General features: G+C 35.7%; 1 protein-coding gene across 1 annotated transcript; it reads left to right on the top strand.

Annotated features, from left to right (window-relative positions):
* Nucleotides 1-13521: 13521 nt before the first annotated feature.
* NCKAP1 (NCK associated protein 1) lies at nt 13522-95802 on the top strand. The gene is made up of 30 exons (XM_046658449.1): nt 13522-13630; nt 32364-32456; nt 32658-32714; nt 33472-33614; nt 33698-33788; nt 37685-37822; nt 38605-38653; nt 40150-40306; nt 43057-43113; nt 44944-45040; nt 45407-45513; nt 46245-46377; nt 48970-49051; nt 50666-50724; nt 55454-55599; nt 57340-57472; nt 66022-66141; nt 66749-66888; nt 67755-67886; nt 70389-70607; nt 70805-70935; nt 71210-71307; nt 80680-80773; nt 85881-85963; nt 86402-86482; nt 89995-90088; nt 91866-91982; nt 92586-92695; nt 93807-93896; nt 94878-95802. Exons 2-30 carry the CDS (start codon nt 32445-32447, stop codon nt 94992-94994), a joined length of 3087 nt encoding a protein of 1028 aa, XP_046514405.1. The 5' UTR covers nt 13522-13630; nt 32364-32444; the 3' UTR covers nt 94995-95802.
* The last annotated feature ends 31982 nt before the right edge of the window (nt 95803-127784 follow it).

Here is a 127784-nt window from a genome sequence, read left to right as displayed (position 1 = left end):
CGGAGGGCAGGGGAGGCCGCGGCGGGGCGGCGGGCGGCGCCGGGGCTGGAATCCCGGCCTCGCCGCCGCAGGCCCGGCCCGGGGGCGCCGCGATGCGCCGCGGCCTAATGCGGAGTCCCTGGCGCCTCCCCGGGGGCTCGCGGGCCGGCCGGGGGCGGAGAGAAGCCATTTCCCGGCTCCCAGCGCCCGAACGCGGCCCGGCCCGGCTCCGGGTGAGGGGCGCTGCCGCCCCGGCCCGGAGCGGGGTCAACGGGACGCGGGGCTGGGGGGCTGGAGGAAAACTTGGGGGTTCCGTAACTGGGGTTTGAATGGTAGCAGTGTGGCGGAGATGGGAGCAGTTTTTTCTCGATGTTTTGGTGTGTAAGTGTGGGAATGTGGGCAGGGAATGCCTCATCAGGATGCGCCCCGCGCCCCTGCGCTTTGCCCCTTTATTTTAGATTGATTGCTAAATAAAAGCCGTTTGAGGGCGTGTGGACGATTTGGGATTATTTCGTATTGAAGGTGAAGAGGAGGGGGAAGTGAGGGTGGAACCACTTTTCTTCTGAAATACTTCAGGGTTGTGAGTCACTAGAACAGGAATAACAACCTTCTCTCCCTTCCCTCTTTACTCCTCCTCATCTTCGTTTTTCCAACCCTGTCTGATAGTACCAAGACACCGTTTCTTAAAGTTCGGTGTTGGCACAAAATGAAAACTGTAAATATGTTGCTATTACTGCCGATTTATAGCATATGCTGATAATTTGAGTAGCTGTAGCTAATAGGCCCATTGAAAGTCTTCACATGGCTTGAGCAGATTAAGGAATGGAAGGCTGAGTTGCGGTGAAGATAGATAGAACAAATATTATATTAATTTATCGTAGGAGAAAACAACCAAAATCCTTTTTCAAGACGAGGTTAGTAAGTTTTAAAGAATTTGATAAGAGAAAATTAAAGAGAGAATTTTGGGGTACAGTCTAGATCCTTAGAGTTTCCAATGTGTATTTGATGTCATGTCTTCATAATTATTCTTGTTGGCTTTTTAATATATCGTGACTATTTCCTTTTAGTTTAATCATCATAATAGAATTATGGTGCTTGTACATTAGGGCTGCCGAAGAAAGAATATCTTTTTGAAAATCATATCACGGGGTTCAAGTATAAACTAAACAATTTGATCTAGACACTAATTATAAAGGAGAAAACTCTCCTGGCTTAATAGTGATAAATTTTGCATAAGGATAGCTGTGCTCACGGTTGCTCACCTGGATGCTGTGCAATTTGGAGAGTAACTGCAACATGCCTGTTCAGTTGGTTGTATTTTCTGTGTCAGGAGGTCGCTGTCGTTAAAAAGAAGCCTTCTGCATTTACCAAAGAGCCCTGGTTATACATTTATGTAGACTGGGAATAATTTAATTTTAGGGAGTGTTGCTTATAGGTTGCGTTGACCTGAACTTTTTTGTGAGCATTATACTCCTTAAAAAGTTGGAAATTGGTTCCTATCTGAACTTTGTCCTAAAAATGAGCAAGTCAAACGTTACTGAAAGTTACTAGACCTGTGGTATTGTGGTTAAAGGAAATGGTTATGATGGTTTCCAGAAGAGGAAGTGAGAGTTAACATCAAAAGTGATTTGAGTATTTGGGCAAAATAGGTTTTTTTAAGCTTTCATTGAACATTTTTATGGTGTAAATATGATCAAGCTTTACTTATTCTGTCTTCATAAATTAAATAAGATTATACTAGATTCTAAGCGTTTGAACTCTTGTAATTCCAGTTCACTGCCTATTCTCAAAAGGTTATTTCTTTCACTTCCTGTTTTGAGAAATTTCAGGCTCTTGTATTACTGCACTAGTAAAATTTGAAATGAGTTGAATGTGATCATTATATCCAAGTGTCAAATATTTTGAGTTATTGAAATGTTGTATTTCAGCACTTAACACATACTTATGGTTTATTGAGAAATATTTTATCTACCTTGCCTGATTGTGAATTCCTTCTGGACAGGGACAGTGTTACCCATTTGTGAATTGCTAGTACTTAGGGCCTTACCTGGTCCTTGAGGCCTTCAGTTAGGCCTTGTTCAAGTGAATGAATACTATGTATATAGTATATGTATTTAACATATTTATGAGTTTGTGTGTATAATCTTGCTCTAGTTTTAATAATAATTTTTGGTTTGCTCTCCTTGTGTAATTTTGCATACAAATGCATCAGATAGATTTTGAATCTTTCAGCTTGTTGTCTGTAAGACTGGCATATCTTCCCGGCTGGCTAGGAATTGAAACATTTGTTCAAAAATCTTGCCAAAAAATTAGTAAGATCTGTTCACCATGTGTTTATAAGGTTCATGCTGTCTGCATTTTTTGACAGTATAAACCACATAATCTTTTCAATCTCAATCTCCTAGTCCTAAAAAAAAACCTTCCACCACATAATACATGTCTGCCAGTCAATTATCACATTTTTATTAATGCATTAGATTGTCTATCAGATCTCATTACTCTGCTGTTTCAATTGGAAGTTGCAATGGAAATATTTTAGTGAGCATACACAATGAAAAATACTTCAGTGACCTAAGTAAAATAACTTCATAAGTTGCTATAATCAAGAATAATGTGCTCTAATGCTTGTTAGGGGGCTGTAACATGGTTACTGAAAAATATTTTCCTTTTATAAAGAAAATTTCATCAGTCAAAACATTTTGAGATCTTAATATGTACAGGTTATGAAAATTTTAAGGAACTTGTAGCTTAGTCAGGGATGTAAGGACACATAAAGGAGGATTTTAGGGAAAAGACATGAAGGTAGTAGATAATATTACATTTAAATTTATTTCTTAATCCCTTAAAGTTTTTGTTTTTTATTAAAAAGAGGTCTTCCCTTTTCCAGACCTAATGATGCTACTCACTTATAAAGTGATTTTTAGCACTTCTCAGGCTCCTTTTATATCTGTTACTGTGGCGGGGGGCAGGCAGTGTGGCGGAAGTAAATAGCACTGTGCCTGCCACAAGTTAGGAAACCTACATTCCATTTTTTAGTCTGTCACTGAGAGTTCTGTGACATTGGGTAGTTATCTTGACTTCTGTGAGCTTCATCTTTTCTCATCTGTAAAATGGGGGAAAATTAACTATAAAAGGAAGGCCAAAGTCTCTTCCAGCTCTGATTATGGTATCTTTACAAGTAGAAGTTATGGCCCATCTTAAATAGTAACTGAGCGCAGTTTACTTTTTTGTAATATAGGGATGGTAATTCCTGCTGTGCGTGCTTCACAGGATTGTTTATGAAGATAAAAGGCAGTAACAGTGTGCAAATAGTTTAAAACTTCTAAGAATGGAACATAGTATTTATTTAGGAGTCTCAGGAACTTTTTTGGCAACATTGGTTTTTCTGAAATTTTATTGCTGTTCAGCAAATACTTTCCCTAATCCCAAAAGAAAACATTTTTGCTGAATTTAAAAGTATTCTTTTGTTGTTTACTCTTGTTTTTTCTGTCTGCTTTCTTTTTCTTCACCATCACCAGCGTGAACTTGGTAACTGTACCAAAAAGTCTCAGTTAGTACTTGCATGTTTTACGTCTTGTTTAATTATTGCCTCAACTCTAAAAGACAGAAAAGGAGAAAGACCTACCCAACTATTGCAGACTTTTTTTTTTGAGGAAGATTAGCCCTGAGCTAACATCTGCCAGTCTTCCTCTTTTTGCTGAGAAAGACTGGCCCTGAGCTAAAATCCCTGCCCATCTTCCTCTACTTTATATGTGGGACGCCTGCCACAGCGTGTCTTGCTGAGTGGTGTGTAGGTCCACACCCAGATCCAACCGGCAAACCCCCGGCCGCCGAAGCAGAACGTGTGAACTTAACCACTGCGCCGCTGGGCCCGCCCTGCAAACTTTTTTTTTAATGGAGTACTTTTGCAGATTTCATCCGACTTTTACGTTTTTTGTTGGTTAGAGGAATATTTCTCTTTGTTTCCCCCACAATTCTTTTCCCATGATTTTGGACAAATGTATTTCATGAGGAAAAAATTAATAGAATGGCAGCATAAAATTGAAAGTCCACAGCTGGTATTTGCTTATACAATAGAGAGAGAAAAAAAAGATGTGTGTGAAGGGTGCAGTGTAAGATGAAGGGAGAGGAACCAGCTCTAGTCTTCCCTTTCAGAGTTGTGTTTCTCTCCGTTTAGGGCATTATTTTCTCTGTTGGTCATTCAGGAGCAGAAGCATGTTCCAAAGATTGAATTGTGGCGAGTTCTAGACTAAGTCGTCTTATTAGTATAAGATTTGTTTTCTCCCAGTGGGGTTTTGTTATGGAGAGCCTTAAACATGTTAAGAAGAAAACATTAATCTCTCCATAAATCTGACTTATATATTATGTATTTAGACAAAGCCTGTTATGTCTGTCTGTAACATTATTTTTCAAGGAAGCTGCTTGTAAAAATGAGGATTTGATAATTCTTTTTCTTGCTATGTTGGATGGTAGGTTGAGGAGATAAAGATCACTGAAAAATACTTGGGAAAAATAATTATTTTTATATTTTTAAGTGGCAGTGACAGATTATCCATCTTGTAGTTCCTGTGTGGAATTGTTAAAAAACTTAAATATTAAAAATTGTTAATGATTACAAAAAGTATATGTGTTTATTGTCAAAAACTCAAACATAACAGAAATGTGTGACTTTAAAAATTTTCTGCCTGCCCATCTTCCACTTTTAAAAATAAACCTTATATACTTACACCCTTTTCTGTACAACTGCTAACATATGTGCACGCATATTTTATTATATTATAATTAAATTAGATTCTTTACAAGAATAAAATTGAAGCAGCAGCATGGTGCAGTTTACATATAAATGAAATTAGGGTCCTTAATTTATTGCTTGTGTGCTTACAAGAAAATTAAAGGAATAGACATATTCAGCTAGCTACATCCGATATGTTAAAAATGAGGAGGCCCAGATGAAAAAGTGTGTCAGTGTTGAAAGTTCTTGTCCTGACTGGTTGGGATGATTGAAAATCTGATTTATTTTCTTTTTTGATGATTTGCTAGTTGTGTTAGTGTTAAAGAAAATTCCAACAATAATTTTGGATCAGGTTTAGTAGATGTATGTCTTATATGTTACTAGAACTAAACAGTTTCATCTCTTTATTGTCCAATAAAAGTAATGTGTAATAAAAGTAATGCTAGCTGCCATGTGTTGAGACTTCACTATATGCTAAGTGTTTTATATTTTTTCTTTTATTTGTCCTTAGATCTGTGGTGTAGGTACCTATTTTGTAGATAAAGCAATTGAATTTGGAGAGATTAAGTTCTTATTACTCTAGAAAAATAAAAATTTGGATTGGTACCTTTCTTTATTGACCCCTAAGTCTGGACTCTTGATTTAATTATTTTTCCCATTAGACTTATAGTCATTAGTGAAATTTTTGTGGTAGATATAATTAGATTTGAAACACAATAACCTTAAAGAAATAAGGAATTGTATTACAGAAATAGTTTTTCTCAGTGTAGACTACTTTTGTATGAACTTTGTTTGCATTTGTATGAAAAGACCATTGAGATCATATTATGAGTGTACCAGGGTGATTATTAATGGAAACTTCTGCTTAATGTTGTAATGTGTTAAAATGAGAAATAGTTTAGAATTAGGATTTTTTTTTTTTTTTTGAGGAATATTAACCCTGAGCTAACTGCTACCAGTCTCCTCTTTTCGCTGAGGAAGACTGGCCCTGAGCTAACATCCGTGCCCATCTTCCTCTACTTTATATGTGGGACGCCTGCCACAGCATGGTTTGTCAAGTGGTGCCATGTCTGCACCTGGGATCCGAACCGGCCAACCCCAGGCTGCCGAAGTGGAATGTGCGCACTTTGCTGTGCCACCGGGCCAGCCCCTAGAATTAGGAATTTTAAAAATCAATTTATTTAAAAATTTGGGGGGAAATAAATTTGTATTTACTTTTCAGGTTATATTTATTTTTCCTTTGTGATTATTTCTCAAGTTTAGTCTCTGACATATTAAAATATACACTGTGAAAGGACTAACCATACAAGCAATTCTAACGAAAATAAATAGGAAATTTTGCTTAAACTGGGGGAAAAGTATATGTAAAGCAGAAAGGAAGGTGTAAACTAAGAGAAACAATGAAACAGCATTTATCTTCCTTAATTTTAATGACGTATGCAACTTTTTCCTCAGTTGATATTTTGTTTTTAATTTTGAAATTTCAGTATACTTTTTTCATTTTACATTTTGATTTCTGAAGTCAAATGGCATCATTTTTACATTGAAAACCCTGTAACATGAAATGTAAGAAATTATGAAAGTACAACCAGTAAGTTTCTTTCTTTCTGTGTTGGACTTTACAAAATTAGCAGTACTCTTTTATTCCCAAGATGTTTTTTAGTTGGCTTTAGTACATTTAGTAAATGTACTAAAATCTTAATTTTGATCCTATTAGGAATTTGAAATACTGTAATTAGACTTTGGTAAATTGTTTACTTAATCTGACAGTGATGAGAAAAACTCCTAGTTAATCATTTCTTCAAATAACATTGTACTGAAATGTTTTACTTGAGTAAGTTAACAGACTTCATAAGCTCTTGAATTTAGTTTGTAAGTAAGGTTGTACATGTGTCGATTTCGAAGGAATCTCTTGTTTTAAGTAAAAGACACTGTACTGGAAAATAGTTCCTATTGCATAGCTGATTATTTTAGATACTTGACAGAAATAAAACTGCATCTTTAAAACTAATAAAGTCATATGAGCTATTCTTTGATTTAGTCTTCACTATTAAGGGTTTCCTTTTCATTCATTCATTTACTCTTCATTTATTGACTGTCTTCCTGGACACTGGGGAAATGGATTAATTAAGATGCAGTTTCCAACGCCAAGAAATTCAGATCTTAGTGGGTGAGAGAGATATATAGATATTCAATTAAAATGTATTGTGTAAGTGTGGTTGTAGGAGTCTTGAGAGGTCTGGGGGAGGTAGGTAGAAGAAATAGTGACATTTGTGCTTGGTTTTGAAATATGAATAGAAGCTTCAGCCAGGCAGTGTCAAGCAGTAGCCAGTCATTACTTAAGATTCCAGAACTTTTATTCAGTAGAATATATAAAGGTACAAAATATATAAAGTTATAAAATACCCTAGTAGTGTCTAAAGTCCTTTTTGCTAGCATACAGCCTCTAAACTTCTCTACCATTTTCCATACTTGTAGCATATTCTGTGGGTTGAGAGAGCTAGAGTCTAGATAAACGTCTTATAGTTTTTTTTTAAATTTTGGACAAGTTATTTAACCTTTCTGGATTATAGTTTATTTATAAATTGAGGAGACCAATAGTTCTTAGCTAGGGATATGCAATATAATCATTTTAGAAGGTTTTTAAAAATATACACATCTGGATCTTGACTCAGACAACTGAATAAGAGAAAACCCCTGAAGTGGGCTTTCTGATGTTAAGAACCACTGAAGTAAGTAAAGTGTAAGTTCTTGGTACCTCTAATTTCTTTCTCTGAAGATTTTTCGTTGTAATGATTTAATTTTGGTTTCTTGGGTATAACTAAATTTCTGGAATACTAGGCTGCACATAGGCTCTCTGTCGGCAAACCCGCCTACAGGGCACTTACTTGTTGTCCGCTTCTGTTATGCTCCAGATGATATTTTTTCTTAATCTAAACTGTAGCAGTGGATTACTTAAAAAAATTTTTTTTTCACCCACCCAAGCTCAAGGAAAAGTTCAAAGCAAATTGATTGGCCAAAATGTGTGATACACGTGAGAAAAAAAAATTGGAAAATTAACCACGAGTACTAGAATTTGAGACTTGTTCTGCACTTGGTAGTTTTTCCAATATTTATTGAAAATTTTCACACTGTATTACTTTCATTATGTTTAAAATTAGAAAGTAAAAGAATGAGAGCTAAGTTGCTTTTATGGTCCATGATGTTAGGCGACGTCTATTCTTCCTCTAGGCATTAGTGTCAATTTGTTGAAGGCTGAAGGGAGAATCTTGGTCCCTTTATGCTTCCAGTTTTGCAAAACCTCCTTTAAAAACTATGGTCTTTCTTGTTTGTTGAGTAAAAATTAAATTGCTCCTTCTAGCATAAATTGGTCACATTTTGTGTTTTTCTCGTCTTCCCTAACCTGATTCAGATAGGGCTATTTCTTTGCTCTCACAAAAACTGTTCTCACTCTGATCCTGAGTTCATGTTTTTTTCAATTAAGTTATTATACTAAAATTATTTCATTCTATAGTATTTTGGCAAAGGAATGTGTTTTATTACTGAGTTAGACTAGGACTTAAAAAATAAAACTGATTGACCTAATCAGGTTTTTCCCCTGATAGTAATTACTCCAGTGAAAGTTTTGAACAGCTGAGGTGTTGAAAGAATGGAGCATGTTCTTATACATGTTTTTGGAGCATATATTTTCAGATAAGCATTTTTAGTGCTTTGGAATCTTTGGGTACTCATAGTTAGTAGTTTTAAAACCTTGAGCAAATCACATAATTTCTCTGAAGCTCTTTTTCTTTCTGTCGCGTAATGTTTTAGATAATTTCTAAAGCATAGGTGTTTTGCACATAACAGGTGCCCAGTAAATATTCTTTTTACTCCCCAGTCTTGTATCTTTATTTCCTTTTTTCCTGATTGTTGCTTAATCTCTTATGAATCGATAGAGGATGATTTCTATCTATATTTGATTTTTTTAACATCATGGTAAGTTCTTGAAAAATATCTACCATTAACCATGTAATATTAAGCTGTGGGGTGTAATCTGTGGTGGGGCAGCCTGAGGAAAGGACTTCGGAAGGCATTTTTGTAGTAGATTGGCAGAAAGATTTGTTTTAAAGTCATCCTTTAAAACCGTATAAAGTCTAGCCTTGAGGTTTCTAGTCAAAGACGTTCTTTTGTGGCCTGAATAAAGTAGTATGTGGTTTTCTGAAACATCTTTGTTCTTTATTTTTGGTAATAACATTGCGTTTGTGTTCTGTGAAAAAATGAACTTGGAGATATTGAATTGACAGTTAATACCTAGAATTGGTTAGATGGAAAATCTTATTCTGATAATTGAGGACTCACTATAGATATTCATATGTTTTCAAAAGTTTTATTTTAAAAAATAGAAGATAATTATTTAGAACTTATTTATTAAGTACTAATGTGCTGGACACTGGAATAAACACTTAATGTGCATTTTGTATTTTAAAAATCTGAACAGTCTACCCTATGAAGTACGTAGTAATAGTCTCCTCTCTTTATGGGTTAGGGGACTGAGGCTCAGAGGTTAAGCAGTTTGCCTATCATACGGGCTGTGATCTACTTGATTCAGAGACAGAGTTCTTAATTATTATATTTCACATTAAATAATCTTATCTTTGATGAATTTAAAGATAATTAGAATGTTCATGGAAAATAAAGTTCTAATTCTGAGAACTGGAAATTTAAGTATATAAGTATTTAAATTTGCTTTAGATCTAGAATTTTAAATTATAGTATTTTGTGCATTATAAAAAGTATGCTGAGTCTAGATAAAGTAAAACATAAGGTTTTGGGTTGGTGAATTCTGTCTTTCACATATAATTTCCCTTTTGTCTGGTGAAATAGCCTATGTGAAAAAACTTTTTTTGGTAGAGCTGTAAGATTCAGGGATTTAGACTAAATTTTGCCCTGTACTCACCTTTCTCTTTTGGGGCAGGGATGGGGTGGGGATAGAAGTACTCAAAAATTTTATTTAATTGAATTGGTAATTTGTTAATTTTTTTTTTTTTTTTGAGGAAGACTGGCCTTGAGCTAACATCTGCTGCCAGTCCTCCTCTTTTTGCTGAGGAATATTGGCCCTGAGCTAACATCTGTGCCCATCTTCCTCTATTTTATATATGGGATGCCTGCCTCAGCATGGCTTGATAAGCTGTGCTAGGTCTGTGCTGGGGATCCAAACCAGTGAACCCTGGGCTGCTGAAGCAGAGCATGCGGACTTAACCGCTAGACTACTGGGCTGGCCCCTTGTTAAACTTTTTGATTCAGTCTTTATGGTTAGCGTTTCTGAAGTGTATTAGTCTAAAATGTATTGGTAACTAAGTATAGTAGTATATATTGTTTTTTTAAATGTGGTACTTCAAAGGGTGATAATTTTAAGAGTGAAAGATTAATTTTTTGTAGTGTTGTAGCTGTATTAAGACGAGATAGGGTTTCAGGTTTACCAGCTGCAGGCTATGTTCTTAAAATATAGGCTGTTATCTTATAATTTCTTTGTCCTAAGAGTCCTCAAAATGAAACTTTTTGAGTTAGGCTGGGGAAGATGATTAATCTTTATAAACTGAGACATCTAGTTAGTTGAAATTTTGCTACACCTCTTTAGTATACACTAAAACATGTAGTAGGAAATCCTCCTGGACTAAATTATTAAGTATGGCTCTTTGCAAGGATTTATTTACCTAAATGTTAACTTTTAGTTAGGTCATAGTTTACTTTTTTCTTTACTTTTTCTTTTTTTGCCTGAGTATTCCCCACACAAGTGTCTCTATTGATATTAAGTAAATAAATCAAGTAGGTTGATTTCAGAAAAAATTAAATGGGCCCTAGTACTTCTGTTTAGTGTCTGTGAACCTTGCATTTTTTATTAGCATTTTTTGAGTGCTCACGGTATGCCACATACCCTTGTAAATTCTCTGCATCCACAGGTGCACGCCTGCACACACTCATGTAATGGGACCAAAAACTTTTTGAGCAGGTTGTAATTATCATCACCTATTTAACAGATGAAAAAACTGAGGCACAGAGAAGTAAAGTTACTTGCTTATGATTACAGCTAGGAAGTGATGGAGCCAGGATTAGAACATGGACAGCCTATCGTGGAACTCATGTTCTTAACAACTAGGCTAAACCCTTTATAGATTGAACAAATCTGATATGTTTAGACTTAGGGTAAATAAAAGAAATATGTGATAGGGAGAGGGAATTGTCAGTATTGCTAGTTGTATATACTATGATAAAAACTATTCTGTGATTACTATGCATATGAAACGTTTACTTGGGTAATTAATTATAGCTATTATTAACAATAGCTAACATTTTTAGGGTACTTGTGTGCCAATCCTTTTGGTAAATACTGTACATGGTTTATTTATCTCTTCTAATCCTCATAATGACCCTGTGAGGTAAGTACTAATTTCCCTGTTTACCCATAAAGAAACTGAGACTAGGAGATGTTATGTAATATATCCAAGGTCCCATGGCTAGTAAGTGGTAAAGATTGAAATCCAGTCAGTCTTATTCCAGAGTCTGTGTTCTTAACCTTTATGACATCCCAGTGTAGTATGTTTAGATATGGCTTGGTGAGCAGTGTGGAAAAGGTAATCAGTTCTAAGGAAAGGAGATTTACTCCTTTTAGTTACTTGATTTTAGTTACTTGATTAAATTCTTACACAGTCAAATTTGTGGTCATTGGAAATAGGTATGGTAGTCTATCACTTGCATTATTTGGTAGTCACTACTATTGTTAGAATGGATAGCTGAATTTTTAAATAATTAGAATATAAGAGAATACATATCATTAAAAAACTGAACATAATTTGGAATCACTTTTGGATTTTCTGCACTACTTCAGGCATGTTTACGAAACTTGATTTTCTTTATATCATTGATGTAAGGAAATGCTAGTGGCTGTTTCCATTAGGACAAATTCTTAGTTATGTGGTTCTTAGTTATTCCTATTTTAGAGTATAATTTTTTTGGAAGTGGATTAATTGGAAGATTAATTTGTGAAAAATAATATTTTGAACAAATGATAACCTACTCTGAGGAAAAGTCAGGTATATTTTAATATTAAATATGTTGAAAGGGAATTTTGTCCTTGTGTCAATCTGGTTAAAGATTTATGAAGTTCTAAATTTCTTAATTTTATTTTATCTAATTATGTTTGAGAATTAAGAGAGTTCTGACTGCGTTCCTATTTCCATTTGGAAAATATAGGAATGTTTGCATTGATATTTGTACTTTGGCTTGCGAGGAAGTTAGGTGATATTTGAAAAATGGTTTCAATTTGAGCTAAAGTGCAAAAGTCATCCAATAACAATTTATTTTCATTCTTGGCTACCGTTTCTTTTTAAGGTATGTAAAATTTCACTGATGGTTTTGCTCCTATTTTTATAGTTGCATGTAGTCTTTATTTTTTCCTTCTAGTATTATTCTAAGTTGATTTAGAAAGAGCACCAAGAAGCTGACATGGCTGTACACTTACACAGTAGTATTTAAATATATATGAATAGTATAAACTCTATAAATCTATTGTATACTAAAACTTGCTACTTAGAATACCTTTAAAATTGTAGCACCATATAGTTCTAATCTTGTTTTGTTATTAATAGTTTTCAGTGCATAAGTTCTCTACTGAAACGTATGTCATAGTTTGACAATCATTGTTTACACGTAATTTTCTCTCTTTTTATTACAATGCTTCCCCAGCAAGGACAAGTTTGGAAGGTTTGCAAAGCTTTTCACCTTCCCTCTGCCCGCTTGCCCGCTTCAGATCAGTTTCATGTTTCATAACTTCTCTTTCTACAATCCACAACATAGCCATAGTAAACAATGAAAAAACATTAAATTTCAATACTGTATTTCCTCACACAGAATAGAGAGATAGAACTTTTCAAAGGACACATCCTTTTAAAAATGCAATAAAAAGTTAAATAGGAATGTTACAATTTTCATAATTCCCTAAGAAATAACATCTCACTAGCACGCAGTTAATTAAATGTCACATAATGGAGCAATGAACAATATCGAAGATAATATTCTGTATTGCTGATAGTTCAGATAAAAAGTTCTTTCTAATAATTATACCTGACATATGTATAATGCTTGACAGTTTACTGCAGAGAATGCTATACTGCTGATGTGGTTAAAATGTAAACATTTCCATTTGTTCTGTGCTTAAGAGAGAGAGAACAGATGTAGATTCAATTCATTGTTTGAAGTACTGCTGGTATGATGGAAAACAGTGCTGTAACTCAGATGTTCAGAGCAACAGGCAACACACTTTAGTACTATAAAGACAATTTTAGCAGCTTCCAGTTCTTTTGAACTAGGGCTCTTGTATTAAAATGTTTAAAGCGAATGAGGAAAACATTTTTGAGGAGACATTTAAACATAAGCTTATATTTTATAACACTTAGAAAGAAACATTTCCAGTACTCTACTAAATATTTAATTTTGTAATATTTTATTAGCTTCAGATGAATACAACTCTACCTCAAACCAAGAATTTTTTTTCTTTTTCTTTTTTTTTAGGTTTGAGCTTTTTCCTTCACTGCTGTTCTGCGCTAACTGCTTTGAAACTTTCCATGCATTTTTTTCAGTAGAAGAACATCTCTGTACTGTCTCCCATTGCATATTTCAGCTGTGACAATCCCTGCACTTTGCCTATTCATTTTATCACCTGCTCACCAAAAACAATAAATATCTCTCTAATTTCTGATTACAGATGTGCTTTCATTCCTTGGTTTTAGAAGAAGGATGTATTTCACTTTTTTTGTTACTGTTGTTTTATAGGCATGTGGAGACCCCAAGGCAAAACCATCCTATCTTATTGACAAAAACCTGGAATCTGCTGTGAAATTCATAGTCAGAAAATTCCCTGCTGTAGAAACCCGCAACAACAATGTAAGTCTTCTAAATTTTTGTATGTCTTGATTTTAACCACCTGTAGGGGAAGTTATGGTCAGTATAATGTTTAAAGTAGCTCTTATTTATCTAATTCTTTATGTTTTGATATACGAATTACATACATTGATTAAGGGCTTTTAGAGACAATATTCTTATCTCTGAAACTAGAAAAAATGACTCAGCTACATTGTCATTTTATTATAGAAAACATAAGAATTAATTTCTTATACACTTCTTCCTTTTCAAGTTGCAACAGAGAGTAAGGTAATAGATATGTATGTATTCCAAATATTTGCATGACTAATTGGGGAGTTTTTTCCTATAGTCATAAACATAACTTTATTTTGAAGCTAGTAAATGTCTTCGTAGAGCTTGTTTTTTTTTAGTAATTAGCTATGTCTAGATTTAAAATACATTTGTTTCTCTAGTATTTTTATAATTGAGAAAACCATTTCTGAAAATTAAATAATATAACAAGGTGGCGGTGTGGATCTTTATTATCCCATATTACTTTTCTCAGATGGGATAGTTTCTCATGGTGTATTGAAATATAGTCATATTTAGAGTCTTCCTGATATGTTTTCATATCTTTTGGTAATTCTTTATAATAATTTCTATGACTGACTAATTTTGGAAAATTAGAGTTATTTTTCACCTTAACATTGCCTTTTCATATAAATTTTCTTGACTTGGAATCTTTCTGTATGTCTTCGTTTTTCACTTTTAATTTTTTTTGTTTTGGTAGTCTCATGTTACAGTTCTTGCTTTTTTTTCTTTATGTGCAGTTACTCTAGAAATTTCCTTTTACATATGATCTCTCTACTTTTAAGAAGCTGTGTTTAAGAAATATTTTGTCATTTTTTGGTTTCCTCAAATCACGTATGTTCATTGAAGATTAGTATTTAACCTGTTGGTACCACTTTTACTTAAAAATATTTTAATGTAGATGGAAAATACCACTCAGAATTAATAAAATAAATCTGTTAAAGTGCTTTTTAAAGAAGTTTTTAAAAAAAATCTATGTTTTTCGTGACTACAGGTTAATAGCGGTCTTTGTTTCATAGAAGATTGTGCTTTATAATTAGTATATTAAGGTATCACAATTAGTTCTTGAATACAAACGAGTGATTCAAAGCACATACTTCTTAAGAACATGATTTGTGTGGAGAACTCTGTTTTTCTTTATTGACATTAATTAGCTAACTCATCTGAGAGATCATATATTCACTCTAAATGAGAGATTTTATAGTGAAAATCTGTCTTACTTTTAATTTCATAGACACTTCTCTTTCTCTTGTCTCATAAAATCTCTGAGATGTGAGCTCTTCAGAGAATCTTTTAAGCTTAGTTTATATATATATATATATGTATGTGTTTCTAAATTTCCATGTGAGAATAAGCATAGTTCCTGAATATGAGCTCTTCTCTTAGAAAATTACCAAGATGTGGTTTAATATATATTCACTGTTTGATAACAGTAAAATTTTTTGTTAAAGAGTAAATTAAGAATCTTTGCTGTTCTTGATGTGCTGGGCACACTGTTTAGAATAATGCTGCTGTTCTGTGTTTTTTAGTAGTTTTACTTCCCTTCCCAACTTTTATAACACAAAATTGATTTTTTTAATAACAGCTTTATTAATATACAATTCACATACCATACAGTTCACCCATTTAAAGTGTACAATTCAGTGGTTTTTAGTACATCCACAGAGTTGTGCATCCAATACCACAATCAATTGTAGATCATTTTCTTCACCCCAGAAGACCCATTAGCATTCACTCCTGGTAACCCACCAGCCCTAGGCAAACACTAACCTACTTTTTGTCTGTATTCCTATTCTGGAGATTTCATATAAATAGAATCATGTAACATATGGTCTTTTGTGACTGGTTTCTTTCACTTAGCATAATGTTTTCAGGGTTTATCCAAGTTGTACTTCATTTCTTTTTATTGCCAAAAAATATTCCGTTGTGTAGATATACCACATTTTATTTATCCATTCATCAATTGATGGATATTTGAATTGTTGCTACTTTTTTGACTGTCACGAATAATGCTGCTATGAACATTTTTGTGTAAAAGTTATGTGAACATATCTTCTCTTGGATATATGTATCTAGGAGTGGAATTGTTCCTAGATATGGTCATGTGGTAATTCTGTGTTTAATCTATAAAATCAGTTGTACAGTGTTATTGAATGTTATGACTACTTGTAGAATTTACTCTGATTGTTTTGTTTGCAAGGTCTGAGTTTTGTCATATGGCCTTTACAACTATTTGGTGTAGTAGTATTCTTCTGTTTTTTATCTACTGAAGTACTATATACTGAGTATGTATAAAGATTGTGGTCTCAGTTTTGGTCTAAACCTGATAAAATCCTCTTGAGAAGTTCCTGGCCAGCTTGGGTTAGGAAATGAGAAATGAGGAGTTCAGTTTTATTATTATTTTTTAATTCCATCGAAGTAGTTAATGGAGGTTTCAGGACTGGAAATGACAGCAGCATCTGGAATTGATAGGAGCTTGCAGATTTCTGGCTGTAAGTGCACTGAAGAAATAGTATTGATATCACAGTTGGGGTTTTTCCCGTCTTATTCCTGGTCTTTGGGTTACTGTATAAATATGTGCCACAGAGCATGCTTACTTTATCTCAGGGATCAGGCAGAATTAACTGGTTACCGCTATTTCTGTTTTGATTCATGTCGTACAAACACCAATTGTCCTCTTGTTTCAGAAAAGGCAGTCATAAAAAGAGATTGTTTTGGTGAAAAATTCAGCAGCATTTTTTTTTTTTGAAGTTTCTAAAATAAATCCTTACAAAAAAGGCTAATCCTATTTTGCAGCCAAAAAATTGTTGATTCTTGATTGTTTCTTTGGTAACTGCTCCGTTCCCATACTCTTAGATCTTGTTAGAAGCTATGAGCACGTAGATGCTCGGTGTACAACAAAGGAGGGGACTGCTGACAGCAGGATTGGTGCCTAACATGGCTTCGACAGTGATGATGTTGCACTCTCTGGAGTCACTTTTACTGTCTTGCTCAGGCTCCTTTATGACTAGTTATAAACTTTTGTCTCCCCCAATTCTGGAGTTAGAGAAAGTCTAGACCAAGGAATGGATTTTTTTTTCTCAGTCATGATGTTGAACTGAATGCCCTGTACGCCTCAAGGCGGGCTGATTAAGTAAAATTCAAATGAATAAAAGCCGTCCAGTTTTAGAATTATAGCAGCCTCTTGTTGAGTGTCTAATATGTGCCAGGCTATGTATTTTAATAGAGTTAATAGATTTTCTTATTTAATTTCAGATTAAGGAAAGCATTTCTGAGCTGAAAGATTGTCTAATTTATCTATAAGATGGTATCTTCCATTATTTTGAAAGTGTAGCTGTCAAATGGATTTATAATTTGTTTCCCTTAGGTTTCTTATAGGCATATAGAGGGGAAGTCTGATATTTCCCTGGATGAAGAAAATAGTAGAAACTGCTTATTTTATTAACAGATAAAAATTTTGTCTAAGAAACTCTTTTTTTTTCTTTTTAAAGATTTTATTTTTTTCCTTTTTCTCCCCAAAGCCCCCCGGCACATAATTGTATATTCTTAGTTGTGAGTCCTTCTAGTTGTGGCATGTGGGATACTGCCTCAGTGTGGCTTGATGAGTGGTGCCACGTCCGCCCCCAGGATTCGAACCAATGAAACACTGGGCCACTGAAGCAGAGGGTGCGAACTTAACCACTCAGCCAAGGGGCTGGCCCCTGTCTAAGAAATTCTAGAAGGCATTTTAAGCACATGGTCAGGTGTATGTGAAAACATTTCTTAAAATTTTTGCAATATTTTTTACACTTAATTTTGCTCCCTTTCTTCCTATGTTGTATTTATATGTAAAACCTACTCTATGTTTTTTAAAACAGTAAAATATCTGGCCCAAAAGTATCCTTATGGAATTTGCCTATTTATTGTACATTTTAGTATCAAATTTTGATTTGATTCCCAAATTAGTGGGAAAGTGATATAAATTACTGTCTATATTTGTTGAAATAGATCTTAACTCCCTAAGAACGAAGACTTTGTTAGTGAGTAGAGAGCCATAAGAATGATATAGGGATTCTGGACCAAGAAATAGGCCATTATTGAAATAATTTGAAAATGAAGTTTTCAAACTTAGAGAAATATTTTGTCTTATAGATATTATTTATCTCCCCTCTCAAAGAACACTGTATTACAAGATACTGTGTAATAAATTATATTTTTTATTTAATTACCTTTCAAGGTCACTCGAGGAAAGACAAAATAAAGCAACTTTCAAGTGTCATAATTAGCAGTTAAGTTAGTTCAGAGATAGAGCATTTAGCATCTATAACATATATAGAATCTGTTTTTAAACACCATTTCATCACTAGTGCTGGGCACATAAGAAGCACTCAATAAATGTTTGATGAGTGCATGAACGTAATTGATCTGCTTTAACTTAGCTTTCACTTATTTAAGCATTGTCTTAGATCTTTGTCAGAACCCAAACTTGTCAATACTTTTTTGAACTTTATTATGTTATTAGCTGAAAAATAACTTTTTTAGTGGAGCTACACAAATACATCTCATTAATGATATTACTGAAAGCAACGTGGAAAAAGAATGAGTCCCAACTTCTTAAAAACATAAATGTGTTTTGGGGGCGGGGTGGTGGTGTTGGGATGGGTACAGGGAGGCCCTTGACGCGGGCACTGTGGTTAGTTAGGGGTGAGAAGGAAAGGGTAAGGAACCCTGCTCGTTCCTAGTTAGTCTGTAAGAGGACGTTCTTTGTCTTGTCACAGCTTCCATTGTCTTGGTAGTAGACGGATTGAGAGGTTGGGCTTGGGAGTCAATAAACCAGAATTTAAGTTCTGGTCTTTCCACTTATTAGCTGAATGATTTTGGACAAATCATTTAACATTTTGTGGCTTCTTTGTTCTTTTTTCTAAAATGGTGATAATACCAATCTCAAGAAGCAGTTTAATATTTCCTAAAGTGCTTAGCAGATTTGTGTGACAAATTGCTTTTGAAAAATGGAAGGTGTTATTTATATTACCTCTATGACTTTTTGGTCTACTTCATTGGCTTTTCTTGTAGCTGCCCTTTAAATGTCGGTATGTCTAAATGACCTTTTTCCCCCCGCAGTGTATATGTATGAAAACATGGCTTCAGCTAGGTAATACGCTGTCTTCTATCTTCTGTGTTCTAGATCTGACTTCCAGCTACCTTTTGGACAGCTTCACAAGCTAAATAGCAAACTTTTTATCCAATATTGAACACGATTATACTCCATTTTGTTTATTTTCTGTGTTCTCTGCCTTGAGCAATCACCATCCACTTGGTTACTTAAACTAGATCCTTCAGAAACCCCTTCGACTTTTATAAAACGTTAAGCTGATCATTTAGGGCTCGTCACTTTTAGTATTATAGTTTCTCTTGAATTTATCCCCTTCAGGTCTACATTTCCTGTTGGGACAAACACTATGACTAAACACTACTTTTCATGCCTCCCAATCTCTCCTCCTGTTGCCGGCCCCGTCCCTCCCCCCAGCGTCCGCTAGGGGAAGCAGAATAAAACAAAACTACTGTAGTCTTTCTCTGTAGTACCTCACTCTCCGTTTTCGTGGACCGTGCACTCATCTTTGAATCCCTGTTGTCTAGAATATAGTAGACCAGCAAAAAATACTTTGCTTTTGAAAGGAATCATCTTACAGTAGATTAATGTAACAGAGTTTTTTGATGATGTGCTTTGTTGTGAGTAAATATGTCTCTCTCTATATATAGACCCTAATGGAAACTTAAAGAAATATTTGGTCTTGACCAGTTAAACTTTGTCAGAATTCAAAGAACTTTAATACAGTAAGAACTAACTTGCATGTCAGTATTCTTTTAAAAAGGTATCATCAACATTCAGTTAATGTCTCTTCCACAGGTAGTCTTCAATTCTAACTTGAATAAACAATAAAAAAAGAATGAATCCCTTATTAGAAGATACAAGTAAGCCTTTGATATATTTGAAAAGTATTTGAAATAGGTTACGTGGCTGGCAGAGTATTGCATCATTACTAATAGACTTACCCAAACTGGTTTAAATTTTCGTTTATTTTTACCAAAATAACATGAGTACATGGTAATGAATCAAACAGTCCAGAAGAATTTAGGATGAAAAGCGAGCGTTATCTCCTACTTCACTCTTTCCTACCCCAATCATGTTCCTCAGAGGGAACTTCTGTTTTTAGAAACTTCTGTTTTTAGTAATTCTAGAGGTTACCTCCAAAACTGTAAGAAATATGCTTATTCTTTGAGATATTTATTTACGAGCTTTAAACAATGTCTGTTAATTCTTTGCTACAAAAGATGAAGATTTTAGCTCATTAAATTTCCTGTCCCTTGCTTACCCTCTCCATTCTTCCTAATGTTTGATAATTTTTTTGTTAATATTTTTAGATCATTGGTTACTTCCTTTTTAAACTTTAAATAATATAGTTCTCTATTTTTATACCCTCACCCTTGGTCGTGTATACTTTTATTTTATCTTACCAAATGGTTAATGATTTTTTTTGTTCTGTAATTATAAAGTTCTGAGATTGAATTATATGCTGATCCTAAAAATTGAAAACTAGTAAAGACCTGAGTACTCAGTTTGCATTGCTTCAGTCCATTTTCACACTTTGGACTTTCTTATAAGTCCAAATAATATAATATATTTATATTATATGTATTTATATATATATTTGCTTATATTTATGTATCTATAATGTAATAGAATTTGCATTAAACTGAAATGGATTCTTTCTTCCACAATTGTTTCTCAGTTAAATTTGTTTCATAGGTATAGCATGGCTTTTTGGAATTACAGTTATGTGCCTTTATAGAATTCTTAAATCTGTCCAGCCTGATAATCATACCACCTTTGTATACGCTGTCCTTTTTTTCTGGAGCCTACTTTCCTATAACCCTTTGTCTTCTAACTTCCCTCTAGACAGTTTGCTTAAGCCTACTGCATAGCTTTCATTTTGGGACACATTTCTCTCTGTTGTCCCAAGTGTAATGATTTTCACCTGAGCTGGCACAATGAGTTTTCATAGAGGTTGGGAATCCCCTGAAATTCTGTACAGAATTTGTGTGTGAATATATTTTTCAGCTTTGGCCATATTCTCAAGGGTGGTTCTTATCCTAAAGCACATCTGTTTTAAAATCACGTTGTTTTGTGAATTTTGTATACTATGTTTTCTGATCATACTAAAGTACGATCATAATAACCTCTTCAGTTCATGTTTTCTGTTTTCTTGCAAATGAGACTGCCAGTGAGCATTATGCTAGGGTTTCATAGCATAGCCCTCAAGGAAATGCATTCCTGTCATTTGTAGTCATTTTTTGATTTTCTTCAGATTTCCTGAAGTTATGTCTTGCCTCCAGTAATAGTTTTTCAGCTATTTTTCAAACTGTTGTTAGCCAGTCCGTTTGGCTGCAGTGGTGATTATGGTGACATCTCATTCATAATGGCAAAGGATGCTACCAATACCTAATTACCTGCTGATCTTTAATTTTTGTTTTCTTGGTCATTTCTTTTGAGGAAGATTAGCCCTGAACTAGCATCTGCTGCCAATCCTCCTCTTTTTGCTAAGGAAGAGTGGCCCTGAGTTAACACCTGTGCCCATCTTCCTCTACTTTTTATATGTAGGACACCTGCCACAGCATGGCTTGCCAGACTGTGCCATGTCCGCACCCAGGATCCGAACCAGCGAACTCTGGGCCGCCAAAGCGTAACGTGTGAACTTAACCATTGTGCCACCGGGCTGGCCCTTCTTGGTCATTTCTTTGAAGGGGCCTTTAGCCACTTTTAACCTGGTACCCTGCAAGTACCTTTAGTATGGCATCTTATTATTATTTGTCATGGCAGTTTCCATCTTTTGTCAGATCAAAAGTTATTTGCCAAGATCCAAAGTAGAAGAGCAAAAGAAGTTAGAATGAAGTAAATAACAGATGTACCATAATGAAGTAAATAACACTTATTTTCTTGTATTCTTCTTCCTAGGCACTCATCTTGGCTAAAAATGTCTTAAATATGTATGTCAATGGTCTTTGACCAAGAATGTATAGGATAGTATATTGTGTTAGTCCTCATTGTCCAGTGTAGGATAGAGTGTAGAACATGGAGAAATACATTTTATTGCTTTATTTTTTTAGGGAGTGTTTTATTTTGGGAGAGTATGTGTACACTTTCATGGAACATATGACCATACTTTGTCTTGCCTCTGGGTCTTTGTTTATGCTGTCTTTATTATCTGGAACAATCTTTCCCTCCCATCTTCTTTCACTAGGCTAACTTCTACTTGTCTTTCAGGTCTATCCTTAGGTGTCACCATTTCAGAGATGCTTTCTTTAACCCTTTCAGTTTAGGTTAGGTGCTGCATGTATGTGTTCCCGTTGTCCCCTCTGCTTATCATTCATTTCTTTCTTTAAAACATTTATTGAGTGCCTTTTATGAGCCAAGTCCTGCTTTGGGAGAGGAGATCTAGCAGTGAATAAACAAATCAAGTCACTGCTCTTGTAGAGCTTATATTCTGCTTGGTAGAGATAGACAAAAAACGGAATCAGGAACATAATACTAGGTAGAGATGAGTTCTAAGAAGAAGAACAAAGCAGGGTAAGTGAATAAGAATGATAGTGAGGACATGCTAATATAATTAAGATGACCAGGAAAAGCCTTACTGAGGAGGCTTAGGGCAGAGATTTGAAGATATGAGGGAGTAAGATAAACTAGGGGAGGAGCATTCTGTGCTGGGGGAGCAGCAGCTGCAAGGGCTCCGGTGGGAGCATGCCTGACATGTTCAGGGAACAGGAGGTAGGCCATTATGAGTGGAACAGAGCAAATGGGGTGGGAAGGGAGATAGTGGTAGGAGATGAGGACAGAGTAACTGTAAGGGTTGAGCAAATCGTATAGGACTTTCTGGGCCATAGTAAGGACTTTGGCTAATTATTTTGAGTGAGTTGAGATGTCATTGGAGGGGAGCAGCAGAGGAATGAAGTGATCTATACCTGTGATCATTATGGCTGCTGGGTTGAGAATAGTCTGTAGGGGAACAGAGGTAAGAACAGGGAAACGAGGGGCTGGCCCCCTGGCTGCGTGGTTAAGTTTGCACACTCCGCTTTGGCAGCCCGGGGTTTGCTGATTTGGATTCTGGGCACAGACCTACACACTGCTTATCAAACCATACTGTGGTGGCATCCTAAACAGAACAAGAAGAATGACTTACAACTAGGATATACAACTATGTACTGGGGCTTTGGGGAGAAAAAAATAAATGGAAGATTGGCAACAGATGTCAGCTCAGGGCTAATCTTCCTCACCAAAAAGGATATGGGGGTGTAGGGGGTGGGGGGATGCATCTTTAAAACAGGGAAACTAGTTAGGAAATTTTCAGTCATTGAGATGAGAGCTGATAGTGGCTTGGAATAGGGTGGTAGAGGTGAGAAATGTTCAGATTCTGGATGTATTTTGAAGACAGAGCTTACAGTATTTGCTGAAGCGGTGGGTATGGGGTGTATGAGACCCCAAGGTTTTTCGCTTGAACAAATACCAAGATTTACTGGACTGAGGAAGCAAGAGGAACAGGTTTGGGATGGGGGTATAGAAGGGATAGCACTCAACAGTTCGTTATTAGATATGTTAAGATTGAGAGGCCTATTAGAAATGTGAGTGGAGATGTTGAATAGCCAATTGTGTATATAAGTCTAGAGCTCAGGCTAGCATTAAGCTTGGAATCAAATTGAAGAGGAATTATTGAGTGTTTTAAGAGAGAGGAGAAGGAGCAGAATAATCATTGAGAGTGGGAGAGTGAATCGACAGTGAAAATGAAGTAATGTTGCTACTTACTTATGGTTGATGATCGTAAATTCAGGTTGAGATCGAGTCAACACAGGTGTCTGCTTTCTCCTATTGTGGGTTTATCAGACAATTATGATAGCTTGAGAGAAGGACAAGGGAGTAATATGATGGTGGGCCATTTAATTTTAAAATGGATAAAACAAGAAATAGGACATGAGAGGGTGAGTGACAGTAAAAAGATGGTAGAGTGAATGGATAGGAGGTCCCTCTGAGCTCAAAGAATTGATGAGGGGAGGGTATTAAGAGGGTATTAGAGGTATTACATGGGAATTAGTCTACTTTTGATGCCACTTCACCTTGTCTCCTCATCTCCCAAAAACAACAGATGTCCAGAAAGGCCAGAAAGAAGCCAAGACAGTTTAAGCATAAACTTTATTCCTGTTTATAGGCCTGACACTTGAGGAAGCTTAACATGAGCCATCACTCTTTATCAAGATGTATTCATCTAACAAAAGTAATCCCTGGGTGCCTTCTCAATTCTAGGCCCACCTTTAACTTCCCCTGTCTTGCTCACCACCCTTAGAAGCTCTGCCCTTTGTTTTTGTGGTCTTTCTTGTACTATTGTGCTTGTGTGTGTGTTTACATCTTATGTTATTACCAGTTGGTGAGGGTCTTTGTCATGAATGGAATGTGGGAATTAATCATGGTAGTTTTTCACCATCTTTGAACTTTGCACCTGGAAGTTAGTTGTAGTGTAACCAGCTTCTAAAACTGCACATTTACCTAAAAACAAGTAGGAGTTACCTTATATCTGCATAGACTTTCGTCACTAGACTGTATGCTCATGTAAGGGCAGGGTCAGCATTTTAGTCATAGTTTTATCCTCAGCTCTTCCCACAGTGCCTGACAATATAATAGATTGGGACGTTTGTTGACTAAATGAATAATATTTGTTACGGTAACTCTTCACTTATCTAGAGGTCACTTCTTATATCACTTGGCCCTGAATCGCATCTGAGAACTAGGAAGGAAGCAGTTCTACTCCTAGGAGTCTTTCCAAGAAAAATGAAAGTACTTGTCCACATAAAGATATGTTTATAGCAACATTCATTATTTGTAATAGCCTAAAACTGGAAAAAAATTCAAATGCCCGTCAACTGATGCATAACAAAATGTAGTATATCCATTTAATGGAATACCGTTCAGCAATTAAAAGGAACAAACCACTGATACATGTTACAACATGGACAAACTCCAAAAACATTAGGCTAATAAGTGAAAGAAATTAGATACAAAAAGCTGCATATTAAATGATTCCATTTTATAGGAATGGTCCAGAAAAGGCAAATTTATTGAAACAGAAAGCAGATCAATAGTGCTTAGGGTTAAGGGTAAGAGCAGGATTAAGTGTAAATATGCACAAGGGAACTTTTTGGGATAATGGAAATGTTCTAAAACTGGATAGGGTTGATGGTTATACAATGCTGTAAATTTATGAAAGTTATTTAATTGTTCCCTACGATGAATGAATTTTATAGTATGTAAACTATCTCAGTAAAGCTGTAAAAAACAAATGCTTTTGAGCAACCAGAAATGGTATTTTAGAAAAAAATTAAGTTTATTCAGAAATAAGCTTTTTGGTCTCATTATGCCCAAGTTTGTTGTTTCCTTAGGCAAAATTGTAACAAGTCTATTTTCTAACATATTGTGCATTAAGAGATTCTCTCATCAGGAGCAAATGATAATTGACAGGAAGAGAAGTAAACACTTTAAAAAGTAAAAAGTATAACCAGCAAGGACTGTTTAATGTTGGCAGATTACCTTGCACATGTCAATAGCACCTGAGGCCATTTAGACATAAATAGCTCAGTATAATTATGAATTACAACGATGACATCTAATCAGCAAGAAAAATCTGATTTGTTTCTGTGCACCCATGTTATGAAAGCAAGGTGATCACATATTAGATCTTTTTTAATTATTAAAATTGAGTATAGAGGGTCTAGCTTCATTTATATTTCCATTTATGATGGAAAATGCTGCCATTATATGAAATAAATTATTATTAACACAGTATAATATCTTTTATACAAAGATGTTACACCTACCAACCTCACTAAACTAGGACATATAATTTGTCATTTTCTAGTACCAATGATAATACTAGTTTCATTAGTTTGTGTTAATTTGACCATCTTGTGACTAGAAATCTTAAAACTTTCAAGATTGTTCTGATGAAAGTTAATGTGCTCTGGTGGCAAAATAGAGATTGTTTTCATTTGTATTACTGAACTTTATATTAATCTTGGTTTCAGTTACCTAGTGCTGCATAACAGACTGCCGCAAAACTTAGTGTGTTTAAAACAACAGCAACTTATTTCTTATCATTCTGTGGGTTGACTGGGCAGTTCCTCTGCTGGACTCACCAGCCTTAGGTCACTGTGGCATTCAGCTGGTGGGTCGTCTGGGCGATGGGCTCAACTGGGATAGGATGCTGAGCCTCACTTTCCACGTTATATGATATATCAGGCTTCTTCACACCTGGAGCTTTAGGCCAGTGTTCCAAAAAAAGCAAAGTCTGAAGCTAATAAAGCCTCTTAAGAGTATCATTTCTGCTGCCCTCTGTTGGTCAAAGCAAGTCACAAGCTCAGCTGAGATTGTCAGGGTGGGAAAATAGACTACAACCCCTATTGGGAAGAACAATAAAATCCTATTGCAAAGAGGCAGGGAGGCAGCCTTTAGTTTTTCTGCCTTTCTGTTCTTTAAAATAGAAAACTTTTCTATTCTTTGCTTTTTAGGATTAAACAGATGACTAGCAACGTAAACTTGAAAAGATCCCTTTAACCTATAAAATGAAGAGAATGAATTAGAGGTTCTTAAAAGCTTCAGTCTGTGAGATTGATGAGGCTACAATTAAATACAAGTATTTTCTGAAAAGAAAACAGTTTTAGCGTTGGTTATCCCCATACTTCTTTTGTGTCATTGTATGGTACCTAGCATGTTAAAGTGTATGAAGAGGTGTTTGGAGCTTTGAAATCTGATTGAGCTGGATTGGCAGATTACCCTCTTCTAGTCTGTTTCTCTATTTGGAAAATGATTATAAAAAGATACCTTGATTGGGAAGATGAAAAAAGTTCTGGAGATAGGTGGAGGTGATGGTTGCACAAGAATGCAAATGTATTTTTAGGTGTGAACTGCACAGTTAAAAATGGCTAAAATGGTGGATTTTATGTTATGTATTTTACCACAATAAAAAAGTGTGCCTTGAAAAATAGTTATGAGGATTAAATTTAGTAACAAATCTCAAACACTTGGTAACGCTTATTTACTAGGCAAGTGTTAGGTTAACTTTCCCTGAAGTTTTTTTTATGATTCTTTGCTCAGATAAAAAAGCATTTCTGAAATATTGACTGCCAGTGGAAGTCAATATTTTGTATATGATAAAAGAAAAGTCCTACCAAGTCCTATGAACCTTTTTAAAAATGACTAATCTCTATGTTGATTTGGATTTTTAGGTAATCTTTGGAGATTCGCTTATATTCAATAGGAGTATGTCATTCTCTTTAGATGTATTTCACTTCTTTCTTTTATGCTTTCCTATCCAGGAAGGGCAAAACATATTTTGCCCAACTTTGGAGATTTATTCGAGGGATTAAATCACCACTCTGTTTGTATTAGGATATGTAAACTCATTTGAGACATGAATTGATAACTGGTATTGCATTCATTTATAATCAGCAGTGCAATTTAAAAATTGACTGTGACTTTTTATGTTGAGAAACTTGAGGATCATTTATTTATTTATTCGTTTGTAGTGCATCTCCTGTGTGCCAGTATTCTAGATGCTGGTGGTACAGCAGGAAATAATACAAACGTCCTTGCCCCCATGGAATTTAAATTCAAATTGGGATGTTAGACAACAAACAACTAAAGTGAATAAATACATACTTTCATTTGGAGATAAGTAGTAGGAAGAAATAGAAACCAGGCTAAGGAGTTAGAGAGTAAGAAGGTGAGGAGACTAATTTAGATAAGAGTGCTTAACAGTGACTTCTGAAGAGAAGTGAAGTGAGGGAGTGAGCTCTGTGAAGTGGAGGAGAGCATCCCTGTCACGAGAAGGAGCAAGTGCAAAGGCTCTGAGGTGGGGCTGAGCTTGATGCATTTGATGAGCACGCAGGAAGAACAGCATGACAACTACAGAGTGAGGCTGGAGGAGTGCAAAAGGAGATGAGGTTTTAGACATAGGTAGGGATCCTGTTTAGATTTTACTCTGAAGTGCTGGTAAGGACTTTGTTTTTTATTCTAAGTGTGATAGGAAACTGTTGAAATCTTTTAAAAACCTTGTATTTTGAAATAATATTAGAGTGAAAAGAAAATTTGAAAGAGTAGTACAGAGAATTCCTGTATCCTCTTCACCCAGTGTTAAGATGTTGCATAACCATCATTGGAATCATCTTTCCGGGGTAGTGTGTTGCCTTAAAATGCCCTCTCTCCTGCTACTACGTGGAAAAGACTGAAGAGGCAAGAGCAGAAGTACAGAGACCAGTTAGAGGCCACTGTAGTAGTCCAGATGACAGTTGATGACTAGGGTGGTAGCTGGATAGTTCTGTAAAAGAGGTTTACGCAAATAGCCTCTGAGGACTCTTACTTTAAAAGGCCTGGTTTTGAGTATCATACTAAGAAATTGAACAAACTTTTCCCTGAAACCAAACTTGAATACTTGGTTGTTTTTTAAGAGGAACAAAATACTAGCATAACTTAGATCAAGAAAAAATTTATTATGCATAAGCAGTTTCGATGATAAAAGAAAGTAATTGAAATGGGTGAATAAAGAACCGAAGCCACCTTCCTTTGTGTTGAAAATCAGTGAGTTAGCTCCCTTAGTCATTGGTTCTTTATTGTAATTTGCCACTACTTTTTTAATAAAGAATGAAAACTAATAAATACTAAATTTCAATCAATTTTTGATTACTTATTTTTGTATGGAAATGCTTAATTGTACAAAGATTAATTATCAGGATTTTTCAGTGTGAAGATATTTTGCTGTCTGCGTGGCTGTTTATTTTGTTTATTTTCAGTTTTTACACATTTTACTTGAATGTTAAGAATAATAATCCATAGTTAGAAATTTTAATGAAAGCATTGTACAAGTATTTTGCTAATATAGTTAACCTATGTATCCATGGTATACTTTTACAGTGTTAGTAAATAGAATCAATTCTTCTCAGAATTGTACTTCTTTAATGTTCTTTTCTGTAACATCAAACAATTTATTATTCGTCTATGTTCTTAAACCATTTCTTGCTTTTTGTTGGCTATAAAACAATGAGATGATGAATTAATTAAGAAAACCTTGTTCTTGGTGTTGAACCTAAAGTTAAATACTTTTGGGGAGTATTTACTCTCCTTCACTTTAAGAACTAAAATATAGCATTTTTTTTTTGCAGTTGAAGCCAGAGAATTGTAGACCGTTTGTTCTTTGTTGTTATAGTTGAACTCTTTAATGCAGAGCTTTATAGAATTTATTTTCATTAAATAGGGAACATAATTGTAACTATCCCAAAGAGATGTTGGGAGGATTGTGTGAAATACTTGTAGAATGTTTGGAACAATGCCTGGCAAAGATGCATGCTTAGTTAGTATCAGCTCTCATTAGAAGTACTATGAGTAGTATTGAGATTATTTAAAATAGCTTTATTTTTGCTTATTTTGAATGAGTGGTCTGTGAGCCTCCTGTTATTTATCTGTTTAGTGAGTAGCTTCTAGATTCTAGGCACTGTTAGATTTTTTCATGTGTTTATTTTGGCTAACCGTCCACAATAGCTCCCATTTTGATGATGAGGGTATTAGGCTCTGAGAAGTTGCCTGTTTAGCCGTGATTGCACAGTAAAAGGTAGGTAGGCTTTCTAGCATCACCTACCAAAACTTGTTGTCTCACGCTAACATGTACAGATCTTTTAAATTTGTCATAATCACTCATCTGATAGATGTTTATATTGGAAACGTCTTTTTGTGCACAGCTGTACGATATGGGCTGTGGAGATTAAAAAATTGAGTTTGGTACATTGTCTTATGGTGTTGGAGATAACTATGATAGAAAGTAGAAAGTGATGCTATTAGAAATTGTACACATTTAAAGGAAGGAGATGTTATTTGCATTCAGGGAAGAAGTTCAATCAGGGATGGTTTCTTGAAAATGAGGTTAACATTTATACTGAGTAGTTTAGGGGTAGCGGATTTGGACATATAATGAGTGCTGGAATTTGGACGTCTCAATAGAGAAAACATGCGATGTGTATGGAAAAAGGAAATAGTTTGTTTTGGATATTGCGTATAGTGTGTGAATGGGTGTAGGGGAAATTTAGATTGGGAAGGTCAATTAGGGCCAAATTGTTTAGGGCTTTGAAAACTTGACTAATTCTTTTGAATTCAGGCATCCATTAGTTCAATAAACTTTTTTAGGCACTGTAGAGGCTAGTTACATATGATTTGGGGGGAAATAAAGTTGAATGAGAAATGTAGACCATAGTGAGATTTTATTATTAAAAAGAGAGATGGTGGGGGGCTGGCCCCGTGGCCGAGTGGTTAAGTTCGCACGCTCCGCTGCAGGTGGCCCAGTGTTTCGTTGGTTCGAATCCTGGGTGCGGACATGGCACTGCTCATCAAACCATGCTGAGGCAGCGTCCCACATACCACAACTAGAAGAACCCACAATGAGAAATATACAACTATGTACTGGGGGGCTTTGGGGAGAAAAAGGAAAAAATAAAAAATCTTTAAAGAAAAAAAAAAAGATGGTGGGCACGTAGATGGTAGAAAAAAAACTTTATTAGGGGTAAGGAAATGAAATTTCCAATCCTGGCCTGTCATTATGTCATTATATAACTGTGGGAAGATTCTTTTAAGTTCTTTGGCTATTAGGTTCTTAATTAGATTTTTTGTATAAAAGATCATTCAGGCCCACAGCATGATGGTGACTGTGTCATTTTTTTGTCCAAACTAGGACACTGAAATTGAAGGGAAAAATAGTTAAGCCCAGTAGCAACCAAATTATGCCTCTTAACTCATTATTATGAGTCTGCTTTTACCTGTTATATTTCAAAACTCAAATTTAAAGTACTGAAAAGCAGGGAAAAGGACTAAGACATCAAGCATAAATGTTTCATGTTGAACAAGGTAAAGGTTGTGTAATCTGAGGAAGTAGAATCATTTTTAGATAAGTATCTGCTTGATGTTGAGTTACGGTAATGATTTTAAAATGTGCATATGAGCATAGAATTGTTTTGAAACAGATATATTGTGAAAATAAAGTCAACTACTCTCATAATTAAAGCTAAGAGCAGTTACTCATCACTGAAAGTATATACCTTAATTTCTATGGCATTTAGGGGAAGTGATGAGGTACTTCATTTACACATGTTTTCCAGACATAGTTACTTCTTTAAATGTCTTCAGGGACTGCAATATTTAGGGTATTTTACCCTATAATAGTTGGGTCTACCAGACTGCTGTGTTTGCTGTTTTAGATAGTCTTTTTGTAGTTTTTTTTAATCTTCTCTTGATGTTACGCTTACTGCTGTAAATTTTCTGGCTTATCGTAAATGGTTCAACACAATTAAGTATAGCACCTCTTACCCAACCCTTCTGTGTAGGTAAGAACCATATGAGGGCCTCAAATTGTGTGGGCTTTGGTAGCAGGTTTGATATTTCAAATCACTTACCCATATTTTCTGGTTTACTTAGGTTCTAGATAAGTGATTCTCAGGCATTTAATGTGCATTCAGGTCACCTGGATATCTCGTTGAAAGGCAGATTCTGGGGGCCAGCCCCATGGCGTAGTGGTTAAGTTCAGTGCCCTCTGCTTTGGCAGCCCAGGTTCCCAGGTTCAGATCCCTGGCATGGACCTACATCGCTCATCAGCCACTCTGTGGCAGCAGACCACGTATAAAATAGAGGAAGATTGGCACAGATGTTAGCTCAGGGCTAATCTTCCTCAACAATAACAACAACAAAATCAAAAACAGGCAGCTTCTAGTTCGCTAGGTCTGAGGTGGGCCTGCACTCTGCTTTTCTAACAAGCTCCTAAATGATGTGGAAGTTACTGTTCTACAGACTACACTCAAAGTATCAAAGTTCTAGGTGGTTTATTGTAATTCTGGCAGTCTTATCATATAGGACATTAAATATGGCTGGATTCTTTCAGAAATCATATTAATAGTTTTAAAAAATGTAGGGCTTTTATAAATTTAATACAGTTGATTGAAATAACATTTGTCTTTTGTATTCACATTTCCCTCTTTCATGCATTTACCACTGTCTTAACTCCAGTTTTGCTTCTTTCTCATTTCTTTTTTGTTGTTGTGGTTTTTGCTTTTGTTTACTGTATTGTGTTTTGTGGATCTGGTCAGGGAACCGTTACTGTATTTTATGTTTGTATCTACATTTTATTTTGCATGCGTAACGTGGCTTTGCCTGGATGTTCTTTTTGGTAAGTTCCAAATTTATAAAGCATATTGTTTTTGTAGTGTAAGTTACAACATTTTTCGCTTTCTTTTCTCCCACTTGTAGTAATGTGATCATGCTCATGAGTTGTTTTTAATTATTTTAAAGAGTTCGTTTGATAATTATTGTTTTCCTAACATTTTCCAGTTTTCCTTAGTAGTAGTGCAGTTTGATACTAATCTGCTTCGATTCATTTTAGAGCCTCACACTGTCAGTTGCTGATCACTATTAGCAGTTGCTGTCTCAAATATTTTAGTTTTTTAAAAAGCCTTAATATTAGAAATATTGTTCTAAAAGCTTGTGCTTCCATATAGCAATCATAAAAGAAGATAGTTTGTAGTAAAATTAAATATTTTTCTTCTCAATGAGCAGTGCATTCTTATTTTGTTTTTACAGCAACAGCTTGCACAACTGCAGAAAGAAAAATCAGAGATTCTGAAAAATCTGGCATTATATTACTTCACATTTGTAGATGTTATGGAATTTAAGGTATGTATTTTAATATATGAAATTTAGTATTTCAGAGGTAGATTTGATATTCATTAACTCTATAAATTACTTTGTCACTTGTAAGTAATAAAATTGAAATTCTTCTAGAACTGAAGTTTAAAATACATTTTATTTGTGTGTGTTTTCTGAATTTAATATTATTTGTAAAGGTTACAGATTAAAATAAGCTTTTATTTTCAGGACCATGTTTGTGAATTGCTGAATACTATTGATGTTTGCCAAGTCTTCTTTGATATTGTAAGTATTATCTTCAGAAAAATTTTCAGTTCTCTTACCTGTTTCTAGTAGAACTAAGGGGACCAAATGCTTTTCTTTAGAGAAAATTTACATGGCTATTACATGGCTGGTATATAAAGTTTTAGCATTGTTAATTTGCTTGTTTTCTAAGGTAAGGAGTTATAATGCATTCTCTATTTTTACTTGTTTATTCGTCACTGAATATGTCTTATACGTATTGGGAAATAGTTGTTAATTTTAGTATTTTATTTTAAGGCCCAATTAAAAAGAGTTCTGGATAATATTATTCTCTATAAAAGGCATACTTGATAGAAACTTTCTTAAGAAGACAGTTTCTTGATATAGGAAGGCAAACTGAAAACTTCTCTATTGACTTAATGGTGAACTTTTTAATTTACTTATTTACTTTTTATTTACTTATTTTTATTTACTTATTTATTTAATACTCCTTTTTCTTGCTTAGTGAGATTGGCCTCTAGTATTTATTATTCTTGGTTGTCCTTTTAAACTGTTACCAGTTTGAATAGGGCAATCACAAATTCTTTTTCATCCATAAAATTGTGTCACAAACACAATTGTTATCTGTAACTCCCAAATTTTAGGCATATTTTTGGTGAAAAGAGTTAGAATTTCAGAAATGGGGATGAAACACGTAACTATATAAAATTATTTGCTTTTATAGCTGCCATGAAGATGTGTGTGTGTGTTTAAAAGTTTATGAAATAGGAAGGCATTAAATGTGACATTTTTTTTCTAGACTGTAAACTTTGATTTAACAAAGAACTACTTAGATTTGATCATAACCTATACAACACTGATGATACTACTGTCTCGAATTGAAGAAAGGAAGGCAATCATTGGATTATACAACTATGCTCATGAAATGACCCATGGAGCAAGGTAGACCTGCATTATAACAATCTCTGTGAAATTCTCAATTTGATGGTTTACAGCTCAGTGAAATTTGATATGTCTATTTTAAGTGATCGAGAATATCCACGCCTTGGTCAGATGATTGTGGATTATGAAAACCCTTTAAAGAAGATGATGGAAGAATTTGTACCCCATAGCAAGGTAAGAGCTGGTTTTTATTTTATTTGTTTTATTTTTATTTTTTCCTTTTTCTCCCCAAAGCCCCCTGGTACATAGTTGCACATTTTTTAGTTGTGGATCCTTCTTCTTCTTCTTCTTTTTTTTTTTTTGAGGAAGATTAGCCCTGAGCTAAGATCTGCCAATCCTCTTTTTGCTGAGGAAGACTGGCCCTGAGCTAATATCTGTGCCCATCTTCCTCCACCTCATGTGGGACGCTCGCCACAGCATGGCTTGCCAAGCAGTGCCATGTCCGCACCCGGGATCCTAACCGGCGAACCCCCGGCCACCAAAGCAGAATGTGCACACTCAACTGCTGCACCACTGGGCTGGCCCCAAAGAGCTGGTTTTTAGATGGGCTTTAATATGTTTATGAGATAGCTTAAGGATGGATACTAGAGTGATAAACTTCTTTTAGAAAAAAAATTATAATGGTATATGAGTAATAGCTATGCATGGTTTTATCTAATTGTGAACCAGAGAACTAGTTGATTAGATTCTGAATTGTGTGTAGAGACTCAGGAATATTTTGATTCATTATAGTTTCTAGATTCAGTATAGAGTATAGAGGTAGTGAAGTTTAGTATTTTAGAATGTTTACTCTCATACCATACCAGACTGCTTGGGTTCCAATCCCAACTCTGCCAGTTACTAACTGTATAATATCTGGAAAGTTACTTAGCCAACTTCACTGGACCTCAGTTTTCTTATCTGTAAAAAGTGGAGTAGTAATCGTACCTACCTCAAATGACTGTTATGAGGACTAAATGAGTTACTTCATAAAACTAGTTACATAACGTGATAAATTTTAGCTGTATTATTATAATAGAGCCTCTGTTAGCATTTTTTTCTTTTGTTGCTGAGGAAGATTCAACCTGAGCTAACATCCACTGCCAATCTTCCTCTTTTTTTATGTGAACCACCACCACAGCATGGCCACTGACAGTTGAGTGATGTAAGTACGTGCCTGGGAACCAAACCCAGGCTGCTGAAGGGGCACGTGCTGAACTTAACCACTAGTCCACCAGGGCTGGCACTTATATTATATAGCCTCTTAATGAGAAAAAAAATCATAGGAGTTTTCTGGAAATAATTTGGAATGTCTGTCTTTTATAATATATTAAAAAATACTTCTTAATGAAATAATTTTGGTTCTAAGGAGTCTTGCCATTACGGCTTCTCTGTGGTAGGGCTAATTTAAAGAACCATAGTTCCTAAGCACATCAAGGAAATTTATAGGTTTCTCGTACATCCTCATTATTTATAGATAAGGAAATAGAGTGTTGGAGAAGTGACATGACAAAGTAAGCCATTTGGCAGCATAGTGGCAAAACCAGAGCTAAAGCCCAGGATATTAGAATCTTGGTCCATTGTTCTCTTTGAATAATGAGAATTAGACTTTTCAATAATACACTGTTTTGTATGAATCTGTACTTCTTTTCATATACAGTTAACACCAAGAATTTTCCTTCAGTTTTCTTATTCCCATGACAATTTTGAAGATGCATTTCCATTTTAGTTCTTTGCATAACTGTATTATACCCACAGATATATGGATTTAATGTCTTGGAATTAGTTGAGTCGTTACTTTGAAAGAGGCTGGTGGATGACGACATTTTTGAAGTGAACATCAGCATTGTGGGTGGAAGTATCAAGGTTTCTCAGCGCACTGGCCATGCCCTGGCTGGGCCCTGCCTCCCGGGTTGCGGGTTGCGGCCGTGCTGCTTCCTCGTCTGCAGCTCTCTGCCCTCCTCCTCTCTTTCTCTCTCTCTGGGTCCATTTCTGACTTCGCCGATCACGTATGGCTTTGTTTGTATTTAGCCACTTCAAATTTGGTCCTTTCCCCACTTAGGTGATGATTATTTCCTTAAAGGCTGTTGGATCTTTTTAAGTTTTCCATAGCCATTAGCATATCCAAGACTATTAATAATTACTTGAGGAGAACTGTCCATTTGTCCAGTTATTTCCTAGTCTTAGTTTTTTCAATGTTCCATGATATCTCAGAGTTCTGATAGAAAAGCTGTACTGTACTTTCTAGGATTTCTGAAACATTCTGAATCATTTGGTAGAGTGTAATAAAAATGTAGATTCTTGGGTTCTACTCCCAGAGGTTCTGGGTCACTAAGGTTCAGGTGGAGCCCTGGATTCTGTGTTCTGAACAAACTACCCTGGCAGTTTATGTGCAGCCAGATTAAAGAATCACTCTGTACAGAATTTTTAGGAAGCAGGGATGAATAGCAAAAGATGGTTCAAAGCAAGCAAGAAGCAGATGAAATAAAACATTAAATGCCTTGATGATAAAGATATAATTAACAGTCTTTGACATCAGTTTCAAAAGAATCTTTTCGGACGCTATAACTCCTCAGTTGAGGGAAACAATAGAAAGAATAAACAAATGGGACTTCATCCGACTAAAGAGCTTCTTCAAGGCAAGGGAAAACAGGATTGAAACAAAAAAACAGCTCACTAATTGGGAAAAAATATTTACAAGCCACTTATCCGACAAAGGGTTAATCTCCATAATATACAAAGAACTCACACTGCTTAACAACAAAAAAACAAACAACCCGATCAAAAAATGGGCAGAGGACATGAACAGACATTTCTCAAAAGAAGATATGAATATGGCCAATAGACACATGAAAAGATGTTCATCATCGCTAATCATCAGGGAAATGCAAATCAAAACTACACTAAGATATCACCTTACACCCGTTAGATTGGCAAAAACATCCAAAACCAAGAGCGACAAATGTTGGAGAGGTTGTGGAGAAAAAGGAACCCTCATACACTGTTGGTGGGAATGCATACTGGTACAGCCACTATGGAAAACAGTATGGAGATTTCTCAAAAAGTTAAAAATAGAAATACCCTATGACCCAGCCATCCCATTACTGGGTATCTATCCTAAGAACCTGATATCAGAAATCTCAAGAATCCGTTGCACCCCTCTGTTCATCGCAGCATTATTTACAATAGCCAAGACGTGGAACCAGCCTACATGCCCAGAAACTGATGATTGGATAAAGAAGATGTGGTATATATACACAATGGAATACTACTCAGCCATAAAAAAAGACAAAATTGGCCCATTCACAACAACGTGGATGGACCTCGAGGGTATTATGTTAAGCGAAATAAGCCAGTCAGAGAAAGACAAACTCTATATGACTCCAATCATAGGTGGAAGTTAGTATATTGATAAGGAGATCAGATCGGTGGTTACCAGGGAAACGGGGGGGTTGGGGGAGGGCACAAAGGGGGAAGTGGTGTACCCACAACATGACTAACAAAAATGTACAACTGAAATCTCACAAGGTTGTAATCTATCATAACATTAATAAAAAAAAAAAAAAAAGATGTAATTAACAGACCAAATGGCAAATAGACGTTAAGTAGTTTGTTAAGATAAAGTACAGTGGATTATTTTTATAAGACACTCTTTGGAGAGATCTGAAACGTGTTGAGCTCTGTTAACACTTAGTCATATAACCGTAATGTGTTTCTTTCAGTGAGACCTATTAAAGTAAAAAATGATGTGCACGAAAGGATGATGCCAGGCGCTCTACCCCTCTTGAAATAAAGATCCCAACATTGCTAAACATTTTAACCTTTAAGAAAGTAACATGATTTCCTGAGCTAAACTCTTGCCCAGGAGTATAGAATCTATGTAGCTTTCATGAAATTAAAAAAAATAAAAAATCTAGAGGAGAGTAGCTGGGACCCACCTCATCATGTATTATATGGAGCACAGTTGTAGTTAGGCTCTGTTGTTTTATGATGGTTCAGTTAGAAGTGCACAACAGTTTTAGCTGGAATTTAAATGAAAAAAGAAAAAAACATTTTTATTCCTCAACTTTCTTTTTTCCTATTTTAATTAGTCTCTTTCAGATGCACTAATCTCTCTTCAGATGGTGTATCCTCGAAGAAATCTTTCAGCTGACCAATGGAGAAATGCCCAGTTACTGAGTCTCATCAGTGCACCCAGCACAATGCTTAATCCTGCACAGTCTGACACTGTATGGTTCCATTTTTCCCTTTTTTGAATGAAAATAGTGAAGTTGATTTTTTGAAAAATATCAGTTAAGCAGTGCTGTTGCAGTTTTTCTTCCAGTTAGTATTAACCTGTCAGTGAAGTTTATTGTAAAATGTTGAGTAGTTAAGTTATACTGTTTAGTTTTTTATTTCTAGATTCTGATGCTAAGTTAATACAGTTAGTAGTATGAGTATTTTCTCTTAAAGTTTGTTTTGTTCTCTTATGGTAGAAAATTTGGAAGATGCAGAAAATTATAAAGAAGAAAACAAGAATCACCTCAAATCTTACAAACTAGAGAAAATTATTATATTCTGTTATATTCCTTTCAGTCTTTGTATATGAACATAGGTGTTATGCATATGGAGAACACACACATAATTACTGATTTGGGTGAGACAGTGAGCATCAATGTACCTAAATCTTTTTTAACTTGACTGAAAGTTTATCCTTGGGAATGCTGCAAACTCTGAAATAGACTTGGGGAATTTGGAAGTTGTCGTTTACCAAATTGAGGACAATTTGGCAACAGTATTTTTAAAGAGAGGTTTCAGGGTGTGTAAACATGAAAGGGGCACAGCTCTCAACTGATGGACTGCAAGTTTAAATACAGGTTATAAAGCTTTTGTCCATCTTTTCAAATTTGTTGTGGTATTTGAGCCAAGAATTGAGGAGTAAGAATTCTCAGGAGGAAGAGGAGAGTGACTTAATATGGAATTTTTTTTTAGATTTTCTCCAAACCACAAATTTATATTTTCTCTTTTTAAGATGCCTTGTGAATATCTCTCTTTGGATGCAATGGAAAAATGGATTATTTGTAAGTAAAATCGGTTAGTTTTGTGATTACTCCTCAGGTTGTAAGTGTTAGAGAAAAGTAACAGGTAACACGTATTACTTCTGTGCCAAGCCTTCTGTGTGCAGTATCTCATTCAGGCCTCTCCTTGACCCAGTCCGGGTAGGTAGTCTTTTTTATAAAGGAGGATCTGGAGCTTAGTCCACGCAGCTAGTAAGTGACAAAGACAAGGTAAGAACTCAGGCTAACTGCAGAGCTTATGGTCTGCATTATATTGCCTCTCAACATAGCCATCAAAACTAAGTTTTTGTTTTGTTTTTAATGATTTTTTTAACTATTGCATTTATTCGGTTAAAGGTTTTGGTTTTAATTTACTTGAGCATGTATAATAAATGACTCATATGTTTGGCAGTTTGTTAGGTACATGGGGTATAAAATTACTAGTTTCTCTTCCTAAGAAGTTCACAAACTATGGAGGAAATAGACACCAGGGACACACAGATGTGACACAGAATGAGAATTGCTACAATATAATTCCTTCTACCACCCCCAGATCCACTGGCAGGGGGAATACTTTTGAGCAGTTTGTGTTTTTTAGTTCTTGTAGTTCTTTTTTCTGGATTTATTAACCTTTAGATACTATTTGTTGACTTTTTATTATAGTGTTTCTTAAACTATGGTGAAGGACCAGTTTTTCTTTTTGAGTGTTGTTTGGATTGATACTTTTATAAAATACAGTGGAAATGAAATAGTAGAATTACCACAAATAAAGAGGGCCAGGGAGGACATCAACAAACGTATTCAGGATTACACATTTGTGTGGAATTTCCAAATTAGATAACAAAAGGTCAAAGAGATTTTTGAATTCATATAATAGCAACATAATACATTGAACGGATTTGGACTTTAACAGTAATTATTTGAGGCTAAGTCTAGCTCTAATACTTTATTAGTATATCTTTAGGCGAGTCGTTGAACCTTCATTTCTTGAACTGTAAAAGAAGGATACCACTTATTCCATCTACTCCACAGGATGATCATGTGAGAATATATGTGAAAAGACTTATTTAGTAACCTATAAATATGAAAATGCAAGATGGTATTTCATTTCTTCTAGTAATTTAGAAAAGTAGATTAGCTTTACTTTTCAGTTATTTTAACAGCTGTAATGATTATCATGTTATCTGTTAATTAGTAACTTCTGGTCTCTGGCTTAAAATATTTTATAAATATTTCTGAAAATGTCTTTTACTCACTTATTAAAATGACTTCCTTCACAACCCAGAAGCAGTATTTTTTTCCTTTTTTGTCAGTGTGGATTCAAAGAACTGATTTTGCAGAGTACAGAAAATTATTATTGAAAAAAGAGAAATATTGTTGCCATCTTACATGTATACGTCACTTAAAAGCCTCAATTTAGTGATTGTGTTTATATTTCTGTATTTTTGAAAAGCTACCCTATAACGGAAATAGCTTTGGAATACTTTCATATTTGTATTTACTTTTCTTTTTATTTAAAGTTGGCTTTATTTTGTGCCATGGGATCCTAAATACTGATGCAACAGCACTGAACCTTTGGAAGCTAGCTCTTCAAAGTAGCTCTTGCCTCTCTCTCTTTCGGGATGAAGTTTTCCACATTCACAAAGCTGCAGAAGACTTATTTGTAAACATACGAGGGTATGGCATTTTCACTTATTCTGTCCTTTTTGGAGAGAGTAGTGAGTGGATTATCTATTGAAGTTTTGGGCTAGAGAAGGGTCATATCATGCAAGAAGACATAGCTAGTACCATCTTACGGGTCCAGCAAGTTGGTTTTACATCCTAGTGTGGTAGTAATTATGTTTTTTACAGGTAACTTCACAGATTAAAAAATCTAGTGTTCCTGCCCTTTTGAAACTTGTATTCCAGGAGAAAGAAGATATGTACTCTTTTGCAAATCGTAATATGGTTTTAGACATAAATGTTACTAAAAACACCATACATTTTAGAGTTTTGAAATTTTTAGAAGTGCTATTTTAGAATACACTGTGTTCGTGAAAGTATGTGACTCAATCAAAAATACTTCATTAAATGAATTATAATAATTAGAGAAGTCAGACCAATGGTATATAGAAAATCATTTTTCCTTATAATAAGAAGATATTGCAGGAGACTAATTTATCTTCATTCTCTGTAAAGCAGATAATTCTCAGAAATTTGTTTCCTTTGAAATTTTTAATGCCTGCATTTCTTTCCACCTGAGGTTCTGTAGCCAGTATGTAGAAGCCAAGTTGGGTTCAGACTTAGTAACAATTAGGAAATCTTTTGAAATTGGGAGCATCCAAAATATCCTGGGATCCCCTGTACCTGAAAGTGTTGAATAATTATGTTGGGCTTGTTAGCTTCAGATAGAAATGGAATGTACCTACATTTATTTCATATCTAATTCAGTAATGTCCTACTGAAATTGAGATAAAATAAAGCATCTCTTAGTTATTAAAAAAAATAAAGATGTGTCTGCACTAATAATTTAAGCCAGTATGCTGCCTCAAATTTTAGTGTGCATAAGAATTACCCTGGGTTGCGAATTAAAATCTAGGTTCCTGGGCATTACCCCTCACCGTCTATATCTGTATCTTGGAAAGGTTAAAGGAGTTTACCCTTCCCCCCACTAATTTATTGAGGCAAATTTACAGATAGAAAAATCCATAAATTTTGGGTGTACAGCTCAGTGACTTTGCATATGAATACTCAAGGTGACCACTTAGATCAAGGTATAGAACACTTTCATTATCCCCAGAAATTTCTCCTATGCCTCTTTCTGGTCAGTACTGTCACCCCTGGTCCCCCTCCCCCAAGCCACTTTCTCAGGTGACCACTGTTCTGATTTCTCTCACCAAAGGTGATTCTGAGATTCTCATGAGGATAGTCTCTTAGTCGTAACATGAGAAACAGTGCTCTAGGTACTTTTCATCTCTTATTTGGCTTTCATTTTAGACGGTGGAGTACCTGGAAATATTCTATGTCATGTGGGCTCTCTCATTTTCTAATTGATTCAGATTGAAAATCATGAAACTTGTATGATGTCTTAGCATATTGACAACCTCTCTGTGGAATAATCGTATTTAAATATATGTAAACATTTAGAATCAGGTAGTCTGTGCATATTACATGAGCTTATGTATGGTACAAGTAAGTTTAATGGCACCATGAAACCAACTTTTTTTTGTTATGCCTTTTTTTTTTTTTTTGGCTGAGGAAGATTCCCCCTGAGCTGACATCTGTTGCTAATCTTTCTCTTTTTGCTTAAAGAAGATTCGACCTGAGCTAACATCTGTGCCAGTCTTCCTCTGTTTTGTATGTGGGTCGCTGCCATAGTGTGGCCACTGGCAAGTGGTATAGGTCTGTGCCCAGGAACCTAACCCCGGCCACTCAAGCAGAGCATTACTGAACTCAACCACTAGTCCATGGGGCTGACCCCCTGTTATGCTTTTTTAATGCTAAACTTATCATTCAAAAATCTCTGTATTTAAAGTTGAGAAGTTTTAATTTTTTATTAAATTGTGAGTGATCAATTGAATTTAAAATATGAATTATCATAGTAGTTAAAAATCAAAACATCAGTATAAAAGCTCCTTAATTATAAAGGTCAGTGATTACAGAATTAGTATACTATTTTGGATGTTTGCTCAGAGAACACGTAAATCTTAGAGTCCTTAATTTAGGAGTCGATAGTATTTCTTTAGCATTTTAGGAATTTTGAGGTTTTGTCTCTAGTATTCATGAAACTAACATAGTTATTAGTACTTATTTTTTAGATGCCACCTTTAAATTGTTTGATATTGGTGTTCTCTTTCTTTTCATTAAATGTTTTTTTAATTTGAAAAATAAGTGTTTTTTAAAAAAATGGTAGGTAAAAATCACCCATAATTCTGTTCCTTAAAATAATTTAAAATAGTCAAATGCTTTCTTGCTCCAGTTTTCTCCACCACAAAACCCCTATTCCCAAATAGTCACTAGTGTTAATCACTAGTAAATGTCCTTTCAGATCTTATTAATGCTTATGAGATGGCATAAAAAGTCAGAAGTAATAGCCTTGTCAGCACTTTAGATTTTTGGAAATCACTGTTAGTTACATTGGAAGTATAATTTAATGTCTCTATTGTGGATTAAAGAAATATATTTAATAAAATAATCTGCTTTGTGAAGTTCAATTTTATTGTTGGATTTGATATAGTAAGAGATACTTTTCCAGGAAGATTTGGGTACTTAAAGTGGTAGGAAAGGATGTAGGTAAGTTTCTTCCATCCATTTCCAGTTTGAGAACCAGTTTTTATTGTTGATAATAAGTCATTTTTAATTGACTTTTGGTATTTGATTGACTTATTTTTGCTGTTATTGATCAAATTAAGATTAACATGGTTCCATTTCTTTTTTTTTGCACATAGCTATAATAAGCGTATTAATGACATAAGAGAATGCAAAGAGGCAGCTGTGTCACATGCGTAAGTAGTTTTGTCTTATCTATAGTACTTTTAATCAAGAAGAATTCCTTTCTTAAAGTGTTATTTGTTGAAGTAAATGCAAATTAATGATGTGCAAGGTGTGGTAATCGAAGTAGGGGACTTTCAATCAATGAAAATAAGTATATAATCTCAGTATCTAGTAATCTTGGAGTTAGTACAGACAAGTGTTAAATATTTTCGAAGTGTTGATAAAAATGCTTAAGGAAGTATCATACAAAGGAGTTCTATTTTAGATAGCGTTCATGTTTCTTACTGCTACTGTGCTCCCCTGCTAGTACTTTGCAGATTCTGATTATTTTTGTACTACTTCATGAAAATTGACATATCTTCACACTCTTCCAAATGGGATTTACTTTATAAATTATGTTAATCCCACACCTCTCCCAAATTTTAGCAAATATATTTGATTAATAAATAGATAAATTAGAAATTAGTGTATTTAAGATCTTTGAACTTTTGAATTTCCTTATGAAATAATTATAATTTGATATTTCATTTTAATTGGTATGTATATGGTATACTTGTGTAGAATATTTTCTCCAATGAGCCTAGGTAATGCAGTGACAACCTTATCTGATCCATCAGTATTTCTATAAAGCAGAGAGAACACAAGCGCTGTTATCGTAGATGAAAATATAAACTACAAGAAGTTTTAGAATTTAGGTTTAGGCTGTAGCATGGATATTGGGAATTAAAACTGTCTTTTTTCATTGCTGTCTGTGCTGTATCATTTTCTCATGTATTTTTTTTTCTCTTGAATGAAGTGCTTATATTTCTAAAAAATCGTTCTCTGATACAGAGAACATACTTTGGAATGTGTTAGAATTCCTTTCCTGACCTACACAAATGCATATGATTATCAATCACTTCTTCATAAGATAGACCCTATTGTGGGTATATAGCTATCTTTTATGAAGTTTTAAAAGTAACACATTTTTATTCCCTTTATTATATAAAATAATTATAAATAGTAAGAACTTGTAATTGCTTGTAAATTTCTTATACTTGGTTTTTTGTCATATGCATTGTGTATGTGTGTATGGCCATTTATTTTTTGCACCTATTAAATTTTAAAGCTTTCTTGGAGCAGTGTATATTTTGCATAGTATGAGGAGTTGGAATACTTAGAACATTCTGTAATTTTTTTCCCCATGGTAATATGTGAGACTAAGTTCTTTTTAATTTCCATTTTATTTTAAAAATACGTGGGATTTTTAAATATTAAGGTTATTCTTTCCTTGCCTCATCGTTCTGTTTTTGACAAGACTGCCAAATAGATCTCATCCCAGTATGTTTATTGAATATAGCTCTTGTTTAGTCAGTTTTGTGTATTTAATAGGAATATATTTAATAAACAAGGGTATGGATAATCAGATATTTATTAAATTATATTTAGTGATTTCTATGTGGAGGGGACAAAAATTTATATAGTAGGACAGTGCTTGCTTTCAAGGATTTCGCAGTTTGGTTTATAAAGTGCTAGGCTATATGATACTAAAATTGTAGAAGTTATTCAGAAATAGACATCTGGATGTTGAGAAATGCTTCTTGATGGATTGGTCTTAAAATTTGGGTAGGATTTTGATAGGTGGAGAATAACAGAATAAACACAGTCACAAAAGCAGCACAACAAAGGCAAGGGTAAATGTAAGATTGGAAAGTTGTTTAATGACAAACACAGAGATGACACTTCTCAGGGCTTCTGCTTTCTAAGAAAACTTTGCAAGTTGAGCCTGAAATGATGTTCTTTAATTGCCAATAGTAATTTCGGTAGAAACGGATAAACTGTAATGGTGTCTTTTCCTATAGTGGTTCAATGCACAGAGAAAGACGCAAGTTTTTAAGGTCTGCACTGAAAGAATTGGCTACTGTCCTGTCTGATCAACCTGGCTTGCTAGGTCCCAAGGTAATTGATTTAATTATTTCAACTACAAGTGTGCCATATTAAACTTGAAAAACAATTTCTTACCTCTGAGTGAGGTTTTACTAAAGTTGGAGTGAGGGACTATATAAAAGGGTTTTATATTTAGCTGAGAGTGATTTTGCTGACTTGACACTCGTCCATCACACTTCCTGCATTTTCCTTGCTTCTTATGTGCATGTTTTCCTTCATACATATTTCCAAGTTCTCTTCTGTCCTCTCATTTCTGTCTTTTGAACTTGATGTTATCACTTCTTGCCAATGACTTTTCACTTGGAGAAAGATTATGAATAGGTTTTCTTTTTCTTAATCTTTGCATGAGAGTAAGCAATGTTATTTTTTTTTAATTAGGCACTTTTTGTTTTTATGGCATTATCCTTTGCCCGTGATGAAATTATCTGGCTACTTCGTCATGCAGATAACATGCCAAAGAAGAGTGCAGATGACTTTATAGATAAGTAAGTTAGCAATATTTAAAATGTATTTTGACTTATGGGCTATGGAATTTGGGGACTTTGAAGTAAAATTATTTTGAAAAGCTTTTTTTTGGGCTTTTCATGTTTGTCATAATAGAGGAATATTTGTAATCTATCATTAGATGATATGAATTAGAATGCAAAGTCAACTTTAGCTTAAAATGAGGGCTTTTAATATTTTCTCTCCAGTACCCTAGGTTGTCATAAAGTTCTTATTTCTTTCCTTGTATACCCAGTAATATTTCCATTGGAATTCACTTTTCAAAATGATATACCACACAATTTAAATAAGAATCCTAACAGTAGAGTTGCAACCGAGTGTGTCATTTGAAATGTCTTTCTTTCATTTTAGTCCACAGTCCCTCAATAGGAGTTAAATAAATGAAGCAGAGAAATAAGAGCATACAGGGAAATCTTGTTTCTTTCTAATCCTATTTCATTTGTGATTTTTTTAAATGATGAATTTGACATGTTCTAATTTTATTTTCATTTGGATTTTCCTCTATCAGCTTTTTAGTCTTAGCTTTCTTTTTTCTTTCCGTGATTTCTTTATTCATATGAAATAATTTTAAAAGAAAGTAATCAACATTAAATATTTGACAGTGCTTTTTCTAAGAGAAAAACTTCTTGTAGTAATATCAAAGTCATTTCGTATTTTCCTTGATAGCAATGGACTTATTTTTTGAAATATGTTTCTTGAATTTTTAAAAAAGGCACATTGCTGAATTGATATTTTACATGGAAGAGCTTAGAGCACATGTCAGGAAATATGGGCCTGTGATGCAGAGGTATTACGTGCAGTACCTGTCTGGCTTTGATGCCGTTGTCCTCAATGAACTTGTGCAGGTAAAAACTCTCTCATGTTCTTCTCCCTTCCCTCCTTTCTAGTAACTGATTTGTTTGCTCAGTAAGCATTTATAAAATATAATCTTGCCCCAAGTGGCAGAGATACAAACAGAGATAAATTATGGCCATGTCTTGTCAAGGGGATCATCTTCTAGAGGGGAAAAAACATTTTGTTGTAGTCCCGTGTGGTAGGTGTTAGGCTTACGTGTGGACGAAGCTCAGAGTGAACACAATGCAGGGAATAATTCTTTGTCTTGGGGGTGGGGGTACAGTAAACAAATTATAGAGGGCCTTAGTCATAAATCACTTTTACTAGTTAGAAAGATCACCCGGGCTCAGTGTGGACAGTGGATTGCTGCAGGCCAAGGGCGGAGGCAGAGATCAGAATTACTGCGGTGGGCTGCTGAGAGCCTGGGAGAGCCTGAACTTGGACAGAGGCTGTGGAGATAAAAAAGAGATGATGGAGACATTATAATTGACAATTAAGTATTAGAGGAAAATAGAAGATAAATCTTTTTGCAAGTGTGTCAGAGATTGGCCAGTAAAAGAAAAATTTATCTACATGTCCTCATTTAATGTCTTAATTTTATTTTCAATTTGGATATTCATCTTTGGAGTTTTAGTCTTAGCATTTTTTTTTACTTTCCATAATGTCTTTGTTCAGTCTTTTTCATCTTAATGTAAATTTATTTTATTTTTACGCCAAATAAACTGAGTGTAAGGACAATAGTATGTTATTTGCTTCATTTTATAAAATCACAGATGTCTAAAAACTAGTATAAAGGAAGAACAGCACAAATTTTCTTTATGTTAAGACTACTATAAAACTGCTGGTTTTCCAGAGAAACAACATACTTTGAAATTGTAATTTCTTTCAAACCTACCTAAAAATACAAACATGGATAGAAAAATTGTTCATGTAATTGTTTACCTTGAGTTATATACAGCTTATAGGTGACTATCCTAAACTAGTTTGTTTCTCCTTTTATCCACTAGATGGAGCTCAGATGCTTCTTTTCTAGAATGTCCATTAAAAAAGGGGATAGAAAAGCTGATTTTATCCCTAGAGTGTTATTGCTTTGCTGTAATTTTATTTGAACAGTTACTGCATAACCAGATAAATCAGAGGCTGTCGGGCTATCACAGTTTAAAAAGTAAACCAGACTGCTGGTTTCATGTCATTTGCTGTGGCTAGTTGGATATTTAGTAATAAATTTTACAGATTTAAGTTATGATGTTAAAATTTTATGTCACTCTATATCTTTTGGTATTTTTTTAAATACAAGCTGGATTTAACAACGTTGAGAGAATTTCTTATTTTTTCTGAAATTATAGTAATAGTTGTAGCAGCAATAATCATACTAATATTAATGATTGGCAAACTTATTGATAGTATAATTTATACTATAATTTATAATTATACTATAAACTATACTATAATTTATAATATACGACAACTCTGAGGTTAGGTATAGTTATCATTATTTGTTGAAGAAAAAAGACCTTATGTAATTTGATCAGCATCACATAGTTCATAAGTAGTAGAGCCAGTATTTGGACTCACATCTTAACTCCAACACCTGAGCTTTTCACCTCCCTCTTCTGTTGTAAAGTATACTCATGGTGTTTTTAACCATTTGCTAGGACTTAAAATTAGAAGTAAGATTAACCTATTAATATAGTTCATTGTAATAGGGGTTACATTTATTTATTTATTTATAAAATACACATAACATAAAAGTTGCCATTTTAATCATTCTTAAGTGTACAGTATAGTGACATTATGTACATTTACATTATTGTGTAGGTCTTAATGTTTTGAAAATTATGCAGTTTGTAAGCTAAGCATCTACGTTTTAAAAAATTTATTATTTAACGTCCACTTCAGATGTATTCAAATATTCATTTTTTTGGCCAGTTTGAGAGGGATTTTTTTGGTCCTAATTTTGTTGAGGTGTAATTTACATACAATAAAAATCACCCATTTTTGGTATGCAGTTTGAAGTTTTGCAACTCTGTACATTCATGTAACCACCATCACAGTCAAGACAGAACGTTTCCAGCACTTAAAAATTTTCTGTGCATCTTTGTAGTTGATTCCCTCTTTTAGACCCCTCAAAACCATCCATCTAGTTTTTGTCACTTTTTGTCTTTTAAAAAAATTTTCAGGGGCTGGCCCCATGCCATAGTGGTTAAATTTGGCGCGCTGTGCTTCAGTGGCCCAGGCTTCATGGATTTGGATCCTCGGCATGGGCCTACACCACTTGTCAGCCATGTTGTGGTGGCAACCCATATGCAAAATAGAGGAAGATTGGCATAGATGTTATCTTAGGGTGACCCTTCCTCAGCAAAAAAATTCATATAAAGGGAAGCATACACTGTGTAATCTTGTTTTCGATTTACTTCAATTAGCATAATATTTTTGAGATTCATCCATGTTATTGTGTGTATCAGCATCTCACTCCTGTTTATTGCTGAAAAATATTCCATAGTATGGATATACCAGTTTGTTTATCCATTCAGCAGTTGATGGACCACCTATGAGTTGTTTCCCAACTAGGCGTTTTTAACCTTACTATTTTTTTTTTCCAGAATCTTTCGGTTTGCCCTGAAGATGAGTCGATCATCATGTCCTCTTTTGTCAACACTATGACTTCCCTGAGTGTAAAACAAGGTAATGAGTCTTTTAAATAAAAGCATAATGTTTTGTAATTAGGTTTTCAAATTTGACTGTTAAGAAGAGGATTTAACAATTCATTTTTATAGAATCATTTATCTTAATTTTGGACATGTTTAATCTCTTCTCTTTTGTCTTAACTTTTGTCTCTCTGAAGCAAAAGTTTCCAAAGTGAATGTGTGATGATGTTTATAAAAATCATAAGAATTATAGCATGAAATTTCTTAGTATCCAGCAGGAGGAAAAGGGACATTTTTATTTAAAAAAGAAGGGAAAAAAAAAAGAGTATCTCATATCATAACAAAGGGTATAGTTGGTCCAAGCATTACATATGACAATAATGGATACCATTGGTAAAATATTTAATTTGTGCCAGGCACTTTATGTAATTACTCTCTTTTATCTGCATCATTTTTAAAAAGCTATTATTACTTTTATTTGTCAGATTTGGAAACTTAAGGCTTGAGACTTAACCTCTCAGTTATTTAAGATGATTTGTCCAAGCTCTAAGAGGCATTAATACTAGAATAGGGATTTAAGTTCAGGTCTGTCAGTCTCAAAAGTTGATGTCCTATACTTGAATGCCTCTCCATTACTTGAAGACTCCATTTCAATAGATTGATAGTGATGTTTTAGTTTTATAATCTTTAAGTAAAAGCTATCAGAAACCTTGAAAATTTCTGAGTAATGAATATATTCATTTTAGTTTAATCAATCTTTATGGTTATCATGCTGAAGTAGTGAAACAACTATAAACTTCCCTGGTGATGTTTTGTTTATATAGAGTTATTTTGTGGAACTTCAGTGTGCTATCCAAAGTTTCTATTCACAGGGTTCCTCAAGCTCCTTCAAATTGACATGTAAGCAAACTGAGAATTAGGAGAGAAGTCTATGTTTGCCTCCTTTATCACCATCTTTCTAGGATTTGAGAATTATTTTACCCATTTACTTTAATTACTTTAATAGTCTTAGCTATTAAATTTTTTTTTAAGTTGTAGTATAATACACATAACATGAAGTTTATTCTCTTACCATTTTTGAGTGTATAGTTCAGTACACTCAAAAGTATTTTCACACGGTTGTGCTGCCAATCTCCAGAACTTTTTCATCTCACAAAGCTGAAATTCTATAGCTATTAAATAACAACTCCCCATTTTCCTTTCCTCCCAGCCCCTGGCATTCACCATTCTGCTTTCTGTTTCTATGTGTTCGACTACTCTAGATATGTCTTATAAGTGGAATCATAAGTTTTTGCCTTTTTGTCTCTGACTTATCTCACTTAGCATAGTGTCTTCAGGGTTCATCCATGTTCTAGCATGTGTCAGAATTTCCTTCCTTTTTAAGGCTGAAGAATGTACCATTGTGTACACACACTACATTTTGTTTATGCATTCATCTGTTGATGGATGTTTGAGTTGCTTCCCCCTTTTGGCTGTTGTCAGTAACAGTGCTGTGAACATAGGTGTACAAATATCTCTTCAAGACCCTGCTTTCACTTCTATTGTATGTATGCCCAGAAGTGGGATTGTCTTAGCACTTAAATTTTAAAATGTGATTATAGGTTTGTGAAGACATTGATTTGCTTTGTAATCTTTTTTTCTGTCGTCCTAGTTGAAGATGGGGAAGTATTTGATTTCAGAGGAATGAGATTAGATTGGTTTAGATTACAGGTAAGAATAACTTAATAGTTTTCATTGTCATTCTGGTTTGTTATTGACTACCTTAGTAAACATGAAAACATTACTTAATGTGAAGAAATATTCATTGTTGTATACCTATTGAAAAAACTTCTTTTGTGTAACTACCGTATTCTTTATCTTGTAGAGTAAATTTTTTTTGAGATTATAATTGACATAACATTATTAATTTCAGTTATACGACAAAATGATTCAATATACATATGTATTGTGAAGTGATCACCAGAATAAGTCTAGCTAATATCATCACCACACAGTTACAAATTTTATTTTTTCTTATGACAACTTTTGATTTATTCTCTTAGCAACTTTCAAATATAAATACAGTATTATTAACTATAATCAACATGCTGTACATTACATCCCTGGGACTTCAATTGGAAGTTTGTACCTTTTGACCACCTTCACCCATTTTACCCACCTCCCACTACTGCTTCCTGCCTCTGGCAATCACCAATTTGTTGTCTGTATTTATAAGTTTAGTTTTTTGTTTGTTTGGTTTTGTGTGTCTGTTTTTTTTTCAGATTCATGTATAAATGAAATCATATGTTATTTGTCTTTGTCTGAATTATTTCACTTAGCATAAATTAGCTCTCAAGATCCATCCTTATTGTTGAAAATGACAGGGTTTCCTTTTGATTTTTCAAGGCTGAATAATATTCTATTGTATACATCTACCACAACTTCTTATCAATTCATCCCTTGATGGACACTTAGGTTGTTTCCATGTCTTGGCTGTTGTAAATAATGCTGCAGTGAACGTGGGGGTGCAGATATCGTTTTGAGTTAGTGTTTTTGTTTTCTTTGGATAAATACCCAGAATTGGAATTACTGGATCATATGGTATTTCTATTTTTAATTTTTTGAGGAACGTCCATACTGTTTTCCATAGTGGCTGCACTCATTTGCATTCCCACCAGCAGTGCACTGGGTTCCCTTTTCTCCACATCCTCTCCAACACTTGTTATTCTTATGTTTCTGATAATAGCCATTCTAACAGGTGTAAGTTGATTATCTCATTGTGATTTTGATTGCATTTTCCTGATAATGAGTAATGTTGAGCACCTTTTCATGTACCTTTTGGCTATCTGTATTTTTTTTGGGAAAAATATCTATTCACATCCTTTGCTCATTTTTTAATCGAAGTTTTTGCTTTTTTGCTATTAAGTTGTATATAGAAGAAACATTTTGTATTAGTTAAACTTGGATAAATATATTTCTAACTTATGCCAATATAAAAGGATTTTTGAATAAAGTACATTATTATAATTTTAAAATATCCAGATATTTAAATCCCAATATCTTGATTATCCTAATTCAAATATTTAATTCTAAAGTGAAAGCACAAAATGTTTTTTGACAAGACATTTATAATCTAGAACCAATTGATATAAATTTTAGGCTTGTGGGCCATATAGTCTGTTATGACTACCCATCTCTGCCATTGTAGCATGAGAGCAGCTGTAGACAATACATAAACAAATGGGCATAACTGTGTTCCGGTAAAACTTTATTTATGAAAACAAGCAGCCAGCTCGTAGGCCATAGTTTAACATCCCCTGATCTAGTGCCAAAAGCTTCATTTTCCTGAAATGCAGAAATAAATGATATTAGACTTTTAAAGTTTTCATTTAATATATAACTCTCACACAAATAGTTTTTAAGGGCTTTTAAAATTCAAGCCTAAAATCTTTGTATATACTGTAAATTTAATGATAGAATTTAATTTGCCCGTTAAATAGTTCTAGTAATTATGATAAAGCTGTCACCCAGTGTTTAAATAACTGCATATTTTAAAAATAGGTATATTCTAAAATTATAGTAGTATGTTCTCATTATAAAAAGTCAAAGTATCCAGAGTATAAAGTCAAAGTTTACACTTTTCCCAATCTCATTCCCTAGAAGTATTCACTTTTTATAACTGGGCTATATTCTTTTAGGGGTTCAAACATGTAAATGGGATTATACTATATACTGTTTTGCAACTTAAAAAAATAAAAATTTTTTTTAATTAAAAAGTGAAACTGAGCCAGCCATGATGGCTTAGTAGTTAAAGTTTGGCATGCTCCGCTTTGGCAGTCTGGGTTCAGTTTCCAGGTGCAGAACCACACCACTCATTGGTCAGTGGCCATGCTGTAGCAGCAGCTCACATAAAAAAAAGAGCAAGATTGGCAACAGATGTTAGCTCAGGGCAAATCTTCCTTAGCAAAAAAAAAGTGGAACTATAAGCAGTATGTAGTTTGTGTAAGAGACCTTTAGAAGAATACACTCTCAGGAAGTACTCCTAAGCAGCAAATACTTTTCAGGTAGTCTTCTTAGTTCCCTGAGTTGCTTTTGCTTTTCTTAGGTTCTTGCCTTCTGACCTCAAAATACATAGACACTTTTCTCTCTCTTGTTCTGTGTTCTACAGCAACATAGTTTTAGAGATGAAGATTTTATAAATTAGGTCACAGTTTTAAGTAACTTGACTGAGGTTGCAGAGCTGATTGAGATCAGGGAAGAATTCTTGAAATACCACCATCCACAATTTTTTTTTCCTTTGGTGAGGAAGATTCTCTCTGAGCTAACATCTGTTGCCAATCCTGCTCTTTTTTTGCTTGGACTGTTTTGGTCTCCTGCCTTCAGTTTGTGGGAGTGCCTAAACCAATATTTGAGTTCAGAGAATTTTAGAGATTTAGATGGATTTCAAATTTACCCTTACTAAATACTTCCAGGATTATTAAACTTACTCATTCAAAGGATTCATTTGAGAATTTTAGCTTTGTTCAGTAATATGGCAGAATATAAAGCATTTGCATGAGCATTGAGAATGTAGAACTAATATATCCCCGGGTGAGATTTTTTATTTTTATAAGATACTTTTGAGAATATCACCTACTGTCTGTCAGATACTTTCACGAAGTCTGTACTTGCTTGAATGAGATTCCTAGGGCTGCCATAACAAAGTACCACAAGCTGTGTGGCTTAAACAACAGAAACTTATTGTCTCACAGTTCTGGAGGCTAGAAGTCCAAAATCAAGGTGTCACCTAAGTTGGTTCCTTCTGAGGGCTGTGAGGTAGAATCTGTTCCATGCCTTTTCCCCAGCTTCTAGCGATTTGCTGGCAGTCTTTGGTGTTCTTAGCTTATAGACAAATCACTCTAATTGCATTCTCCCTGTCTCTCTTCACGTAGTCTTCCTTGTGTGTGTCTCTGTCCAAATTTCTCCTTTTTATAAGGACACCAGTCATACTGGACCTCATTTTACTTTGATTACCTGTGTAAAGACCCTGTTTACAAATAAGGTCATAGTCTGAGGTATTGAGGACTGTGACTTCAACATATCTTTTTGGGGGACACTTTCAACCCATACTGTTGTTCTTAACCATGATTGGGACATACAGTCACTTGGCCCCTTTCTACTGCATAATAGACTTTTATTTTCTGGTGACAGTAGGACAAAGCATACCAAGGAAGGAAAGAATGGGACATACAGGTAATCCAGAGAAGTCTGGGCTAGGAAAAGAGGGCAAAAGTGCAAGGTGGGAAGCAATGTCCAGAATCTAGGAGGTTTGCATAGATGATGAAGAGCAGGTCAACAGGGAAGTTTCCAAGCCTACAGACTTCCAGACCATAGGTTACAAGAGACAAAATATTGAGAGCAATATTATATAATCTGTAGAAGAGTACGGATCCTGTTTTGAGGATTTTATAAATTTGGCTATGGAGACAAGGCATAAAAGATATGAAAAATTAAATGTCAGTTGAAAATCTAAAAGATTAAGTTAAAAGATGCCACTGACAGTATGATTATCAGTTACTTACAGTATTCTCAGAAGGGAGAAAGCCTTTTCCCAAGTTGGAATTGCTGGTAGTGGCTTTATAGAGAAAGCAACATTTTACCTGGACATTGAACGACGGGTAGAATTTGAATAGGAAAATAGCCTACACAGGAAAAGGGCAAACAGTGAGGCAAGGGCAAGTAAAGTGAGTTTTTAGTATAAAGTATTACTACAAGAAGGAGCAAATCTTCACAAGAGATACAAATGATCTGACTTTGATCATATCCATATCTCTCTCCCTCTCTCTCTCCCTCTCCCTCCCTCCCCCTCCCCCCCACCCCGACCTAACATCTGTGCCAGTCTTCCTCTGTTTTGTATCTGGGACGCCACGTTAGCATGGCCTCATGAGCAATGTGTACGTCCTTACCTGGGATCCAAACCCATGAACCCCAGCTCACCGAAGCGAAGTGCACAAACTTTGTCCCTACGCTACTGGGCCAGCCCGACTATCCACTTTTTAATGATTCAGTATAATCTAACACTCCCTGAATCAACATGTGCAATACTTACTTTCATCTAATTGTTTCCTAGGTACCTGTTCTCTCAAACTAGTTTGAAAACTTCTTTTGGGAGGGTCAACATAACAGTTGATGGTTTTATAATTTTGATATTGTAACTTCACTTCCTTTGGGATTCGTGATGGATAACTCATATATTCTATTTTATGGACAGTAGTATTTCAATTTATTTTTTTAAAGAAATTCTTGATGGGAATTTCAAGTTTGGGTCACTATAGACAATTTTTAAAAGGTGATGTTACTGATACAGTGTCACAGTAAACTTTATATGTTTTCAGTAGCAGGTATTTTTTCCTGTAGAATGACGAGGCTGAAGTCACTGGTCTCTGCCTGAACTGCTTTTCTTTCTGTCGCGCTTCTACAGGCCTATACCAGTGTCTCCAAGGCTTCACTTAGCCTTGGTGACCACAGAGAACTTGGAAAGATGATGAATACAATAATTTTTCATACAAAAATGGTAGATTCTTTGGTGGAAATGTTGGTGGAAACATCAGATCTCTCTATATTTTGGTATGTTGTAATTTTCTTTAAATCAGAATTCTAAATTTTTAGTATTCAAAGATGTTTCTTGATTGCTTTTATGTTACTGTAGTCCTTAACGCAGTTCAAGAATTGACTCTTAAGAATAAAGGGAATAGTGGACAACTTGCCAACAAAAAGAAGTTTAACAAATTGAGATTTTATGTTTTATTTTTAATTCTCTGTCAGAACAACTCTTACTTATGTGAATTTATTTTTTACACCTTTTTTGAAGAGGTGAAATACACTCACTTCAGACTGCCTTAGGACGCTTTTTTGCATGATTAGGCTGAGGGGAAAGAAGTGTGGATCAAGACCAAATAGAACAAATGTTGGAAATTAAATACCAAGTAATGTCACTCTGCAATATTAAATTAGACGTTAATATGATGATGTGGTGACTGCTCTCTCCATTGTGCCCCACTCACTTTTGCTTTTATCATGCCCTCTTTTCTTTATACTTATAGTTTATAACTTTTCCCCCTCACCTTCTCCCCACATAATGTGGTCCTTGAAGGAAGATCCTGTTTCTGTTTCCTTAGTGTCTAACATAGTAAGTACTTAATGTTTGAATGAATAAGTGAACTTGATTTTGATCAGATTAATAAACAGTGGAGCCAGGATTCAAATTCAAGTATTCTGGCTCCAAAGCTGTACAATATCAACTCTATTTCTGCTCCTTGGCCTTTTCTCCTTTAGGGAAGCTGATCAGAATAACCTAGTATGTCCCCTTATTTCTAAAACTCTGAGATAATCTCAGTGGATAGTGTTAATTTCCGTCTACTGAATAGAGATCATTATGAAAAGCTTCTCATTGCTTTTATTTTGGAAAATAACCCAATCCACACTGATTTTGGCAGTTTGTTTTAGGATGGCTTTAGTTAGCAGTATTGCAGAAGAAATCCGAATCACCAGGCAGGGCAAGCATAAGGGGTCTCTTAAAGGAATTTATGAAACACAACACATGACATGTCAAATTTGCAGGAATTTTAAAGATTATTTGAAACCCTATACTGTTCTCTGACCCAGAGGCTACCTTGGAAAGACAAAGGAACATTATATGGTTAGATATTTTTGAGCTACAGAAAGGTTCCTATTGTGATAGAAGGATACAGCAATTAGAAAGTCCTCTTCCTTTTCTTGGAAATAAAAGCAGTTTGAGTAATGTTTAAAATTTGCAATTTTCGGTCATATTTAATTAATTTTTATCCATATTTTCTCATAGCCACCTTCTTATTTTGTCTGCAAAATTCTGTTTGTCTTATTATTCCAAGATGTACTATATTTTATTGCCTCACATTATTTTAGATTTAATCTCTCTTAAGTCCAGAAGTAATTTAAAATTAATGGTGTGTCTTTGAATTGGCAGTGTGTTTCTTTCTTAGTAGGACATAAAATAATGATGTTTCTTAGAATTGATTGTGACTTAGCTTTGATGAAATTTGATGATGTAAGATTTGAATGTCACATACTCATATGCCATAGATATGGTTTATTTTGTTTTTATTTTAAAATTTGTTAATATTATAAAAATATTTTTATTACTCCAGAATGATTATTGATGTGTAAGAGGTACTCTTTGGAAAAATAACTATTCTCTTCTTAAGGGAATAAGTGCTACCACTTGGTAACTTTCATTCAGTTAAATTAACTGTAAGGTCCTGTATCATAAAATTTTAATTTTAACTATAAAAATTGTAATTCTAATTTTTAATTTGTTTCCTTGTGTAGTTTTTATAGTCGTGCTTTTGAGAAGATGTTTCAACAGTGTTTGGAGTTACCATCTCAGTCAAGATACTCAATTGCATTTCCACTACTTTGCACTCATTTTATGAGTTGCACTCATGAACTGTGTCCAGAAGAGGTAATTTCAGAGTATTACTGTGATTCATATGGTATGCAGAATAAACTAGACCAAACATGTAGCTGACTAAATGTTTACAAAGTCATAATTATCTAATCTAACTTCCCACCTAATGCATCCTTATGCAGAATCAGAAGAATGCTTGAATAGATATGTGATATAGATATAATATATTTGGATAGATAAACATACATACATTTTTATAAGAACATAGCATAAAGGTACTTGGAATTAACTTTATTAAAATAAATCATGGGCCAGGTACTAATGTTTATGGTAAAGTTATATACAGTAATTGATTTTCTATGCTTACTATAAGTCTGAAACTATTATTGAAGACTTGAAAATTGAATGTACAGATTACTGACCAAACATAGCCATGTCAAAGGAGAATTTCATGACTTGTTAATATGGTAGATATAGTAAACAGAATTAAAATTTGTCGGTATTTATTTGAGTCTTCTCTCTTTTTTTGTAGTGAGTCTGACTAAGGCTTTGTCAGTTTTGTTTATCTCCTTAGAGAACCAGCTCTTTGTTTCATTGATTCTTTCTACAGTCTTTTTTGTTTCACTTTCATTTATTTCTGCTCTAATTTTTATTATTTCTCTCCTACTGGCTTTGGGCTTTGTTCTTCTTTTTCTAGTTCTGTTAGGTGTAGTTTGAGATTGCTTATTTGAGATTTTTCCTGTTTGTTAAGATGAGCCTGTACTGCAATGAATTTCCCTCTTAGGACCACTTTTGCTACATCCCATATGAGTTGTTATAGTGCGTTTTAATTTTCATTTGTCTCCAGATATTTTTTGATTTTTCCTTTAATTTCTTCAGTGATCCATTGGTTGTTCAGTAGCATGTTGTTTAGTCTCCACATCTTTGTACCTTTCCCAGCTTTTTTTTTTGGTAGTTGATTTCTAGTTTCATGGCATTATGGTTGGAAAAGATGCTTGATATTATTTCAGTCTTCTTAAATTTATTGAGACTTACCTGGTTTCCCAACATATGGTCTATCCTTAAGAATGTTCCATGTGCACTTGAGAAAAATGTGTAATCTCCTGTTTTTGGATGAAGTGTTCTATGTGTATCTGTTAAATCCATCTGGTCTAGTTTTTCATTTAATTCCACAATTTCCTTGTTAACTTTCTGTCTGGATGATCTGTCCATTGTTGTAAGTGGGGTGTTGAGGTCCCCAACTATTATTGTGGTGTTGTTAATATCTCCTTTTAGGTTTGTTAATAGTTGTTTTATGTATTTGGTGCTCCTGTGTTGGGTGCATAAATATTTGTAAGTGTTATGTCTTCTTGGTGGATTGTCCCTTTTATCATTATATACTGCCCCTCTTTGTCCCATTTTATCTGTCCCATTTTACCCATTTTATCTTTTTTTTTCGAGGAAGATTAGTCCTGAGCTAACATCTGCCACCAATCCTCCTCTTTTTGCTGAGGAAGACTGGCCCTGAGCTAACATCCGTGCCTATCTTCCTCCACTTTATATGTGGGACACCTCCTACAGCATGGCTTGATGAGGGGTGTGGCAGTGGGTATGTCCACACCCATGATCTGAACTGGAAAACCCTGGGCTGCTGAAGTGGAACATGTGAACTTAACCGCTGTGCCGCCGGGCTGGGCCCTACCTGTTTTATCTTGAAGTCTACTTTGTCTAAATACGGCAACACCTGTTTTGTTTTGTTTGCCATTAGCTTGGAGTATTGTTGGAGCTGAGAAGTGTTTCCTGGAGGCAGCATATTGTTGGGTCTTGTTTTTTAATCCATCCCACCACTCTGTGTCTTTTGATTGGAGAGTTCAGTCTATTTACATTTAGACTGATTATCGATATATGAGGTCTTAATGCTGCCATTTTAGCACTTGTTTTCTGGTTCTTCTGCATTTCTTTTGTTTCTTGTCCTGTGTATTTCAGACTACCATTTCAGTTAGGTAGTTTTTGATACTTTTTTTCTAGTTTTCTCTGTATTTATCATTTGTGTCTCTGTCCTAATTATTTGTTTAGTGGTTACCATGAGGTTTGTATAAAAAATCTTGTAGATGAGATAGTCCATTGTCTGATAGCCTCTTAATTCCTTGGACCAAGCCAATTCCATCCCTTGCCTCTTCCGCTTCTAAGTTGTTATTGTCACATATTATTCCCTCTTGTGTTGGAAGTTTGTGGTTAAAAAGACAAGATTATATTTATTTTTGGTGTTTTCCTTCTCCTTATCTTTAATGTTACATTAAATGTTGGGTAACCTGTTCTGATAGAGAGCTGCAATTTTCTGATTTCGTCTATCTGTCTGTTTGCTCAGGGTTTTGTAACCCCTTTCTTTTTTTTTTTTCAGGTATGAGAGCCTTCTTGGGGATTTCTTGTAGGGGGTATCTTGTGGCAATGAACTCCGTTAGCTTTTGTTTATCTGGAAAAGGTTTTATTTCTCCATTGTATCTGAAGGATATTTTCGCTGGACAGGGTATTCTTGGCTGAAAGTTTTTGTCTTTCAGAATTTTGAATATATCATTGCACTCTCTCCTAGCCTGTAAGGTTTCTGCTGAGAAATCCGCTGAAGGCCTGATAGGGGTTCCTTTGGAAGTTATTTTCTTTCACCTTGCTGCCCTTAATATTTTTTTTGTCATTGACTTTTGCCAGCTTTACTACTATATGCCTTAGAAAAGGTCTTTTTACATTGATGCAGTTTGGAGATCTGTTGGCTTCTGTCACATGGATTGCCTGCTGCTTTCACAGATTTGGGAAGTTCTCAGCTATTATTTCTTTGAACAAGCTTTCTGCTCCATTCTCCTTCTCTTCTCCTTGTGGAATACCTATAATCCTTATGTTGCATTTCCTAATTGAGTCGGATATTTCTCGGAGAGTTCCTTCATTTCTTTTTAGTCTTAGTTCCTCTCCTCCTCCATCTGAAACATTTCTATATTTCTGTTCTCAAGACTGTTAATTCTTTCCTCCACAATATCAGCTCTTGTTCAGGGAGTCTAGATTTTTCTTTATCTCATCCATTGTGTTTTTCATCTCCAACATTTCTGATTGGTGGTTCTTTATAGTTTCAGTCTCTTTTGTGAAGAATTCCCTCTGTTCATTAAATTTGTTCCTGATTTCTTTGAACTGTCTTTCTGTATTTTCTTTTAACTTGTTAAGTTTTTTTATGATAGCTATTTTTAATTCTCTGTCATTTAAATTATAAATTTCTAGGCCTTCAGTATTGATTTCTGGGTACTTGTCATTTTCCTTCTGGTCTGGGGATTTAATATATTTTTTCATAGTGCTTGATGGCATGGATTTGTGCCTCCACATAGACAGACTTTGGTTGCAGTTTCTACTTGCCGCCACTAGGGGGAGGGGGCAGGACCTGTGTAATCTGAGCCCACCAGGATTCCTGTCAGCTGTGTCTTTCCTAGCCTGGTCCGCTCCTTGGGATCACAGTGGCCCTGTAGGGCCTCCCACCAAATGGGAAAGCAGTCACACAGGGGCTACAAGCTGCTGCCACCTGCTCCCACAGTCCTGCCCAGACGCCCTCCCCACTTGGGAACTGCAGTGGTACTATGGGTGTTCATGGCAGCCGGGAGCTTATTCGCCTAGACTCCAGCTCTGCCGCTGTCTGGTCCTAGGTTGTACCAGCTGTTGTGTTTGATGGGCGGGACCTCCTCACTGGATCTGAGCCATAGCTGTTCCCTGGGACTGTGGTGGGACTGTGGACTCTCCCACTGGTTGAGAGAGTGATCACATGTGGGCTCAGGGCTGCTGCCACCTGCCCTGCAGTCTCACTGAGTTGCACTCCCCCTTTGGGACTGCAGCAGTACTATGGGTGTTTGAGGCAGCCAGCAGCTTGTTCGCCCATGCTCACAGCTCTGCCGCTGTCTGCTCCTAGGTCACACCAACCTTTGTGCTTGGTGGGCGGGGCCACCTCACTGGGTCTGAGCCTAAGCTGCTCCCATTGGACTCTCCCATGGATGGGGAAGCAATCACGTAGGGGCTCAGGGATGCCATCACCTGTTTCCACATTTGGGTCAAGGCACTTGCCAAGACCCTTGGTGCTGCAGTGGTGCTATGAGCGCTTCAGCCGGGAGATCAGTAGCGTGCGTGTACTGCACTGCCTGGGGGCTGGAGACTGCTCACCTAGCTCCGCTACCTCCTGAGGGTAGGCTATCCATCTTCAGATGTACAGCAGCACTGGTCTCTCAGGCGTCCTGATGTGTTGTGTGGATATCCTCTGTTGATCAACAAATGTCCATTCAGTTTTACTTTGGAGGAGGAGAGACAAAGGGAACAGCTCACTCTGCCACGTTGCTGATGTCCCAGATTTGCTGGTATTTGTAAGACACACACACGCAGGCATACACAGTTATTGAATGATTGAACTACACAGTAGTTTTATTGATACCAAGTATGTAAAAAATGTACTCAGTATTCCTTTTAATCTTTAAAGAAGAAATATCACTTTATGAGTGTGGTAAGAATATATATTAAAACTAAATGGTATATTTCTTTATAATTGAACTTAGTGCTAAGTCCCTTTACTTAGAACTGTAGAACTTGTAGAAAAGAAACTTACAGATAGCAGTAGCATTGTTAATATCTTTAAGCATTAGGTAACATTTGTTGCAGATTATATTCTAGCATTCCATTAGAAGCAGACTCTGAGACAGAGATTAGCCTGCAGGAAGTTTATTAGGGAGTACTTTTAGGATTAATATTTGTGAGGATATTAACACCACAAATTTTAATATAGTTACAGATTTTTTGGATTTAATAGGTTTTTTCCCACAAGGTTGATACATAAGATATACTTTTTTCCTCCTCATCATCCTTCCCACTAAATTACCCGTCAAGTCCTCTTAATTTTACTTGTGTAGTATCATTTCTTGAATCTATCCTCTACTTTCCATTGCCGTTGTCACTATTGTAGTTCATATTTTTAATATTCTTCATATGTACTCTTAAATAGTTCTCCTTCTTTCAATATTTCTATCTTTAAGACTAAGATACTGCCACTAGAGTGTCTCTTTCCTTCTTAAAGAACTGTCAGGGATTGTCCATTGCATTTGGAGAAAGTAAAAATTTCTCAGTCAGGTGTTTAAAATCCTCAACAATTTGATCTCTACTCCCAGTGTCTCTTTTTGGCCTTTAAAAAAAATTGTGATTGAAAAATATAGGTAGAATATAAAAATGTACCATTTTAGCTATTTTTTTTTTTTTTTTGTTAAAGATTTTATTCCTTTTTCTCCCCAAAGCCCTCAGGTACATAGTTGCATATTCTTAGTTGTGGGTCCTTCTAGTTGTGGCATGTGGGACGCTGCCTCAGCGTGGTTTGATGAGCAGTGCCATGTCCGCGCCCAGGATTCGAACTGACGAAACACTGAGCCGCCTGCAGCGGAGCGCGCGAACTTAACCACTCGGCCACGGGGCAAGCCCCCCATTTTAGCTATTTTTAAATGTACAGTTCAGTGGCATTAATTACCTTCACAGTGTTGTGTGACCACCACCACTATCTATTTCCAAAACTTTCATCACCCCAAACAGAAACTCTGTAATCATTAAGCAGTAACTCCCCATCCCTTCTGTCCTTGTTATCCTTTAGTCTACTTTCTGTCTCTATGAATTTGCCTATTCTAGATAGTTCATATAAATGGAATCATACACTATTTGTCCTTTTGTACTTGGCTTATTTCACTTAGCATACTGTTTCAAGATTCATCCATGTTGTAGCATGTATCAGAACTTCCTTCTTTTGTATGGCTGAGTAATAATCCATTGTGTGTATATACTGCGTTTTGTTTATCCACTCCTCTGTTGATGGACTCTACCCTCATTCTTATCTTCTGCTTTCCACTCCTTAGTAATTATAATTAGTCCATTTATACAAATCATACTAATTTACTTGTCTACTTTTAGGCCTCTTAAAGGCTTTTCCCTATACATAAAATTCATTTCACTGCACCTCTACCTGTTGTACTCTTATTTCTTCTTCAGTGCTCAGCTTAAATTCCGCTTCCTCCATAAAGATTTTCAGCATTTATCCAGTTAGAATTTGTCCCTCCTTTACCATATTTTCATTGCACTTTATATCATGATTATATGTCATTGTCTACTTTGTATCATTTATTTTAATGTTTTTGCCTCATTTAGTTGGTAAAGTTATGGTTCCTTAATAGGGCAAGACTGAATTCTTATCAAGTAATTACAACAGGTAATTAATAATGTGTTTATATATTTATAGAACCATAAAACTTATATGGCATTCTTCTGTTGCATTTAATTCTTACAGTGACAACATAGGCAGTACAGCTAATTACCTTTAGTTTACAGATGAAGAAAGTCTCTAGTGGACTGATATGTTTTTTTCTCCCTGTAGTCATGAAGCTAGTAAGTGGCAATGTAGCTAATTTATTAAAGCCTGTTATTTTCCAGCTGTGCCTTGTTAAATCCTGTGATAAAAAGATGTGAAGATACAATCTCAACCCTTAACAAATCTCTGATCTGATGATCTGTGCTGTGGTCGAAATATGCATGGGGCACTCTGGAAGCATTGAAGGAATTCACATAAGGGTGAGGGTAGAGTAAGTTGGTGGGCATAGTTCTCAGTGCAGTCTAGCGTTATAATTTTGATTTTAGCCATTTGGCACATTTAGATCAAAAACATTATAGGAAAAGTCTCCAAAACAACTTCTTAATGCTGAGGTCTCAGTTTGAGCTGGAATACTTAAAATGAATTTGCAGAAAGGCAGTATGTTTTGAACCAGATTTGAAATTCACACCCTGCTAGGTCAGCAGGGTCCCCAGATAGAGACAGCCAGAACTAATGGGAAACTAGTAATTGTGTTCCTCTGTCAGTACTTTTGAGTATAGAAGTAGTTCATTCATCTTTTCCAGTCTCACCGTTTAAAAATCTTCCATATGCTGTTGTTTCTCAAATTTATGTCTCCACCCTTAACTCTTCCCTTCATCTCTAGGTTTCCTCTATATCCAGCTGCAACTTAGGTATGTTTAGTCATCTGAAATGTAACATGTCCAGAATAGAACTGTTAATTCTCTGCATCTTAACCCACCCCTAACCTTGGAGCCTTTTATGTTTTTGGCTCTACCTTTATATATATCTGAACTCCTGCCTCTTCTCACTCTTGTCCAATCCACATCGTATTTTGCCTGGATTTTTGTTACGTCTCCTAAATGCTCTTTCTGCTTCTGCCATTGTCCTTCTAAAGTCTGTTCTCAGCCCTGCAGCCAGAGGCAGAGAGCAGCTAGATCATGGAGAGACTTGTGACATGTTAAGAAACCATAGTTGTTTTGTTTTCCAGTCTCAGAATTTCTGAGCCTCTTGAAGAGGAGTAGTGAAATCAGATCTGTATTTTAAATGTTAGTCTAGTAAGTTTGAAGCAGTGCTAATTCAGTATTCTTTTTCCAGAAAGAAGTGACAGCAAAGGACATGTTTTATCTTTCAAGAGTCAGAATTCAGTTAAACAAAACTCTTAGATGTTTATAATTTGAAATCATTCCTTAAGTAAAGTGAACTAATATTTAATATTACCTGGCCTGGGGATCCCTTTTGATTTGGCTTCCTATTAAAGTTTTAAAGGGTATTTTAAATAAAATATGTTAATAAGGTATCATGATAGATCTAGGAATATAATTATTTTGCATGTTTAAGTATTTTTATATTCTTTTACATTTATTACAGCAGCAGAGAAATAATGTATATAATCGCTATATGTTATATAATTATGGACCATCAAGGAAGGAAAACTTTTTAAAATTTGTCTCTTTGTAAAGTATTACAAATGTATAGTACAGAATTGTACAGCATTATATAATCAACATTCCAGTTACCATTGACAAGAAAAACCTATTAAACTATTGCAACATCTCCCAAAACTAAAAAGATACAGAATCCTGTAGATAGAGATGGATGGATTTGAGTGTGTGTCTACATATATATATTTATAAAGTCTCCTAAAAATTAAATACAATGTTCTTTTTTTCCCCTGTGGTGTTCAGAAAATGCATAGTCAGCTTTTTCTCTGTCCTCTGGGATAGGGAGTTTGATTTTGGGGAATCAAATGCCTTGTGAATTTGTTTGTTTTACTGACTCGATTTCTAACAGTTTTAAATATTTGAGCTTTTCTTTTCTGTTTATACACTACAAAGTTGTTTGTTGTGTCAAGATTTATATGCATATAAAATCAGGTAAGATTAGAAAACATTAAATCTGTTATTTCACATCTTATGCTTGATATTTTAGTATTTAAGAACTGGATATAGGACATTGTGGAATTTGAATACTAAATTAATAGTTTTTCTAGTGAAGGAAAATACTGGTTCTTTAAGATTCCTTCTAATCATAGTTTACTTGTATAATCACAAAATATGTATTTTATGTCATTTGTATGCAAATGCAATATGGTAGATAAGTTCTTACAAGAGATAAAAGAAATCTATAACATTTCCCACCTCCACTACTTATTGTAGAATAGACTTTAAGCTTATTTTCCATGTTGTGTTTTAATTCAAACTACTTTCTTCTAACTTTTATTATTGTTATTGTTATTCTGCTGTAACAGCGACATCACATTGGAGATCGCAGTCTTTCCTTATGTAATATGTTTCTGGATGAAATGGCCAAACAAGCTCGAAATCTCATCACTGATATTTGCACAGAGCAGTGTACTCTTAGTGACCAGGTAATAATTTAAGTGTTTTCTTACAGATAGAAAATTTGTGTATGAAGGCAAGAAAATTAGCTATTAGCCAATTATTTTTTTATTCTCAGACTTTCAGGAAATCTCATTACCTCTTATTGTGAAGCTCTGTTAGCAGGTTTTTAAAAAATTACCGCTGTCTTTAGGATTGCTTACTGTTTAAAATCCGACCTCTAGCTTGGCATTCAAGTCCCTTCCTGATAGCTCCAACCTACCTACTCTCCCCTGCGCTTTCTGTTCCACCACCTAATAGTACTCACAAGATTGTGAACACATCATGTCCTAACATAGTTTTGTTATTCATAGGCCATTTTCCTTCCAGTAAAATGTTCTTTCTCATTTCCTTGTTTGCCTGATATGTTTTCACTTATCCTTTAAACTGTGGCCTTGGTATAACTTCCTCTATGAACTGTTTCTTCACAAAAGATTTACCTATTTCTGTTTTCCCCCAAGCTGGCTAGGTAAACTGTCCTCCTCACAGTACTGCTCGCGTGGTAATTGCTACGCAGTCTGGATTCAGCTGAGGTTTGCTTCAATAGTTACTGTGCTTTCAAAGTAATGTAAAGATTTCATTTCTTTTTAAATGTAGTTGCTGCCCAAGCATTGTGCCAAAACCATTAGTCAAGCAGTGAATAAGAAGTCAAAAAAACAGACTGGTAAGAAAGGGGAACCTGAAAGGGAAAAACCAGGAGTGGAGAGCATGAGGAAAAACAGGCTGGTGGTGACCAAGTAAGCCCTCCACTTTTATTGTGTCTTTTTGTTACACGTAGAAGAGTTTTTTTCATGTTTTTGTGTGGCATTTAGTACTGAGGAAATGCTAGTAATTGTAAATTGTTCATTTCCTAATCATTAGTTTTTTTATTTTTGTGAACTTGATTAGCCAGTTAGTGCTTATTTCATCCTAAAATACAGATTTTGAATTTTTGAAGAAAATACATGTAATAGATGATATTTGTCTTTATATACTGAATAGTTAAGGCCAAGAATCTGTCTAAAAATTTGGTGGGGGGGCACAGTATAAGCAATCGGTAATTTTCAATTTATTTAAAATCAGATATCTGAGACTTTATTTTGGTATGTTGTCATATATTAGAACATACCTAGTATCATTTTAAAATGGATGTGTCAGACTAGATGGCATTCAAGGCTGTTTGTTTGTTTGAAGGGGAGGCATAGGTGGGCAATAATGGATGAATATTTTTTTGTTTAAAGTAAATTTCATACTTCCTTGTTTCCTGCATTAAGCAAGCTATTTACCATTTTTGTAGATAATTTTCTTCCTCCACAACAGAAGGTACAGCAGGAGTTGGAAGTGATTGTATTTATGAGTGCAGAATCAGCTCTTCCTTGGGTATTAAGTTAACATAGTCATTATCATCTGAATGTAGAAACGAATGACACTGTCTTTATAAGGTTGCTCTCATATGTTAGCGATACCCTTAAAGATTTTGAACCTCGTCAGTTTAGGAGAGGAAAAAAATTGGATTCTGTAATTATTTTCTCCAAGTAAGATCTGATATGTTTATAAAATTAATTTTGTATTGCTATGATGAAATGTTGAAAATTTTATTTACTGTTTATTAATATTTTTTCAGCCTTGATAAATTGCACACTGCACTTTCTGAGTTGTGTTTCTCTATAAATTACGTACCAAACATGGTGGTTTGGGAGCATACCTTTACCCCCCGAGAATATTTGACTTCTCATCTGGAAATCCGCTTTACTAAGTAAGAAAGAATATAAACTGTTTTGGGTTGTTGGTTCAGTTAATGTTTGTTATATTTATTCTTCATATCTATACAGTGTTTCCTTTTATGAGGAGAAGCATTAGTAGAACTGATATAGTATAAAGAATAATGAACTGGGAATTTCTTAAATTACCCAGATTCTTGTCCCGTACTGGTTATTAACTAGTTGTAACACTGGACAAGCCATTAATCTCCATGATCCTTGGCTTCCTTGTAAGCAGAATGAGAAGACTGGAGCAAATCAGTGTATTTCAGCAGGCAGGTGGTAACCCAATAAGGTGATGAAATCAGTTTAGAAGGTTGTAGTCAACATTTTAAGAAAGAAGAGGGAGGGAATGAAAGGAAAGAAGGAAGAATAAAAAGAATCTGTGCGGGTCCAGCTCGATGGTGCAGCAGTTAAGTGTGCACGTTCTGCTTTGGTGGCCTGGGGTTCACCAGTTCAGCTCCTGGGTGTGGACATGGCACTGCTTGGCACGCCATGCTGTGGTAGGAGTCCTACATGTAAAGGTAGTGGATGATGGGCATGGGTGTTAGCTCAGGGCCAGTCTTCCTCAGCAAAAAGAGGAGGATTGGCAGCAGTTAGCTCAGGGCTAATCTTCCTCCAAAAAGAAATAAAACGGAATCTGTGCATTGTATGTAATAAGTGGAAATATTCCTTCATGAAACTTTTCAGTTATGTGTATGTGTGTGTACTGAGTTATCATGCTACATACATATCTTACAGTGTGTCATAGTCAAATGTTTGAAAACCTCAGGACTGGATGAACTCTTAAGTCTTTTCTGAATTCAGATCTATGCTGTTGTGCCAGTAGAATTCTAGACTTTTGAGGTGCTCAATTCTAATTAGAGTTTTGTAAGTTGTATATATGTTTCTTGAAATGTTATTGCATGTAAGACAGAAACCTTTCAGTTTTATAAATGTTGCTTCAACCTTTTCCTAAAATTACACATTTATTTATCAAAGAAAATAGTGATTGATTTGACAACTTTTTTCTGAAAGGCTTAAAGCAATTTATAAAGCAAAATTTTGCCAAAAGTTTTTCAAAGTTTTGTAGTCATTAACAAATAGTATTTGTACCATATGGTTAACAGTGTTTTAAGTACCATGAATAGTAATGAAACAGTATAAAGCTTAGAGCTACAACAATTAGAGAACAAAATAGGAGACTATATAAATGGGTGGTAAATTGAGTGTTAAGCCATCAGTTGCCTAGAGAAGAGTCTGGTGTTGAACAAAGACTGTCTTTTGCTCTCTTTTAGTAAGCAGGCACCCTGACAGTGAAACCCAGAATGCTCTAGTATTTAGACCAAAGGGACATTATGCCCTGTGGTATTTATTATTTTCAACCAGGTGGGGGTGGTGGAGTGGTGGGTGGAAGGTGGGGTTTAGTTTATAGCTCCCTTGTTTTCCTTCTGTAAATAGTCAGGTCCATTAATCCATGGAGAAGCAGATGTTCTTTTTACCAAACTGCTTAGTGATCAGGATCAAGGCAAGGCTGTAAACTTGATTACCTGGGAAAGATTTTTGTACCAGGAGAAATAGGTTATGAGTATTAGTCGGTTGAATTTTGCTCGTCACTTGAGTACAATCTTAGGACTTAGAGGCTGTATACAAGGATAGCAGTTTTTGTCTTGAGTTGGTGTTTTGGGACTGTTTCTAGTGATGAGGTTTGTCGTCTTTAAGGATTCATCCTTAGAAATACAGCTCTAAGATCTTTGCAAATCTAATGCTCAGGGAGCTTTAAAGACAGTGAAATGGGGTGGCCAGTTTAGGAAAATATTTTCAAAATTTCTGTTTCCTTTTAGGCTTATACAGTTTCTTAGGATATAAACCAAACAGAACTGTGTTTTGTGTGCTGTGAGTGATTAAAGAATGATGAAATTTTTTATTTATTGCCTTGTTTTGAATGTCATGCATTTTGCTGAGAGGCAGCACTAAGTTAGGCCATCGTGGGTCAAACCCTAGACCCACCACTTCCAAGGAAAGTGACCTTGATCAGATTAGTTTACTTGAGTTCTGAGCCTTAGTTTTTTCCATCTGTGGAATGGTGGTGATAGTAACTACATAGTAAAGTTATTTGGATTGTAAGTAATATATATAAAGCCTAAAAAACTACTGGCACATCACAGTCCCAGATGAATTCAAGCTATGGACTAAATAGTCCATTGTACTTGCTACAGACCACATATCATGTTAAAGGAACTTTTTAAACCCCCTTTATCGTTAAGTCATTTTTATTACTGATGTCCTTAGAATTTTTTTGATCACTTGCATCCCCATTTCATTGTAGCTTTTTGGTATTCATTCTTTTTTTTCTGTTGTTTCTTTGGAAAATAATGATAGTAATTGCATGGCTTTCTAACGAATTTTTATTTAAAATTAATTTTTATCGCTTATTTAATAATAGAGATCAGAGGGTGAATGGCCTGTTGACATAAATGCAAAAATTAAGGGCTCTTTTCTTATTCTTTTTCCCCCAGGTCAATTGTTGGAATGACTATGTATAATCAAGCCACACAGGAAATTGCAAAACCATCAGAGCTTCTAACAAGTGTAAGAGCATACATGACTGTACTCCAGTCAATAGAAAACTATGTGCAAATTGATATTACAAGAGTATTTAATAATGTTCTTCTTCAACAAACACAACATTTAGACAGTCATGGAGAGCCAACCATTACAAGTCTATACACAAATTGGTAAGGAACACATTTAGAAATTTGGAGTGATATAAAGTGTCTTTGTAATGAACTACTTAGGAAAGTTATTTTCTTTTGAATAAGTGCTCATTCCTGTTAATTTATTGGTCAACTTAAAATTATATGCAGGAATGTATACCATAATAAATTCTGAATTAAACAATTTCTCCTGGTCATATATTTACTTTTCTCCTTAGGTATTTGGAAACCTTGTTAAGACAAGTCAGCAATGGTCATATAGCCTATTTCCCTGCAATGAAAGCATTTGTGAACCTACCCACAGAAAATGAATTAACATTCAATGCAGAGGAATATTCTGACATATCAGGTGAATAATACTATGACGTATTTTAAAGAATGAAGAAACTTGGATTCTTTTGGGTTTTGATTCTATTATGACTATCTTCATTCAATTATATGCGTGATCATACATTATATCTTAGACTTACCTTTGCATTTGTTACTTTTCTTATTCTGGAGACTTTTCTCAAGATTCTCTATTAATAATTTGCTTCTATAATGGAATGTTCCAGTATGTTAACATTTATTTTCTTAAAGTATTTGCTCTGTCAAAGTATAAAATTAATTATGTTTTCTTTCAGAAATGAGGTCGTTATCAGAACTACTAGGCCCGTACGGTATGAAGTTCCTAAGCGAAAGCCTTATGTGGCATATTTCATCACAAGTTGCTGAACTTAAGGTAATACAGACTTTATTGATTTGGGCTTTTAGTAAAAACATTAATTCCTGAAAAACATTTCAAGACTATGAACAGCAAGGCCAGAATGTTAATTACTTTAACCTGACATGGAAGTTCTTGTATGTAAATGAAATTATAGAGCCAGCAGGGCCTTTCAATAGTATCTTAGTTTAGTTCTCTCTGTTTTACTGATGAAAAAACTGAAAGCCTAGAGAGGTGAATTGACATACTAAAGGAGACTGAAACTCAGATTTCTTGACATTTGGTCAAGTCTTCATTCTCTTGTACCATGATGCTTTTCTTTGAATGACCGTGTTTAAAAATTCCAGCCAGAGTCATTTGTTTAAATTTGTAGTTTGAATGTATTACTCTCCACAGATTAAAATACAAACATTGTTACGCTTACTGTTTTTTCTTACTATTATGCAATCTTTTAAATTGTCTTATGCCCTTTTTAAGCTGAATGAAAAATGTTTTTAGAATGCTTAGAGTTTTAATAAAGACATAAAAGAACTGAAGCAACAACATTTTAAATAACTTTTTTTGAAGGCCTTTTAGAAATATCCCCGTGCCAAGGTGATTTATATTGAATAAGCCTGTGGATATAATAGGTATCTAGTTTTTGAAAGAATTGGAATTTGGGCCACTAAAACTTGAACTTATGAGCAGAATAGAAAATATGCCTTTTTGTTTGTGAAAGTTTTTTGGTGGTTTTTTGTGCCTTGCATTTTTAATTTCTTAAGAAAATGGTCTGTAGCACTGATAAGTAGCCTCCATTTCAAATGTAGCATATAGACGTCTATATGTGGTAATCTGATTTTCTGAAAATTGACCAAATTTATTGGATAAGTTAATTCCTATAAGATTAATAATATTTTGCTGAGTGAATAAAATAGATGGCAAGAGTCAGTGTGACTAAAAGGAGAAGCAACATTATCCAGTGGTTAAGAACTCAAGCTTTCAAGTCAGGCTATCTGAATTTCAGTCCCAACTCTCACTTATGAACTTTGACTTTGGACGAAATTTAAACTCACCAGCCTTTTACTTTGAGAGAGTTATATGAAGTACTACATATCAAACACCCGGGTACTCAGTATAGTGCCTGACACAGTAAGTACTGAGTAAATATTATTTTGGTGTTTATCATATCGTTATCCTCTTGATCTTTTCTTTTTTCTTGCTGAGGAAGATTCGCCCTGAGCTAACATCCATGCCAATCTTGCTCTATTTTTTTAGTGTGTGGGCCACCAGCATAGCATGGCTGCTAACAGAGTGATGTAGGTCCATGCCTGGGAACCAAACCCAGGCCACCAAAGCACAGTGTGCTGAACTTAATCACTAGGCCACTGGAGCTGGCTCCCAATCTTCCTCTTTTTGCTTGAGGAAGATTCCCCCTGAGCTAACATCTGTACCAGTCTTCCTCTATTTTGTATGTGGGTCCCCGCCACAGCATGACTGATGAGTGATATAGGTCCATGTCCCAGATTCAAACCCACGCCACTGAAGCAGAGCACGCCAAACTTAACCACCAGGACATGGGGCCAACCCCTCCTCTCATTCTTTTTTAAAAGAATGTTCTACCATTCTTTCTTTTGTTTTTTTTTTTAATAAGATTTTATTTTTTTCCTTTTTCTCCCCAAAGCCCCCTGGTACGTAGTTGTATATTTTAGTTGTGGGTCCTTCTAGTTGTGGCATGTGGGACGCCACCTCAGCATGCCTTGATGAGCAGTGCCATGTCCATGCCCAGGATTCGAACTGACGAAACACTGGGCCGCCTGCAGTGGAGTGCGTGAACTTAACCACTCGGCCACGGGGCCAGCCTCCTCTACCATTCTCTTTTAAAAACCAACTGTTAGACTTTCTAATGTGGATTTTAAATACACAAACTTTATACTTTATGTGAGTTTAAATAAACATTACAATACTAGTTTTGGTTCTTTACAAGAAATATCATTTTTGTTTATTAGACACATTTCCCTGTAAATACATGATCTCTTTTCTGTCCTACTGTTCTCAGGTAACAAATTTCTCATCTCCAATTTACTTTCTTGTGTTCCTTTCAGTATGAGGTAATAGAAGAATTATGGCCCAGTAATTTTAGTTTGGCAACTATTTTTAATCTCAGACTAAATTAGTAGATACTTCTGGAATTGTTAGTGTTTTTAGTGCTTCTTTGCCATTTAACGTGTTGGATTGAGTATTGTGATGTAGTAATAAAATTAGCCTGTTTGAATCTCTCTGTATCGTATCTATGAGAGTTCAGAGGCATCTGATGTCCTTAACAGCACTGCAAGACCCCTGTAGGATCTGGCCTTCCACTTTTCCTCACCTCCTTTACTCTTCCAGCCTCGTTGGCCTCTTGCTGTTGCGTCATCTCAAAACACTCTTCAATGAGATATTGTCTTAGCTTGTCTTTTCATAAAATTTGTGTATTTTTCACGTCACCATATCAGAATATCCTTCCTTGACCACACTTTCTACATTATTTCTTTTTATTCTCTTTATCCAGCTTTGTGTGTATCTTACTTGTGACCTCTCATGTCACGTATCTGTTTATGTCACTCTCACTAGAATAAAAACTGAGTTACAGTCGGCCCTCTGTATCTCTGGATCCACATCTGTGGATTCAACCAACTGCAGATAGAAAGGTCTACAATGGTTGTATCTGTACTGAATATGTACAGACTTTTTTCCCTTATCTTCATTCCCTGAACAATACAGTGTAACAGCTAGTTGCATAGCATTTACATTGTATTAGATGTTATAAGTAATCTAGAGATGATTTAAAGTATACGGGAGGATGTGCATAGGTTATGTACAAATACTGTGCCATTTTATATAAGGGACTTGAGCATCCAGGGATTTTGGAATGGATTGGGGGGGTCCTGGAACCAATCCTCCGTGGGTACCAAGGGATGACTGTATAAACTCTCTTAAAGCCTCGGTGCTAAGTTAATATCCAACACGTAGCAGGTGCTTGGTAAATATTTGTTGGATGCAAAAATAAAAATAGTTAGCTTTCTTGACTCTTTACTTTTTCCAGGACTTTTCTAAGCTCTTTACACATATATTATTAACTTTAAATCCTTAAAACTGATAGTGTCCCTATTTTACAAGTTAGGAGAATAAGACCAAGAAAGATTAATTTGTCAAGACTCACATGCTTAGTAAGTGGTAAAACTAAAATTTGAACCTGTATAGTCTGCCTAGCTCTAGAGCTGATACTAATGCCATGCTATACTGTCTCCAGAAAAGAAAAGAATCTTAGCAGTCATCTAACGCACCCTTATCTGATGCAGGCACATATGCTAGGTGATAGCTGATGATCTGGTCTTTTTGAAAATGAAGCAGTCTTATCAATTACTGTGTATCTCTACTTATGTTGAGTCAATATCTAAATAGGAATTTTTGATTGGGCCTCATTCTTACATCAGGAGGCAGAGACTGCCTTTGACAAGATCACTCTTCACATATTTAAAAATTTTTGTTGTGTATTATTGTCATCCCCATGTGAAATACATTTATATTTGGTCTCCCTCTCTTCAGTACAAATTCTGTCTTGTTAGTGTCATTCTTAGAGAATAGTGCTTTGAACTGACAGTAAACTTTCGCTAGAGATCTGATTAGTGAGGGCCACTTACCTACTCTGGATACTGTACTTACTAATACAGTTTAAGGTAGCATTAACACTTTTGGTAGCTGTACCATATTATTTTCATATCAACTTGCAATCAGATACGTTTTCTTCGATTTTTTTTTATATATATTGACCTTGAACCGTGGCTCTCCACATCATGTATTTTGTACAATTTTTTATGACCTAAGTGTCACTTTATTGCTCTTTTAAAAATTGATCTTGTTAGCTAGTGTCCATTATTTCCAGATCTTGGAGTTCAGATTTTGTCAGTCTTTTAGTAATCCTTTTATAAACATAACTGTCTTAGCTGTTTCCTTAAGTATTAATGTTATCAAATACTCTGATTCTTGAAAAGAAATGGAAGGAGCTTGTGTTTTAACATTTCTCTCATATCTTGGGGTGACTATATTTTCTTTCTCAGCTATTATTAAAATTTAAAGTTGATGTGTTAATAGTATAAATAATGTTAACTTCTTTTTTAATGCTATTGAATTTTCTGACTCAAGATTGTTGTTTCTTGGCTGGATTCTTTTTCAAATATTTGATAATAGTAAACCTAAGTCCAAAACCTAGGCGAAAGAGACTTGTGTAAGAGCTTCGGTTCATTATCTCTGAGCTCTATGGGTGTGAATTAGCTTGAGTTTCTCATTAAATGTAATATGCTCCAAAACTGAGATGGTTTAGGATACTAAAACATTTTTTTCTCTAAAACTTTTGATTTTAGCATTTTGGTAATTTTCTATGTGATTTTCCTCACTTGACTTTTCATTTTACCTTTTTAAAAACTTGCGTATTTTATTAATGATTTAATGCTAGTTGTAGGAAGACTTTTAGAAAATCATGCAATTATGTTTTGGTATTTAGGGGCTTACTATTTTTACTTCTTTCTTCTGAAGTAGTAAATCCTGATTTTATTAAATGTCTTTCAAAAGGCTTCTTCATATGGTCAACCATAAATATGAAAGCTTTACTTGTCTAACATTGTGTCTTTATCATTTAAGTTTCTTCAAAACAAAGTTAGTCCTAAGGATTCAGTTTTCTGGAATTGCACAGTGCTTTACAGTGATTTTCTTGGAAATGCCTCTTAACAATCCCAAGATGTAATCCAGATTTCTCTGGATTCAACTACTTGTGTATTATTTAAGAACTAGAGAAGGTGTTACTCATGATTTTATATTCTCAGCCTCTGTGTACTGAAACATAATTCCATGTGTATTCTTGTATTTAATTCTATAAGAAATCTTATGATCATAATATAATGATGTTTCATATAGACAAGTTCAGTGTGTTGTATACTTTTCTATTTCATTGAAATAAATCTCCAAAAGTACTCATTCAGTGATGATTCTAATTGTTTTGCATCTTTAAGTGTCCTACAAAATTACTTTCCTTAGGATAATCTAATTTATTAAATTGGAAAAACAAAATAATGTAGATTTTTGCTTCCAGTATTGGTAGGCTAGGTTATCTAGTTGTCCCCTATAGGCAACTTAAAAAACTAGAGAGAGAGAGAGAGAGAGAGAAAGAGTCTTCTTTTAAAGAGGAGAGAAAAAAGATCGGTATTTCTAGGCTAAAATAAGGAGAATGTGGGAACTAGGAGACAAGCCTGACATTGGAAAGCACTTTTGACCTGAGGACATTTGCTGATCCAGAAGTAGCATTTGTAAGATTAAACTGTAGTTTTGGTGGCCTTGTCGGGTGAGGGAGTCTATACTCAAAACCCCAGGCGTACCCAAAGTGGGAGTGGGAAGTCTGCTTAAATTCTTCGTCACCGTCACCCTTTTTACATGGACTGCCCAAAAGGTTACCTTTGCAGGGTAACAGTGAACTGCAAGTGATTCACCCCTCTCCAGGACTTGCAGCCCTGTCCGTGTTATTCTTTTTGTGCAAGGAATCTCGAGTCTTGAACCTGGGTTAAGGCGGTCCTATGTTAGTAGTGCCCCAAGGTGCTCGCCCGAAGCTAACAAAAATCCACTCTGGAGAAAGTTTATCTTCATCCTAGTCTTAAATGATTGCTACAAATAGTTTTTCAAACACAATGAGTTCTAGCTGGGGAGTGGAAGTCTGTGGGAGATGAGTGGAGGATGGAGGTAGGAGGTTTAATACATCTGGCTGGCTGCCATGATTCTTAATGTCATTCTGCCTCTCTCCTGCCACCAAACAAGGAGCACCCTGTTTCTGGTGTTCCTAGAATTTAGTGTCTTCTTTAGCTGCATTACTTCTTAAGATAGTGAGAACAAATTGAGTACATAATAACCCCCATACACACATGTGGTAACCCGCTTGTTTTCAACCTCAAGCCTTCCTTTCTGTGCCACTGCCTACAATTTCTGAGCCCTGCTTGGGTCCTGAGGTGTGCATTAGCTTGTATCTCCACAACAAGAACTTGATGATCAAAATTCTCACCTCTACTTCTTTGTTCTAGTTTCCATCTTCTAGGAATTTGTTCTCTCTCCTTTGGTCTTGTTTCCTCTGTTATTGTAGGTTTATGCCTTTTTATTCTTTTTCTTCTCACTTCAGTGGATTTCTGGAAGAAGCTGAGTTTTAGACATGTGAAGAATTCTCTACATTTAACTATCACTTCCACATAGTTTACATGCTTGTTTGAACATTTCTATAGGAAAAATTTCTGAAAGTGGATCGAAGGATATGAACATTTACATTTTTTCTGATACTGCCGTATACCTCTCTGAAAAGATTGTAACTTACGTTCTCCACATTAGAACATGATGATGTAATAGCATTTTAGTCTTTTTTGAAATTAGATCGTAAAATGTTTTGGGGGGAATTATAATATTTTTAAGATTGTCCTGTTAACATCTTATCTTTTCTTTTTCTCTATTTTTTTTAATGTTTAATCTAAACCGACATAAAACTAGATATTATATGGCTGCATCTTTTTATTTTAGAGATGACCTTAATTGTCTTTGGTTCCTGTTTTAGATGAGAATCTTTTTGTTTCAAAGAATAAATTCGTGTTCCAATAAAATAGGAGATGATCTTTATATTTAACGATTATGAATAAATTGTGTGTCAGACAGTCAGCACTATGCCTGTACACTCATGGTAAAATGTGTTTATTATTTTCTGGAGAAGAAAACAACCAGTTTTATTGCCTACTAAAATTCTTGGTGTGTTTCATTTGAAGTTGTGCCCATTGAGTCAATTTCTCCTTCCAATCCTGCCAAAAGCATTGTTTTGGCATTTTATGGATCACTTCTTCTGGTACTTCATAGAGTCCTAGAAGATTTTTTTTCAAATGAAATAGCAAATTTAAATATGAATTGTGGCAAAATTTTAACACTTTTTTTAACCAGTTCTTCTTTTAGTACCCTTGATTTGTTTCACTCAATTTGTATCAGTTTGTTCTAAACCATGTAGTTGGTACTTCCTAGTATTACTTCCAGCTTTCACTTCATTTGTCAGTGATATTAATCAATGGCTTTAAATATATAGAGAGCTCTATTTCAGCATGCAATTGAGGGGAAAAAAGGAAAAAAATTATATAAACCATTACCTTCAAGAGGAGATGACATTAACTTTTCTTTTTTTCTTTTAAAGGATAATGGGCAAACAGATACTTTAGGGTAATTGTTCTTAAAGTGTGATCCCCACATCACCAGCAGCATTACCTTGGAACTTGTTAAAAATGTGCAGTTTTTGGTTTTACCTCAGACCTGCTAAATCAGAACCTGTGAGACTGGACCTAGGAATGTGTGTTTTAATTAAGAAGTCCTCCAGATCATTCTGACGCACACTAAAGATTGGGAACCACCTCTTTAGTGATTAAGAACATGGATTTTTAAATCAGGCATATCTGAATTCAAATTCCAAATTCCATTGTTTAATATCTCTGCAACTTTGGCCAAGTTATCCAACTTCTTCGAGCCTTGGTTTTCTCAGTTGTAAAATTAGAATATCACCTCCCTCATTTGAATCAGATTAATGGGATTACTTGTAAATTGCCTAATGTAGAATCTTAAAAATGATTGTAGTATCCTTACTATTAAATATATACTATAATTTATCAGTGGTGGTCTAGTGATTAAGATTTGGCACTCTCAGTGCTGTGGCCTGGGTTCGTTTCTCAGTTAGAGAATCACACAACCCATTTGTCGGTCGTCATACTGTAGTGGCTGCATGTTTCTGTGATGCTGAAAGCTATGCCACTGGTATTTTAAATACCAGCATGGTCACACATAGTGGACAAGTTTTAGCGGAGCTTCCACATAAGACAGACTAGGAAGAAGGACCTGGCCACCCACTTGAGAAAAACTGGCCATGAAAACCCTATGAGTAGCAGCGCAGCATTGTCTGATATAGTACCTGAAGGTGAGAGGATGACACAGAAAGACCAGGCAGGGTTCTGCTCTGCTGTGCACAGGGTTGCTAGGAGTTGGAATCAATTCAACTGCGCTAACAATAATTTATTTGTTCTAAAACACACTGATCCTATATTAATATTTCTGAAATTGCATGTGTCTTATCGTCACATATCAGAAAAACATTGTGTCACTTTAATTGGTAGAGGTTTTTTTCTTAATGGTACCTAAGATAATGGTGCATTTAAAATTCAGTGATGTCTTTGATGCACTGATGTGATATTATGTTTAAGGTGCATGGGTACTGTCAAAGTTGGACATATAGTTTGAGTGTGTATTGATTGAATCAAGTTCTAGGATGGGATGAGTATCGAATTGGCCCCAAAGAGAGCAGGCAGTCTAATCAGTGACTGTAGAAGTTGAGTAAAACATAAAAATGGGAGTTGAACAGCTGATTGGGAGCATAAAGAGAAATGATCTGAAATGATATCAAGTAATCTAAACAAAGTTCATCCTGGTACAGGAAAAATTATTTTTATAGATTTTCTGTGTAGTGTTTTGCATGCTCCCCTTAGTCATTTGTCATCAGCCTTTTTGGCTTGTAACAAAACTGCTGTGGCACTTGAACAATATGCTTGCTATATCTTTGCACCCAGACCCACTGAATTGAAAAATCCAGGCTTTCCAAATACATATATCCATTATCTCTGCCAGAATCAAGTTAATTCTGTTCATTTTAGTTATAATTTTTAAGCAAAATTACTTTTCCAGTGCTCCTTTTAAGAAAAACTTCTTTAATGAGTTATACTTTTCTTTGAGTACCTGTCCTTCACTCCCTTCCCTTATGTATATTCTTTCTTTCTCTTCCCTTTTCTCAATGGTCCCTGAAAGAGAAAGTAGATAGTGGACACTTCCATTTTATAATTTGTGCTGGGAGACATTGCCCTATTATAATCTCCATGACGTGGTCCCATACCCCGACATGTTATCCTCCCTCTGATTGCATATGTCCCGTGATGAACTCTAGGCTGTCTTTGACCAACTTTAACTTTAGCAAGTTCTTTTTGTTTTGGTTGGAATTTATTGCTCTCTATGTCTACTTCAGTGTCTGCTTTTTATTATTGAGGCTGTTCTGTATCCAAGCATAAGATAATCCTTTATCCTACTGCTTATCTTTATTGCTTTTTCCTGAACTCCTCCCTTCTTGAATTTGAAAACTGAAGGAAAACAATCCTACGTAAATAATTTTAAGATTCTTTTATTAAAACAGCAACAAAAATACATAGCGTAGAGTATCTGGGTTTCATAAATTGTGTTTCCTACTTGTCAGATTGTAATTTCCAAGCATGCTCTTATATAGTTAACACAAGGAGGTCTATGCCTGACCTAGGATTTTTCTTTTTTCTTTTTTAGAAACTTGTGGTGGAGAATGTTGATGTACTGACACAAATGAGGACCAGCTTTGACAAACCAGACCAGATGGCCGCGCTCTTTAAAAGATTATCATGTGGGTAACTCATGATACTTTTTTATAAGCATTAAAAAGACCTTGACACTCAGTGTTTAGCTTGTGCTCAAAATCTGTAAACATAAATGTAAGTAGTAAATTATGAAAAGTACTCTTTAGCTTATGAAGAAAACTAGAAAATTTTTGCAGTCAAGCCATTTTTATGTGCTTCACAATTTTTTTTGCCCTACTCTTAGTATGATGTGTTGAATGTTATCAGTTAGTTCATGAACCTATTACGTTTAATACAGTAAATCTATATTAATTTAGACTAAAGGAAAATTAACTTTTATGTGTGTAACTTTCTAAAAATCAACTTTATTGAAGTACAATTTACATACAACAAAATGCTCACTTAAATTTAAGTGAACAGTGTGATGGATTTTGACAAATGTATATATCCACATAACCATTACTTCTTGTTTATTTAAAAGCCTTCCCAACATTAAAAATTAGTGAAATCCCGGGGCCTGCCCTGTGGCCGAGTGGTTAAGTTCTCTCGCTCTGCTTCGGCAGCCCAGGGTTTCTCCGGTTCGAATCCTGGGCACGGACATGGCACTGCTCATCAGGCCACGCTGAGGCGGCATCCCACATGGCACAACTGGAAGGACCCACAACTAAAAATACACAACTATGTACTGGGGGGCTTTGGGGAGAAAAAGGAAAAATAAAATCTTAAAAAAAAAAAAAATAGTGAAATCCCAAATAAAATAGTCTTTGTATTTGAGACAACCAGAGGAAGAGTTTATCTTCCCAAATAAAAAATAGTCCTGAACAAGATTAAAGCCATGCATGTATTTTACATTCTTCCCCTTTGATATTTTTCTTTTAAATGTTTTGCAGCTATAACATGTTTTATAAAACTATAAAATGATTTAGAGGATCAATTTATTAGGCTGTCTTGTCCTACTTAAAAAAAGTACAAACTTAATAAAAATGAATATAAATTAAATTACACAACAGGTTGCCTTGAACAAATCAGTGATTGCCAGAACTATAAAGGGAAAGCAACGGGGGAGTTCTTTAGGGGTAGTGAAACTGTTTGTAGTGGTGATGGTGGTAACACAAATCTACACATGTTAAAATCTTTTGCTAGAGCTATACACCAAAGGGATAAAAAAGGTGAAGTTTACTGTATGGTACTTTAAAATACGAAATTAAAAAAATGGGAAAGACAAGACTGACTTAGTAGCTTTATAGGGAGGAGGAGTGTAAATAAATACTTGGTAGGACATTATTTTTTAAATCTCTACCGGATTTCTTTTGTTCATTGTTTTACTGTATACTTATATTTTCCAGTCTTTTTCTCTTTATTCTTATTGTTTTTGTTTTTTTCATGTTTCTCTTATTTTTTAATACTTATTTCACCACCCAACTAACCTTAACCCTATTTAACGTCCTACTAATAAACAATGTTTTCACTGTATTATCTGGTTAGAGGCTACTAATCCACTGCAATTTTCAATGCCTTTTTACTGTTACTTTAACTCACCTGTTTGTGGAATTGAAACAAAATGGAATTTGTTAAAATTCTAAGCAGAACTTTCAAGTTTTCAAACTAAAATCCATAATCCTTTATCTAGATTCTGTTTGCTTGAATTTTTTTGTTTTTTTTTGAGGAAGATTAGCCCTGAGCTAACATCTGCTGCCAATCCTCCCCTTTTTGCTGAGGAAGACTGGCCCTGAGTTAACATCCATGCCCATCTTCCTCTGTTTTATATGTGGGATGCATGCCACAGCATGGCTTGATAAGTGACGTGTAGGCACCCGGGATCCAAACTATCGAACCCTGGGCCACTGAAGCAGAGTGCAAGAACTTAACTGATATGCCATTGGGCCAGCCGCAACCGTTTACTTGAATTTTGTGTGTAGTAGTGGTGATTCATGACTTGTAGAATTGACCAAAATCAAAAGCTAAATTGTTGAGTCTTAATGTGCCATATATATCGAATTTGTCTTAAAATAGAATTTATTAGATCTTTTTTGTGATTTGGAAAAAGAAAAGATCGGCTTGAGAGTGGCTCATTTAGGGGAATAGAGAAAGATACTCTTCCAGTTGACTTGTTTTTCAAAATACTCTCTTTAGTCTCAGATCCCTACCTTTATGCTTCCTTCACCCCTTATCCAGAAGTTGATGTACTTTTATAGCAGTTGATTTTCATAGTCAACAAGCACATTCTTTTAAATACTCTTAAAAAGAAAAAGCGATATAATTTATCAGAAGTAGCTCTGGATTGGGGAGCAATCTGGAATTATCAGTTTTAGGACTTTCTCACTGTGTGACTTGAGCAAATTTAATAATGTCCCTACTCCTTACTTTCTAGTCTTTGACACTACGTTTCTTGGGGCTAGGTTCATCACTTTACTGGCTCTCTTATTCCAGACCTTTATTTTCTGGTTTTCATGTACAAATTCTTACTTTTTAAAACTTGCTCCACTCACTTTTGCCCTGACCTCACCACCATCTACAAACCTACTGTTGCCTCCAGAGACCTTTACTTTAGCACTGCTTTGGATGTTATTATCCCGAAACGGTTGTACTAGTAAAATCTTGAATCTGGAGCTTCACTCTCAGACCACAGTTGTGTCTTCCAGCCCTCCTACTCCTTCACTCCTATTAAACTTTTTGTTCTAGCTCATTGAAACTTTGATGTCTCTCCAGTTTTCTAATCAGCCTCTTCCTGGCTTTACTTGCTTACTTATTTTATTCTGGACTATAAAATGTGATTACTGATTTTAATTGCATTCTCCTTTGTGCTGTCATACCCTTGACTTTTTGTTACGTTGAACATCCTAAGCAATTTCCCTGATCCTAGAAAAGTCTCCTGCTCCCTGGAAGCCTGGTCTGCTTGTGAAGTAACACTTCTTAAGTCTATTCTTAAACCTGCCACTTACTCATCCTACCACTCTTCATATTGCTAAACTTTTTGACTCAATTGTATTCGCTGTTTCATCTTCCCTAAGTACAGTGTAGTATGGCTACTTTCTTGACGCTTTTCTGAACAGGTCATTAGTGACTACTCATTTGCAAAATCTGCCCCTCTTTCCGCATTCTTATTCTACTTGCTCTGTAGTGTTTATCTCTTTTATTCTCCTTTTTATTGAAACTTTATTCTCTTCATTTGCCAGTACTTTTATCTCTACCTTTTTTAGTCATTGTTCTACAATCCTATTGGGAAAATTTATCCAGTCTTATTTATCACTGTGTCTTAAATTTTCATCCCCAGCCTTGACTCTCTCTATTGAGCTCCAGTTGTTTAATACCAAGTGCTAGTTTGACCAGAGCTGCTCAAAGTGTGGTCCAGGGACCAGAAGCAACAAGCAACAGCACCACTTAGGAGCTTGTTAAGGATGTAAATTGTTAGGTCCCCAGACCTACTAAATCAGATTGCTGGGGCCTAGCAGGTGACTCTTGATTTGCACTAAAGTTTAAGAAACATGGTTAGACATCTTCAGCTATATGACTCATAGATACTTCACAACGTCTCTGGAATGGGAAGGATCTTCCCCTCATGGGAGGTGCAAGTGGGTTGGGGAGATAAAGCCTGATAGTCTTTGGTAATTGACCATTTCATTACGTCCCTTGCCATCCACCCAGTGACTCACACAAGAAAACCTGGATATCCTTCCTGATACTTCCTCTTATCACAATCCACATCCAATAGCTGGATCTTGCAGATTAGAGTGCTAGTTGGTGGGTCACATTTGGCCCAAAGACATACTTTGTTTCTCCCTATGGTACATTAAATTAAAAAAGAAAAAATTTGGTCGTTATTTTTTAAATGGGAAATTTCACGTAAAAATCCAAACTTCTGGCTTCCCCCTCATTTCTCAAATAATCATCTTATTGAACATCTGATCTTCTGGGTCTCAGGTACTCTGCTGAGTGCTAGAGATAGATAAAAAGATTAATAAGACTGGTTCCTGCTCATGTGGAATTTATAACATAGTTGTGCCTAACATCATTTTGTTAACACTGCTATTTTAATTCTCATCGCATTTTGGCTTATACTTTGCCTGTTTTTTTGTTTTAATAAAAGACACTTATGGTAAAGGTTTAAACAAACCATACAGGAGGTAGAAAGTCAAAACAAAATAATTCTCTCCATTTCTACTCCTCAGAGCTAACTACAGTTAAGAGTTTTCTATGCATCTTTCTGTCACTTTGTCATCTGTATGCAAATTATATGTATGTACATACAATTATATGTATGTGTATATAAATGTATGTATACACATATGTGTGTATATATATATCTTTTTCTCTCATGTAAATGGGATCTTATTTTCTTAGTTTTCTTGACAGTCCATTTAGACTGTTACTGAAGGTCTAGATTATTGTTCTGTTTATATTTGTATTATATATTTGTATTTTTTGTATTTTTATATTTGTATTTATATATTTGTATATTTGTATTATTACATAGTACAGTGCCTTGTATATGGAGCGTAATTCAATAAATGTTTGTTGGCTTTTTAAAATATGAAAGTATTGATCCTTCCAATCCTAATTGCCTTTGATTTTGTTAGCCAAGTTTTTTAATATTAAATATATAGTAATAATTTTCAGAAAAATGCTCTCTAACCACAATGAAGTGATCAAATCCATTCATAGTGTTCAGCTGCCTAGTCTTGCAAAACTGCTTGTGATCTCAAAGGTCATTTTTTGTTTCTGGATCTCCACAGCTCAGTAACTTAAGAATGTAGCATCTCCAATTTAGAATGGACGTTCTGGGTCCATTTGAAGATTTAACTCATATCCACTCTGATCATTTTCTTCCTTTTTCTCCCCTTGTCTCTCACCTTCTTCCTACCTCTACCATTTCTGAGACAGGATTATACCGGTGGCTACTTACGATTGTTTCAAGATTCTGCTAAACCATCTAAACTATTTTAAAGTGTACTTCATTTGAAGTAAACTATAATTTCCTTAATTTTAATATCAGCTTTCAGTACTTTTGCCTCTTTAGTCATTTGTTGTAATCAAATTGCTATTAATTGTGCCTTTTATCATGGGAGTTTTATGACTAAGAGTTTTCTCCAAGGTTAAGAAAGACTCTAGTTCACACTCTTTTCTTCTCTTCTCCTCCCCTTGCTTTAAATTTAGCTGTTGACAGTGTCTTGAAGAGGATGACAATAATTGGTGTAATTTTATCCTTCCGATCATTGGCACAAGAAGCACTTAGAGACGTAAGAAACCATTATAAGTACATATATTTTATCTAAATAATCCCTTTCCATTTCCCAGAAATTAAAAGTTACTCTAAATTTTGCCTGGCAGTAACATAATTAAAATTCAAATTTTCATAGTTTTATAAAATACAGTATATAGAAGTTATAGTTATTTAAACTCATTTTGTTTTATATTGAAATGCACAGGGTATAACTTGCCTGGATATTGTCCTACTTTTTCAACTTTTCTCTTTATGAAAATACTCTCCATTTTGACTATACTCGGTTTGGTATCGAATACATTCCATTTCTATGTATCTTAGTCCTTTAGAAAATCACATGAAAATAGATAAAGTAACTTTTATGAAAACCAAAACTAATCAAATGGTAATATTTCATAAATTTAGAGGTTGCCATTTAAAAATAATTCTGCATTCTTATTTGTTGTCCTGTCAGGTCTTGTCCTATCACATTCCTTTTCTTGTAAGTTCAATTGAAGATTTCAAGGATCACATTCCAAGGGAAACTGATATGAAGGTAAAAAAAACTTCTATTTGGATTTTACGGTTTCTAAAATGAAATACTTAAGTTAGTTACATATGAGGTAAGATTTAATAAATCCTGTACTAGGGTAAAGTTTCTACTTTAGAGTGATCACTTAGCATGCTTGCCATTGAAAATGCATCTTTGGGAGCTCAGCACTAAAATATTATGTAGACGTTTTGAAAGTCAGTCTTCCTTGATCACCTGTAGCAATGTAAAATGAGTTGATGTTGATCTTTTTTTTCCTTAAACTGATAGCTGTTTATAAATGGTCATAAGCAGAGTGAGAAAGATAAGTCAGTGAAGTGAGAGTTGTTTTATTTTAAATAAAGCTCAATTCAATCAGTTTTTAAAAATTGATGTTAAAAAGTCACTACAGGGGGCTGGGCCCGTGGCCTAGTGGTTAAGCTCAGTGTGCTGCTCTTTAGTGGCCTGGGTTCGGATCCCCGGCACAGACCTACACTGCTTGTTGGTGGCCGTGCTGTGGTGGCAACGCACATATGAAACAGACAAAGACTGGCACAGATGTTAGCTCAGGGTGAATCTTCCTCAGGAAAAAAAAAGTCATAGAAGGATGTTAATTGTGGGCTATAATTGTTAAATTTTTTAATATCCTGTTTTTAATTAATAAATGTAAGATAGAAGGTTGGTAGTCTTATGTGAGTGCATAGTTTTTGTTTGTTTTGAAAATTTATTGATCATGAAATCCCACCACTGATCTAATCCCAGCAATGATTTACCAGTGGTTACACCTCTAGTAAGTGACATATCAGGGCTCATATCTATGTTTTCTAACCTTTCAATGTTTCTTGGAAAGATTATTTTCTGTTTTGCATATTTTGGAAAGCACTGACTGGAAAAAGTTATGTCTAAACTCTTTTGTATGACACTCAAGTCTCTCCTCAGATTGATGCCACTCTAGCTTTTTGAGGCTTATCTTCCATCGCTTGTTCCATCCTTCTGCTCTCTTCCTTTTCTTACTCTACTCCTGTCTTCATATGTACCCTGTGAGATAACTAGATCTTTCTGTGTGCATTCCTACATCTATCTGTTTTGTCCTCTAATTTATTCTGCCTGAAAATCCCACCCTTCTCTGTTTCTCTCTTTTGAAATCATACTTGTCTTTTAAGGCCTGATTCAGTTGCTATCTTCTAAGAAAGATGTCTTGATCCCCAAGTGATAAAGAATTTCTTTTTTCTTTGTCTTGTCAGAGAACTCTTTGTTTAACCATTGTAGAGTTAAGCACATTCTGCCTTGTATTATAGTTTAATTTTTCCACTTAAATTTCTACTAGTTTGTAAATATGTTGAAGACCAAGACCTTTTTTGCTTTATTTTTGTTTCTCCCACAGTGCTTTGCATAGAATAAACATTTGAGGTCAAAGATTGTCCTATGATTGAAAACTGTGTGAATAGCACAAAATTATTTCTTAAGGGAAACACTGTAGGAAAAAGAAGTTAAGAAAATTTTAAAGACAAATCAGTCCCTGAAAAGATACTAGTGTGCAGATTCTGAGAATGCTAATTAATATTCTAGCAAAAATTCAATTCTCTTAGCACCTGATAATTGTATTTAGTTTCCGGCAAACTTTCAACAGAACTTATTATTTTTTAAAAAGCCAAACATAATTTTTAATAGTTTTATTGAAATATAATTCACCTACCATAAAATTTACTTATTTTAAGTATACAATTCAGTGGATCTTAGTATAGTCACACAGTTATATAACCGTCACCGCAATTTTAGAACATTTTCATCACCCAGAAAGCAACCTTGTACCCATTAGCAATTATTATTTCTTCCCAGTCCCCAGCCCTAGGAAACCACTAGCTACTTTCTATCTTTATAGGTTTGCCTATTCTTGACACTTCATATGAATTATACAATATGTAGTCTTCTGACACTGGCTTCTTTCACTGAGCCCAGTGTTTGTAGGTTTATTCGTGTTGTAGCAAGTATCAGTACTTCATTTTTTTATTGCTGAATAATGTTCCCTTGTATGCTATATACCACATTTTATTTATCCGTTCATCAGTTGATGGACATTTAGGTTGTTTTCACTTTTTGGCTCTTACAAGTACTACTACTGTGAGTATCCATGTACAAGTTTTTGTGTGGACATATGCTTTCGTTTCTCTTGGGTATATCGCGGGAGTGGAATTGCTGTGTCACATGGAAACTTGATGTTTAGCCTTTTGAGAAACTGCCAAATTGTTTTCAAAGTGGCTATGTCATTTTGCATTCCCACCAGCAGTGTGTTTCCATTTCTCTACATCCTCATCAATAGTTGTTGTTATCTCTCTTCTTAATTATAGCCACTCTAGTGTGTGTGTAATGGCATCTCATTGTTTTGTTTTGCATTTTCTTGATGACAAATTATGTTGAACATCTGTTCACGTGTTCTTAATTGGCTATTTGTATATCTTCTTTGGAGAAATGTTCACATCCTTTGCTCATTTTTCAGTTGACTTGTTTGTCTTTTTAATTTTGAGATGTAAGAGTTCTTTATATATTCTAGATACAAGTGCGTTAACAGATACATGATTTGCAAATCTTTTCTCTCATTCTGTGGGTTGTATTTTCATTTTCTTCATAGTGTCCTCTGAAGCACAAAAGTTTTAATTTTGATAAAATCCAATTTATCTGTTTTTTCTTCTGCCTCTGCTTTTGGTGCCATTTCTAAAAAATCATTGCCTAACCCAAAGTCATAAAGACTTATGCCTGTATTTTCTTCTAAGAATTTTATAGTTTTAGCTCTTATGTTTAGGTCTCTGATCCATTTTGAGTAAATTTTTGTGTGTGGAGTGAGTAATGCATCACAAATTATCTAAAACTTAATCCATGGCATTCCATTTAAGATACACAGTTTTACTTCATATTTTATCCTGAGTTTTTGTTTGTGTAATATGAGAAGTAACCAATTATGTAGGTGATTTTTAAATGAGGTTTGAGCAGTCAGAATATCTTAAATACTTGAAATCCATATGTGTATCCAAAAAAAATTACTTTGTTAAGAATTCCTTTATCAGATTTTAAATCAGTACCCCTTAAAAAGTCTATTATAGTAAGTTATTTACCATATTTATAGATACATGATAGGCATTGAACCACTATAATTTTTCTTTAAACAAGTATGGACATAAACATTAGTTCAGTAATTTTGATTGAGTTTTATTCATCTCTTTTGGCTTGATATTTTATATCCATGCTTCCAAGAAAAAATAATCACTCTAGAATGATTCTGTTCGAATTTACCACAGAATAGTAGACAAGTTTTGTTTGGCCTAATGGTAGGAAGTTACAAGCAGCAGCACGTCGCAGAGTACTAGATCAGCTCTTCAGTGTAGGTCAGTGGTGCTGTAGTTCCTGCTTCAGCGGCTTCCGAAATTCTGTAGTGTTCTTGTAGGCAGATTCTAATTTAAATGGTATATCTTTTCTTACTAAAGTGAGATTTCTCAGAAATTTGTTAGAATAATTCTTAATCTGTAATTCTTATTTTTTATCAGGTTGCAATGAACGTGTATGAGTTGTCCTCAGCTGCTGGGTTACCTTGTGAGATTGATCCTGCCTTGGTGGTAGCTCTCTCTTCACAAAAATCAGGTGACACGTGCTAGTAAATACGGAGTAGTGTTAGTAGTTAAAATTACCAGGGCAGTGTTTATAGGTGTGATACTTATCTGTTTACTTAAATGCCTGCTTTATAGCAAACCTTTTTTTTTTTGGTAGCTGGTATGTATCAATGCAGAAAAGACAAAGATCCTTGTTTTCTGGAGCTAATGTTGTAGCATAGTCATCACACAAATTAGATATTTAAGCCGTGAGACTGGATGAGATTATTAAGGCTATTTAGTGTAGATGCAGAAGTGAGGATGTTCGGGGTCTGGGCCCTGGGACACTGTCAACGTTAAGACTCAGGGAGAAGAGGAGGAACTGCCAAAAAAAGAAAGTGAGAAGAAAGGACCCGTGAAGGAGAAGAAAAACAAGGAAAGAGTACCTTCCAGGAGAGTAGGAAGGGAATGATCAGCTATGTAGAATTAAAGGGTGGTGCTAACAAGAGCAGTGTCAGTGGAGTTTTAGGGGCAAAAGGCTGATTAGAGAGGGCCTAAGAGAGAATACAAGAAGAGGAATTTGAGACAATAAGTATAAAACAACTCTCTCAAAGAGTTTTACTGTAAAGGAGAGCAGAGAAATAAAGTTATAGCAGCTGGAGGCAGGAGTGAAATCTAGGGAAGGATTTTTTTCAGATGGGGAAGTAACAGCATTTGTATGCTGATGGAGATGGTCCAGGAGATGGCAAAATTGATATCTAGAGCAGTGTCCTGTTTTAATTGGACTAGAGCTGCTTGTCATGGAGGGTCTGTGCGTTATTATATAACAGTAAACATTTAAAAGGTTTTAAGGCCAGCCCTTTGAAATGTACCCAGAATGCTCTAGACATTTCTAGATTTGTTTACAAAGTAAACAACATTTCATCTGTTTCTGGTACTAAATTATCCTCTCCTACCCTCTTGCATGTAGCCTGGTGTTTGACTGGGTTCATCAGTTCTTTTTTTATTTAACAGTGCTTTGTTTTGGTCATTCATACAGTGTGTTAATTATAGTCATATGGATAATTAGTACTAATACTTAATTTGCTACAGCTGTATTTTTCATAATCAACCAAATTTTTTAAAGATACTCTGGCTCTTATGTTTAATTCGTAGTTACATGTGGTGGTAAATAGTAGGGTAACTGGAGGTTCCCAGATACCAAATCAGTCAAGTGCCTAGAAAACCGACAATTTTAGTACATATTACAGTGAATCTTTTAGAAGAGGTTCTCTCTTAAAAGCCTTAGGGCAATGCTAATTATTTTCACTTATGACTGGTTCTTTCTGTCTTCTAAAATGAAGAGGGTGGAAATCCAGTCCACTTCCCCCATTTATATCTTTTAAATAGTAAATTTCTAATCACATTCCTATCTATTGTAGAAAAAAAATTTAAGCATTTTTTTATGATTTTGCAGAGTAATTTTGAGATAAATCTTCTAAAGTAGTAAATAGAATTTTCTTGTAAAATAATTTATCATGAGTTTTCACTTAGGAAATTTTAGGATTCTAGTTATCCTAATCATATTTTTTGTCCTATAATCTTAAAATTTTCCTTATTATTTCATAGAGGTCCTTGAACTATGCCTAAGTAGTTGATAATAGCCAATAATAATGTATATTATTTCTGTTTATTCTGTATTTCTTATAACAGAATTGTCATCAGTTCTGTAGAGGCTCAGTAAAATACTTGATATAGAAATTAAAATTTGCTTTTTCTGGTTTAGATTATGAACTCTTAACCAATCTTGAAGAAATACCTTGGTTTTATTTTTAATTTTTCTCCCTTAGAAAACATAAGTCCAGAAGAAGAGTATAAAATTGCCTGCCTCCTCATGGTCTTTGTGGCAGTTTCTTTGCCAACACTGGCCAGTAATGTGATGTCTCAATATAGCCCTGCTATAGAAGGTAATCGTGGTTTAAAATTGTTTTGGCAATGGAAAAGTCATGAGTTTTGAGATAGTAGACACTTTTCAAGTAATTGATGTTCTTTTATAATAAAATGGGTTAAGTTCTGCCACTTACTAGCTGTATAAACTTGAAAGGTTGATTTTTCTTTTTCCGGGCGCTAGTTTCCTGATATGTGAAATGTGTATGTGTGAGCCTGTGGGTGCCTGAACTTGTGTGTGGCAGGGGATGGTAAGGGAATATTCAACTCTTAGGATTATTTTAAGGACTGAATGAGAAAATGTTTGGAAAGCAGCTAAGTACTTTTTTTTACGTTCCCAAGGCAATGTAAAACTGATGTATGGTTTCTTTTAAGGGTTTTTGAAAATTTACATATCTAACACAGGCATAATCATTTGGTGCTCTTTTGGCTACCCTTTTTTTTAAAAGCACTAGTCCTCCTGAAAGTGAAAGGAAAGCAAGGCAAGCAGGTCATGCCCTCACTCTGTTTTAATCATGCTACTGTCTATGCAGATTGTAAAGTGGTTAAAGATTTGCCTTCTGTGTATTATTTGACATTTTGGGGTCACACAGAAACCGCAAACTCTGTTTGCACTTTCTCAGGGCACTGCAACAACATACATTGCTTGGCCAAAGCCATCAACCAGATTGCTGCCGCTTTGTTTACAATCCACAAAGGAAGCATTGAAGACCGTCTTAAAGAATTTCTGGCGGTACGTATAATCGAAGAGCAAAACTCATGACATTTTATAAAGAAAATTAAAAATCATAACTGTGAGATGTACAGAGTAAATTCTCTTAATTTATTTTTTCTGGAAGGAGAAACAGGTGAAGGCAGGACATTAAAATCAAGGAGCAGTTAGCGTAGCATTTTTTCCAACTTAGAAATCTCTTGTTTCTAGAGCTCTGCAATGTGGCTTTTTGCTAAGCTAATGTTTGGGCTGCCTTAGAGTTTTGCCTAGGATTTGAAAAATGAAAAAACATAACAAAGGGAAATTGAAGCAGAGAGAGAATGTTCCCTCCAAAAGGATGTATTTTACTTATTTCCATTTATTTGGAGAAAGACTGTTAATGATGACAAGCTCAAAATAAGAATACTAATCACTACCAGAAGAGGGTGGTCGTGCTGACTAGCTTCACGAAGCACGGCTCTTAGTTTCTGTGTAAGCAGTGTTCTTCTTTTCCTTTATCAGGGTGCCTTTTCCATAGTTTACTTAAAGGAAAGATGAACACTAGAATATTTGCTTCTTTTCAAGTTAGAAATCCTGTTAGCTTTTTAAAAAATTTTTGTTTTAATTTTTAAAGCAAATATAGTACGGACTTGAAGAGAAAATAACCTCTATTTCAAAGAAAACAGTATTAAGATTTAAAATTTTTCTTTCCATTTCCTTTATTTCCTTCATTCAAGACTTAATGTCCTAATCTCACAGTGTTTCCATTAATTCAAACTCAATGTGAAATTTTCTTCTTATTTGAGTACTAAGAAATATAGTTAATACAGATATTGGAAAGAGAAAAAATCATTTAAATTGTTTTTTAAAAAAAGACTTATTCTGAAAAAAAAAACAGTTTTGAAGACCAACAGGAACATTTGATTACTTGATTTGATTTATTATCTTTGTGTCTACTCATACTTTAATAACTCTAAATTATTGCCTGAATATAAAGAATCTAAGCTCGTCTTATTTGTTATTTAATTGCTCATTATCTTATATATAGCTGCTGAATGATTGCAATGTGTTGCAAGTTGAAGCATAATGAAAATAAACTACTGGTGAACATTGCATTAAAAAAACTTATTTAAAATGTATGTATACTTTTAAGCTTGCATCCTCCAGTCTACTGAAAATTGGCCAGGAGACAGACAAAACAACAACAAGAAATAGAGAATCTGTTTATTTACTGCTAGATATGGTAAGTTTCATCTTAATTTTTATTAACAAGAAAAAAAGTTCCAGTCATTCCTAGTAGTCTTTTCTTGGCATTTTAGTGATTAAATAACAAGAGCTGAAGTATTTTTTTGATCCCTTGTGTTCACTCTCTCCAAGCCACCCACTTTCTAAAAATTACTGAGAAGACTGACATTACTTGTATTTTACCGTATGATAATCATATCAGAAAATAACAAAATAAAAGATTAGAATTACCTATAGGGTATTCTTTTATGGATGGTTTTTTACCCTGTTGGGAAACACTTGGGCCTTATACTTTTCTCGTGTATCAATTTTAACTCTTCCAGTTTTACGAGTTTTCTGTTTTCTGACTCCGTTCTGCCCATGTAATATAATTTCCTACAAGTCTTTATACCCAGTCAGTTCCTTCTCTTCACTGTCCATAGACCAGCCATACTTGTTTCTACCGTGTGACTCTCCCTCACTTAGAATAGTTTCCTTTACCTGTGGAGATCCATGTCTATCCTAATGATTCAGCATGCTCCATACCTCAAGTCTTTTTTCCAGATAGACTTTCCTGATTACTCTGGCCTACGTTAACATTTCTTCCCTTTTGAACTCCTCTAGTATTTATAGCTTTCTACTTAATTATAGTTGGTCTTATGTTTGATTTGACTTTCTAGCTTAGTCTTGAGTGCCCGGTTAGACTTGATGATACGGACCACATTTTAAATATGTTTGTATTCTATGTCTAGTATGTTGTTGAGGGCAATGAAAGTGCTCAGTATGTTCCTCTTGATTAATTGATTTAATTGAAAAGTAGTACTGTAAACATTTTGATAGCATACACTCTGGCACATTTACATTTCAGGTTTTAAAGTAAAAGGAAAATAATTTGTGTCTGTTTCCAATAAGAGTAACATAAAATTATGGTTTACCAGTTGTCAGTATATCTTCCTATAATAAGTAACTTGAATTCTGATGCATTTTTGGAATTTTTCAGATTGTGCAGGAATCCCCATTCCTGACAATGGATCTTTTGGAATCTTGTTTTCCTTATGTCTTGCTGAGAAATGCATACCATGCTGTCTACAAGCAAAGTGTTACATCTTCTGCTTAAAATATCTGCTTATTGAAGACAAGCACGCATTTTTGTTGCCTCAGTTTTTCCTGTAAACTGTGGAACTATTTTACCTTAAGGCCTGAAAAACAGTTTTGTGGATTATAAATTTCTTTCATATGGTTGTATTTTCTGATCATTGGTTTCTTAATACAGTTGTACTACAGTATACTTGGTTGATTTACGTTGCACATTCACTGAGTTCACTGAAATTATTCCTATAATTTTGGGATATCATTTGTTTGAAAAACATACATTATCTCTATGTTTTTGATATTTGATAATGAAAAAAAAACTTTGCTTGTTTATTTCTGAAAAAGAATTGTATTTAGTGATTATTTTAGATAGTGATATTATAGCATTCATCTGTGTGTAAATTATTTCATATAGGGAAGAGTTCTGATCTGTACCTATGGTTCTTATTGAAAACAAAACTGGATGTGCATTTCTGTGATGTTATGAATACATTTCTACTTTATTTTGAAACATTTGCCAAACTAAATACTAAAACACTGTATAACATTAAAAATGTTGAAGGACTGCTTAGCGTTAGAAGCAGACTGTGTCCTGAAATTCTAAAACAGCAGCATATGTTGTTGCTTGTATAAAGCCTAGTGGTAATTTTTAGACTAACTTCCATGGTGCCCTGTTGGCATTAGCACTACCATTGTACCCTGCTGTATAATAAACAATCTTAGACATTTATCAGCTGTTGATACAAATGTTAGTCCCTAACCACTTTTTATATGTTTTAAATTTTTGGAATTCAAGTGTACCTGCCATAACATAAAATAAACACTAGACTGTATCACTTTTTGAATGATTTCTTTAATTTGGGATCTTCAGAAATTTATTCAATCTATGAAAACTTTCATTTAAACTTAGTTTAAAATAAACTTTAGCTTAGTTTAGGAATGTCCCAGTATAGCATTCGATACCAGGTCATCTATTACAAGAGTTGCTTAAAAGTTTTGAAAAACACTGCAGTGGAAAAAATATTAAAATTAGAAAATAAAATTATATAACTTTTTTTATAAAAATTATGAACTAAAAGGAAACTTTTGTGCCATCAGCTTGCTAATTGTATCTGTGATCAAATAAATACTTGAAAGAATGGGAAAAAATTGATTGTGGAACTAGTGAAAATGTTCTTAAGAATTATTACATCAGTCAATAATTAATGGAAAAGATATAAAGGGCCTGTTGCTTGGTGGTTGGCACGGAGGGTGGAGCAGCTCATTTAGTTTGAAAACTAACCAGATGTTTTGTTCTTATTGGCATTGTAAGGACTTTCTCAACAGCTTTGTGTCTGGATATCACATAGAGCATTTGCTGTTCAGGGCTTCTTATGTGTACACTGGTAACTTGTGTTAAGATAAAAGAAAGCTGCTATGAACTCAGTTATAATGTTTTTCTTTGTTCAGAGAGTGGAATGAAATCGAGGTGCCACAAGATGATTGTTTTGCTATTTTGTGTATGGTTTCTCCAGTCTGTATTTAAAGCAGGGAATAATTGTCACTGTTGAAAATTTTTAGTGATTCTATGAGAAGTTTTTCAAAGAGAAAGAATTTTTTTTTGTTGAGTTCATAATAGTTTACATCATTGTAAATTTCAGATGTACATTATTTCTTGTAATGTCACCATATTTCTTGTCTGTCACCATGTAAGTGCTCCCCTTCACCCTACAGCCCCCTTCCCGTGGTAACCACTGAGCTGTTCTCTTTGTCCTTTTGTTTATCTTCCACATATGAGTGAAATCATATGGTGTTTGTCTTTCTCAGTCTGGCTTATTTCGCTTAACATAATACTTTCCAGGTCCATCCATGTTGTTGCAAATGGGATGATTTTGTCTTTTTTTATGGCTGAGTAGAGTTCCAGTGTGTGTGTGTGTGTGTGTGTATGTATATATATATATATATATACACCCCACATCTTTCTTATCCAATCATCAGTTGATGGGCACTTGGGTTGCTTCCATGTCTTGGCTATTGTGAATAGTGCTGCGATGAACATAGGGGTACATAGGTCACTTTCGATTGTTGGTCTCAAGTTGTTTGGGTAGATAGCCAGTAGGGATAGCTGGGTCGTATGGTAGTTCTATTTTTAGTTTTTGAGGAATCTCCGTACTGTTTTCCATAGTGGCTACACCAGTTTGCACTCCCACCAGCAGTGTATGAGGCTTCTAAAAGGGAAAGAATTTTTAAATGGAATAGTTTCAAACTTGAAATAGCCTCATTACACAGTGAACAGTTGAAACTAAGATTAAATGCTGCTTGTTTTGAAATATTAGGACCCTAAAGTGGTAATAACTTATTGGTAATGAGATCCTACGAGGTAACGTAGGCGTTTGAGTATGTGCACTTTGATTAGGGTAATATGTGGAAGGGCGTAAGAATGTACATAAGCAATTCTTTACCCTTGTTCAGGCCAAGAAAAGACCACTTAAATAGTCACCTGAAGCTTTTCTTGCCCACGTTTTTTTCCTCATATACCCAAACAGACTGACTGACTGGTGTACTATTTAATTATTCTTTACAGAGAGTTTTTCTATGAAAAGAGGGGGAGGGGGGAAGGCAAAGGTAACTTGGAGGAAAAAATTAAAATTTAAAGTAAATTGTCAGCTTCTATTTTTAGCATCTTGTTTGTTTTAACTTTTCTTCTAAATTTAAACTGCAACATACTGTTTTTGTTGTTTTCGCTACAATAATGTGATCATACCATGTATGCTAGCCTATAATCTACTTATTTCACTTGATAGTAGAAAAAGCTCTTTGATGTTCTTTTTAATGACTCCATATATACCATAGCTAATTTAACAATTTCATTTGGGTGAAAATTTAGGCCATTTCTTGTTTTGCATTATTATGAATATCTTGCATCTGTATCTTGGTGAACTTGGCATATTATTTCCTTTAGGATAATTTCTTACTAGTAAGATTGCTTGATGGAAAGATGTATACATTATAAATGCTGATACATATTATTAGATTTCCCTCCAATATGAATATATCCATTTTACTCCTGCAATTGTGTGTGTGAGTGTAATTTCCTCCACTATTGCCGACACATCTTTGCCTCTTCAAAAGGTGCAACATAAATCTTGTTTTAATTTGTACATCTTTGTTTATTAGCGAGGTGAAATATCTTTTTTATGTATATTGGTTGCTTTTATTTAATGAATTGCTCATTTTTATTCTCTTTTTTTCAAGTGGAGTATTCAAATGATTTTCTTTTAAAATACTAATGGAACTCTTACTTGGATTTATAAAATTTTTTAGTACATGTAATTAGGACTGAAAACAATGCCTATACCATCTTGAGTGTAGTTGATATAACTACTAAAATATACTGATAATGCGTAGTAATTAATGTTAGGATACAGCTACTTTGGTAACTGAATTTTAATTAGCTTTTAGAGGTATAGGACATTTATTTCCAAGTCCAAGCTAAGAATAGCATTAATATAGGAGAGATATATACCTGTTAAAAAATGAAAAGATGTCCAATTTAAATATATGAACGTCAGAGTGGATTGGAATTACACCAAGATTCTGATTCCTTTACTCTAAATTTATACTGTTAAATAGGTGTATTGTAAATTATATGTTAAGCTGTTTCAGGAAGATGCTGTTTGTGTGCTTAGATGCTATATGTAGGAGAGGGTATATATACCAATTTTAACCTCATTTCTCAGAGATGTCATTTTGAAAACTTTATGTTCTCAAGTAAAAAAATCCACCAGTTAGAAGGCAAAAAATTGTGTAAGACTTTCCTTGCCTTTCTTACTAATAGCCTGGTATACATAATTTTCAAAAAAGAAAGGAGAAAAGACCAAAAAAATCACTCTCTTCCTAAAGTGTTATACTAACCTTTGTCTTCCAATTAAATTACATCCTCTCAAGTTGATTTTTAAAGCTCTTTATATTTTAATGTGTTTGATAGAATTAAGTTTCTCTCATTCATTCCACCCCAGCCTTCTTTTTATGGAAAGTTTTCCCATCTTACAAAATGCTTTGGAACCTAGATAAAGTGGCCTTTTTGTTACTAAATATACAAAGGAAATAGAAATCTCTATCATACTTTATTTTAAATGTAATGTAAATAGTTCCTTGAGAGGGAATTACTGCCTACCTGTCATTAATTCACCTTATCTTTATTTACTGTAATCCTTACCTTCATAGATTGAGCTAATACAGGATCTCTGGTCACAGAGTGTCCTCTGCTCTGTCAATTTGAGAGCGTATGTCTGTACTGTTGGGCACGTAAAAGATGTGTAAGATCTTGCCCCTGCCTTTCAGGAGCTTTGCACTGTTTAAGTGAACTTGTACCCCTTAAGTCATGTTTTAGTCAGCTGATGATTCTAGTTGTGCTAGCGCTGCCAATTTTTTAATCCAAGAAGGGTGGAAAAAATTCTGGAGTTCAGTGCCATAAGACTAGGGCTCTGGTATTTATTCAGGAAAAGAGACTGCTGGGAACTTACAGGCAAGAGAAGGTTGAGTCCAGGAAAAAGTCAGAGTCCGGCTTTATAGACTGTACTTGGCATAGTGCTGTGGAGATAGCTGTGAGGACCTGATGCAGTGGAACAAGTTTTGGCTAGAGGAGGTGAATTGAAGCTAGCAGTACCCCCACCTGGTCTTTCTATTTCCCCACCTAGTAAACAGTGCCTCAGAATTGAGATGAGGGCTTTCCTCCTTTTCTGTTAGACCCTTATTCATTCCTTTTTTGTTTTCTTCTTTTCTCCAACTTCTCTCTTAATTCTCCCTTCCTTCTCTTTGCCAGAGGTAATCATGGAACTTGGCACATGTGCTTCCCGTAGCTTCCCATTCTGGATCCTCCTGTTAGTCATTGGCACTCTTGTAATCATTTTCTTATACTTTTCTATTCATTCTTTGAGCAAATATTTCTAGATGCCTTGATATAATGATGAGCAAAATAGAGGTCCCTTTTTACAGTTGGGTTTGCATTTGAATGATGGAAGACAGTAAAGGAGCAAACTTCTCAAAGTGTTAGGGACATATTAGAGTGACAGGCCAGGGAGTAGGGGAGAGAGTCACTTGGGGCACTACTTTAAAAAGTGTCATCAGGGAAAGCCTCTGTAAGAGAAACATTTGGGCTGGTACAAGAAAGATGAGAAGGAACCAGAAATGGGTAGAGAGAACACTGAAGGTAAAGGCCCAGAAGGCAGGAACAAACTTCGCATGGATGAGAAGTAGGAAGAAGTGTAATACTAATTAGCATTTCTGTCACAAGGAGCGCTTGAGGCTCCTTTAGGAGCCTCATTGGGCTAGCCAGCTCTTTTCCTTTACTGGTCTGCCTTTCTTTCTTTGTTCTTTGCTTATGTATTCAGAGTTCACAAATCCAATCTAAGGTAGGTAGATTATAAAGAAGGAAATGAATTGAATTCACAGGTATGTTGTGTTATTGATCTGAGACTGGTAAAGTCTGTTATACACTATCAGGCCTTCTGAACCAAGCTCGAGTTCTATCAGGCAGTGAACCATAATCTATTTGTTAATTTACTTGTAATCATGCCCACCCTTCTATTATAATGACTTGTCTTTGGGAGACTTCAGCTGTGTTATTTGTAAAGACTTTTGTGAATGAATAATCCTTAAAGTAGTAACTCCTTCCATCTGTCCTTTATCTCTTCTTTATAGCCACTTGAACATGAACCATCATTTCATTTGATGGCCTTGGCCTGAATTTCCAAATAGACCACATGCCCTCTTTTTCTAAAGATTTGCCATGACCTCTGTCTTTGAGGAAAAGAATTTGTTTGAAATTTTGTGTTTTAATCTTTAGTGCACAATGATTTTTGAGTTATTTGGTTTTGTTGAATTGAAAGAAAAATTAAGTAATATTTATTGACTCTACTTGGCTGTTATTTTCAGTGTGGAAAATTGCTTTAAGTATGTTAAAATTTCATTCTTTCCTGTGTGAAAAGAACTTTCAGACACAGTGCTGTCATTAACAGCAATGCCTAACTCTGAAATGTTTCATTTCCAAGAAAAGTTTTCAAGCTAAAAATAACAAAATAGGACAGATTAGCAATCTAAAGTCAGGAACCTAGCCACAGAGGGCCATGTCTCATTTTTTTATTTAAGAGCACCCATCTTGACCCTTACTTACTATACTACTTTCTTCTCTTAACTTCAGGAGTAAGATGGATGGACAAGTTCTTGTTGCAGGAGAATTCTAGTCAACCTCTTAAATGAGGTCCACAAACCTGGGAGATATGTGACCTGGAGATGGAACTGTATTGGGTATGCAACCTTGGTGATTGCCATATCTTAACTGTGATGAATGGCTGAGTCACATTCATATATATTTACCAAATGCTCAGTGGCTGAGTCTTGAAATTAATATTTGGCCAACACCTAAGTTGAAGATTGCCATCGTAGGATACAAGCTTCTAGAATACGTGAACAAATATGAAATTTTATTTTAAAATTTTTATATAACAAAAGTCATATTTTTGAAATTTAATGTAGTTCAGAATCATTAATTTCTTAGCTTTGTTGCCTGCTAATAAGCTCCTGCACTCATGTTAAACTACTCATTTAAGATAGTTACTTTCAAGTATAGAGCAGGTAACAACTTATGGTAAGGTTGCTATGAAATTATTATTAAGATTTGCTTTTTCTCCATTAATAACTAAGTTAAAGGCATTTCTTCTTTAACTCCCAGAATTGAAGATTTGGTGGTTAGTGATATAAAATTTCATTAAAATATTCTCACAAACTGAAACTTCATGTGCTCTGGAATGATGTTTTCAGAAATGAACCTAAGATATGTTGCCCTTATTGTTTTCTAATGTTTTTTCAGTACACTTACTGGATCACACAGTTACTAGAGAAAAAAAAATTGTCCATAAACTTGGTTCTAGAAATGTGGCAATGTTGTAACTGACTCTCAAGATGAAAATATCGCTTTTGAATTCCTATTTGCATATGACTTTTAATTGCATGCACACCAATTTCAGCATCTTCTCTGGAGTAGAAAGAGAATCTTTACCACCAGTAACATGTAAGAAATACTTGCATTCTAAGGGCACGTTCACACTTAAACCAATGGATAGTATTTAACATACAAAGCAAATAGGGAGATTTTCACTCCAAGTTACATCTAAAATGCTTATCTTTATTTGAAAGTGAATATTCAATTATTAATAATCAGGGTGCCATGCTAATTAGGCATGACTGTAACCTGTGTAATCACGTGGTCATTGATTGCACACAAGTTGTGGGTGCCAGTAAGCACGTTAAAGTAGCCAGCTGTCAGACCTTGAAAAAGCTGAGGCTGAGGAGCAGATAATGCACAACTTCCCAGGCTGAAGCTGAACTTCAGTTCATTCCTAATTCTTAACTTCAGCCAAAATGAACAAGGGTCTTTGTGTGCAGCCTGAGGCAGAGCCCAAACTGACAGAACTTGAGATGAGAGGGAGGGGAAATTTTCAACTTGGCTGTTAATAGAAGTTTTGTCCAAGCCAAAAATGCTGGCTATAGTAATAATACAACAAACGTTTGTTGAGAGTTCACTATGCACCAGACATTGTGCTAAGTTTTATCTAATTTAATCCTCTAAGTACTGCTCATTAGTTCTCAGAATAACCCTACGTGATAATTATCCTTGTTTACTGGTGTGGAAACTGAAGCTCAGAGAAGGTGAGTAACTCCTACAAACTTGTAAGTACAGTGTAACTTCCTTACACTGCATGGAAATAGCAGAGCCAAGATTTAAATCTGGCCCAGAGCTGTATATTATGATAACATTGTCTCTCCAATCTCTCAGATATGAATGCGGGCTTTTAAAATCCAATAGCATTTCAAGCTGCTTTGCACGAATTTAACTGCAGCTCAAGGAACAGAAAAATAACTGAGTGCTTACATTATAGTACTCGATGCTAGACATTTTCATGCCCATTACCTCATTTAATCTCCACAACCAAATTGCTCAGTAGGGATTATCTTCTTGATTTTCATAAATGAAAGAGGTAATTGTCTCACAGAGCTTTGAATCCTTTGCCCCAGTTTCACAAAATTATTGAGTAACAGTGCTGAGATTAAAATCTATGGCTGTTAAATTTCTGGCCCTTGCTTGTACTGTATCATACTCTTTCCCCAAACGCTGAAAACCATTTCCTGGGTGATTGACAGTGGGCGCAGGGGTGCCATGCCCACTTTCTGTCCTCCCTGGTCCTAATTTACTTCGCTTTTTCTCTCTTCTCCTCCACAGGTTAATCTCTACGGGATCAAATTTCATTCCTAGTCTATCTTCACACTCCTCCGCTACGTGTAGTACATAGTACGTCACATCTTTACCAGTTTTGAAAATACTCATTTTACTTTTGAGGCTTAAACTCACACAGTATTTACTTTCTATGTTAAGAAAGATGGTTTGGTTAATTTGTCAAGCTAACCCAGCTGTTGAAGTGAGATCGTACTTTGGAATATATGACACCTGCCCTAGCATTAGACTTAGTGTAAGGAGCTCTGTAAATATAACTGATTGATCGAATGATTCTGGCTTTATGAAATAGGAACTTGTTTTCAAGATAATAGCTAATACTTGAGTGAAAAACTCATTATGCAGCAATGACTGTGATAATGGAGCATATTAGTCTTTTATAGCAGGATAGAGCCTTAGAAATTATCTAGTTCAACCTACTCAAGGGTTAAGTAATTTAACTAAAGTCACATAGAAAAGATGTGTGGGGACTAGAATACTCCCTTCTTGACTCTTGATTCTTGATTCTTGATACTAAGTGCTCTTTATACTGTGCCATGCTGCTACATATTTGCTTATAGTTAAACGATCATAAAGTCGTCATCATAATGAACATTTACTGGTTCCTGGTAGGATTTTGGGGGTGGAAGTGAGATACTATGCCATGGCATCAAACAAATTTGGGATTTGAATCCCAGATCGGTCACTTAGGGATGAGTTGCTTGGGTGTTCTGAGTTTGTTTCTGTACATATAGAATGGGGATAATGTCTACCTCAAAGGGCTGTTGTGAGGATTAGAGTAAATGAGATCATGTATATAAATAGTGAGACTGGGACCTGCCACATAGCAGGCATTCAGTAAATGGTGGTTGTTTTTCTGATATTATTAGGCTATTTGGTTTTTCTTATAAATAATCACTTTCAAAGAGTTCATCATAGTTTTTATGAATAGTGTAACATCACAACTTAAATTCATGAAAATGAGACATTTTTGTGTCAGTCTATATTCCAGCTCTGGTCTGAAAGTCTTTTTGTTACTGTAAATGGGAAAGAGGTTTTTTTAAGACTGCTCTATACTATATATGCTTTATACTGTATTGTTGTATACTATACACAACAGACGTAAAGCTTATATTTTCAAATGTCATTGCAATATCCAGAACACTTTCAACAGCTGCTTATTGGAAGCCTCTGCTTTTCCTCATCTTGTTTCCTACCCCTGAAATGAAGTGTTCTCCTATGTTCTGGCTGGCAAGTTCATGCTCATACTGTAAACAGTGAGCTCAAACATCACTTCCGTTTTCCTCATATATCATTCTCTTTCTTCTGAAGCTTGTGGATGCCTTTATTACAGTACTTATTGAATCATAGTCTAATTGTTATGTATCTGTGTCTCCCTCAATTCTGGGAGTGCCTTGAGGTTAGGGTCCATGTTTGTTTCATCTTTCTGTTTAGTCAACCCCCAACCCTGCACAGCTCTCAGAAAGTATACTGTGAGGTGGAAAAGGCTGATGGTTAGACAGATGCTACAGAATTGCACTGGTAAACATGCCCTTCGCTTCATGTTGGGAGCAAGTGGTTATTCTTCTCTTGGTTCTTGTGGAGGGGCAGGGCATTATGAGGTACAGGTCAGTGGAGTTTCCAGCACCATTGTGTCAATGGTGACACAAAGAAGTGGTTTATGTGATTTCTCCCATTTAAGTGCTTTTCATGTCTGGAGTATTTGGGGTAGAAAATGCAGAATCTGAGTTTCTTATATAAGTGAGCATAAGGGTGGGAGCATTGCCAGGAGATCAAAAAGGTGTTCTGTGTTCCATATTACAGGAAAATGACTTCTTTATCTGGAAATGTAAGTGAAATGCTAAGAACGAAGAAGAGGGGCCATCAGAGAAATTACAAAGTGACTGCTCAGGTCATTGGCCTGAGGTAGAGAAATGAGCCTTTAATCTGGTGTCCCACCTTTCACTAGAGTCAGTACTTCATAAGAAAGGCAGGAGCTTTGAGACACTTAACTGTAATCTTAGCCGTTAGCAGAAATACCTCCTATACTCCAGCCAGTCTGATGATCTTCTCATGTCACCGGCACAAGGATTAGTAGGCCTTGAAATGTTATCCTATCAGTGTAACTTCTCATCTATTCTCAAGATTGCACTGGCAGCTGATCACACACTGAGGGCCGAGGAGGCTCATAGGCTTTCCAGACAGCAGAACACCCTTGGAGAAGGCATGCCTCTGCTGCTGGAGGTCACAGCCCCCAGAAAATGATTAGAGGAAGCAGCTGATGACCTCTCCAGCGAGTCCTGCTATTCCTGTCTCATCTGAGCCCAAGTCCAAGGGTTGCTGGCAAGTGAAATAATACCATGATTCTGCTCTGAAGGATAGATGCACAACTCAACTGTGCTCTCTTCAGCCGTAAGCCAAAAGCAATCTGAACATTAATACTATACAAATTGTTACAGTTGGAAGACAACTGTGGTGCTTCGATAACAGTTTCTGAATCCCCCAAACCACTCTATGAACAACCTATTGTAGGATTTCTCCTTTGCTTCATAAGCAAACCTCATTGTACCTTTTGAAGTTGAGGTTCCTACAAATGTGTACAGTGGGTGAGTCCTCAGAATGAGTTGGACTGTCTCTGTGTGAGAGGGAGGAGACCTTGAGAGGATCTGTATTCTTGGGGAGCACCCAGGTAGAGGAGCTTACAACACGCTCTGATGACTGGCATGGCTGGATTCCCAGCTTAAATGATCCCATCTGGTCTTGGTTTTATTGCCCCTTACAAAATTTGATTTATTTGAAAGGAAGGGAGGAAAAGGCTAATAAATGCTCTTCTGGGCACTAGAAGGGCCCCTCCACAAGAACAAAGAGAAAAATAATTACTTTCAACATGCAGTAAAGGGCATCTCTACTGACGGATGTCTAATATCTGTCTAGCCATCAGCCATTTCCACCTGATAGCATATTTTCTAAGGAGGAATTTTTTTAGAGGAAGATTTGTCTCCTTACTTTTAAATCTTGAAATTAATAATAGAACCCTTCATGTCATTCTAAATAACTTAAGTTCTAAAGGGAATCAGAAAAGGCGAGAATACAGTATCGTGGCGTTTTTGAAATGTGGAGTATCCCCAAGGATAGTTATAGTGGGCAATGGGTTTCTGAGAAATTATATACTAGAGTCCATTTTATGATTTTTAAAAGATTGATTTGATAAGAGTTTTCATCTTAAAAACAATAACTTGAGTAGGAAAGTTAAAGAAATACAAATTTCTAGCTTTAATTCTGCTTATCCCGGGAGCATTATGTATCTTTCCGGAATCCAGAACCTCAGCAACTGTTTCATCTTCTCCCTCCACTTTCCTTCCCCATCCCATACAATTATAAAACTTAAAAGAAATAATATATTTTGTCATATCCTGGCATCAGTTCAAATATGTTTTAATAGCTACTATTTGCCAGATACTGGGGCAGAATGATACAAAACAAAACAAAAATAACTAAAAACACAGTTTAGCTAGACTTGTCTATGGTTTCCTGTCCTATCCACAGCTTTCTCTTGGGGAGCTGTTCCTAACAGGGGCTCTCTCCTCGCGATTACACATTCTGATCCTAATATGTGACTTCTTCTCTCTGGCTACAGCTGATTAAACGAGGGAGGAAACTTAATCCAAGGAGGGTTAGTTCAGTGACTTGAAAATGGTGGGCTGTTTTTATCAGGCTTTCTCACATGACTTAGACCCAAGGCTGAAGATTGTAGTGGCTACTTAAATAGAAAATCTCATGGAGTCGAGACTGGGGCAGCCCTTTGGGGGTTTCCTGTGCTCTTAGGTTGTGAAGGTCGACAGTATCAGAGAAAGCTAATCAGGTGAAAAGAATAGAGTGGATACACAGGGGAAAGCAAAGAAGCATGAGAAGAGGATGGTGAGAAAATAACCAGATTCTCTTCTTTTACTTGAATTAATTTGACTGAATTTATATCTCTTGCAACCCAAAGGACCTGTGCAGAGAAGGTCCTCAGTAAATACTTGTTGAATGAATGAATGCGTGGGGCATTGTGTCCTAAATGCTGAGTGTGTACACGAAGCAGATATGCCCCCTGACATCACAGGGTTAACAATATAGTGGAGGAGACAGATTTTACACATTTGATTTTTACCATAACCCGAGTGTCAACACTTATCATCTGATACAGGAGACAGACAGTAAGACAAATAACTATTCAGTGTTGTAGTATCAGAATTAACTAGGAGGTCAGGTGAAAGTTTCAATTTATTGATCATGGCCAATGAATATGTTAATGCATTAGAAAATTAGCATGATGTCATTAGCAAAAGAATAAATAAATTGCAGTTAACTAAAATTCAACTTTGGCTGGATTTTTTTCCTTTCCTCCCTCCTTTCCTACCTTCCTTCTTCTTTTTTTTCTTTTTGAAATCTAGCTACCATATTGTGGTATTGTACATATTTTAATTTGGTGCAGGGCATGCATAACAAAATAAGTGAAAAGCTATAAATGTTAGATCACATATATTGTTTATTCCAATGACCAAGGTGCAATAAATCATTTTGTAAAGTTGCACTGTAACATTCAAGTTGTCTCTATTATGGCTAATTAGCTAAGCATTTGTAATTCTGAACTCTACAGAATGGGGAAGAAGTATATTCACTTATAACAATAGATCATTGAGCTTGTTAACTGTACCTTTCCTAATTCATACTTTCTCTCTTTAACTGAAAAAAAATGCCTTTCTCAAATATATGTTTTACAGGTCATTGGAAAAAGAGTACTGCACAACAGGATTATTATAATGTGCTAAAAGATGGCACTTGTATCTCATTGGCACATGGAGAGCTTGTGAAACCTCTTTGATCTTTGCTGGCTTTTCAGCTGAAAGGATTTGGAAATCTTTTTGGCACTGGCAAAAACAGAACTGTGGTAGCTGTTTATAGTTGGTCAATTTTTAGCAATGGATAAGAAAGTCTTTGTTGAAGCCAGTTTATTAATACATAATGGGCAACATGTTGCCTTAAAGGCAAATGCCTATTTTTCTCCTATCAGAAAACTCTAATTTTTGCCAACATCTAAAGATATTTAAAAGGGGTCTACATTTTCTTTTCCAGTCTGTCCTATGCTGAGAAATAATACTGCAACCCTCTGAGCTTTAGCAGTTTTCTAGGTAAAAGGCATTTTTCCTGATGTAATTGATGTTGTAACTACTCAGCTGGACATAGGCTTTCCAGGGCTAAGTCCATTTGCTGGTTTGTTTGCATTTCCTACTCCAGCTCAAAGAATTCAAAGACATGAAGAGTCTATTGTGAAAAATGCATGAATAATGCAAAACTCATCCTTAAGTGGACTATCAGAAAGAGTGTCAATGCAGTTATGGCTTTCTAATACAATCATGAAAAACTAAAGTTGAAAAATATATAACCATCTCACATTGTTGAGGCATTTACAAAAGAGTACATGAGGGAAGCTTTCCCCTGAAATATGGTTTTGTTTTGTTTTTTCAGTAAAGTCTTTTTTCCCTTTCAGCTTTATTGAGATATAGTTGACACATAACATTATATAAGTTTAAGGTGTACAACGTGTTGGTTTGGTACACTTATATATTGACACACTTATTATAACTCAACAACCATAGCTAACTGACACCTCTATCGCAACACATAATTACCATTTCTTTTCTGTGGTGAGAACTTCTAAGATCTACTCTCTTAGTAACTTTTAAGTTTCTAATACAATATTATTAACTATAATCACTATGCTGTACTTTAGATTCCCAGAATTTACTCATCTTATGACTGAAAATACAAAGTTTGTATTCTTTGACCAACATCTCCCCACTGCCCCCACCCCCCAATCCCTAGTGACCACCATTCTTCTGTCTATTTCGATGAGTTTGACTATTTTAGATTCCACATATAGGTGATATCATTCAGTATTTGTCTTTCCTTTTCTGACGTATTTCACCTAGCCCAATGCCCTCAAGTTTCATCCATGTTCTCACCAATGGCAGAATTTCCTTCTTTCTCAGAGCTGAATAATATTCCATTATATGTGTATACACCACATCTCTATCCATTCATCTGTTGAAAGACACTTAGGTTGTTTCTCTATCTTGGCTATTGTGAAAAATGCTGCAATGAACATGGGGTACAGATAGCTCTTTGAGATCCCGCCTTCATTTCCTTTATATATACCCAGAAGTGGGATTGCTGGATAGTATGGTAGTTCTATTTTTAATTTTTTGAGAACCCCTCATAGTGTTTTCCATAGTGGCTGTACTCATTTACATTGCTGCTAACAATGCGCAAGGGTTCCCTTTTCTCTACTTCCTCACCAACACTTGTTATCTTTCATCTTTTTGATGACAGCCATTCTAACAGATGTGAGATGCTATCTCATTGTGGTTTTGGTTTACAGTTCCCTGATGATTAGCAATGTCAAGCACCTCTTCATGTACCTGTTGGCCATTTGTATGTCTTCTTTGGAAAAATGTCTATTCAGTTATTCTGCCATTTTTTAATCAGATTGTTTGGGTTGTTTTGTTTTGTTTTACTATTGAGTTGTATGAGTTCTTTATATATTTTGGATATTAATTCCTTATCAGATATAAGATTTGCAAATATTTTCTCCTATGCCGTAGGTTGCCTTTTTTATTTTGGTGATTATTTCTTTTGCCGTACAGAAACTTTCTAGTTTGATGCACTCACTTATTAATTTTTGCTTTTGTTGCTTGTGCTTTTGGTATCACACTCAAGAAATCTTTGCCGAGACCAATGTCAAGGGGATTTTCCTGTTTTCTTCTATGAGTTTGTGGTCTCAGGTCTTATGTTTGTCTTTAATTCATTTCGAGTTAATTTTTGAGTGGTGTAAGATGGGGGTCCAATTCCATTGTTCTGCATGTGCTGATCCAGTTTTCCCAGCACCTCTTATTGAAGAGACTGTCCTTTCCCCATTGAATATTCTTGGTTCCCTTGTCAAACATTAGTTGACTGTATATGTGAGGGTTTATTTCTGGGCACTTGATTCTGTTCCATTGGTCTATGTGTCTTTTTTTTAGGCCAGTACCATACTACTTTGATTACTGTAGCTTTGTAGTATAGTTTGAAATCAGGAAGTGTGATGTCTCCAGTTGTGTTCTTCTTTATCATAATTACTTTGTCTATTCGAGGTCTTTTGTAGTTCCTTACAAATTTTAGGATTTTTTTCTATTTCTGTGAAAAAATGCCATTGGAATTTTTGATAGAGATTGGATTGACTCTATAGATTACTTTAGGTAGTATGGACATTTTAAAAATACTAATTCTTCCAGTACGTGAACACAGGGTATATTCCCATTTATTTGTGTTTTCTTCAATTTCTTTCATCAATGACTTATAAGTCTTCAGCATATAGATCTTTCACCTCCTTGGTTAAACTTATTTCTAAGTATTTTATTGTTTTTGATTCTATTGTGAATAGGATTGTTTTATTTCTTTTTTCAGATTTTTTTTTGTTAGTTTATAGAAGCAAAAGTGATTTCTGTATGTTATTTTGTATCCTGCAACTGTACAGTCATGCATGGTTTAATAATTAGGATATGTTCTGAGAAATGCATTATTAGGTGACTTTATTGTCATGTTAATATGATTTTAGTCTTCTTAAATTTCCTAAGACATGTTTTGTGACCTATCATATGATCTATCCTGGAGAATGTTCTGTACACTTGAGAAGAGTGTATCTTCTGTTGCTGTTGTATCAAATGTTCTGTTATGTCTGTTAGGTTCATTTGATCTAAAGTATGGTTCAAGTCCAACATTTCCTTGTTATTTTCTGTCTGGATGATCTATCCATTGTTGAAAGTAGGGTATTGAAGTCCCTACTATTATTGTATTGTCTGTTTCTCCCTTAAGATCTGTTAGTATATGCTTAGTATATTTAGGTGCTCCAATGTTGAGTTCATATATATATTTATGATTATTATATCTTCTTGATGATTTGACCCCTTTATCATTATATAATGACCTTCTTTGTCTCTTGCTACCATTTTTGACTTAAAGTCTATTTTGTCTGATATAAGTATAGCTACCTCTGTTCTTTTTTGGCTTCTACTTACAAGGAATATCCTTTTCCATCTCTTCACTTTAAGCCTGTGTGTGTCCTTAAAGCTAAACTGAGTCACTAGTAGGCAGCATATAGTTAGGTCTTGTTTTTGTTATCTATCCAGCCACTGTATGTCTTTTGATTGGAGAAATTCAATTACATTTTGATTAATTACTGATAGGTAAGGCCTTACTAATACCATCCTTTTAACTGTTTTTTGGCTGTTTTGTAGTTCCCTTGTTCTTTATTTATCTCCTGCTGTCTTCCTTTGTGAATTGGTGATTTTCCGTAGTGGTATACTTTGACTCCCTTCTCTTTATCTTTTGTGAGTCAACTGTAGGTTTTTACTTTGTGGTTACCATGTGGCTTATGTAAAACATCTTATAGATCTAGCAGTCTATTTTACACTGATAACAATTTAACTTCAATTGACTACAAAACTCTACCCTTTTACTTCCCCCTTTTGTGTTTTTGATGTCACAATTTATATCTCTTTATATTGTGTATCCCTTAACAAATTATTGTAGCTTTTTTAATACTTTTGTCCTTTACCCTTTACACTAGAGGTAAGTAGTTAACACACCACTATAGTACGGGATTAGAGTATTCTGAATCTGACTGACTTTAACCACTATTTTGTATATTTTTATATGTTTTCCTGTTAATAATTAGCATCCTTTCATTTAAGCTTGAAGAATTCTTTTTGGCATTTCTTGTAAGGTAGGTCTAGTGGTGGTGAACACCCCCAGCTTTTGTTTATTAGGGAAAGTCTTAATCTCGCCATCATTTCTTAGGGACAACTTTGCTAGATAAAGTACTCTTCATTGGTAGCTTGTTTCAGCACTTCAAATATATCATTCTACCTGTCCTCTGGCCACCATGAGGGAACCTGATAAAAGATTCTTCTCACTGGGTTTCTTCACTTTAGAAATCTGAGGTCTTTATTTGAGACATTGGTTGATTTATACATTTCCGCTAAAACTCCTCACAAAATGTTTTCTGCTCACTGTTTAAAATTTGTGAAATTCTATGGTGCTTTCCTATGATGGACAAAACTAAAGACATTGGCGTTCCTTGGTTACTTCAGACCACAGCCACAGCCTTCGTAACACCACCTACCTAGTTTTTGAATCCTGAGTGGTCTGAAGCTCTCCTAGATCTGAGATTCTCCTGTGCAGGTCAAGTGGAGAAAAGCACCTTCTTTGCCAAGGAAACATAACCCAAATGTTCCCAAGGCGCCAAATGTTGTGGGTACATATGAGGACACATCAACATCCAGGCCCAAATTATAGTCACCATTTTCCCCCATATACTCAATCAGACGTCCAACCCTCTGAAAAATAGTCCCTTCCACCTTCCTAAAGTACGTTAGTATATTCACCTGGGTACAGACACAAATCATTCTATCTCTCTCACACAAAAACTGCAGCTGGGGTGGGCTGCTCTGAGTTGACTGCCCCCCTCCAGAGCTACAGACCTGTACCTACCACCCTGACTAGTGCTGGGACAGCTGGCCAGTCTCCTGTGTGATGAGAACTTCACCAGCTCCACTCTTCTTCCAGCAGACATGGTTAAATGTGTCTGAACACCAAATGTGACAGAATTTGTGGTATTTGACCAGGAGGATATTTGGCCCTTAAATAACTCTGTTACTGACAATGGACCCCAGGGAAGTATGTTTCTTAAAACTTTGCAAGAAGGTCATTTTGAACCTCAGATCAGATTGTGCTCCAAGCTCCACTCTGAACGCTGCCAATCAAATTCAAAATGGAGGATAGAAAGCTCTCTCCCTTTAGTCAAATTATCATTATTATTATTTTGCTGAGGAAGATTTGCCCTGAGCTAACATCCCTTGCCAGTCTTCCTCTTTTTTGCTTGAGGAAGATTTGCTCTGAGCTAACTTCTATGCCAGTCTTCCTCTATTTTGTATATGGGTCACTGCCACAGCATGGCCACCCACAAGTAGTGTAGGTCCATGCCTGGGAACTGAACCTGGGCTGCTGAAGCAGAGCACACTGAAGTTAACCATTAGGCCATGGGGCTGGCCCCAAATTGTTTGTATTTTGATGCTTTGTGCTCTAAACATATTCTCGGGGAAAACTTGTCTTGAAAAAGTCATTTTTCACTTAAACAAATAAACAAAATAACAATACACAAGAAAAGGCAGTAAACACAAGTGTCCATCAACAGATGAAGGGATAAACAAATGTGGTATATACATACAGGGAATATTATTCAGCCTTAAAAAGGAAGGAAATTTTAACCCATGCTACAACATGGATGAACATTGAAGATGTTATGCTAAGTGAAATAAGCCAGTTATGAAAGGACAAATATTGTAGAATTCCTCTTCTATGAGATTTCTAGAGTAGTCAAATTCATAGAAACAGAAAGTAAAATGGTGGTTGCTAGGGGCTGGAGTTGGGGTAGAGGGAAACAGGGAGTAAGTGTTTAATGGGGACAAAGTTTCACTTGGTGAAGATGAAAAAGTTCTAGAAATGGATGATGGTGATTGTTGCACAGCAATATGATTGTACTTAATGCCACAGAAATGGACACTTAAAAATGGTTAAAATGGTAAATTTTTATTTTGTATATTTTACCACAATAAAAAAAGCAGTTAAAAATACTCCCCAGAAGTAACCACTGTTATTTTTCTTGTGTGTTCCTGCAGGAATCTCCCTATGCATATGTGTACATGTATGTATGTATGTATACCTAAAAGTATATATGCATATATATGTGTGTGTGTGTATTTTAATGTAAGGAATTCTGTAAGCAGCTTTATTTGCTTCTTCTATCTTAGACCTATCTTCAGATCAAAACATATAGATCCACTCCATTCCTTTAGATGGTATCAAAATATACTCTTATCCTGGGGCTGGCCCCGTGGCCGAGTGGTTAAGTTCGCGCGCTCCGCTGCAAGCGGCCCGGTGTTTCGTCAGTTCGAATCCTGGGTGCGGACATGGCACTACTCATCAAGCCACGCTGAGGCAGCGTCCCACATACCACAACTGAAGGACCCACAATGAAGAATATACAACTATGTACTGAGGGGCTTTGGGGAGAAAAAGGAAAAAAAATAAGTCTTTAAAAAAATATATATATACTCTTATCCTGAAATAGTTAATTTTTTTTTTTTTTGGAGGAAGATTAGCCCTGAGCTAACTGCTGCCAATCCTCCTCTTTTTTCTGATGAAGAACTGGCCCTGAGCTAACATCTGTGCCCATCTTCCTCTACTTTATATGTGGGACGCCTACCACAGCGTGGCTTGCCAAGTGGTGCCATGTCTGCACCCGGGATCTGAACCGGCGAACCCTGGGCCGCCGAATCGGAACATGTGAACTTAATCGCTGCGCCACCGGGCCGGCCCCAATAGTTAAATTTTTGATTAGAGTCCTGTTGCTGGACATTCAGGATATATACGTATGCATATATTATTATTTAAACAAACAGTACACCAGTGAACATCTAAACATACGTCTTTGGGCACTTGGGTAAATATATATGATGGCTTTTAGGTGAAAGGGTATCTGTTTTAATAGTATTGGTAGATATTGTCAAATTTCCCTCCAAAGTGTTTGCACCAGTTTACACTCCCACCTGCAGTGTAAAAACCTCTGTTTCTCCACTCTCCAGCAATGGATATTATCAAATTTTTTAACCTTTGTCAATTTAGTGGATGAAAAATAGTGTCTGTGAGGTTGAGCAACTTTTATATGTTGATTGATTTGCAAGAGCTTTTTATACATATTAACAAAATTAGGGTTTTTTTGTCTATCATATATTTGGCAAAAGCTTTCTAAATTTATCATTTGTCTTTATACACTTTTGAAGCCATGAAGAACTCCTAAATAGTTACATAGACACAAATGCATCCACTTTTTCAAGATTAAAAAAATTCTCCATGTCACTTCTAGGACTTTTATGGCTTCATTCTTTATTTTTAAATCATTGATTTATTATTTTGGTATATGGATCATGGCAAAAAAACTTGGCTCTTTTATGAAAAAGTAGTTATTCATTAAACACTTTGTGAAGCGTTATGGTATTGCCTTCCATTTGTCATAACTTAATCTGTATGGCAAACAGGCGGGGAAGCAGGTTCAACAAGTTCCAGCCACTTGCCCAGTGACACAGCTGGCAACTGGTAAAGTGACAAGACTTCTGCCCTCACCTTGTGGGAAGCAATGATCCAAATAGCTAATTTGTTCACAGAATTTATGACAAGAAGGGACCTCTGCTTTCATGCTCTGTCACTTCCTTCATTTCACACATTTACACAGAAGAACTGAGCTCTAGAGACGTTACATGAGCAGGAGAAGCAACTTTAAAAACCTGTTAGAACTCCTGACTCCCAGCCCAGTGTAGGGTTTTTCTTCCAAAAGAACACATTCTCACACTTTCCTGGGTCAACACAAAAGGATGTGCAAAACATTCTCCACAACGCTGCTCGGTCATTGTGCCTACAGGGACTGCGAGCCCTATGGAGTGCTCCTTTCACACTGTGAGGGGCTGTGGGCGCTGTTGGCAGGAGTGCAGAGTGGGACCCTCACCCCAGGATTCAAACGAGGGCTCTCAACCTGCGGTGGCTCTGACTGGGCGCCGAGGGCCCCCTGCAAGATGTTGTGACCCCGGTTCTGTCTTTATGTGTGTGTGTGCGCTTTTTCCTGGGGAAATAGTTCATTTTGTTCATCAGATTTTCAAAGAGCATGGGTAGGAGGTTAAGAATTCTTGCGCTGTATAACATATATAAAATATTTGTGGAATGAATGCTTGCATTGGTATTTCTTCTGGAGAGATTCCTTTCAATATGTACCATTTCTTCTTGAAAGATTTCTTCATTAGAAACTCTCCTCAATGAACAAAAGCAAGAATCTATTATTTTACCGTCAGCAAGTGTGTAAACATTAACTAATTGTTTCCTTTCCCAGAGCTCCCTCTTCCCTTTTTCTGGAATCTCTCAAGTTTGAGAGGCAAAGTACTCCTGAACGCCAGGGAAGCTACACAGGCGAGTTGTGGCCTGAACACTTCGGGGGCTGTGTGTTCCCCCAAACATAAAGTGTCAGCTGCCCTGCTGCCTGGAACGACAGCCGTCCATGTCTTCAATCACCACAGTCGCTGGGGAGAGGGAAGGAGAGAGGAGATGGCAGAGCCTGAAAACTTGCAAGTGTGATAACCACACTTTAAATCAATCTAGAATGCAGCCTTTTTTCCCCCTAAGCTGCAAGCATTTGAAACACTCACTGGTGTCTTTGGGGGTGGGAAATTAGCATAACTTCCTTCACTCACAGTCAGGTCTTCCAGCATCCCAGTGGGGTTTCTCTTTGAAATAAGAGTTGTGTGTGTGGAAAGGATTCAGGAGCAAAGCTTGGATGCCGAGAAGAAAAGCAACCAGCCGCTTTCCCATCCAAAGAGTAACCAAATACAGCTGTAACTTTAGACGGAGGTGCTTGGGAAAATGATTTTATTATTATTTCTTATTTTTAAGAAGCAAGTGTACATTGCTAAGGAAAGAACCAGAAACGTGGCCTGGGAAATCCAGCTTTGATGATACAATCCAATGTATTGTTAGTTGATTTTTTTCTTAGAGAAAGAAACCTCACAATTAATAATTTTTTAAAAGACAAAATGATTAAATATCAACTTGGAAATACAAACCAGAGATTCCCAGACACCCAGGGGGTGCAATATACTTATAACCTGTTCTAATTCCTTCTATATTAGCTACATTCAAATTTGAGCAATTATTAAAGGAAGCTAAAATTCTCCTGTGTTTTGTCTACCTCTGGGAGCTATACCAAGAGCTCAGCTGAAACAGGAAATATACAATAAATCCTCCTTTTATGACTGGAAGTGAACATATTTTATGGTGTTTGCAATAGTCATATAACTTTGTAGGAGAAACAAGTAAGTTACATTGTAAATTATGTATTACTAAGTAGTCCCTGCTGAATAATAACCTGTTTTGTATATTTGCCACCTCTTTGTAATCGTAGCTTGTGTCTGCACTGTAGGTAGCACATAATCAACTGTGATACTGAAATGAAGAGAAAAGACGCATTTGACATTAAGCATGGGAAAGGTTATGTGTAATGGGATTTCCTATGAGCAAGTTAGACCAATAATGGTATATTGTATTTTATTAGTTCGAATAGAGAAAAGTTAGGTGACTTAAAAACTAGGAAATGTTTTAGGAATATGGTTTATTAGCTCAATATTTTTTCAAGGAGTCTTTAATTTATGAGGCTGGGCATTAGAGAAGGGCATAATCAATGATACGAGTGATGCCCACACCTTATCTTTCTTTTAGCTCATTCAAGAGAAATTCAGTATAGTTATTCTTTGGTTACTGTCACCAGAAAGCTAACTCTTAAAAAAGAGAAAAGAAACAACCTTATTTTTACTGGTCACAAACCAAATTCAAGAAAATTAAAGAATCAAAAACAATTTCTTTTCATGAGACCTTTACACTGAACCTTTTGGCATACATACCTTTCTACTCCATGTGCTTCTTTATAGAGTATACTGTAATGCAAAATGGGCTCGATAATCATTCCTTCCTATTCGTGTGTAATATCTAGACCTTCTGTCATGTATCAGGTGGAATCCCAATCTCCTACAGCTGAAAAAGAATATTTCCGTATTTATTTCTCTAAAACATTCATCTTAAGAGCCAGCATTCTACAGAGAGGATATTATACCAGAAACATTCAACTCTAAGGTGATATTCCCTAGTGGAGGCAACCACATTTCCTCCTTTGTTATTAAACTGGGCACACAGGCCCAGATGGAAAAAATAAGAAGGAATTGGATGCCAAAACAAATTTTCCTATTCCCTGTGCTAGCCAGCCATCAGGCCCCGGGTTGATGGACTAGATCCTATTTTGCTTGCCATATAAAGATGCAGTGTGGAATTAGGTTCATCTTCACTTCAAAAATCTGAAAATGTTTCCCAGAAGCAACCACTCAGTGCCTGATTCTCACGTTTCAGCTGATGGGTGGCCCCGTGCCCTAGAATTTGCGTGAAAAGTCAGATGTTCCTCAAGAGGTCCTAGGAAACCAAAAGCTGCCAGGTCAGTTGTCCCTGAGTAACTTCGAGGCTGAGGCCTGGGATGGCGCCTGTGACTTCGTTCCCACATCATCAGGCCATATGTCACAGGAGATATAGCTCGGCCTACACCAGAGCCCAAAGGGCCTGAGACCACATTTGTAGACTTTGGGCTTGAAAAGTATAAGCACATAACAATGTGCATAATGACTTCTTTCTTTGAGAGTAAGTGTGGTGTAGTCTATTATTTGGTTTATATATGTTATTTTCTCCTAGTGTCATAAACGTAAATAATTTTTCCATATTATAACGTAATACTTGTTTATGGAAGAAAATTTACATATTTATTGAAGAAAATCCATGTTTATTCAGGAAAAATACAGATAAGCAAAACACACATATGTTAAAATCACCCAAAATCCCATCTTTATTAACATTTAATCTAGATCTAGATAAACATATGTATATACCTATATAGATATACATACATATGTACATTCTAGAGCTGTCTGTATTTTTATATCTATATCTCCATTTGTATCTATAAATATAGCTATATCTCCCTCTATACATTTATCTATTGATCAATTGATCGGTCTATCTCAATATCTCTATCTATATAGTCTTATATGAGACCATGCAGTACCCACTGTTGGATACTTTTTTAAAACTTAACGTATCGTGAGCATTTCTCCTCATTTTCTTCTGCTGCTATATAGTCCATTAAGTCATTTTAATAGTTGAATGCCTGGTATTCCATGTATCATACTTTGACCAATCCCCTATTATTTATTGGGATAGATTCTCTGAAGTGGATTTATGAATCAAAATTGTAAGGCTTCTGTTGTTCAATGACACTGTCTTCCAGATGGTCTGTTCCTTTTTCTACTTCTACCAGCAAGGTTTGAGAGGGACTGCTTCCCTGTCTCGTTACCAAACACTACTTCAAGCTTTTAGGGGCTATTCTTTATCTGGATGGCTGCAACTGCTGCACGGACGTCCACTTAACAATGTCTTCTACATCAGGCCTGGGAGTGAAGAGGGTTGCTATGGTTGGTTTAGTGAAGAATATCCAGTATTTGGCTGACGTAGGAAACTAAGATTAGGTCAAGCAAACACCGAGAATAGACTCCTCGTCAGCTGACTTCCCAGTTATGTTTCTTTCTTTTAGCTATGTGGCCAAAATGTCATTTAACTATACATTCAAAGAACTGTTATTTTCGTTAAGAATGGCATGGTTCGTTTTGTAATATTCAGAAATTTCGTCAGTTCAGGGTTTTAAAACAAATTCTTTTTTTTTTTAATTTTATTTTTTTCCTTTTTCTCCCCAAAGCCCCCGGGTACGTAGTTGTATATTCTTAGTTGTGAGTCCTTCCAGCTGTGGCATGTGGGACGCTGCCTCAGTGTGGCTCGATGAGCAGTGCCATGTCCGCGCCCAGGATTCGAACCGACGAAACACTGGGCCGCCTGCTGCGGAGTGCGCGAACTTAACCACTGGGCCACGGGGCCAGCCCCCTTAAAACAAATTCTAATCTAGAAGAGTTTAGTGCAAGGCAACTTCCAGCCACCAGGACAAAATAGGTTTTAAAGAGACCTGTAAAAAGAAACTAAAATAAATTCCTAGATATCAAAATATCCTTTAAAACAGAATTGGTGAGTAAAGTATAAATTAATAAAAAACATATAGATTGAATTTTCTGATAATGCTCATTGACTCAAGGGAATTGTATTTGTTGGAAAATGCATTTGGCTAAACACAAAACATTTGAAAAACAGCTTGAAGTTTTTGCTCAGTCTACAATATGCCAGAATTTATGCAACCCTAATTTTTGTTACATTTTCAAATAATAAGCTATGGTATTTAGTAGTGCCTTCATAAACTCTGCATCTATGAGGAGCTAGCTCTAAGAGGTTGCTATATAAATTATATATAAACTATATAGACTAACCAATGCTGCACACTTAAGGATAGATTTACTCCAGGGGTTACTGAAAATGGAATAATCTGTATTGGATTGACGTAGAACATCAACAAAAACACATGAAAATGCACGATGGAAAGAAAGCATTTAGTGACAGAGGTAGGCAGGTCTGGGCAGAGGTGGGCATCTCGTGGGTCTACCACTCCTGAGGTGTTCTTGCCATTCCTGCACGTGTACTCACATCTATTCACTTTGTCTTCCTTCACGCTCTCCTCTACATTCCTTCTTTGTTTCCCTCTTTTCTTTATAGTTCAATATTTTCTTGTTCTTTTATCGCCTCTCTTTGTTTTAGGTTAACTGATATTTCCACAGCCTTGTCCAGTGGAGGAGAAAGAGGAAATTTTCTTCTAATTGTGATTCCTTATTTGACTCACTTTATCTCCAGTGGAACATTGCTGTATGTTTCTCTGATATAACACAGGCAAACATATGACGGAAGGAAATCTTGGTACTCAGCCGGCAGCATCATCCTTCAGCTCTAGGTGGTAAAAGGAGAAGACTGCCCCTGGAGCAGGTGATATTGAATGGCCTGGGTCAGGGCTCTGAAAGCCCTGGGTTCAAATCCAGCTCTACCACTTACCAGCTCTTTGCTATTGGGCTGACTTAAAACTCACAGTGTTTTATTGAGGATTAAATAAGATAATATATCTCAAGCACTTAGCACAGAGCTTAGCATACAGAAAAAATTTTAGGAGGGGGGATAGACAATTGTTTGGGACTCCATTTAAGTATCTTGATTCCATTAGGTGTCATTGGGGGTTTCTTTGCCTCCTTAAAAGTCAAACGCCTTTTCACTATCTGCAGAAAATCCAATACCTTCCCAACAAATTTCCATGAACTCCCGAGAGCTTATGTTTGCGGTCACCTATGGCTACAGTCTCCTGCTTCTGCCAAGTTATTTGTTAGAGGAGTGTCTCACTATCCCACAAATTTGTCCGTGTTTTGTGCCACTTTGACCCTGATGTGACACTCAGTGATTTTCTTTAATTTCTATACACACACACAAAAATTTCTTTAAAAATATCTATTTGTATGTGGAAAACTTGACTGAAGTTTTGGGTAGAAGGATTGACATCCCAGACACATTGACTTACACATTAAATGGCAGATATTCTTGATTTTGAAAGTGGCCGTTTCTGAAAAAGTGGGCTCTAGTTTCTGTAAAATGATGATGAATAATAATACCTAAATCATAGAGTTGTTGTGAGGGTTAAATGAGATAAGCCATGAGAAACACTGAGAACAATGCCTGGCATGAGGTGGTTAGCCATTACTTTTACTCTTGCTGTTTGTTACTATCACATTATTGTTATCTGGCCTGCCACTATGTGGCTTGACCCTCCCCTCTCTTCTTTATCTCTTCTCTTTTTTCTGCCACCCACATTCCTGTTTGCTGTCTTGGTAGCTGCTGACCTTTAGCTCTGGCATTCATCCAAGGTGTTTATGAAAACGTTTCCTAAACAGACAGGTTCCTTTCCAAGAATTCTGCTGCCAGCTAAGGTAAAACGTTGGGGTTTTTATGTTTTTTGCTTGTCTTTTTTTTTGCCCTACGACCTACAAATTTCAAGCTTATAAAATGAATTTATTTAAGTTCCAGATATATCCTGGCTTCAGATCAGATTCAGCCCCTGTCCTAAACCACTTGCACCTACTAACTACCCAGTTTACTTATTGACCAAATAGTGTGTTTCTCGTCCTCGACGGCAAGGCTATGTCTAATACATTTTGCTTTGACACAGAGACTTGCATGTAGATGGATGTAAGAAATCATAACTGATCAATTCCCCTCCTTTCTCCACCCCAGTAGTGTGTGTGGCTGACTCCTTTCCTTGTTGGGTCGTCTACAAGACTGTCAGGATCAGGTGATTTCTGGCCAAGAAACAAATTAGATTCATTTCATTCCCCAATGAATTCTAATGAAAACTCACAATAAAATCAGGGGCAACTCCAAGAGGAGACGTTGGACAAGAACCAAGCCGGGTCTGTAAGGACTCACACTTCCGGTGGCTCACAGGTAGGCTGTGTGAAGGTCACTTGCATTTTACCCTATCGAGCTGAAAAATTGCCACTATTGGGACAGTTGGACATGTTTTATTGGCAAAATAAATTTTCCCTTTGTGCCTCCACATTAATAGGTTGGTTCAGTAATAAATATGTGAGAACTTTTGTTTGGAAAAAAAGCTGATTGAATGAATAGATGGAACAACACTGAGTATATTCATTTCTGAGGAAGAAGAATATTAAAAAAAACAAAAAGAGCCAGCAATCTGGTAGTATGGAAAGTTTTAATTCATTCACTCCCCACAGAGAGGGGAGAGGTGACAGCGGTTACAGGTTACACGGGACCCCCTGTCTGCCCCAGCTGAGCCCACTGGCAGAGGGGCATTCTGGGAGCGCTTCCCTGCGGCTTGGCCCCCAGCTTCCCGAGCTCTGAAGAGACCTGCTGTGAGAGCAGGTGGTCTGTAAGGTTCCCAGTGTGTGTGCGTGTGTCTGCTCACGTGAGTGTGTGTATCTGGATGAGCTGTGCCCCCGCGGAGCAGCGGGGGTCTGGATGTGTGTGTGGAGGAGGCGGGGTGGGGGTGGTGCTTTTTTCATCTTCATGTCTAGCTGAGCCTTTTCCACCAGCTTTGATGCATTTGGCGTTTTAAATTATCTCCCAGGTATCCTGCCAGCCTCTGGCGTAATAGTTTAGGACCTTTTATATGAAAGAGGAGGTTTATGTAATTCTTAGAATTCAAAGATCAATTTTCACCATCTGCAAAACCGGTGGATTTGACACCTACTCTGCTCTTCTTGATAACTGAGATATTCCTATTTCACTTTCCTTAAAAGGAAGGAGGAAAATGAATGGTATTTATTAACATAATAAGCTGTAATGTATTAATATTTACTGAAGACTAACACCTCCAGGATGAGCAAAAAAGCCCCACCCCCTGCTACCTAAGTCTGCCTTGGCAGAGCTCCTCAGCTGAGTTATTACACTAGAGCTAAGAAAGACCGTTCCATTTGGAAGTGGTTAGAAGAACAGTATAATGAGGGGCAACTTCTTAGTGTGGAGTTTACTCAGATAGAAGCAGAGTAATAAACACTGCTGACGAGGAGGAAAGTCAAGGATAGAAGACAGAAGGAAGGGAAAAAGGGAGGGAAGGAGAAAAGCAGGAAGACAAGGGAGAAGGAAGAGAAAGTTGTGTTGTGTGGGGGATTCTAGAGCCCATAAGGGCTTATTCAGGACTCACTGTGGAGGGGGTAAGGCCCGGGAATGGAGGGGATCAGATATTTGCTCACTTTCTGATTATGGCATTGATTCACCGGATTCTAGGGGTCACAAAGGCAAGTGGTAGGATTGGTCTGTCATGACTGTACACTCAGGGCCAAGACCAGTGCCTAGAATAGATATTTCATAAATCTTTATTGAATGAGCAAATTCATTATTTTCATAAAGACAGATCACTTTATCTCTGTTTTCCCTATTTTAAAATAGATTCCAAATTTTCTTCATCCCGCACGCTAACGTGTGACTGACAGGTCTGCAGCAAGGGCTGAGCTCAGCCGGCTTTTCAGGAATCCCCAACAGGGGAGAGTTGCTGGGACGGGCTTGAGCTCCATCTAGACGGGCCCAGATCACAGATCTGCCTGCACTTTCCAGTCCAGGAGAAGCAAACAGTGGAAAGTCTGGGAGCGAGAATTTCCAATGCAGTTGGGCAAATCCCTCCACTCACACTTTGCAGAAACCGTAAAGGTGGTCTCCTTAGAACGAAGGGTACCACTGGGCAGTCTGCCTCATCCAAAGCCAGAGATCGTCTCACTGACAGGCACTAGAACTATTATTGTGTGGAAAAAGTGTAAGGTGAGTTCCCTGGGTTTCTAGTGGAGATAAGAAGCTCTTCCACACAGGAGGATGGGTGATTATTAATGAGCTATTTCCTTTGATGAGAAAATGTAAGTAATGAGTTCAAAATGCGGCAGGTGGGGAAAATGTTCATGTTATGTCTGGGCAGGGCAGATCCTGTGAAACCTGGAGGTGCTTGGACAGGCAAAGTGCCCTCCTGGCAAAGGGGTGGGGGATTTTTAGGATAGAAGAGATGCTTTTGAGGACAAAAATAAATAATAATAGCTAACATTTATGAGGCCTTCCTATGTGCCAGGCATTGTTCTGAGTTTTACAAGTATTATCTCATTTAATCCTCACAACAACCTCTTAAGATCACGAACTATTGTGACTCCATTTTATAGAGGAAGAACTCATGCTGAGAAGAGTTAAGACACTTGCTCAAAGTTACAGAGAGTTGGTGGCCTTCTCTAATAATGGACAAGGGAAGCGGAGCCAATTTGATGAGCCCCAACCTCAGAAAAATAAAAATGGGGGGCTAAAATCCTAGGGGTTTCTGCTTCCATTCCAGAAGTAAGTAGGAAGCATAAACCTGGGAGCAAGACTCTTTGTGGTTTGCCAACTTTGTAAGCTCCTCATGTTGCCTATCTTTGTCATTCCACTCAATTTCCCTATGAAAATTCACTTTACTATTTTAAGTGAAAACAGCTTGAATGTTTGTCTCTGGGGGCAGTAAAAAGAATTGAGCTTGGGACCAAGAGACAGGTCAGGGATGGTAGCTGGGTCCCTGGGGTCTGTGGGAAAAAGGGACCCACAGGGCAGAGAGATGTCAAGAGGCTTTGGAGATGAGCAGATAATTCTGACAAATGCAGGCTATGTAAATCATGGAAGCAGACTCAAGGCATCACTGGGGAGGGTTGTGGAATATTCTTTCTGAAGATGTTTAGATTTTGGAAACTTCTAGACTTTGTTTCCTAGATTTCTGTTTTTATGCAATCACTAAAAAGAAGGTTTGGTTTCCTGTCTCCTGACCACAGCTCCTGAAACATCCTCTGACCCACTGCCACCAACAACTCCGACTAAGGGTTTCAGCCTCACAGAGGCAGTTGCTTCCCCTAGACTTGATTCTGAAGTGTTGCTAAGAGTGCTTGAAGAGCTGTGGAAGCAAGTAACTTTTTAAAATTAAAATTTTTATTTGAAAAATGATGGAAATACAGTAACATAGAAACTACTTATCCCATCTTTTTTTTTTGAGGAAGATTAGCCCTGAGCTAACATCTGCTGCCAATCCTCCTCTTTTTTGCTGAGGAAGACTGGCCCTGAGCTAACATCCGTGCCCACCTTCCTCTATTTTATGTGTGGGACGCCTACCACAGCATGGCTTGGCAAGTGGTGGACAGGTCCTCACCCAGGATCTGAACTGGCGAACCCCAGGCCACCAAAGCGAACTTAACTGCGTCACTGGGCTGGCCCTTTTTAGCCCATCTTTTTATTGTATCAAGGAAATGGCTAAATGCCCCCTCCCTCTGCTTAGGCACCCATTCGATCCCACCCTCCAGGGAAAATTTTATGTGCCCCATCATGTTAGGTTCTTTGCTTATCTTTTTCAATTTGTTCTTAGGACACGCGGTGATATGTGCAGATATATGCAAGTATTTCATCCCACAAAGCGGAGTAGTGCTTCATGTATCATGGATTTATTTTCTGCTTCATGTATCATGGATTTATTTTCAGGTCACCATGGGCAAATCTACTTTGTTCTTTTCAATGCTATACAGTGTCACTCTCAGGTAGGTACCTCATTTATTGAGTCAGTCCCCTCAACATCATTTATGTTGTTTCCAACTTTCTGTTATAAACTAGCCAGCAACAAATGTCCTTGTAAAAGTAGGATTTAATTTAAGAGCATTTTCATTTTTCTATGGATTTTATAGGTGAGTTTCAGTTATGTGAAGCTATTATTCTTGAAAACTTATAGAGGAAAGAATTAGGAAGACCCAAAACTTGCATTCTCCTGAAAACTTGGGGGTGGATTAGCTAGAGTGAGATAATTACACACCTAAGTCTGGCATATGTAATTAACTTCATGTAACTGTATGTCTTGGTCTGCCTAGGTCTATAGAAATGTAAGGATCTTTTTTATATTCTTATCAATCTTAAGATGATTTGGACTCAGTCCAACTTCAAGAAAGGATGAAGAATGAAATAATATTTAAGATTACAATCAGGGGCTGGCCCAGTGGCGCCGCGGTTAAGTGTGCCTGCTCTGCTTCTCAGTGGCCTAGGGTTCGCTGGTTTGGATCCCGGGTAAGAACATGGCACCGCTTGTCAAGCCATGCTGTGGTAGGCATCCCACGTGTAAAGTAGAGGAAGATGGGCACGATGTTAGCTCAGGGCCAGTCTTCCTCAGCGAAAAAGAGGAGGATTGGCAGCAGTTAGCTCAGAGCTAATCTTCCAAAAAAACCCCACAAAAACAAAAAACAAAAAAACAAACAAAAGATTAAAATCAGTTTGATATTCTATTTATGTTACATTATAATTTACTATATAGTTATAACACTATAATTGTGTGATGTTATGCTCTATGAATTATATATTGATATTCTATTTGTCACATTATAATTTACTATATAGTTATAACACTATAATTGTGTGATGTTATGCTCTATGAATTATATATTGCTATGCACCTCAAGTCTAAGTCAGTTGCACCTGATTTCTGTAAGCCACTGTTCCTGAGCCACTTCCACCACAGCTCACATTTCTAGGAATCTGTTTAATAAGTTCTTTTAATGAAAATGTAGGCATCGAATATGTACTGAGAACCTATTATAAAAGAGAAATACAAAAACATGTATCACAAAATTTCTGTCCTTCAGAATCTTACTATTGTAAGACAACAGAAGCAATAGTAAAAAATCTCATTTTAGTGGACACATATGAAAAGTTGAATGAGTAAGTATAAATGACAATCCTGGAAATTTCATAAAATGTAATGGGATAAAATGCTAAGTCAAACAGACAATAATTTCAATGAATAAGAAATCAAGGAATTGAGTCAACTTATCCATGAAATTTCATTGTTAAAATGATTTGTTTGACATTGTTATAACTAGAACTTACATAGAATTTATACTGTTTTTATAGACATTATCTTATTTTACCCTCAAAACTGCCTTTTGATGTACAGTGTGAAAGGACTGTGAGGACACTCATTCTCTGATGAGGGTCAGAGAAGTTCAATGACTTACGCAAGGTCAAGTTGTTAGCATGGATGGAACCAGGACTAAAACCTATTATTCCTTGCTAGACTTTATATTCGGTGGGGTTATCATAATGAATGAGTTCTCAATGTTGCTGTTCTTTTCTATAAAAATCTTTAAAGGCTCTTTTTCACACTCACTCATCCATTAATTAGTGCAAGAAGAATCTTTTGAGTGACTACTGGGTGCCTGGTTCTGTTGTAGGCACCAGAACAAACAGTCGAATCACTATCTTCATTGAACTTATGTTCTAGGGGAAGAAAATAGACCATAAAGTAAATACATAAATTATATAGTATATTACAAAATGCTGAGAGTTCTGGAGAAAAGTAATGCAGTGAAAGAGGAGGAG

The sequence above is a fragment of the Equus quagga genome, chromosome 4 (genome assembly GCF_021613505.1).
Source record: "Equus quagga isolate Etosha38 chromosome 4, UCLA_HA_Equagga_1.0, whole genome shotgun sequence".
Classification (NCBI taxonomy): Eukaryota; Metazoa; Chordata; class Mammalia; order Perissodactyla; family Equidae; genus Equus; species Equus quagga.
Note: the sequence above shows the minus strand (reverse complement) of the source record. Positions and strands in the feature narration are given on the sequence as shown.

Excerpts from the sequence above, each read along its gene's own strand:
- NCKAP1 (XM_046658449.1), top strand. Across the intron at positions 32,715-33,471 it reads GCCAAGTCTTCTTTGATATT|ACTGTAAACTTTGATTTAAC; the intron begins GTAAGTATTATC and ends TTTTTTTTCTAG. Across the intron at positions 55,600-57,339 it reads TCAGATCTCTCTATATTTTG|TTTTTATAGTCGTGCTTTTG; the intron begins GTATGTTGTAAT and ends TTCCTTGTGTAG.